A 111,799-nucleotide genomic window follows, 5' to 3' on the forward strand; every position below is an offset into this window, starting at 1 on the left:
TTATCGAAGCGATTAAACGTATATATCGTGGTGTCCGTCTATCTATCCCGACCGTGCAAATATGCGCGAGCAAACTCGGAAACCGCGCTTCCAACAAGGAAACACCGACTACGTCGACGTGGCCCGCGCAGCGAGCGTTCGTATGCACAACCGGCACCGTCGTGCTCTCGTGGGAAATGCCGTCGATTATATTTGCGTCATGGCAAGCGCCATGGACACGGAAGGTATGCCAGAATTGCCGGACGAATAGGGATGGCGGGTCCGTCATCCTCCTGCCGAACCTGTTGTTTGCACCGGCACTCTAATTAATTATCCGCCGTCTCCGATAATGTAACACTCAGCGCGAAGCGCGTTCCCTCTCTACGTATATCCGAGATTACGACCGTGCCGACTAAAGACAGCAAAAAATTTTATACACGCGACTGTAACTTGTGAAACGAGCGAAAAAAATTTTCGCGATTCTGTAATAACAGAAATTTTTATTTTAGCTAACAATTTTAGAGTTAAATGTATTAATATATTGGCAATTTGCAGAAATTTATTGAAGGATAACATTAATTAGTTTAAAGTATTAATATATAATAATAAATTGTTTATTATCAATGTAAAATCAAATCTTAGTATCGGGTTTTATGTGGAATCAATTTTTCTTTGAATAAAGAATTTAATAAAATTTCTATTTCTTAAAACGTTTAACATTGAGGAAAAATAATAACAGATTTCAAGTATAGAAAGTGTAATTCAGTAGCAAAAGTAGATATTCATGATAATAATTCTGTTTTAAATTCGCAAATTTATTTAATTGCAAAGATAAAAAATTTGCACGTGTAGGCAAATATTAATTCCTATCTCAAAATAATAATTTTTCGATAAAAGTTTATTAATAATTAAATTACTCTCATATCTCTATCGAATAATGTATTATTAAAATAATATTTAATAATGATAAAATCTTATAGCGAACTAAAACTGAATTTATTGCAATTAATACAAGACAGAACCTATTCGGCGTTTTTCGACGTTCTTACAAGCCAACGACGGAACATGTAAAAGGAACGCATGAAAGTTATATATTGACGCTCACCCACCGATAGACAAATATTCGTCGAGCACCACTCAACAACTTGCGGAGCTAATAAAAGGAGTCGCACTGTTCTATTATCAACGATAAGAGTTTGAAGTTTGGTAACCGCTTGTGTGTAAATGGGCACGTGACCATACTATACAAGTCTTTTTTTAATACAATAATACCCAAAATTCATGCAATTTTATGCACATGATAAAGTTCATAGCAAAAATTTGCAAAATTATGCAATAATTATTAAACAATATAAATACAATAATATCATTATTTATCATATCATAGTAATTTTAAATATTATATATGTTTATTAATAGAATATAAAAATTGGAATGTTGTTTTTATTTAGCTAACAATATTTTTACGAATCATTTACTTTTATATGTATCGTATAGTCTATTTCAATCAATCGATTTGTTGTTAACTAAATTGATTTTAAACCTACAATGACTATTGATGTGTTCACACTCGAGTTTACTCGGGTATGACTAAAGAATCATGAAACACGGATGAAGCGTAGGTTTGAAGTACACACTCAGTAACGTAGAAGGCTAATAGAAGAAGTCACGCGGTGCTATTGTTAATGCTGCAGATGGTTAAAACAATTCATCTATACCTATCGCCCTATACTCGTTGTTCATTGCAAGTGCGCGAAGCCACTTAACGCACTTTTGCATGTCAATCAATTTTAGTGTAAATTACCAGCCAGTGTAATTGGTTCATTTTTTGAGAAAAAGAAATTTTACAAAAAATTTTGCATAACATGCAGTATGCATATGAAAGCAAGGTAATTATTTAGAATAGCTGCCTTACCTCCAATTTTAATAAAAATAGACTCATTCGATGCATTTTGGTCTAAAACGAAAGAGTCTGGCAGAAAAAAACGTCGCTCTGCCCTGCGAAGCGAGATATTAATTGTTAAAGTTTATGACTTTTCAGGTTACGAAACCTGAAATTCCGCTAACGCGTAAAATTTCAAACAAAGCGAGGTTCAACATGGGTTTACGAGTTTCTACACAAAGCGAGGTTTAATGCAAATCCAATGTTCAAATTTAGCGCAGAGTAACACTAAGTTATTACTACGCATGCGCGCGTGACTGCAGCGCATGCCCATGTTGCTACACTCAGTCGGAATGACGGGTTTCGTAACCTGAAAAGTCGTGAACTTTAACAATTAATATCTCGCTTCGCAGGGCAGAGCGACGTTTTTTTCTGCCAGACTCTTTCGTTTTAGACCAAAACGCGTCGAATGAGTCTATTTTTATCAAAATCGAAGGTGAGGCAGCTATTCTAAATAATTACCGTCTATTTTTATCAAAATCGAAGGTGAGGCAGCTATTCTAAATAATTACCGTAGATCAGTGATGCAAACTCGAGCCGGCCAGCACCAGGGCTCCGTGGTAGAGGAAGCATGCACACAAGCGAGAATCGCTTACGTCCTCAAAGTAAAAAGAAACAGGAGGGAGCGTTTGGTCTTAAAAGTGCGGACGGAAGTGACTATATAAAGTGGTCGCTCAAGATGGCCGCTCAAGGGCGTCAATATTGAATGACTTGTTATGTTTAATTAGAAAATAATGTACAATTAAAAGAAAATAACTATAATATGCAACAATAATACCAAATTTTAATGGCGTTTTTCATTGGGATTGCAGTATTTCCATAAGAGCAATGTTAAAATCTAAAATCTAAATTTATATTGAATCCTTCGTCCTTACAAAAATTTATCCATGCATTTCTTTGATCCGGATTTTTCGGAAACCTGTTTGTGAGTAAAAATTATTTAGTAATTATTGTGAATCTACAATTTCACAATACTATACATATGATTATAATCTCCAAAATAAAAATCTCATTATTGTTGATAATACTAACCGATAAAACGTTATTCCATGATTTCGAGCTGCTGCTGTTATGCCACAAGCTCTACAGTATACCATTTTGATTTATTTCTATACACTGTTGCATAAAAGACTATACACTGCATATTAATGCGTACGGCGTACGGTATGCCGCTTGCCGCTATGCTCGAGCATTCCCTCTCACTTTCAAAAAGTGGTCGCTCAAGATGGCTGCCATGACGTACATCCGTCCGCGAATTTGCCTAGTCCTGCTAGTATATGCTCTCTCCTGTATCTTTTTACTCAATGCTTACGTCACACGTACGAGTGACGTAAGCGATTCTCGCTTGTGTGCATGTTTCCCCTACCACGGAGCCCTGGTGCTGGCCGGCTCGAGTTTGCATCACTGGTGAGAGGGAATGCTCGAGCATAGCGGCAAGCGGCATACCGTACGCCGTACGCATTAATATGCAGTGTATAGTCTTTTATGCAACAGTGTATAGAAATAAATCAAAATGGTATACTGTAGAGCTTGTGGCATAACAGCAGCAGCTCGAAATCATGGAATAACGTTTTATCGGTTAGTATTATCAACAATAATGAGATTTTTATTTTGGAGGTTATAATCATATGTATAGTATTGTAAAATTGTAGATTCACAATAATTACTAAATAATTTTCACTCACAAACAGGTTTCCGAAAAATCCGGATTAAAGAAATGCATGGATAAATTTTTGTAAGGACAAAGGATTCAATATAAATTTAGATTTTAGATTTTAACATTGCTCTTATGAAAATACTGCACGAGTGCAATCCCAATGAAAAACGCCATTAAAATTTGGTATTATTGTTGCATATTATAGTTATTTTCTTTTAATTGTACATTATTTCCTAATTAAACATAACAAGTCATTCAATATTGGCGCCCTTGAGCGGCCATCTTGAGCGACCACTTTATATAGGCTGAGTTCCACTTGGTGATCGCAACGCTCGTGAACATTATCTGTCTTTCTTTAACTTTCGATGAAAAACAAAGATAAAATGATTCCACAAGCGTTGCGATCGCCAAGTGGAACGTACCTATAGTCACTTCCGTCCGCACTTTTAAGACCAAACGCTCCCTCCTGTTTCTTTTTACTTTGATCTTCACTCCCCTCGTCTATCAACCAAGTTTACGCTCCGTTCCTATATTCCTATGTCCTCGAGTGACACTGTCAGACTGCTTTCACATGAGGCGTAACTTGCGTAAGCGTAATTTATGTCAGTCAATCAAATCATTCAGCTATTATATGCAAAATTTTGCGTATAGTATCTGAACGATTTGATTGGCTAACACAAGATACGCTTACGCAAGTTACGCTTCATGTGACGGCACCCTCAGAAGGAGCTAACACCATAGATATATATAACTAGACCCAGCATGCATGCTTTGGCAGAACAAACAAAGGCCGGTATTCATAGTCCGTTCTTATATTCAAGATCGTCTTAAGCACGAACTTATATTCGCTCTCTTCGTCAGACACAATCTATGTTTGACGAAGAGAGCGAATATAAGTCCGTGCTTAAGACGATTTTGAATATAAGAAGGGACTATGGCCGGTATTCATAGTCCGTTCTTATATTTAAGATTGTCTTAAGCACGGACTTATATTCGCTCTCTTCGTCACACATAGATTGTGTCTGACAAAGAGAGCGAATATAAGTTCGTGCTTAAGACGATCTTGAATATAAGAACGGACTATGAATACCGCCCTATGAATACCGCCCATAGAGGCAAAACATAGGGGAAGATTTCTTTCTTTGTCTGTGCAGGTAGGATGCGCAGTCGCTATTGACAGCGAGCGTGACAGCCATGTGACGGCCGTTAGGCTTCTTCCAATATCCACACGCACTGCACGTCTTCATTTTTTAACATATTTATATATATAGTATAATCAGAGAGAAACCTGAAAGAGGCCACGCTGCCGTTTTCCGTATGACGCTTTCTCTAGGCCGTACGCTAGTGACGCACGTCCATTTTCAGCCGGCTTAGGAACTAAATAGCCACGTCTATTTTCCGCATCGGTCAAAAAGTCACGTCCATTTTCTGAGATGGTTCATGTCCATGTTAATCCACAAACAAAGCTATTTACGTCACGCGTCCTTGCCGTGCGTTAGACTGTTTGATTAACAGCAGCGTACAACAAAGAATCAAGCGTTTTTTAATCGAGTAAGGCGAATCGCTTGAATATTAAAGATCCCATATTCGAGACCTACTTTTTGCAACTTTTTTTTCCTTTTTTTGCATTTTTTTTCAACTGTATATAATCAAATTAATAAATTAAAATAAAGTTTAATAATAAAATAATGTTAAAATAATGTTAATATGAAAATAATATTTAATAAGCTTTTATTGCAGAATTGTAAAATTATTTTTAATTTTTTTATTAACAATAACAAATCAGTTTTTATTAAATAATTATAAAAAATTTTGTATATTAAAAAATGCTTTTTATAATGTTTTTGTAATATTTAGTACATGCCATGTACAATAAAATATACATATTTTTATATAACTAACATATAATCTGAATTAAAAAATGTTTTCTCTTTCTCGATCCTTCAAAAAAAAAAAGTATTAATCGTAAAGAGTGATTCAAATAATAATTTCAATGTAGAAAGAAATTCAGTCTTTTATGCAAATGTAATACAAGTAACGATAGCATCGATCTCATTCTTAATAATGTGCAGTTGCTTAACGAAAAATGGTTGGACTATCACAACGCAGATCAGGTTTCGAGACTGAGTGGTGCCCGATTTTTTTTCAAGTTTATGGTACATCTTATATAGATCACATTTAGATTTGATAATTTAACACAGGCCTCGGAATTATTTCATCTTTTCAGCCGAATCTCGTGGTATACACCTCCTTTCCTCTCTTCACCGCGCGCGCGGCAGCCGCTAGGGCCAGCGCCGCCGAGCGTTAAGAGCGGCGCTATCCGATTAATGTTAAAAAAATTTATTAAAAATATTTTTTTCCTCAATAGCAATAGTACCTCATGGGTGACGTGGAAATCTATTGAAATATTTTTACATAATAAATTTAAAAATAAAAAAAATATTTTTAATAAATTTTTTTAACTTTTAATGATCAAGGACACGGTGTAAGAATATAAGGTGATTTCACGGCAACAAATTTTTGTGATTTTCCTGTCATTGTTCCACATTGAACCGCTAGGTGGCTACGTGTTGAGGGACTTTAAATATATATATATATATATAAATTTTATTAAAATTTTATTGTCCTGCGGAACTTAATTATAAATATTCATTTTCTTAAAGAAACTTAATTTTCTATAAAGACTGGAATACATTATTAATTATTTTTTCTGCAAATTTAACTAAGAATAATTTGTTATAAAAAAATAAAAAAATATTTTGTCAGTAATATATATTTTTATACACAATGTTAAAAGTTTTATTTAAAAAAATTTGTATTATTTAGGACTATAATTATATATAGATGTGCTTTAGAGATTCATCATCTATCCTTTTCTATCCACATCTATCCATATCTTCTATTCTTTTTTACTTGGGATTTTGCACCAACGTGACATCTTGTATGACATGCCTTAACTATGACATCTTGATCACAGATTTTTTGATAGAATACAATGGTCGTGAAATCACCTTATATTCTTACACCGTGATCAAGGAAGAAGAACCCAACATTTATCGGATAGCGCTGCTCCTAACGCTCGGCGGCGCTGGCCCTAGCGGCTGCCGCGCGCGCGGTGAAGAGAGAAAAGGAGGCATATACCACGAGAATCGGCTGAAAAGATGAAATAATTCCGAGGCCTGATTTAACAAGAAATAAGTCAAAGGGCGGTATTCATAGTCCGTTCTTATATTCAAGATCGTCTTAAGAACGAACTTATATTCGCTCTCTTCGTCAGACACAATCTATGTGTGACGAAGAGAGCGAATATAAGTCCGTGCTTAAGACGATTTTAAATATAAGAACGGACTATGAATACCGCCCAAAGAGATTTATGTAGGTTTTTTTACTTTTTTTTTTACTATTTTTTTATTCATAATACATAATGATACATATATCTATTAAGATGATTATATTTAACAGAAATATGAATATATTTAAAGAAGAACACGTGAAATTTATAAATAACTGAAAAAAAGATGTATAAATAATTATTTAGTAATAATAATTAATAGTGGTCTTCCACGCTACACATGAGGTGCCACTAATAGCGCGTTAGATTTTTTTTAAAATGGATCTTCGCCTGTAGCCCTATTATACCACTTTTTATTACATTACCCAGCAAACACTGAATTTAACTGCAACATAACATGAAAGGAACATGTAATGTAACAGATGTTACACGGTATTTATATTACATTAATATAAATTTCTTTTTTAGACGCAATATAATAGCTATTTCATAGCTGTTACATTGCTTGTTAGCTTTTCGTTATTTAAAAATAGAAGTAATATAACATAAATATAACATATTATACAACAAATGTTATATTGATTTTATATTAATGTTATGAAACCTGTCATATAACAATTATTTTAATATTGGTAAAGAAATTTGTATTATAATGTTTCTGCAATAATTTAATTTATTATTTTCAATTACGCGGGATTTATTAGTCATTAGCAGAAACCGGATACGGACTCTAATGTAAATATTTATGTTAACGGTACTAACGGTATACAGCGCGCGCATTGTCTTCTATGCGCGCGATTGGCTCGTACATTTTATTGCGCCGCGTGCATTGCTTGTACGCGCGCAATTGGACCGTGAGAGCTACACGACACTTGCGCACGCGTGCTTTGGTGATTGATATGAAGAAGCATTACAATCATGAGAAGGAATCAATCTCGGCGTTAGCAGGATCATCGGCCATTTTTACACCGTTCAAGAGGACGACTATTGGCATCGAGTCCAATGTATAGAATCCGAGGCCGGACTCGTCACTTCTTTTTATTGGAACTCGGTAATTTGTAATATGAGTACAAAAAATGTGTAATATGAGTACAAAATGTGTTTATAAATTATAGATAACGTTTGCATCGACTCCATGAGCGTAAAAATAAACAGGAGATTAATGGAGAAAAGTTCGGCCAACATACAACTCTTAGAAAAAACTGTAGCCGAGTAAGTGTTTCAGTACTCTTGTGTGTTAAAATTGAAATATAGAATATTGTCAGTGTTTTTGATTTAGCATGAAGGAAGTTGATGTGAATAAGCTGAAGGATGAATACGACAGATTGGTCGAGGGATTGAAAGATGCTCAAATGCAGAGGGAAACCGACGTTATCTTGGCCAATCCAATTTTACCAAATGAAATATTTGAAGGTAAATAAGTCTCTCTTGATTGACAATCTGCATGTGTAAAATTCTGCAATCTAATATTAAATTCTCTTTGCAGAAGTCGTTTGTTAGGTAATATAAGAAACGCCGAACATTTTGTCAGTTTCCTGAAACGATTCGTCGAGTACTTGAAAACTTGCTTGCGCGTTTAACACATCGTGCAAGAATCACCTGCAGCGTTTCTGAGAGACATTCAAACGAAGGTCGCTATTGAACGAAAACCATTGCGGTTTTGCGCTCAAAGATTAGCATCTCTCCTACGCACCATGGAAATAACAGATTTAACGGATTTCTCTTCGGTGGTTCTGGTGACGCATCTCGCGACATTGGTCTCCACGTATACACACGGTTTTACAATTATAGTCGAGCCGTTCGACGACAAAACGCCAACAGTCTTGAATCCAATCTTGCATTTTAGCTGTTTAGATTCTTCTATCGCTATCAAGCCTATATTCGACAGATTCCAATCGGTGATAATCACTTCCGGCACTCTGTCGCCATTGGATATGTATCCCAAAATTCTAAACTTCCATCCAGTTATAATGTCGTTCTTCACAATGACATTGGCCAGACCGTGCCTTCTTCCTATGGTGAGTTAAAAGAGAGACGCGTAATAGTTTAGATACTTTACCAATACTCTTTTTTTTTTTGCGTTTCCATCAGATCGTTGCGAAAGGTAACGATCAAGTGGCCATTTTATCGAAGTATGAGACGCGAGAGGATGTGGCTGTCATAAGAAATTACGATCAGTTATTGGTGGAATTTGCTGCGACGGTGCCCGACGGTTTAGTCTGTTTCTTCACATCGTATTTGTACATGGAATCTGTAGTGGCTGCTTGGTACGTATATATTACACCGAACTTTTATAATGACAATTATCTATCTTCGTTCAAAATCGCAGGTATGATCAAGGGGTTGTGGATCAGCTTCAAAGGCACAAGCTGCTGTTTATCGAAACTCAAGATTCGGCAGAGACCAGTTTGGCTCTGATCAATTATATAAAGGCCTGCGAGAACGGCAGAGGTGCCGTTCTGCTCTCGGTAGCTCGTGGAAAGGTGTCCGAGGGCGTTGACTTCGATCATCACTTGGGCAGAGCTGTACTCATGTTCGGCATACCTTATGTGTACACGCAATCGCGGATCTTGAAGGCACGTTTAGAATATCTGAGAGATCAGTTTCAGGTGAGCGTGATGTAAATAATTCAAACTAATGTTATTTATGTTTGCATATACTTGAATAAATTATTGTTCCGATATTCTCGAAGATTCGGGAGAACGATTTCTTAACTTTCGATGCCATGAGACACGCCGCTCAGTGCGTAGGACGCGCGATCAGAGGCAAGACGGATTACGGTATCATGGTGTTCGCAGATAAGGTAACTCTTTTGAAAATAATCCATCCGTGTTTCTAGAAATGTGTGTTTTTTTAACAAACGATGTTCATCACTGCAGAGATTCTCGAGAACGGACAAACGGAGCAAATATTAAAATAAAAAGATTATTTATATGTGACAAATAACTTTCAAATATAACATTATATTATATATATATATATAAAATATTTTATTTAGTTTTGCTTAGAATTAATTCACGGATCTGTTATTTCTGAGATTTGCATTTTTTACAGGCTAATAACCTAATTTAATTCCTAACCTAATAAGAATGTAATTATTCAATAACAAATCTAATAACAGTTTTATAACAACTATATTGCATGTTATTTGCATGATATATCTATTTTATATAACAGTTACGTGGCATTTTAGTACCGCGTTATATTTATGTGATAGAACTGCAACAAGCCTGTGAGTGGGAAATTACAACTAACAATTGTATTACATGTAACGTACATGTTACATTACATGTTACATTCTGTTTTATTGTTGCAATATAGTTGTTATATATCTATGTTTGCTGGGTTCATTTTGACAATCAGCCTTCTATATACTTGTGTTATAGATTTTCCTATTGGCCGGTCGAAAAAGGAAAAAAAGTACAACAAGCAACTATTTGATCTCGACCGATTCTACGGATCTTTCAAGAGGGGGAAAGTCTTTTGTTGGTAAACTCCAGTCGAATTTTCTGGGAACGCAATTCTCGGTCTACGACAATGGATGCTCGTTGATGAAGGATGATAAACGCGACGAGCGCTATAATAATCCGCGACAAGAATTGGCCACAGTGGTGTACGACACAAATGTTTTAGGTTTTAAGGGACCGTTTAAAACAACAGTCATTATACCAGGTATGACTCCTGATCAGAAACGAGTGGAGATATGCCGCGAGATGAATGTACCTTGCTTCGTACGTATACTTTAAATGTGAAAGTAATACACAAAAATGAAATTAGTAGATAAAATATATTTTAGAACTATGTTGAAGTACCTACGAAAATTTTCTGCAAAACAAAATATATGCTTTCTACTTATTGATTTAAAATTATATAATCACACAAATCACCAATAAAAATTGTTTAACTACGGAATACTATAATTAAAACGGAATACTATTATTAAAATTAAATTAAATTATGTTAAAATTATACGAGTAGCAATCCAGTAGCAAAATGATGAGATATTTACAATAAATATACATAATTTTTTATATAATTTTTCAGAACGCTGGAAATCGAAACATATGGACAGCTTAATAAAGTTACATAATAAGACTATAGTATGGATACACAGTCCTATGTGCTTAACTTCCATGGACGAGTAACTCAGGCATCTGTAAAAAATTTCTAAGTCGTCCATGACACCGATGGTAAGGCGAGATTTAATTTCTTATATAAAAATATATTTATATGATATAATTTCTAAGAAATTGTGTGAATTTGAAATTGTATATAAATTAATAGTGTGGCTAAAATATATATTAATGAGATTTAAATTAATTTCAGTGGATTATGTTGTAATGCAGTTCGGACATGTCGCGAAGGATGTGTTTACGATGGATTACAGATTTTCCCTTTGTTGTATAGTCCAGGCGTTCGCCATTGCTGTAAGTAGTTTCGATAGTAAATTAGCATGCGAATAACAACGTGGCCGAACGTCACCGATCGAACACTATCTAAAGTTAAGTATATACTTGCCTACAAATTATGTCATTCTAAATCGTTAGCTCTTTAACAATCAATAAGATCTGGTACCAGTCTCGACATGGTACTCGGCGTATCGAATTGTTTTATAATAATTCGATCACGATAAAACGTAACGAGAATTACTATAAATGTGTGTTCACTTTTCGTATTTCATAATAAATCTATTTTTATATTAAAGATATGCGAGATGACGACTTTTCAGCATATAAAAATGTTGAATTTGCATAAGAATCTTGATAATGCTGGCATTATACTCAAAATATCGCGCGTTATATTTTGGCCAATTTCATTATTTGAAGTTAATTATCGACATGAAGCAATCGTATTGCTCGTTCGTCATATCGTAAAAATGATATAAATTCCTTGGCCAGTAATTCGGAATATACGCAGTATACATTTGAACACATTTGAAGTATTTTCATAAATATAATTCATAAACACAGGGTGTTTATAAATGATGAATCATAAGTATATGATTTTACAGTGCCTTTGTACATGATATTTATTGTGCATAAAAAAATTATATTTGTCAGTTTTTTTGTCGACAAATAGCAAAAATAGAACACAAGTTTTGTGGAAAAAATAATTTTGTTAAAAATTAATAAGAAAAATATTTAAACATTTTATTTAATAATCCATGCATTTTTACATACTCTCTTTCATAATTTTAATTTTTTATTTATATAATATTTAATAATAATCTTCTAATTATCTAATCCGAATAAGATCATGTATATAATTACATATCTTTTCGTTTTATTGCCATGTGGAGATTCACAATTTTCATTATTACTATAAAATTTTGAAAATGTCATAAATATACGAAGCACAAAGCACACTATTACTCATAAATATATTGAGCACATCTTCACACTTGAATTTTTTCTGATAACAAATCTATTCAGTATTATAAAAGTATTGACTTTTTTATTAATACTAAAGATACCGAAAATTATATCGAATATTCATATATTAATTATTTATTATTTTGCATTATGCACAAGTAACAATCGATGATTACTTTTAAACCAAATTACAACGTAACTTGAAAAGCAATTTAAGATGCACCTACGGTTAGTTACATGTTCGCGTTATTTCTATGTGTTGTGTATACTGTGTTTAGGCGGAAGTTTATAAGAAAACGACCAAAGTATTTTTACCGAATTTTTCACACGATCTTTTGTAAGCACACGACAGTTATTTAAGTGTATTGTCGGACGATTAAACAATATTCGAGAACAGAGCCGTTGTTCAATCGTCCGATTATCACGGTAGCTTTTAACCCAGTAATATTTGGCGGTTAATAGAATTTATATTTACTGCAATAATATCTTAAATAAGTACCTGTATTATATAGCGGATATTAATTGTCCTAAGTTATATACCGTAATCATTCTATTTGTTATACATTATTCATATTAAGAACTTTTTTATATTCTCGTAATTATTGTAAGTGTACTTATAATTTTCGCACTTTATTAATTCCACAGTTGATTTGCGTGGATATAGTCGCAAATATTTCGTGAACGCATCGATTACGCATAACACATATTTACATTCTTTGTTTGTCTTTTCGAACGGGCCTAGATGATCGATATGTAACGTATCGAACGGCACATTTCCTTTTGGCACGCTATGTAATAATCCCTCTGATCTTCTGCTTCTCGGTGCAAATTCTATACATTTTAAATAATTCGCGATATATTCTTTAACTTTCGATCTTATATTAGGAAACCAATATACTCGTTGGATGCTTTCGATTACTCGATCTAATCCGATGTGTCCGAGTTCATCGTGACACGTACGAATTACGTTATTTTCCATACTTTCCGGAACGTAAAATAATAACTTTTTATCTTTTGTTTTACGATAAACTAGCCCGTCTTGCATTTCAAAGAATTTATCCTCTGATGTTTCAAGGTTTTCTCGTATTTTTCTAATGTTTTTGTCGCGATCCTGACAAATCGATAAGGTATGCTCGAAAGAATTTGCTTCTAATATGTGAATTTCATAACATCGACTTAACGCGTCTACATGACTCATTCGATTTTCCGGACGATGTTGAATTTCATAATTGTATTTCTGCAAAAACATTGCCTATCTCGATATTCGCGGATTAACCGTTTTCTTACTAAGCGTTAGCCTAAAACTATCACAATCTGTAATTATCCGAAATTTAATCCCCGATAAATACGTATGAAATCGTCTGATAGCATATACGACAGCCAAACATTCGAGTTCGAAACTATGATACTTTGCTTTCGTTAGTGTTATGCGTTGACTGAATTAAGAAACTGGATGATATTTCTCATCGAGTTGTCTTTGCAATAGTATTGCATCAAATCCATTTGCACTAGTGTCGCAATGGAGTTCTGTCTCTAATTCGGGTGAGAAAATTGCTAACACTGGTCGTGACAACAAATAGTTTTTCAATGTTTCGAATGCATAATTTTCTTCTGGACCAAATCGAAAATCAGCTGTTTTTTTAATCTGTCGTATAATGGTTTCGCAATGACAGAAAAGCTCGGTATAAACCTACAAAAGTAACTCGCTAAACAAACAAATCGATGAAGGCTTTTCGTTGTCTGTGGTAACGGATAATCTAATACGGATGCAATATTCTTCTCACTCGGTCGTATTCCATCCTTATCAATCCGATAATCTAAGTCAGCGCTCGGAATTAGTTGCACATTTCGAGCCGATTTCCGAGACGACGCCTCCTGTTCCCCCACTACCGCCCGGCTGCTGGCGGCCGAGCCGCCGATAGCTCTGGCGCAGGAGCGTTTTATATAAGAAATAAGCTGGGTTGTTGAGGTACCTTTCAGAAAATAGTAATATTTTCTTTATTACATAAATAATGTTTATTTTCATTAATAATTAAATATATATATTATGTATTAATAAAAATAAACATTATTTATGTAATGAAGAAAATGTTACGATTTCCTGAAAGATGCCTAAACAATCCAGCCTATTTCTAATATAAAACGCTCCTGAGCCAGAGCTATCGGCGGTTCGGGCTCCAGCGGCCGGGCGGTAGTGGGGGAACAGGAGGCGTCGTCTCGGAAATCGGCCCGAAATGTGCAACTAATTCCGAGCGCTGATCTAAGTAAATAATTTCGTCACATAATATTTTACATTTGTCAAATCGAAATTCCAGACCGTATTGTCTTGCGACCACGAATACATCACATAAAATTTCTAAGTGTTCTTCGATCGTTTCAGTGGCTACTAATACATCATCTAAATATATCTAAATATATCTAAATATATTAACAATATATTTATTCTGACGCATCAAGTCAGAGAATGCTTCGTTGACAAATCTCTGGAACACGCGAGGCATTGTTATGCCTTCGTTGTATGCATTCGTTAAACCGAATGGCATACGTAAAAATTCATACTGTTCCAGAGGGGTAACGAAAGATGTATACTTTACCGACGATTCGGCCATTTTTATGTGATAAAATCCATCTTTTAAATCGAATGTAGAGAAATAGCATTTATTACGCAAACGATCCAAATTATCGTCAATTAACTGAGTCGAAAAGTTATCTTCTACCGTTATTTTATTTAATTTTCGGAAATCAACGCAAAGTCGGATTTCTCCTGTTTTTTTTCGTATAAGGACAATCAGATTCGCATAAGGTGATTTACTTGGACGTATTATATGCACGTTTACTCAGATCGTTCAACATATTCTGCAATTTTTGCTTTTCAGCATATGATAGTCTTCTAGGACGGAATCGGATAGACTGCTCATACGTTAAGGAAATTGTCATTTCGAAATTCGTATCAATCTTATCCGTTCTCCATTTACTACCATATTCTTCTTTGAACAAGTTGTTAACTTTAAACACAAATAACACATATAATAGGATTGTTAACTTTAGTTATAATATGCGGATCAAGGTGGGGGTTTACATATAAAAATTTGTTAACCTTTTCCGGATAATTGAGATATTTAATCGCCATCAATTCCTGTGTGTGCGTTAATGATTGACATGCTGAGCTCTCTTTGATTTTTTTCGCTCTGATTTCAACGTGTTCGCCCAATGTAACCGTTATTGCTGGATTTTTAAGAAAGTCGCGACCTAACAATATTTTGGAACTCATCGTTTCATCCGGTACGATGAAAAACAATATGTTTGTTTCGATACCCTCAATTAACATTACCGTTTCAAACTGACCTATGATTTGCAATTTCGATTTGTTTAAACTGACGAACGGAGATTTGGTGTCGGTCACGGATTTATATGGATTTTTAGGCGCGTATGTTTTGCGTATGATACTAATCGGTGATCCAAAGTCAATAATTGCGTCAAGTATGTATCTATATTCACTGCCGTCGGTCTGTTTTATGCACAGTGTTACCGGAATATTATACGGCGTTGACAATGATCCGACCTCCAATAAATTAATGGATGATGCAGGTCCATCGACCACCGTTCTCTTGATTTCCGTTGCTCTCCTGAGTGGCTCCGTCGTTTCCCTTCGCGATTCTGTTGCCCTTTTCAGCGGCTCCGCTGCCTCCATCACCCTATTTGTCTCTCTCAACTGCCTGGGCTCCCCTGCATTGCCTCGCAATATGTCCAACGGCGTGACAATTATAACATCTCGGTGGTCGGTGCCGTTCCGGAGATGTTAACTTTTCTCCCGAAATGCCTGCGACATCCGGCGGTTTTCCTCATTGCTTCACCCTTCCTCGATTTTCCGCGTTCTAGCCTAATATTCTCGAAACATATTCTTAATGACTCTTGAACATATTCTTAATGACTCGTGTAAACTTACCGAAGTTTAAGAATATTTGTCCTGGAGATTAAAAATCTTTTAATGACACATGTTTGTCATTAATGTGATCTTTTAAACATGTATCTGTCGAAACACTTATGTTTTTGTTACAAATGTCGCACTGTATCTTAAAATCACCTTTTTGTGTCCAATATTTCCGCGACCAATCTTTATATTTATAATTATTTCTTTGTTTTATAGTATGCGAACTCAAGTGATTTTTTGCATCCGTAGACAGAACTTTTGCATCACAAATAATGCATTGTAAAAATGTGTTATCAAAATATTTGAAATATAGCTTTATAAATTTTCCTAATTTTATATTGGTCTCATATATAAAAATGTTTTCATGACATGAATTTATATGCTTTTTTGCATTACTCAATGTCACATAATTCTAATTCTTGTAACACAATTTACAAGTAGTCCTAAAATCGGGCAATTTTTTATAATAGTTCCATATTATATTTCGTTTTTTAATATTATTTTTTTGCGTATTTTTTAATTTATTTGAATGTTTGTTTTTTATATAAACGTCTAAATATTTTTCAATTGAGACACTGAAATTTTTGTCACATTCTGTACATTTTATTTTGAAATCCTTTTTTTGTATCATGTATTTTCTTGGTCACATTAACTTTTTCCTTTCTTCTTTTTTGTCTTCTTCCTTTTCGAAAATTTTCAAATGCCATAATTTTACATGTACCTTAAAATTTGTACATGTTATATATATATATATATATAAATAAATAAATGGATCCGCATGGTTCTTTTTTATGTGACGATCTAAATAATATTCGATGGAAATACATTTCTTGCGCATCTTTTAGAACGTTAATGTAGCACGCGCTGTTCATTTGATCCTAAATGAACATTTCACTCACGCCACTGGCACCCACTGCAGCCCTAGATTATTATGCTGCCTTCTCCGTGTTTCACAGTAGGCACCACACATTCTGAGTGATATTCTTCACCAATTCTTCATCGTACGTATGTTACACCAGGAGTGCCAAAAATCTGAAAAACACATTCATATTAATTATTTAAAAAAAAAGGTTATGTCTAAGTAGATCAATTGATGCTAGTAATAGTATTTTTTTTTTTTTTTAGTAAAATAAACGTCAAATTATACGAACCTTAAAGTTAAATTCATCAGACCAAACTATATTTACCCAATCCTCCTGAGTTAATTGTGTCGATGAGCCCATTCTAAGCGAGACTTTTTGCTTTTTTCTGAGAAAACGATAAGAAAACACCATCCATTATATTTCTTAATATAAAGACCTTCAGCGTTACTTTGCATGAATTTTGTTTTATCCAAAGTTTTATTAAGCTCATCATACCAAGATCTCGCTGCCTGTTTCAACCCATACAAGCTTTTCTGCAACACGCAAACCAATTCTTCTTTACCGTTCTTCACGAATCTTGGTGGCTGCTTCATATAAATTTTTTTCTTTAATTTTTGATTTAAAAATGCTGTCTTGAAGTCAAGATGTCGTACAATGTATTTGTCTTATGAAGCAACTGGCAGTAATGTCCTAAATGTCGCTTGCCTTGCAATTGGAGCAAAGACTTGATCGTAATCGGTGCCATACTTTTGGAAAAAAAGTGCTACCAATCGTGCCTTGAAACGAATGATATTTTCTTTAGCATCCATTTTTGCTTTATAGACCCATTTGCATCCAATAGCTGTTTGACCATCTGGCGATTCACATAATTCCCAAGTTTTGTTTTGTTTTAGTGAGTTTATTTCTTCTTTCATCGCTTGAATCCACTGTGCTTTGTTTTTACTTGATAAAGCATCAAATAATGTTTTGGGCTCCTTTATTTCATCAGTCACCTTTAATATATTATAAGTCAACCGATTTGGTGGTATACCTTTAGTTGAATGTTGTGAAATTTGTATTGTCGGTTGCGGTGCCTCCTCCTGTAAATTTTATATGTCATACTCATTCTACTGTGCGGCGTCCGCACTTGCACTTAGAGAGAGAGCGAGACGCGTGATAGCGGTGTCCGCGATTGCAGGAGAGCGCTTACGATTAACTTCCTTTCAGCGGATCATAGCAGCGATATGCTTTAGAATTTTCTTTGTAACCAACAAAAATCATTGGTTTTGCTACTTTGTCCAATTTTCATCGCCTTATTGCTGAAACATGAACGAAACATTTTCAACCAAATATTTCAAAGTGTTTTACTTTTGCTTTTTCTTCAATCCACTTTTCGTGTAAAGTTGTTTCAACGGTCCTGGTCGACAGGCGATTCTGCAGATGATTTGCCGTATCGACTGCTTCGGCCCAGAATGTGTATGATAAAGTTTGCATCTAGGAGGGTGTGTACGGGCTGTGTACTGTATCTGAATAACTTCTTAAACATTCCACAACTCCTTTATTAATGTACTTTTTTCAATCCGATCTTATTATCTTTGGCCGCTTAGAAAATTTATCCTTCACCATTTCTGTGCATTCCTTCATCTTTACCTCAACTTCCGATTTTCTATGAAAAGAAAAATTTTTTAAGAAAACAAACAACTGAATATTTAATGTATGTACTGTAATGTAATGTATTGAATAATTATACAGCTTTTTCTTTTATTTATCTTTGCATATAATACATTTTACAAGATCTTCTTGTCTTGCATATTTGAAAACCCAGTCGCGAAATTTGAAAGATCTTAATTCTTCTTTAGAATGATTTTTTTTAATATGATTTTTTATTTCCTCTGTTTGGTTGGACAGAGGTTGTTCACAAAGAATACATTCTATTTTTCCATCTACTTGTTCTTTTGTAAAGCGAAAATATTGCCAGTTGTCGTCATGTATTGTCTTTTTAGATGCCGTCTCTTCAATGTTGGCAATAAATTTATGCTGCATTATGTGTGGTTTAAGTGAGTGTGCCATGATGTATGTTAATTTCCGTGGGCAAAGTCGACATTCTGTTTTAAAATTTACAAGCTTTCTATAATATTTGTTCAAAAAGGAATGCTTTTTAATTAATTTTTTCCAAGATTGTTTATATAATATTTCTATTTCTTGCCACTCTTCTTCGTGAACATTTTTAATACGTTTTTTTAATCTTTGTAGTTGTACAGCCAATTTATTATTTTTTGATGAACTTGCACAAAGTCTACACTTTGCAGAAGAACCTTCAACTTGTTTTAAGTATTTCCAACTCCAATTTTCGCTTTTTCGGCGTCCTAGATTTTTTTGTTCTTTTGAATGTTTTTTTTTATATGTTCCGACAAGTTTCCACCTGATGAAAATTTAATCGGGGCAATATCACATAAAATACATTCTTTTTTTTCTCTTGTTAGCCTCCAATATTCCCAGTTTTTGCTTGTTCTTTTATTTTTCTTTTTGTTTGTATGTAAATACTAACAACCTTCAAATCTACCTAACAGTTTTCAAGACAAGCGGTAGGATCTGATGCGAAATATGTATAGTAAACGATTTCGGGGGAGCAAGAGTACTTATATTGTACTTATATTGTACAATTTAAAACAATACACTTTTTTTTAGAATGATGTGTAAAAATTAACTCTTATATTTTTTTCACAAAGTGTACATTCTACCATATCTTCATGTCTTGCATATTTAAACACTCAATCGTCAAATTCATGAGATGTTAGTTCTTGTGGAGAATGTTCTCGTTGTATATGATTCTTTGTTCGCGCAGCGTTAGATTGCGCAAAAGTTGTCCACATATGATACACTCTATTTGTCTTTTTACTTCTCGTTTCGTAAATCAAAAGTATCTCCAGTTTTTATCCCGTGCCATTTGGTTAGACTTTTCAGTTTATAAACAAATGTATGTGTCTTTATGTGTCGGGTAAGCGATCGCGTCTCGACATATGTTAATTTTAATTTGCACAATTGACTTTTTATTTGCATTTGCGCAGGCTTTGTTTAACATTTATTAAAAATGTATTGCTCTTTTTTTTTATATTTCCACGACTGTGTTTTTAGTGACTTTATCTCTTGCCACTTTGTGTTATGATCCTTTTCAACATGTTCTTTCATTTTTTGTAACTGTATTGATAATTTTACAGTTTCTGGTTTAGTTGCACAAAGCCTGCTGCATTCAGCAGAAGAATCTTCATGTCTTGCATATATAACACCTAATCGTCAAATTCATGAGATTTTAGTTCTTGTGGAGAATGACTTGCTATATGATTATTTATTTGTTCTGTCTGGTTTGACACAGATTGTGCACATATAATGCATTCAATTTCTTTTTTTACTTGTCTTATAAATCGGAAATATTTCCAATTTTTGTCAAAACGCGCCGGATTTTTCAATTCTTCAATGTTGCAAATAAATTGATGCCCTTTTATGTGTCGTCTAAGTGATTGGGCCGTTATACATGTAAGTTTTTCAGTGCAAAGTTGACATTTGGTTTTAAAATTCACAGGTTTTCTATAATATTTATGCAAAAAGTGATACTTTTCAGTTTGATACTTCCAAGTTTGTTTATGTAATGATTTTATTGTTTGCCATTTTTTTTGGTGAACATTTTCAACATGTTTTTTTCAATTTTGAAATTCTAAAGACAGATTTATATTTTTTGTTTGATTTGTGCAAAGCCTGCATTTAGCAGTAGAATCTCTTATTTGTTTTTAGTATTTCCAACTCCAATTTTCGCTTTTTCGGCGTCCTAGATTTTTTTGTTCTTTTGAATGGTTTTTTTTTATATGTTCCGACAAGTTTTCACCTGATGAAAATTTAATCGGGGCAATATCGCATAAAATACATTCTTTTTTTCTCTTGTTAGCCTCCAATATTCCCAGTTTTTGCTTTTCCTTTTATTTTTCTTTTTGTTTGTATGTAATTACCAACAACCTTCAAATCTACCTAACAGTTTTCAAGACAAGCGGTAGGATCTGATGCGAAATATGTATAGTAAACGATTTCGGGGGAGCAAGAGTACTTATATTGTACTTATATTGTACAATTTAAAACAATACACTTTTTTTTAGAATGATGTGTAAAAATTAACTCTTATATTTTTTTCACAAAGTGTACATTCTACCATATCTTCATGTCTTGCATATTTAAACACTCAATCGTCAAATTCATGAGATGTTAGTTCTTGTGGAGAATGTTCTCGTTGTATATGATTCTTTGTTCGCAGCGTTAGATTGCGCAAAAGTTGTCCACATATGATACACTCTATTTGTCTTTTTACTTCTCGTTTCGTAAATCGAAAGTATCTCCAGTTTTTATCCCGTGCCATTTGGTTAGACTTTTCAGTTTATAAACAAATGTATGTGTCTTCATGTGTCGGGTAAGCGATCGCGTCTCGACATATGTTAATTTTAATTTGCACAATTGACTTTTTATTTGCATTTGCGCAGGCTTTGTTTAACATTTATTCAAAATGTAATGCTCTTTTTTTTTATATTTCCACGACTGTGTTTTTAATGACTTTATCTCTTGCCACTTTGTGTTATGATCCTTTTCAACATGTTCTTTCATTTTTTGTAACTGTATTGATAATTTTACAGTTTCTGGTTTAGTTGCACAAAGCCTGCTGCATTCAGCAGAAGAATCTTCATGTCTTGCATATATAACACCTAATCGTCAAATTCATGAGATTTTAGTTCTTGTGGAGAATAACTTGCTATATGATTATTTATTTGTTCTGTCTGGTTTGACACAGATTGTGCACATATAATGCATTCAATTTCTTTTTTTACTTGTCTTATAAATCGGAAATATTTCCAATTTTTGTCAAAACGCGCCGGATTTTTCAATTCTTCAATGTTGCAAATAAATTGATGCCCTTTTATGTGTCGTCTAAGTGATTGGGCCGTTATACATGTAAGTTTTTCAGTGCAAAGTTGACATTTGGTTTTAAAATTCACAGGTTTTCTATAATATTTATGCAAAAAGTGATACTTTTCAGTTTGATACTTCCAAGTTTGTTTATGTAATGATTTTATTGTTTGCCATTTTTTTTGGTGAACATTTTCAACATGTTTTTTTCAATTTTGAAATTCTAAAGACAGATTTATATTTTTTGTTTGATTTGTGCAAAGCCTGCATTTAGCAGTAGAATCTCTTATTTGTTTTAAGTATTTCCAACTCCAATTTTCGCTTTTTCGGCGTCCTAGATTTTTTTGTTCTTTTGAATGTTTTTTTTTTATATGTTCCGACAAGTTTTCACCTGATGAAAATTTAATCGGGGCAATATCGCATAAAATACATTCTTTTTTTTTCTTGTTAGCCTCCAATATTCCCAGTTTTTGCTTTTCCTTTTATTTTTCTTTTTGTTTGTATGTAATTACCAACAACCTTCAAATCTACCTAACAGTTTTCAAGACAAGCGGTAGGATCTGATGCGAAATATGTATAGTAAACGATTTCGGGGGAGCAAGAGTACTTATATTGTACTTATATTGTATAATTTAAAACAATACACTTTTTTTTAGAATGGATGTGTAAAAATTAACTCTTATATTTTTTTCACAAAGTGTACATTCTACCATATCTTCATGTCTTGCATATTTAAACACTCAATCGTCAAATTCATGAGATGTTAGTTCTTGTGGAGAATGTTCTCGTTGTATATGATTCTTTGTTCGCGCGCAGCGTTAGATTGCGCAAAAGTTGTCCACATATGATACACTCTATTTGTCTTTTTACTTCTCGTTTCGTAAATTGAAAGTATCTCCAGTTTTTATCCCGTGCCATTTGGTTAGACTTTTCAGTTTATAAACAAATGTATGTGTCTTCATGTGTCGGGTAAGCGATCGCGTCTCGACATATGTTAATTTTAATTTGCACAATTGACTTTTTATTTGCATTTGCGCAGGCTTTGTTTGACATTTATTCAAAATGTAATGCTCTTTTTTTTTATATTTCCACGACTGTGTTTTTAATGACTTTATCTCTTGCCACTTTGTGTTATGATCCTTTTCAACATGTTCTTTCATTTTTTGTAACTGTATTGATAATTTTACAGTTTCTGGTTTAGTTGCACAAAGCCTGCTGCATTCAGCAGAAGAATCTTCATGTCTTGCATATATAACACCTAATCGTCAAATTCATGAGATTTTAGTTCTTGTGGAGAATGACTTGCTATATGATTATTTATTTGTTCTGTCTGGTTTGACACAGATTGTGCACATATAATGCATTCAATTTCTTTTTTTACTTGTCTTATAAATCGGAAATATTTCCAATTTTTGTCAAAACGCGCCGGATTTTTCAATTCTTCAATGTTGCAAATAAATTGATGCCCTTTTATGTGTCGTCTAAGTGATTGGGCCGTTATACATGTAAGTTTTTCAGTGCAAAGTTGACATTTGGTTTTAAAATTCACAGGTTTTCTATAATATTTATGCAAAAAGTGATACTTTTCAGTTTGATACTTCCAAGTTTGTTTATGTAATGATTTTATTGTTTGCCATTTTTTTTGGTGAACATTTTCAACATGTTTTTTTCAATTTTGAAATTCTAAAGACAGATTTATATTTTTTGTTTGATTTGTGCAAAGCCTGCATTTAGCAGTAGAATCTCCTATTTGTTTTAAGTATTTCCAACTCCAATTTTCGCTTTTTCGGCGTCCTAGATTTTTTTGTTCTTTTGAATGTTTTTTTTTTATATGTTCCGACAAGTTTTCACCTGATGAAAATTTAATCGGGGCAATATCGCATAAAATACATCCTTTTTTTCTCTTGTTAGCCTCCAATATTCCCAGTTTTTGCTTTTCCTTTTATTTTTTTTTTGTTTGTATGTTAATACTAACAACCTTCAAATCTACCTAACAGTTTTCAAGACAAGCGGTAGGATCTGATGCGAAATATGTATAGTAAACGATTTCGGGGGAGCAAGAGTACTTATATTGTACTTATATTGTACAATTTAAAACAATACACTTTTTTTTAGAATGATGTGTAAAAATTAACTCTTATATTTTTTTCACAAAGTGTACATTCTACCATATCTTCATGTCTTGCATATTTAAACACTCAATCGTCAAATTCATGAGATGTTAGTTCTTGTGGAGAATGTTCTCGTTGTATATGATTCTTTGTTCGCAGCGTTAGATTGCGCAAAAGTTGTCCACATATGATACACTCTATTTGTCTTTTTACTTCTCGTTTCGTAAATCGAAAGTATCTCCAGTTTTTATCCCGTGCCATTTGGTTAGACTTTTCAGTTTATAAACAAATGTATGTGTCTTCATGTGTCGGGTAAGCGATCGCGTCTCGACATATGTTAATTTTAATTTGCACAATTGACTTTTTATTTGCATTTGCGTAGGCTTTGTTTAACATTTATTAAAAATGTAATGCTCTTTTTTTTTATATTTCCACGACTGTGTTTTTAGTGACTTTATCTCTTGCCACTTTGTGTTATGATCCTTTTCAACATGTTCTTTCATTTTTTGTAACTGTATTGATAATTTTACAGTTTCTGGTTTAGTTGCACAAAGCCTGCTGCATTCAGCAGAAGAATCTTCATGTCTTGCATATATAACACCTAATCGTCAAATTCATGAGATTTTAGTTCTTGTGGAGAATGACTTGCTATATGATTATTTATTTGTTCTGTCTGGTTTGACACAGATTGTGCACATATAATGCATTCAATTTCTTTTTTTACTTGTCTTATAAATCGGAAATATTTCCAATTTTTGTCAAAACGCGCCGGATTTTTCAATTCTTCAATGTTGCAAATAAATTGATGCCCTTTTATGTGTCGTCTAAGTGATTGGGCCGTTATACATGTAAGTTTTTCAGTGCAAAGTTGACATTTGGTTTTAAAATTCACAGGTTTTCTATAATATTTATGCAAAAAGTGATACTTTTCAGTTTGATACTTCCAAGTTTGTTTATGTAATGATTTTATTGTTTGCCATTTTTTTTGGTGAACATTTTCAACATGTTTTTTTCAATTTTGAAATTCTAAAGACAGATTTATATTTTTTGTTTGATTTGTGCAAAGCCTGCATTTAGCAGTAGAATCTCTTATTTGTTTTAAGTATTTCCAACTCCAATTTTCGCTTTTTCGGCGTCCTAGATTTTTTTGTTCTTTTGAATGTTTTTTTTTTATATGTTCCGACAAGTTTTCACCTGATGAAAATTTAATCGGGGCAATATCGCATAAAATACATTCTTTTTTTTTCTTGTTAGCCTCCAATATTCTCAGTTTTTGCTTTTCCTTTTATTTTTTTTTGTTTGTATGTTAATACTAACAACCTTCAAATCTACCTAACAGTTTTCAAGACAAGCGGTAGGATCTGATGCGAAATATGTATAGTAAACGATTTCGGGGGAGCAAGAGTACTTATTTTGTACTTATATTGTACAATTTAAAACAATACACTTTTTTTTAGAATGATGTGTAAAAATTAACTCTTATATTTTTTTCACAAAGTGTACATTCTACCATATCTTCATGTCTTGCATATTTAAACACTCAATCGTCAAATTCATGAGATGTTAGTTCTTGTGGAGAATGTTCTCGTTGTATATGATTCTTTGTTCGCAGCGTTAGATTGCGCAAAAGTTGTCCACATATGATACACTCTATTTGTCTTTTTACTTCTCGTTTCGTAAATCGAAAGTATCTCCAGTTTTTATCCCGTGCCATTTGGTTAGACTTTTCAGTTTATAAACAAATGTATGTGTCTTCATGTGTCGGGTAAGCGATCGCGTCTCGACATATGTTAATTTTAATTTGCACAATTGACTTTTTATTTGCATTTGCGTAGGCTTTGTTTAACATTTATTAAAAATGTAATGCTCTTTTTTTTTATATTTCCACGACTGTGTTTTTAGTGACTTTATCTCTTGCCACTTTGTGTTATGATCCTTTTCAACATGTTCTTTCATTTTTTGTAACTGTATTGATAATTTTACAGTTTCTGGTTTAGTTGCACAAAGCCTGCTGCATTCAGCAGAAGAATCTTCATGTCTTGCATATATAACACCTAATCGTCAAATTCATGAGATTTTAGTTCTTGTGGAGAATGACTTGCTATATGATTATTTATTTGTTCTGTCTGGTTTGACACAGATTGTGCACATATAATGCATTCAATTTCTTTTTTTACTTGTCTTATAAATCGGAAATATTTCCAATTTTTGTCAAAACGCGCCGGATTTTTCAATTCTTCAATGTTGCAAATAAATTGATGCCCTTTTATGTGTCGTCTAAGTGATTGGGCCGTTATACATGTAAGTTTTTCAGTGCAAAGTTGACATTTGGTTTTAAAATTCACAGGTTTTCTATAATATTTATGCAAAAAGTGATACTTTTCAGTTTGATACTTCCAAGTTTGTTTATGTAATGATTTTATTGTTTGCCATTTTTTTTGGTGAACATTTTCAACATGTTTTTTTCAATTTTGAAATTCTAAAGACAGATTTATATTTTTTGTTTGATTTGTGCAAAGCCTGCATTGAGCAGTAGAATCTCCTATTTGTTTTAAGTATTTCCAACTCCAATTTTCGCTTTTTCGGCGTCCTAGATTTTTTTGTTCTTTTGAATGGTTTTTTTTTATATGTTCCGACAAGTTTTCACCTGATGAAAATTTAATCGGGGCAATATCGCATAAAATACATTCTTTTTTTCTCTTGTTAGCCTCCAATATTCCCAGTTTTTGCTTTTCCTTTTATTTTTCTTTTTGTTTGTATGTAATTACCAACAACCTTCAAATCTACCTAACAGTTTTCAAGACAAGCGGTAGGATCTGATGCGAAATATGTATAGTAAACGATTTCGGGGGAGCAAGAGTACTTATATTGTACTTATATTGTACAATTTAAAACAATACACTTTTTTTTAGAATGATGTGTAAAAATTAACTCTTATATTTTTTTCACAAAGTGTACATTCTACCATATCTTCATGTCTTGCATATTTAAACACTCAATCGTCAAATTCATGAGATGTTAGTTCTTGTGGAGAATGTTCTCGTTGTATATGATTCTTTGTTCGCGCAGCGTTAGATTGCGCAAAAGTTGTCCACATATGATACACTCTATTTGTCTTTTTACTTCTCGTTTCGTAAATCGAAAGTATCTCCAGTTTTTATCCCGTGCCATTTGGTTAGACTTTTCAGTTTATAAACAAATGTATGTGTCTTCATGTGTCGGGTAAGCGATCGCGTCTCGACATATGTTAATTTTAATTTGCACAATTGACTTTTTATTTGCATTTGCGTAGGCTTTGTTTAACATTTATTAAAAATGTAATGCTCTTTTTTTTTATATTTCCACGACTGTGTTTTTAGTGACTTTATCTCTTGCCACTTTGTGTTATGATCCTTTTCAACATGTTCTTTCATTTTTTGTAACTGTATTGATAATTTTACAGTTTCTGGTTTAGTTGCACAAAGCCTGCTGCATTCAGCAGAAGAATCTTCATGTCTTGCATATATAACACCTAATCGTCAAATTCATGAGATTTTAGTTCTTGTGGAGAATAACTTGCTATATGATTATTTATTTGTTCTGTCTGGTTTGACACAGATTGTGCACATATAATGCATTCAATTTCTTTTTTTACTTGTCTTATAAATCGGAAATATTTCCAATTTTTGTCAAAACGCGCCGGATTTTTCAATTCTTCAATGTTGCAAATAAATTGATGCCCTTTTATGTGTCGTCTAAGTGATTGGGTCGTTATACATGTAAGTTTTTCAGTGCAAAGTTGACATTTGGTTTTAAAATTCGTTGGCTTTGTATAATATTTATCCAAAAAGTTATGCTGTTTAGTTTGATGACTCCAAGATTGTTTATAGAATGATTTTTTCTTACCCCACTCTTCTTTGTGGACGTTTTCGGTATGCTCTTTTAGATTTTGAAATTGTATTAACAATTTTATATTTGTTCCACAAAGCCTGCATTCAGCAGTAGAATCTCCAAATTTTTTTTTTTTTCTTAATCGATTTGAGGGCCAGAAGGGCCCTCCCGGGGCGAGGAAATCTTTAAAAGACACACTCCCGTCGTGCAAGGACTGAGGATTGCTAGCCCTCAGCCTGACGGGAGGTAGTGTCGGATTCACAGCTTGACCCAACCTAAGTCAGGAACAGACTGTGCCTACCGACTAAAACCTCGCCCCAGACAAATCCATCGTACATCCGCCATATTAGATGAGGGTCAGGGTTGACGAACGGGCGCATAGCTCCTTTTCCTCTTCTAGGCTGATCCTAACTAGGATCCGGCTTCCAGACAGGCAGGTATTGGCCCCGCCTTTCTTCTCCCCGCTACCTCCTTCACGGAACGGATGAGGGTCCTGGTTGAGGTGACCCAGGACGCTGAGAGGGTTCAGGACCACGCGCCTTTTTCAATTCCGCCTGAGGGGGACTGGTCGAGTCCTCCCTCGGCCTCTTCGCCTTCCCCGGCCTCTTCGCCTTCTCCGGCCTCTTCGCCTTCCCCGGCCTCTTCGCCTTTCCCGTACTCACCGTCTCTATCTACATCTCTGGAGAAGAGAGGAGGAGAGAGGGGCTAGAATCTCCAAATTTTTTTAAGTACTTCCAACCTCAATCTTCGAATTTCTGGCGTCCTAGTTTTTTTTCTAGTTTTGTATGCCCTTTGATGTGTTGCGATATACTTTGATTGGACTCAGTTGGGATGATGTCACATAAAATGCATTCTATCTTATCTTCTTCTTGTTTCGTGAACCGGAAATACCGCCAATTGTCGTCACGTGCTGTTTTTTTAGACTCTTTTTTAGACTCTACGATCTTATAAATAAAAATATGCTTCTTTATGTGTCGTTTAAGTGATTTTGCCGTGATGTATGTAAATTTGTTATCGCACAATCGACATTCCGTTTGAAAATTTACAGGTTTCCTATATATATTCAAAAAGTGATGCTTTTTATTTGATATTGCCAAGTTTGTTTATATAATGATTTTTGCCACTCTTCTTGATGGACATCTTCACAGTATGTTTTTTTAGGTTGTGAAGTTGAATAGACAATTTTATAGTTTTTGACTTACATCCACATAGCCTATATTTCGCAGAAAAATCTCCCATTTGTTCCAAGAATTTCCAAGCCCAATCTTCCGTTTTTTGCCGTCCTAGATTTTTATCTTCTTTCGAATGCCTTTTTATATGTTCCGCTTTGCTTTGATTGGAAATATGCTCAATTGAGGTAATGTCGCATAAAATGCATTCTTCTTTTTTTTCTCTTATTAGCCTCCAATAATTTTTCAGTGCAAAGTTGACATTTGGTTTTAAAATTCGTTGGCTTTGTATAATATTTATCCAAAAAGTTATGCTGTTTAGTTTGATGACTCCAAGATTGTTTATAAAATGATTTTTCCTTACCCCACTCTTCTTCGTGGACGTTTTCGGTATGCTCTTTTAGATTTTGAAATTGTATTAACAATTTTATATTTGTTCCACAAAGCCTGCATTCAGCTGTAGAATCTCCAAATTGTTTTAAGTACTTCCAACCCCAATCTTCGAATTTATGGCGTCCTAGATTTTTTTCTAGTTTTGTATGCTCTTTGATGTGTTGCGATATACTTTGATTGGACTCAGTTGGGATGATGTCACATAAAATGCATTCTATCTTATCTTCTTCTTGTTTCGTGAACCGGAAATACCGCCAATTGTCGTCACGTGCTGTTTTTTTAGACTCTTTTTTAGACTCTACGATCTTATAAATAAAAATATGCTTCTTTATGTGTCGTTTAAGTGATTTTGCCGTGATGTATGTAAATTTGTTATCGCACAATCGACATTCCGTTTGAAAATTTACAGGTTTCCTATATATATTCAAAAAGTGATGCTTTTTATTTGATATTGCCAAGTTTGTTTATATAATGATTTTTGCCACTCTTCTTGATGGACATCTTCACAGTATGTTTTTTTAGGTTGTGAAGTTGAATAGACAATTTTATAGTTTTTGACTTACATCCACATAGCCTATATTTCGCAGAAAAATCTCCCATTTGTTCCAAGAATTTCCAAGCCCAATCTTCCGTTTTTTGCCGTCCTAGATTTTTATCTTCTTTCGAATGCCTTTTTATATGTTCCGCTTTGCTTTGATTGGAAATATGCTCAATTGAGGTAATGTCGCATAAAATGCATTCTTCTTTTTTTTTCTCTTATTAGCCTCCAATAATTTTTCAGTGCAAAGTTGACATTTGGTTTTAAAATTCGTTGGCTTTGTATAATATTTATCCAAAAAGTTATGCTGTTTAGTTTGATGACTCCAAGATTGTTTATAAAATGATTTTTCCTTACCCCACTCTTCTTCGTGGACGTTTTCGGTATGCTCTTTTAGATTTTGAAATTGTATTAACAATTTTATATTTGTTCCACAAAGCCTGCATTCAGCTGTAGAATCTCCAAATTGTTTTAAGTACTTCCAACCCCAATCTTCGAATTTATGGCGTCCTAGATTTTTTTCTAGTTTTGTATGCTCTTTGATGTGTTGCGATATACTTTGATTGGACTCAGTTGGGATGATGTCACATAAAATGCATTCTATCTTATCTTCTTCTTGTTTCGTGAACCGGAAATACCGCCAATTGTCGTCACGTGCTGTTTTTTTAGACTCTTTTTTAGACTCTACGATCTTATAAATAAAAATATGCTTCTTTATGTGTCGTTTAAGTGATTTTGCCGTGATGTATGTAAATTTGTTATCGCACACAATCGACATTCCGTTTGAAAATTTACAGGTTTCCTATATATATTCAAAAAGTGATGCTTTTTATTTGATATTGCCAAGTTTGTTTATATAATGATTTTTGCCACTCTTCTTGATGGACATCTTCACAGTATGTTTTTTTAGGTTGTGAAGTTGAATAGACAATTTTATAGTTTTTGACTTACATCCACATAGCCTATATTTCGCAGAAAAATCTCCCATTTGTTCCAAGAATTTCCAAGCCCAATCTTCCGTTTTTTGCCGTCCTAGATTTTTATCTTCTTTCGAATGCCTTTTTATATGTTCCGCTTTGCTTTGATTGGAAATATGCTCAATTGAGGTAATGTCGCATAAAATGCATTCTTCTTTTTTTTTCTCTTATTAGCCTCCAATAATTTTTCAGTGCAAAGTTGACATTTGGTTTTAAAATTCGTTGGCTTTGTATAATATTTATCCAAAAAGTTATGCTGTTTAGTTTGATGACTCCAAGATTGTTTATAAAATGATTTTTCCTTACCCCACTCTTCTTCGTGGACGTTTTCGGTATGCTCTTTTAGATTTTGAAATTGTATTAACAATTTTATATTTGTTCCACAAAGCCTGCATTCAGCAGTAGAATCTCCAAATTTTTTTTTTTTTTTTAATCGATTTGAGGGCCAGAAGGGCCCTCCCGGGGCGAGGAAATCTTTAAAAGACACACTCCCGTCGTGCAAGGACTGAGGATTGTTAGCCCTCAGCTTGACGGGAGGTAGTGTCGGATTCACAGCCTGACCCAACCTAAGTCAGGAACAGACTGTGCCTACGGACTAAAACTTCGCCCTAGACAAATCCATCGTACATTCGCCATATTAGATGAGGGTCAGGGTTGACGAACGGGCGCATAGCTCCTTTTCCTCTTCTAGGCTGATCCTAACTAGGATCCGGCTTCCAGACAGGCAGGTATTGGCCCCGCCTTTCTTCTCCCCGCTACCTCCTTCACGGAACGGATGAGGGTCCTGGTTGAGGTGACCCAGGACGCTGAGAGGGTTCAGGACCACGCGCCTTTTTCAATTCCGCCTGAGGGGGACTGGTCGAGTCCTCCCTCGGCCTCTTCGCCTTCCCCGGCCTCTTCGCCTTCTCCGGCCTCTTCGCCTTCCCCGGCCTCTTCGCCTTTCCCGTACTCACCGTCTCTATCTACATCTCTGGAGAAGAGAGGAGGAGAGAGGGGCTAGAATCTCCAAATTTTTTTAAGTACTTCCAACCTCAATCTTCGAATTTCTGGCGTCCTAGTTTTTTTTCTAGTTTTGTATGCCCTTTGATGTGTTGCGATATACTTTGATTGGACTCAGTTGGGATGATGTCACATAAAATGCATTCTATCTTATCTTCTTCTTGTTTCGTGAACCGGAAATACCGCCAATTGTCGTCACGTGCTGTTTTTTTAGACTCTTTTTTAGACTCTACGATCTTATAAATAAAAATATGCTTCTTTATGTGTCGTTTAAGTGATTTTGCCGTGATGTATGTAAATTTGTTATCGCACAATCGACATTCCGTTTGAAAATTTACAGGTTTCCTATATATATTCAAAAAGTGATGCTTTTTATTTGATATTGCCAAGTTTGTTTATATAATGATTTTTGCCACTCTTCTTGATGGACATCTTCACAGTATGTTTTTTTAGGTTGTGAAGTTGAATAGACAATTTTATAGTTTTTGACTTACATCCACATAGCCTATATTTCGCAGAAAAATCTCCCATTTGTTCCAAGAATTTCCAAGCCCAATCTTCCGTTTTTTGCCGTCCTAGATTTTTATCTTCTTTCGAATGCCTTTTTATATGTTCCGCTTTGCTTTGATTGGAAATATGCTCAATTGAGGTAATGTCGCATAAAATGCATTCTTCTTTTTTTTCTCTTATTAGCCTCCAATAATTTTTCAGTGCAAAGTTGACATTTGGTTTTAAAATTCGTTGGCTTTGTATAATATTTATCCACAAAGTTATGCTGTTTAGTTTGATGACTCCAAGATTGTTTATAAAATGATTTTTCCTTACCCCACTCTTCTTCGTGGACGTTTTCGGTATGCTCTTTTAGATTTTGAAATTGTATTAACAATTTTATATTTGTTCCACAAAGCCTGCATTCAGCTGTAGAATCTCCAAATTGTTTTAAGTACTTCCAACCCCAATCTTCGAATTTATGGCGTCCTAGATTTTTTTCTAGTTTTGTATGCTCTTTGATGTGTTGCGATATACTTTGATTGGACTCAGTTGGGATGATGTCACATAAAATGCATTCTATCTTATCTTCTTCTTGTTTCGTGAACCGGAAATACCGCCAATTGTCGTCACGTGCTGTTTTTTTAGACTCTTTTTTAGACTCTACGATCTTATAAATAAAAATATGCTTCTTTATGTGTCGTTTAAGTGATTTTGCCGTGATGTATGTAAATTTGTTATCGCACACAATCGACATTCCGTTTGAAAATTTACAGGTTTCCTATATATATTCAAAAAGTGATGCTTTTTATTTGATATTGCCAAGTTTGTTTATATAATGATTTTTGCCACTCTTCTTGATGGACATCTTCACAGTATGTTTTTTTAGGTTGTGAAGTTGAATAGACAATTTTATAGTTTTTGACTTACATCCACATAGCCTATATTTCGCAGAAAAATCTCCCATTTGTTCCAAGAATTTCCAAGCCCAATCTTCCGTTTTTTGCCGTCCTAGATTTTTATCTTCTTTCGAATGCCTTTTTATATGTTCCGCTTTGCTTTGATTGGAAATATGCTCAATTGAGGTAATGTCGCATAAAATGCATTCTTCTTTTTTTTCTCTTATTAGCCTCCAATAATTTTTCAGTGCAAAGTTGACATTTGGTTTTAAAATTCGTTGGCTTTGTATAATATTTATCCAAAAAGTTATGCTGTTTAGTTTGATGACTCCAAGATTGTTTATAAAATGATTTTTCCTTACCCCACTCTTCTTCGTGGACGTTTTCGGTATGCTCTTTTAGATTTTGAAATTGTATTAACAATTTTATATTTGTTCCACAAAGCCTGCATTCAGCTGTAGAATCTCCAAATTGTTTTAAGTACTTCCAACCCCAATCTTCGAATTTATGGCGTCCTAGATTTTTTTCTAGTTTTGTATGCTCTTTGATGTGTTGCGATATACTTTGATTGGACTCAGTTGGGATGATGTCACATAAAATGCATTCTATCTTATCTTCTTCTTGTTTCGTGAACCGGAAATACCGCCAATTGTCGTCACGTGCTGTTTTTTTAGACTCTTTTTTAGACTCTACGATCTTATAAATAAAAATATGCTTCTTTATGTGTCGTTTAAGTGATTTTGCCGTGATGTATGTAAATTTGTTATCGCACAATCGACATTCCGTTTGAAAATTTACAGGTTTCCTATATATATTCAAAAAGTGATGCTTTTTATTTGATATTGCCAAGTTTGTTTATATAATGATTTTTGCCACTCTTCTTGATGGACATCTTCACAGTATGTTTTTTTAGGTTGTGAAGTTGAATAGACAATTTTATAGTTTTTGACTTACATCCACATAGCCTATATTTCGCAGAAAAATCTCCCATTTGTTCCAAGAATTTCCAAGCCCAATCTTCCGTTTTTTGCCGTCCTAGATTTTTATCTTCTTTCGAATGCCTTTTTATATGTTCCGCTTTGCTTTGATTGGAAATATGCTCAATTGAGGTAATGTCGCATAAAATGCATTCTTCTTTTTTTTCTCTTATTAGCCTCCAATAATTTTTCAGTGCAAAGTTGACATTTGGTTTTAAAATTCGTTGGCTTTGTATAATATTTATCCAAAAAGTTATGCTGTTTAGTTTGATGACTCCAAGATTGTTTATAAAATGATTTTTCCTTACCCCACTCTTCTTCGTGGACGTTTTCGGTATGCTCTTTTAGATTTTGAAATTGTATTAACAATTTTATATTTGTTCCACAAAGCCTGCATTCAGCTGTAGAATCTCCAAATTGTTTTAAGTACTTCCAACCCCAATCTTCGAATTTATGGCGTCCTAGATTTTTTTCTAGTTTTGTATGCTCTTTGATGTGTTGCGATATACTTTGATTGGACTCAGTTGGGATGATGTCACATAAAATGCATTCTATCTTATCTTCTTCTTGTTTCGTGAACCGGAAATACCGCCAATTGTCGTCACGTGCTGTTTTTTTAGACTCTTTTTTAGACTCTACGATCTTATAAATAAAAATATGCTTCTTTATGTGTCGTTTAAGTGATTTTGCCGTGATGTATGTAAATTTGTTATCGCACACAATCGACATTCCGTTTGAAAATTTACAGGTTTCCTATATATATTCAAAAAGTGATGCTTTTTATTTGATATTGCCAAGTTTGTTTATATAATGATTTTTGCCACTCTTCTTGATGGACATCTTCACAGTATGTTTTTTTAGGTTGTGAAGTTGAATAGACAATTTTATAGTTTTTGACTTACATCCACATAGCCTATATTTCGCAGAAAAATCTCCCATTTGTTTCAAGAATTTCCAAGCCCAATCTTCCGTTTTTTGCCGTCCTAGATTTTTATCTTCTTTCGAATGCCTTTTTATATGTTCCGCTTTGCTTTGATTGGAAATATGCTCAATTGAGGTAATGTCGCATAAAATGCATTCTTCTTTTTTTTCTCTTATTAGCCTCCAATAATTTTTCAGTGCAAAGTTGACATTTGGTTTTAAAATTCGTTGGCTTTGTATAATATTTATCCAAAAAGTTATGCTGTTTAGTTTGATGACTCCAAGATTGTTTATAAAATGATTTTTCCTTACCCCACTCTTCTTCGTGGACGTTTTCGGTATGCTCTTTTAGATTTTGAAATTGTATTAACAATTTTATATTTGTTCCACAAAGCCTGCATTCAGCTGTAGAATCTCCAAATTGTTTTAAGTACTTCCAACCCCAATCTTCGAATTTATGGCGTCCTAGATTTTTTTCTAGTTTTGTATGCTCTTTGATGTGTTGCGATATACTTTGATTGGACTCAGTTGGGATGATGTCACATAAAATGCATTCTATCTTATCTTCTTCTTGTTTCGTGAACCGGAAATACCGCCAATTGTCGTCACGTGCTGTTTTTTTAGACTCTTTTTTAGACTCTACGATCTTATAAATAAAAATATGCTTCTTTATGTGTCGTTTAAGTGATTTTGCCGTGATGTATGTAAATTTGTTATCGCACAATCGACATTCCGTTTGAAAATTTACAGGTTTCCTATATATATTCAAAAAGTGATGCTTTTTATTTGATATTGCCAAGTTTGTTTATATAATGATTTTTGCCACTCTTCTTGATGGACATCTTCACAGTATGTTTTTTTAGGTTGTGAAGTTGAATAGACAATTTTATAGTTTTTGACTTACATCCACATAGCCTATATTTCGCAGAAAAATCTCCCATTTGTTCCAAGAATTTCCAAGCCCAATCTTCCGTTTTTTGCCGTCCTAGATTTTTATCTTCTTTCGAATGCCTTTTTATATGTTCCGCTTTGCTTTGATTGGAAATATGCTCAATTGAGGTAATGTCGCATAAAATGCATTCTTCTTTTTTTTCTCTTATTAGCCTCCAATAATTTTTCAGTGCAAAGTTGACATTTGGTTTTAAAATTCGTTGGCTTTGTATAATATTTATCCACAAAGTTATGCTGTTTAGTTTGATGACTCCAAGATTGTTTATAAAATGATTTTTCCTTACCCCACTCTTCTTCGTGGACGTTTTCGGTATGCTCTTTTAGATTTTGAAATTGTATTAACAATTTTATATTTGTTCCACAAAGCCTGCATTCAGCTGTAGAATCTCCAAATTGTTTTAAGTACTTCCAACCCCAATCTTCGAATTTATGGCGTCCTAGATTTTTTTCTAGTTTTGTATGCTCTTTGATGTGTTGCGATATACTTTGATTGGACTCAGTTGGGATGATGTCACATAAAATGCATTCTATCTTATCTTCTTCTTGTTTCGTGAACCGGAAATACCGCCAATTGTCGTCACGTGCTGTTTTTTAGACTCTTTTTTAGACTCTACGATCTTATAAATAAAAATATGCTTCTTTATGTGTCGTTTAAGTGATTTTGCCGTGATGTATGTAAATTTGTTATCGCACACAATCGACATTCCGTTTGAAAATTTACAGGTTTCCTATATATATTCAAAAAGTGATGCTTTTTATTTGATATTGCCAAGTTTGTTTATATAATGATTTTTGCCACTCTTCTTGATGGACATCTTCACAGTATGTTTTTTTAGGTTGTGAAGTTGAATAGACAATTTTATAGTTTTTGACTTACATCCACATAGCCTATATTTCGCAGAAAAATCTCCCATTTGTTCCAAGAATTTCCAAGCCCAATCTTCCGTTTTTTGCCGTCCTAGATTTTTATCTTCTTTCGAATGCCTTTTTATATGTTCCGCTTTGCTTTGATTGGAAATATGCTCAATTGAGGTAATGTCGCATAAAATGCATTCTTCTTTTTTTTCTCTTATTAGCCTCCAATAATTTTTCAGTGCAAAGTTGACATTTGGTTTTAAAATTCGTTGGCTTTGTATAATATTTATCCAAAAAGTTATGCTGTTTAGTTTGATGACTCCAAGATTGTTTATAAAATGATTTTTCCTTACCCCACTCTTCTTCGTGGACGTTTTCGGTATGCTCTTTTAGATTTTGAAATTGTATTAACAATTTTATATTTGTTCCACAAAGCCTGCATTCAGCAGTAGAATCTCCAAATTTTTTTTTTTTTTTAATCGATTTGAGGGCCAGAAGGGCTCTCCCGGGGCGAGGAAATCTTTAAAAGACACACTCCCGTCGTGCAAGGACTGAGGATTGTTAGCCCTCAGCTTGACGGGAGGTAGTGTCGGATTCACAGCCTGACCCAACCTAAGTCAGGAACAGACTGTGCCTACGGACTAAAACTTCGCCCTAGACAAATCCATCGTACATTCGCCATATTAGATGAGGGTCAGGGTTGACGAACGGGCGCATAGCTCCTTTTCCTCTTCTAGGCTGATCCTAACTAGGATCCGGCTTCCAGACAGGCAGGTATTGGCCCCGCCTTTCTTCTCCCCGCTACCTCCTTCACGGAACGGATGAGGGTCCTGGTTGAGGTGACCCAGGACGCTGAGAGGGTTCAGGACCACGCGCCTTTTTCAATTCCGCCTGAGGGGGACTGGTCGAGTCCTCCCTCGGCCTCTTCGCCTTCCCCGGCCTCTTCGCCTTCTCCGGCCTCTTCGCCTTCCCCGGCCTCTTCGCCTTTCCCGTACTCACCGTCTCTATCTACATCTCTGGAGAAGAGAGGAGGAGAGAGGGGCTAGAATCTCCAAATTTTTTTAAGTACTTCCAACCTCAATCTTCGAATTTCTGGCGTCCTAGTTTTTTTTCTAGTTTTGTATGCCCTTTGATGTGTTGCGATATACTTTGATTGGACTCAGTTGGGATGATGTCACATAAAATGCATTCTATCTTATCTTCTTCTTGTTTCGTGAACCGGAAATACCGCCAATTGTCGTCACGTGCTGTTTTTTTAGACTCTTTTTTAGACTCTACGATCTTATAAATAAAAATATGCTTCTTTATGTGTCGTTTAAGTGATTTTGCCGTGATGTATGTAAATTTGTTATCGCACAATCGACATTCCGTTTGAAAATTTACAGGTTTCCTATATATATTCAAAAAGTGATGCTTTTTATTTGATATTGCCAAGTTTGTTTATATAATGATTTTTGCCACTCTTCTTGATGGACATCTTCACAGTATGTTTTTTTAGGTTGTGAAGTTGAATAGACAATTTTATAGTTTTTGACTTACATCCACATAGCCTATATTTCGCAGAAAAATCTCCCATTTGTTCCAAGAATTTCCAAGCCCAATCTTCCGTTTTTTGCCGTCCTAGATTTTTATCTTCTTTCGAATGCCTTTTTATATGTTCCGCTTTGCTTTGATTGGAAATATGCTCAATTGAGGTAATGTCGCATAAAATGCATTCTTCTTTTTTTTCTCTTATTAGCCTCCAATAATTTTTCAGTGCAAAGTTGACATTTGGTTTTAAAATTCGTTGGCTTTGTATAATATTTATCCACAAAGTTATGCTGTTTAGTTTGATGACTCCAAGATTGTTTATAAAATGATTTTTCCTTACCCCACTCTTCTTCGTGGACGTTTTCGGTATGCTCTTTTAGATTTTGAAATTGTATTAACAATTTTATATTTGTTCCACAAAGCCTGCATTCAGCTGTAGAATCTCCAAATTGTTTTAAGTACTTCCAACCCCAATCTTCGAATTTATGGCGTCCTAGATTTTTTTCTAGTTTTGTATGCTCTTTGATGTGTTGCGATATACTTTGATTGGACTCAGTTGGGATGATGTCACATAAAATGCATTCTATCTTATCTTCTTCTTGTTTCGTGAACCGGAAATACCGCCAATTGTCGTCACGTGCTGTTTTTTTAGACTCTTTTTTAGACTCTACGATCTTATAAATAAAAATATGCTTCTTTATGTGTCGTTTAAGTGATTTTGCCGTGATGTATGTAAATTTGTTATCGCACACAATCGACATTCCGTTTGAAAATTTACAGGTTTCCTATATATATTCAAAAAGTGATGCTTTTTATTTGATATTGCCAAGTTTGTTTATATAATGATTTTTGCCACTCTTCTTGATGGACATCTTCACAGTATGTTTTTTTAGGTTGTGAAGTTGAATAGACAATTTTATAGTTTTTGACTTACATCCACATAGCCTATATTTCGCAGAAAAATCTCCCATTTGTTCCAAGAATTTCCAAGCCCAATCTTCCGTTTTTTGCCGTCCTAGATTTTTATCTTCTTTCGAATGCCTTTTTATATGTTCCGCTTTGCTTTGATTGGAAATATGCTCAATTGAGGTAATGTCGCATAAAATGCATTCTTCTTTTTTTTCTCTTATTAGCCTCCAATAATTTTTCAGTGCAAAGTTGACATTTGGTTTTAAAATTTGTAGGCTTTGTATAATATTTATCCAAAAAGTTATGCTGTTTAGTTTGATGACTCCAAGATTGTTTATAGAATGATTTTTCCTTACCCCACTCTTCTTCGTGGACGTTTTCGGTATGCTCTTTTAGATTTTGAAATTGTATTAACAATTTTATATTTGTTCCACAAAGCCTGCATTCAGCAGTAGAATCTCCAAATTTTTTTTTTTTTTTTTGAGTTGATTTGAGGGCCAGAAGGGCCTTCCCGGGGCGAGGAAATCTTCAAAAGACACACTCCCGTCGTGCAAGGACTGAGGATTGTTAGCCCTCAGCTTGACGGGAGGTAGTGTCGGATTCACAGCCTGACCCAACCTAAGTCAGGAACAGACTGTGCCTACGGACTAAAACTTCGCCCTAGACAAATCCATCGTACATTCGCCATATTAGATGAGGGTCAGGGTTGACGAACGGGCGCATAGCTCCTTTTCCTCTTCTAGGCTGATCCTAACTAGGATCCGGCTTCCAGACAGGCAGGTATTGGCCCCGCCTTTCTTCTCCCCGCTACCTCCTTCACGGAACGGATGAGGGTCCTGGTTGAGGTGACCCAGGACGCTGAGAGGGTTCAGGACCACGCGCCTTTTTCAATTCCGCCTGAGGGGGACTGGTCGAGTCCTCCCTCGGCCTCTTCGCCTTCCCCGGCCTCTTCGCCTTCTCCGGCCTCTTCGCCTTCCCCGGCCTCTTCGCCTTTCCCGTACTCACCGTCTCTATCTACATCTCTGGAGAAGAGAGGAGGAGAGAGGGGCTAGAATCTCCAAATTTTTTTAAGTACTTCCAACCTCAATCTTCGAATTTCTGGCGTCCTAGTTTTTTTTCTAGTTTTGTATGCCCTTTGATGTGTTGCGATATACTTTGATTGGACTCAGTTGGGATGATGTCACATAAAATGCATTCTATCTTATCTTCTTCTTGTTTCGTGAACCGGAAATACCGCCAATTGTCGTCACGTGCTGTTTTTTTAGACTCTTTTTTAGACTCTACGATCTTATAAATAAAAATATGCTTCTTTATGTGTCGTTTAAGTGATTTTGCCGTGATGTATGTAAATTTGTTATCGCACAATCGACATTCCGTTTGAAAATTTACAGGTTTCCTATATATATTCAAAAAGTGATGCTTTTTATTTGATATTGCCAAGTTTGTTTATATAATGATTTTTGCCACTCTTCTTGATGGACATCTTCACAGTATGTTTTTTTAGGTTGTGAAGTTGAATAGACAATTTTATAGTTTTTGACTTACATCCACATAGCCTATATTTCGCAGAAAAATCTCCCATTTGTTCCAAGAATTTCCAAGCCCAATCTTCCGTTTTTTGCCGTCCTAGATTTTTATCTTCTTTCGAATGCCTTTTTATATGTTCCGCTTTGCTTTGATTGGAAATATGCTCAATTGAGGTAATGTCGCATAAAATGCATTCTTCTTTTTTTCTCTTATTAGCCTCCAATAATTTTTCAGTGCAAAGTTGACATTTGGTTTTAAAATTCGTTGGCTTTGTATAATATTTATCCAAAAAGTTATGCTGTTTAGTTTGATGACTCCAAGATTGTTTATAAAATGATTTTTCCTTACCCCACTCTTCTTCGTGGACGTTTTCGGTATGCTCTTTTAGATTTTGAAATTGTATTAACAATTTTATATTTGTTCCACAAAGCCTGCATTCAGCTGTAGAATCTCCAAATTGTTTTAAGTACTTCCAACCCCAATCTTCGAATTTATGGCGTCCTAGATTTTTTTCTAGTTTTGTATGCTCTTTGATGTGTTGCGATATACTTTGATTGGACTCAGTTGGGATGATGTCACATAAAATGCATTCTATCTTATCTTCTTCTTGTTTCGTGAACCGGAAATACCGCCAATTGTCGTCACGTGCTGTTTTTTTAGACTCTTTTTTAGACTCTACGATCTTATAAATAAAAATATGCTTCTTTATGTGTCGTTTAAGTGATTTTGCCGTGATGTATGTAAATTTGTTATCGCACACAATCGACATTCCGTTTGAAAATTTACAGGTTTCCTATATATATTCAAAAAGTGATGCTTTTTATTTGATATTGCCAAGTTTGTTTATATAATGATTTTTGCCACTCTTCTTGATGGACATCTTCACAGTATGTTTTTTTAGGTTGTGAAGTTGAATAGACAATTTTATAGTTTTTGACTTACATCCACATAGCCTATATTTCGCAGAAAAATCTCCCATTTGTTCCAAGAATTTCCAAGCCCAATCTTCCGTTTTTTGCCGTCCTAGATTTTTATCTTCTTTCGAATGCCTTTTTATATGTTCCGCTTTGCTTTGATTGGAAATATGCTCAATTGAGGTAATGTCGCATAAAATGCATTCTTTCTCTTTTTTTTTCTCTTATTAGCCTCCAATAATTTTTCAGTGCAAAGTTGACATTTGGTTTTAAAATTCGTTGGCTTTGTATAATATTTATCCAAAAAGTTATGCTGTTTAGTTTGATGACTCCAAGATTGTTTATAAAATGATTTTTCCTTACCCCACTCTTCTTCGTGGACGTTTTCGGTATGCTCTTTTAGATTTTGAAATTGTATTAACAATTTTATATTTGTTCCACAAAGCCTGCATTCAGCTGTAGAATCTCCAAATTGTTTTAAGTACTTCCAACCCCAATCTTCGAATTTATGGCGTCCTAGATTTTTTTCTAGTTTTGTATGCTCTTTGATGTGTTGCGATATACTTTGATTGGACTCAGTTGGGATGATGTCACATAAAATGCATTCTATCTTATCTTCTTCTTGTTTCGTGAACCGGAAATACCGCCAATTGTCGTCACGTGCTGTTTTTTTAGACTCTTTTTTAGACTCTACGATCTTATAAATAAAAATATGCTTCTTTATGTGTCGTTTAAGTGATTTTGCCGTGATGTATGTAAATTTGTTATCGCACAATCGACATTCCGTTTGAAAATTTACAGGTTTCCTATATATATTCAAAAAGTGATGCTTTTTATTTGATATTGCCAAGTTTGTTTATATAATGATTTTTGCCACTCTTCTTGATGGACATCTTCACAGTATGTTTTTTTAGGTTGTGAAGTTGAATAGACAATTTTATAGTTTTTGACTTACATCCACATAGCCTATATTTCGCAGAAAAATCTCCCATTTGTTCCAAGAATTTCCAAGCCCAATCTTCCGTTTTTTGCCGTCCTAGATTTTTATCTTCTTTCGAATGCCTTTTTATATGTTCCGCTTTGCTTTGATTGGAAATATGCTCAATTGAGGTAATGTCGCATAAAATGCATTCTCCTTTTTTTTCTTTTAGTTTGCATAAGTTGTCGACTGTTCAGCTTAATCGTGTGCTGTTCCTTGTTCTAAATCTTTTTATTGTATTTTTTTATTCGGATGTTTTTTCTTTATATGTTTTTACAAACTATTCATATGAAAATGTACACTTATATTTTCCATCATACATTTCACAATCTCTTTATATTGTTTTGTGTATTTAAATACCCAATTGTTAAATTTATGAGGTTTAAGGTTTTGTGGAGAATGACATTTTACGAGATTGTTTATTTCTTCCGTTTGGTTGGACAGAGGTTGTTCACAAAGAATACATTTTATTTTTCCATCTACTTATTCTTTTGTAAAGCGAAAATATCTCCCTTTTGCGGCGATACTCGACACGTGTCTTTACAAAGATATCAAAAGAAACAAAGAAAGTGTTTTACCTTTGCTTTTTCTCCAATCCACTTTTCGTGTAAAGTTGTTTCAACGACCCTGGTCGACAGGCGATTCTGCAGATGATTTGCCGTATCGACTGTTTCGGCCCAGAATGTGTATAGTAGGTCTGCATCCAAGAGCATACACCTGGCTATCTCAATAAGTAAACGATTTTTTCTTTTGGCAACACCATTTTGCTGGGGTGTGTACAGTGCTGTGTACTGTATCTGAATACTTTGATTTCTTAAATATTCTACAACTCCTTTATTAATGTACTCTCTTCCTCGAACCACTTCTTGTATGGAGTTGTTTCAATGGTTCTGGTCGACAGGCGATTCTGAAGATAATTTGCCGTATTGACTGCTTTGGCCCAGAATGTGTATAGTAGGTCTGCATACAGGAGCATACACCTTGCTATCTCAATAAGTGAACGATTTTTTCTTTCAGCAACACCATTTTGCTGGAGTGTGTACAGTGCTGTGTACTGTATATGAATACCTTGATTTCTTAAATATTCCACAACTCCTTTATTAATGTACTCTCCTTCTCGATCCGATCTTACTACCTTTGACCGAAAGGAATCGTCAATGAATGTGAGCATGTACCTTTTTCGCTCGGTGAGGTAGTTAGCATCGGTCCGCATATATCCGAATGAATTAGATTGAGTACAGACGTCGACCTGCTTAATGATTGCTTTGGAAATGGCAAGAACGTGTAGCATGTTAATGTAGCACGCGTTGTATATTCGATCTTTGCAAATGAACATTTTACTCGCGTTACTAGCACCCATGCAGTCCTAGATTATTATGCTGCCTCTTCCGTATCAGAGATTTTTTCGTTGAGATTTCAATTTTTTTTCTCTTGCGTTGTTTCCTTTCCCTGATTTTTGTGCTCGATATCTTTCTGTGGTACCGATTATTATTGCTGGTTATGATGCTGGCGATGGTTTTTTGCGGTTTTTTTAATTGGAATAATTTTTTTTTATGTGATTATTTATTTATGTCCAGTATTTTTTGGCCACATTAATTATTTCTTAATTCACAGAGTTTATAGAGGAAAGTGTTTTTATTGTTTTTTCATTATTTGGTAACTCCTTTTGCTTGAATTACAGCGGCAACTTATATCACAAAAGAGGAATATTACATTCCAAAAAGAAAAGTATCACATTTTAGAAAACATTTGCAAAGCTTAAAAACAAATTATTCTTTGCAAAACTGGACTTTTTATTGCAAGACTTTCAATAATATCGAGAATGTAAATAAAGCTTAAATTAGAATATAAAGAATAATGATACAGGATACTTTGTATTATCATTAGGGCTTCCAATCCCGATATTTCGGGATTTCGACTGATTTTAAGCGTGCCTCGGGATCGGGATTGGTAAATACATACAGTAATGTCATCCAAATTTGAATTTACCGTACTAGCGAGAACAAAAAAAAATCGTAAAATTTTTACGAGACAGACATTTCTTATATTTCTTCGGCTTTTATTTGATTATTTATAGTTTTTGTGGAAGTATAATATGTAAAAGTATAATACACTATATTACAGAATCAATGGCTTAAAAGAATGGTGACATATTCGAAACAATTAATAAATTTTAATGACAACAATGCTGACGTTTGTTTTCTTAGAATAAGAATTATATATTTTATATATACGAACAATAAAGTTTTATTCTGGATGAATCTTTGCACAAAACTGATATTTACGAATTATTATCATTTTTTTTGCCTCTTCGAGATATTTTAAACAAGTTGGCATATTTTTTGTATACTGGCGTATTTTTTTTACCATTGTAAGGTTATGTACTTTCTGCAGAATATAAATATAATATAAATATAATAATAATTAGAGCTTTCAATCCGGGTATTAATATTTCAATCCCGATATTCTTGGGATTAGGGATAACAATTTCGATCTCGGGATCGGGATTCTCTAAAAAAGTAAAGTAACTTTCTAAAGAAAATGCCCGTAATTTGTTAAAAAAATCCATTATTTATTAAGATCCATTATTTATTAACCAGAAATAAACAAAAGTCACACTAACATAACGTAACCGTACAAAGTCAAACAAAGTTATATTAACATCACAATCCTCTATTCTTTGGCAAAAGGAACATAGTTCCACAAAAACTATAAATAATCAAATAAAAGTCGAAGAAATATAAGAAATGTCTATGTCTCGTAAAAATTTTATATATTATATTCGACTTATTATATATTATATTCGAATTTTATATATTATATATTTTTTATATATTATACTTCGACTATGAAAATATGGACTGCTGAAGCCAAGTTGATAGGGAAAGTGGAGGTAACTAGCAGTCCATATTTTTATAGTCAAAGGTATTATACATATTTATACAATGTCTGTACAATGATATTAAAAATCATGGTATTCAATCAAATTGTAATTTTTATTAAAAAGATTCTATTAAAAAGATAAAATATACATCATATATAGATTAACATTTCATATTGTGATACGAGATAATATGTAAACAAGTAAGTTAAGGCTTACTGTCTACACAAAAATTTCAAATAACATTATGTAATTTAACATATTACAATCTATAATTTTATCACATAGTGTTTTTTGCAGAAAATTATGATTGCATTTGACATTCTGACACTCTGAATCCTTCTATAATTCACTTATTATTTACAGTGAATCATAACTTTAATAGCTCCACCTGCTCCAGTTCTGCTGGTCTCAAAGGCTTTCTTGGTTTCCTCTATTTTATAGTTATGAGTGATCAATGGCTTCACATCTATCTTGCCAGATGCAACAAGATTCAACGCATCGTCATAGCTGCAAATTGAAAAGATATTATATCATCATGCAGAGAATACATTTTTATTAAATGTAATAGAAATGTAGTAATGTATAATATAATACACTAATATATCTTCATTAAATTTGAAGAATAGATTAATTTATAGATGTAAACTATACAACTTTTAATAATAATTTTCTTAGAGATGATTATTTCCTATAATAATTAGTTTGAAGAATTGAAATTTTCTTCTTATTTTATTTAGCATAAGGTTTCAATATTATTATATTTTTTCTATTGAACTTATAATCTATAGTCCTATTAATTAATTAAAACTTACTCATTTGCATATCGGAAGATACCTCTGATATCAACTTCTCTAACTAGTGCGTTAATTAGTGGAATTTGTACTTCTGGAGCAGTGTTTCCAACCAATACCACGACTCCACCAGATTTGGTTGCCTGACAACATACGATATAAATTATAATATATATAAATACAGATTATTTATGATATAATTATATAAATATAGATATATATAAAAGAAATACGTGCGCGCGTATGTGTGTATGTGTGTGTTTAATGTTATTACATAGATATTTTGAAACTCACGAGAATTGCCAGACGAATCGATGCTTGTGCACCAGAAGCATCTATTGTCCTGTTTGGTTCATCTCCAAAAATTGCGTGAATATCAGCTATTGCATCTTTCTCCGATCTATCCTTTTGTACCAGATACGTATTATCAGCGCCGAGTTTCTTTGCCATTTTCAGTCTACTTTCTACAATATCTATAAACATAAATTATACCTACTTACATCTCTTTTACAGGTTCAACCGATTTACATTCAGAATCGTCGAAAGATTTGTGTTACTTGTAAAACATATTGTGTTATCTATAAAAGAAACGCATGTATATTAGAAAAAAATAGCACTCTATGCTTTATGTGTAATAATTCAAATGTGCAATAAAAAAACGGCTACTGCGCAACACGCAATAAATTGTAAATGCGTGACCTCGACAATGCATATTCTCATTCCACAAGTAGCATCTGTCACGCAAAATGCATCTCGACGGTTTATCTAGCGATCGATTGCAACATAGTCTCCATATCTCGAATGCGTAATGTAAATATTTTTCTCTTACGCGGTAATTACGTAACTTGATAACTAGTTATCATTTGTAAACAGATTGCGATGTATTCCATGTAAAAAGAATTTCATTATCGCAATACTACAAACGCAATCACTTTAGGATTTTTCTTACTGGTGATAATTACCTTATATCAGCTTTTTTTATTTTGCAACCGATAGAAAACTGATATCAGAAATACTGCAGACACAAATATGGCACACACATAAAAATATAACATTTAATCAAATGTGGAGATATATTCAGAAACACAACGTGCTGCTGCGATTAGTTTTTATTAGATTTTAGATTAGATTTTACTATATAAAAAATTAACGATAAGGCTTTTTTAAATTTTCTATCAAAATAAAAATTAATCAACACGTTATTTACGTTAATATTACGTTAATAACGTTCCTCAATTGTTTGCAGTGACTACTGGAAGGAAGAATCGTAATTGGCTAAATAGAGATAAACAATCGTTCAAACTCGAGCTTGAGTAGAGTATTTTTCTCTTCTGTATTTTTCGTTTCACCCTTAACACATACCCGTGATAACCACTTTGCTTGCGCCCATGGCTTTGGCTACTAACAACGTCACCAGACCGATGGGACCAGCTCCCAGAATTAATACTTTAGAATCAATTCCGATTCCGCCTCGTTTGCAAGCATGCACTCCTACTGATAACGGCTCTAAAAGTGCTCCTTCCTCTAAGCTTACGTGATCAGGTAACCTGTTGCAAAAAATAAATACAAAAGTTATTATTTTTTAATTTGTAATACATTTTAAAATTTGCTTCCTATAAAATTATTACATTATATTTAAAAAGAGCTATCTTATTGCATTACATTACTACTTATGCACTAAGAGTTATGCAAATCTTGATAGTTTTATAATGCAAATTTATATAAACAAAATATATAATTAAACACACTTAAAGCAAAAATCAGCTGCGTGTTTGTAATAACGTCTTAGGCTGCCATGCACAGGTGGAGTTGCACAAAACACTATATCCTTGCACAAGTTGTAACGTCCCTCTTTACAAAACGTGCAAGTCCTGCAGGGAACACCGGGTTCGATGGCAACACGATCACCGACCTGTACAAAGAATATGTATCATATATTATATATATATATTTCTTTTCTTAATTATATTAAATTCTTTAATATTAGCTATATCACAGTGTAGTAAAAAAACTAATTATAAATAAATACATAAATGCATAACATAAGCAATATTCGTACCTCCAAATTCTTAACATTTTTCCCAAGTTTAGCGACAGTACCGGAAGATTCATGACCAATGATCATGGGTTTCTTCACTATAAAGTCGCCGATCCTACCATTTACGAGATAATGGACATCTGATCCGCAGATTCCTACACACCCCATTTCCAGAAGCACCTCTGTAAAAGAAAAATATTAATTAATTCTTCTTTTAGAGTAAATATTTTATTATCTTTTTCTCGCATTTTTTATATATTCTTTTTAAACTTTCTTCATTCATAAATAAATAGCTAATAGTTAAGATGAAAAAAAAGAAAATCTTTCCTACAAGTTAATAATCCAAATATGAATAGAACTTTGATTTCAATGAATAAAAATTAATTCTGTTCACTTAATACTGCACAAGCCACGTGCGTATCTGGAACAGCATTGCATATTATTCTGATGAGCGCGTCATCACGCATGTTAATACCACTCAATGTAAATTGATTTATATTTCATACCAAGGTGTTATGCAATATGTCTGGACAAAATGATTTTCTTTCGCATTTTAAACAAATGCAGACATTCGTGTGATTTTCTTCTTTAATAAAAATAATATTATTTGCGTTGATTAATTATATTATATTTAAAAAATAATTAAAAAATGTAACTTTGTTTTCTATAAAACATAAATTTATATAATCATATTCATAATTTTATAAACATAAAACAAATAATTATACATCAGGACTATATGTACCACTTTTCTTGTATATATCTTTTAGTGAATTAAAATCGTCAAAATTAAGGCTATCATTATTGCTGATTGTGATGCTATTTACTAGACGTCGTAAAAATAATAATAATCTACACAGATATGATTGCATACAAAAATATTATGTGTATGCATTTATCTACCTGATTTATTTTTAGATATGACGTTATCGACTTCTTTTAGAAAGAAAATCTTTTTTTAAGATAGTGATAAACGCTTCTTACCATCGTCTCCTGGTTCCTCGATGTTAGTGTTCTCCTGAAAAAATGACACGCATTTAATCGATTAGAACACACATTTACATTACAAAAAACTATGCAAATTACGCTCTCAACATGATATTCGATGATTTTACTATCTTGTATTCATGCATCATATTTTAAAAGATAAAGATAACTTCTGTTTTTCTTAAAAAAAAAACAAGTAGAAATCTTTATGTTATATCAATCTAAAAAATAGATAATACAAGAAGAAAAAATTTATTTTGTAACTTATAAATTCGTTATTTTTTTTAATTAAAAAGAAATGATACAAATGTATTATTATAATTAATATATTAATTTCTAATTTTTCAAATTCCGTGTTTTTTACGTAAAAGCGTATTTATCTTCGTTATATTACTTTTCTGTAAAAAATAGGTATATTGAAAGAATAAATAAATAATATAAATTTATTTTATAAAAATACAAATTTCTAATTTCCAAAATTTATGTTCTTTTGAATAAATAAAATTGTACAGAACACTGTTGCTCATCACGCTGTGATACGAAAACATGTTGAGCTAATTATATAATAAAGTAATATACTTAAATGATTTAACACAAATAATATGTAAAATAATCTTTTGCAAACATATTAACATAAAAACCGTTAATTTATAAATCAAAATATACGTAATCAGTTAAACAAGTAAAGCGTTAATATCAATATTTACGACATAGCGGATCAAAGGATAAATATACAAAATCCATTGCATATATAAAATTTAACATTAGCTGCAACGTTAAATTTTATATATGCAATTAAACTGTTACGAATATTATTTCCCTCACTATTGTTGTGACAAATCAAATAAAACATTAGACTACTTTTACATTTCTACTTTCTGTAAAAAGATTAACATAATATTTATTCTTTTAACTGCAATATCTCTCTATTTTAAACTTCTTGTATTTAAAAAAAATTAATATTTGAGCTTTGTAAATATTCATAAGTATTACAAGAAAAAAAAAGAAAATCATAATAAAAATATAAAAAGTGTATTTTTCTAAAATCTAAATTTTTCATACTGTCAAGCTATTGAAAAAAACATGTATGAGAGAAATTTATTAACACATTCTGATAGCAATTGGCTCATTGCTTATTAGCTTCAATTAAAAATGAGTTCAACAACATTTTTGATCAAGATGATCATAAAAGTAATACGTTCGATTCGAGTATGAGCAAGCGCAGCCGTACAAGTTCATCATGCTTTCATACTAACCAGACGTAAATCGTTGATGCCGTATAGTATAGCGGTGAGATTGTCCTTAGCCATTTTCCCACGGATTTGAAAAATAGTGATCCGTTTGCGTCGAAGATTCGTGCTTCCGAATATTTTAATAAACGAACGGACAGAACAAGAAGAGAACTAGTGCTCGAGTGAGAACTCGCTGCTATATATACACGCGCCGCAGTTACATGTATATGCTTCGCGCTATCACTACAATGGCTTTATCGCCCCACTGGGCCGTCTTTTCTATCACCAGTGGTAGCGTCTCTCGATGACTGCGCATTTATCAAACAGTCCGATTTGTCCATATTTTGCAACTGCACTGTCAACCGTCACGTAATGCCATCCCTGAAATACGGTGTAGTCGGAACTAGTAAATCGATCTACACCGTACATGCAATCTCACTTTCTTTACCCGCTATCGTTTGGTTCTATGTCCGCAGTCACATATTTCACGACCGCTAACGCGACGTAATATGGGATAGATAAGATTAAATGGAATGAGGGTTCTCTTGATTGTTGTCTTCCTTTCACATTTACATACTTGAAAGACTGGATTTTCTTGGACCGATAAATAATATCTAATCTTTTTTCCAGATTACATTATTCTAATGTGTAATTTAATAAAAATATTTTTCAAAATAATTATTTTGACACTTGAAAATAAGAGATTTTATCAGACCTGCAAAAAATAGAAGGAAAATTTTTGGGAAAAATCAGAAAATTATATTGGAGAAATCAATCTAGTATTTGTTTAGAATTTAAAAATTTTGTAGTTTTGGATGTGAAGTATTTTGTATGGTGGAGATTAGCATTCAATTATATTGAATATTATATTAAAACTATTTATTAATAATATATGGGTTTCATATATGAATGTTTAATTTATGAAGTTATTAAGTTTGCATATAAATAAATAAAAGTAAATATTATTTAAAATATATTTTATATGATAATTTGATAATATATATTTTATAATTACATCATATACAAGTATTACAACATTATGTGCAATTGAAACAAATCAGATATTTAGTTCATGAAGTAGGACCAAGTAGAACTACTTTCTATCTTTTTCCGAGATATAAAAAACAGTTGGCCTTCAAAGATTAATGCCTTTATGATCTCTCTTTAATACGTTTATTATCTTATCTATGGGAATTTTTATAGAGTTCAAAAATTAAACACAACATTCAAAACTACTTGTTATTGTGTAACTTAGATATGACATCACGACGTATGAGATAAAAACTATAGAAATGTGTTGGAAAAACATTTGTATTTTTAATACATATACAAGTATCAAACTATTAATAAAAATATTTTGCTAATTATAATTGTTTTTGTATTACGTATATACTAAATAATTTACAAAATAATTAGTACATACGTGCTTTAATCCAAACCACCCCAAATTCCCGACGATTCGTACTCTTTAATCGTAGTTCTGTTATCTCTACGTTGCCTCGTTACTGCACTTGCTTCTCCTTTGACAAGTATCCTTGTTCGGTTCTTCTTTTCGCGTTTGTCAAGCAGTAATTTTGTCCTCTTTTTTATTACATCCGGCGCGATTGTAGAAGCCGTTGTGACACTCCGTATACTCCTCGTATCATCATAATCATTAATATGTGTCATTTCATTTTCTGTATTTGATGATAAATCGCACGATATATATTCATTGTTTTCTTTATCGGCCGATATATTTTCATTATTTGAATCACACTTACTTTCTGTATTATTTTGATCCTTAAAACATAGCGCTGCCGTTTGTTCCAAACATTCATTATAATTATTCAAAGTTGCTTCTTTCTGTGGAACATCAAATACTTCTCTTACAGAATTTTCAACTTGAAGTTGTAAATCACTTATTTCTTCTTCTAAATCTTTATGGTTCTTGTGAGCCTTTTCCTCATTCTTTTTCCTTTCTTCCTCTTCTTCTTCTTCTTCTTCTTCTTCATCATCATCATCATCGATACCCATTCCTTTAAACAGATCTTTCTCCATTTGTTTTGTTAAGCCACTAGCTCTGACTTCAACATCTATGCAATCCTCTCGTCTAAAAGAAATAAAATAATCGATTCATTGAATTAACAAAGAAGATATAATAATTCATTTATAATAATAGAAATTAAGAACGCATATTTTTATAGTACTTACGATATATCTTGAAAAATTGGATACAGTTCACTTTCATACCCAAAACGTCTCTTAAAGAAATCACGAATGCAATTCACATCCCTTTGAAAATATGCTTCCGCATTTTCATGTTCCGTAGAAACCATTTGTGGGAAATCAATGATGACAGGTTTACCATCATCTTTGATCATTATGTTAAACTCATTGAAGTCTCCATGTATAACACCATGATTTGCCAGTCTGACAATCAAATCCATGAGCTCGTCATATAATGCTTCTACATTGCTTACTTCACTTACATTACACCTGTAAATAAGATGTAATTAAAATAATATATATAATAAAACTATTATCCAGAGAATATTATTTACAAACGTACAGAGGTCCACCTTCAACCAGCTCCATAATAACACAATGCCTGTTGAAGTCAATTGGTTTTGGCACAGAAAAACCTCTATCCAAAAGTGCTGTCATATATGCAAATTCTCTAGTTGCTGATATTCTTGATAGATACAACCAAGAGGCAGAATGTCTATGCTGATGATAGTCTCTTTTGTCCTTAATATTTCGAAAGCACGTTCTACCTAGTCTGTGTAATTTTAGACATAAAGGAGTCTCTTTGTCATTAGCAACAACGTAAATATTAGATTCCTTGCCAACACCAATTTGGTTACCAAAATAAGAAATTACTCCTCTCTGTGTTAAAACCTTTAAGGCTAAATAATCATAGCCAGCATTCGTCAAACGATAACCATCATCTGAAAATTTATCAAAATTTATCAGGCAACATGTTTTTAAAATTTCTGTATTATAACAAAAATCAAGTGTAAACTTTAGTGTTATTAAATCTAAATGTATATAAATATTAATGCTTACATCGTTTTCCTCGTTCATAACTAAGCAGTTTATGCTTGCACAATTCTCTTAACACTTTATGAACTCCACCATAACGTAGATTCGCTATTTGTGCAGCAAGTAATGCAGGCACGAGTTCATGATTTTTCATGCCCATTTCAATCTAAAATATAAAGGTTGTATATATGATTAAACAAATATAATAGTACGATATCTTCAAAAATTTGTTGTAGAACTTCTGAATTCTGGTAAGACAAAGCATAGGTTCATAATTTGAAAAAAAACATACCGCTGTTAAGACACGAAATTCTTCTGAGGTTAAATATCGCAATAATTTAACGTCCAATTTTCCCATATTTGCTGGATTAAATGGAGCAAATAAGTGATGGTGTGAGTTCGGTATAACGTAAATTTAGTTTTTATTTTAAAATATTAAACTCTAAATTTATTTCTTTTGATTAATTTGGCACGTACACATTATCCACGTTATACCGCTTTATAAACTGTCACGAACTATAAAATACAAATAAAAGTAAAACTCTATTAATCCAAGAATAGATGATTTAGTGGCAGGAAACTGAAGCTCTTGTCACGGTAACTTCTTCTTTATCGACTGGATATTTATTTTTATATTTTACATGTAGTTATTTAGTTGAGCAGCGCTGTATGCACTCACTACAATTAGTAGGTATAGTGAAGCTGCCGCAAAAGTGTAGTACCGCATAAGAAGGCGTGAAAAGTGTTCGTTGTTGATTGTCTGCCCCTCCTCAAGATCGTTTAAGCGGCGAAAAACGCGAATCGGTGTATAAAATCCTCGATCGCCGGCCGTGTGTATATGTGTGCGTGGGCGCGTGTAAGCGCGGTATCTGCAAGCCAGTAACAAAATTATGAATACACACACCCATCACGCATCGATTCGATAAAGCGTTAAACTTACATTATTCGCCGTTGTCGCGGATAATGGGCAGTGCCAGTGCGTTCGCAATCATCACACTCACTTGAAAAATTCATCATTTATTACAGGTACTTGTATCCATGACATAAAACAAACGTCAATTAGAACGCGGCAATACAGCGGCCGAAACTGACAGGAGGTATATATAACCTCGCATTCTCGTTGTCTCGAGGCCGCACTTATGAACATTACGCGATATTTGTTCCTGATCGGTGGTTGGCTGGTATGCCAGGCATTCCGCCATTTGTTCTTATACAGTAATCTACAAATTACCTGGTTTTACTTATGCGAACAAAATGCGATACCGATAAGGTTGCACAAGAATTAAGTACTCGCGTTATCGCCCAAAGCGCAAGTACGCGCGCACTGCTCATTAAGTCCTGCGGACTCATTAAGATTCGTGACAGTGTCTACTTATTTATGCTAATATTCCAGCTGTAATATACAGATTCAACGCACGTAATTTTATGTCATAATTCCGTGGAAAAACTTGCATTTCTACACATCAACGTGGCGCTGTTACGCTTCGGTTTATCAGCTCGCTATCTATCGAAAAATTCTTAATCATCTCGAATGATGTGAACCTATCGCATATTTGTAATTTCTCTAGTCATGAGTTTCTATTAGCAATTTAGTTGATCATGACACGTAACAAATAGTAATATGATATGTATATATGTAAATTAGTTGTATGTGTTATACATCATGAATTGAAGGCCAGATTAATCTTTGCTAAGAAGTTTAAAAATAGTGACTTCCACATTATTCATTGAATACACATATTTGAATATAACTGGTATAAAAATTTAAATTAAATTGTTCTCTTAAGTTAGTGTTATTGTGAAACATAATATCTAAAATTATAGCAAGTGACATAAATTAATTTATATGACATTAATAAACCATTATTCTGTTAATTGTGTTTACTTTAGATTAAATATAATCTAAACATGTAAATATAGTATAATTTATTGACTATATATGTTATTTTTTGCAGGAATAATGTTGAACAGTATAACAAAACACATTTTACACTGCTGTCTGCTGCTCATAGTCATACTAATATTTGAATTTGTATCCGGTGGACTTCGGTGGAATACAGATGAGAAAGAAGAAATTGATCCATGGATGCGATATGGCTTTTTCAGTACAATCACTTTGTACCTGTTACGTACAGTCACATTTCTCTCCTTGCCTCAAGTTTTATTCAATTTTATAGGATTAACAATATATAATGCATTCCCGGATAAAGTAGTATTGAAAGGTTCACCTCTGCTTGCACCTTTTGTTTGTATAAGAATAGTGACTCGCGGGGATTATCCACAATTAGTGAAAGCAAATGTGAAGAGAAACTTAGATAAATGCATAGAAGCTGGTCTTGAGAACTTCCAAATAGAAGTAGTGAGTGATAAACCGATAGGTTTAACACCGCACCGCAGAGTGCGAGAAGTTGTTGTTCCTTTAAATTATCGCACAAGTAGTGGTGCCTTATTTAAGGCTCGTGCTCTGCAATACTGTCTGGAGAGTTCAGTAAACGAATTAGCTGATCATGATTGGATTGTCCATCTCGATGAAGAAACTTTGATGACTGAGAATTCTGTTCGTGGAATATTGAATTTTGTATTGGATGGCAAACATCAGTTTGGCCAAGGATTAATCACATATGCAAATGAAGATGTGGTCAACTGGATTACAACATTAGCTGATAGCTTCAGAGTAGCTGACGATATGGGAAAGCTAAGATTACAATTTACTATGTTTCACAAGCCATTTTTTAGTATGAAAGGATCTTATGTTGTCACACAGGTAATTATTGATAATCTAATTACAGAAAATTATGTATAAATTTATCTTAAAGACAAATTTTTTTTCCTATATATTTTTATATTGGATTGGATATTTTATATACAATTAAAAAACTAATTGCTATGTTATTACAAAATATTAAAAAATGTACATTACAGATGGGAGCGGAAAAGCAGGTTTCTTTTAATAATGGATTGGATGGATCCGTTGCAGAAGATTGTTTTTTTGCAATGAAGGCATTTTCTCAAGGATACACGTTCAACTTTGTAGAAGGTGAAATGTGGGAAAAATCGCCGTTTACTCTATGGGATTTTGTACAGCAGAGGAAAAGATGGTTGCAAGGAATTTTACTTGTCGTGCATTCCAAAGCGATTCCATTAAGGAAAAAATTGTTGCTGGGTATTTCGTGTTACTCATGGGTGACGATGCCTCTCTCTACTTCCAATATCGTATTAGCCGGTCTGTGTCCGATTAATTGTCCGCCACTGATTGATTTTTTATGCGCATTCATTGGTGCAGTAAATATTTACATGTATGTGTTCGGAGTAGTTAAATCGTTTTCTCTATATCGTTTTGGTGTGGCCCGATTTATGTTGTGTATATGCGGCGCATTGTCAACTATTCCGTTCAATATAATCATCGAGAATGTTGCTGTGATATGGGGCTTGTTTGGTAAAAAACATAAATTTTATGTTGTTAATAAGGAATACAGACCGCCAGTGACTGTATGATGCGGCATCAATTTAGAATCTTTATTTAACTGGTGCATATTTAGCAGCAGTGTAAAGTTTCCATTGTGCATGCACATAATTAGTACCTGTAAATTTATGTAGTAAAATATTACTGTCACAAACGAAATATTTATAACTAGTATTATATTGAATTATGAAATTTATAAGATTGATCGATTTTTAAACAGGCAAAAAGCATAATATAGAGCAATAGGTAGGTGCAGTATTAAAAATATTCGACGTTAGTATTAAAGCATTGCCAAATCTGTTAAAAGATATTCACTTGTCAAAAATATATTTATGTCAATATCTTATTCTTATAACGCAAGTCATGTCATATGTACTTTGATCTCATGCAAATGTGTTTAGCATTCATTAAGTTATGTGTATCATTCTATATGTTCCTCATCTCATTAAATTTATATATATATATATATATCTTATAATATAATTTTTGTTATATCCAGCAAATCTTGTCGTGTGTTCAGGAACATCTCATTTTTGTCATATCTTTTATCAATAGTTTTTCTTAATTAATGCCTTATGAAGTGTTATGCATATTGATAACAATTTCATATTTCTCCAGTGTCTAGATTATTTTACTTAATAGCAATAACTCATTTGTATACATCATTAATTCGGACAACTGTGATAAATCTTGCTTTCCTATACATATAATGATAACTTTTTTATATTTTTTAGAAAGATATAAAAAACTTTTCAAACCAAATGCAGCAACTTAAAAATGACAACATGGGCCAAAAAATATTTCATCTTAAAATCAGAATATACGTGTGTAGTTTTGTATATAATATTTTTTATTTTACATATTTTTTTTAAATTAATAACGAAGCATAATATTTGTATACATTTCTAACACTAATATATAACTAGTGTGTGTATACAGTACTTAAGATATTCATTTTTCAACAGAGATAAGAATCTTTAAAGTATATAAAAATACATACGGTTTTAGATATTCTTTGGTAAAAGTAAAGAATCAAACTTACTATAACTAAGGAGATATTTTTCTTTGAAGAAATAAAAATATCGATTTTTTATTGCATAATTTAAAAGTATAATATTTCTAAAATTTAATTAATATTCTAAAAATTATGAATGAATTATATTTCATAAGCAAGAAAGAAATAATAGGATAAATATAAAAATTTGTCTAAAAAGTATGGTATAAGTTAAAGTTTATTAAATCCATTAAATTTCTGCATATATGTAACTAGTAGTATGAAATGTTATATTATTGCAATTTTTAAAATGTTCTTTAAAAAAATATGAATCTGATGCTAACAAATTTTCTAGATAATGTGATTTTGTTATGTAATGCATAATATTTAATCTATTAAATTGCAAATAAAAAGAATATAAAAGACATGTACAATATAAATTATCATTTTGTCACATCTTATACATTTCTAAACATCAGTATCATCTTATCAGTATCTGTTTGGGATATTTGCAATATCAGCCACTTAAATCATTTTCAAAGCTTTTTTAACATAATAAACATGATAGGGCTTCCCAAAGCTTTATATTTTAATATAAATCATATATTTTCAGAATTTTATAGGAAACGTCATATTTTTATGATTTATGACAAAATGATACGAAATGGTTTTAAGAATAACGAAGCAATACATTTAACAAGACTTATTGTATCTAGTCAAGAAAATATAAAGGACGTTGAAAAGCACGAAAATTCCTGTCATAATGCACATAAATGATTAATATAAACTTTGATTAATACTGTATTAGTGCAATAGGATGTAATTGATTCTAAATACTTCATTCAGATAAAAAAAGTTACTGTGTTCTGCAAGTATTTCCACCCTTCAATAATTAAACTTTAATAAAATTTTGCACGTATGTAGAATATGGATGCAAATAATTAATATAGTTTTTAATTGCTGTTTGCTACTAACGCAAAGTACTGGGTACTAACGCAAAGTTAACATTACAGTGATTGTAGTAATTATAATCTTACGATTGCGTAATTGCGTTGCGTAATATTGCATAACTATAAATTGCCCAGTGAGAAGTACAGATTGAAGAAACGTCTATTAGATGTCTATTAGATGTTTATAGGCGTTTCTACGCGTCTAATATACATCTTTTTGATCTGTCATTTCTCACTAGGTGAGTATGTCATTAAGTTCATAATGTTGTAAGATATGTTGTAAAATTAAAGTTTTTAGGTATTTTATTTTATTTATATAAATTATAGTTTTTAAATATAAAATTTAAGTTTTTTAGTATTATATTTTATGTCATATGAAACATTGATGCAAACACATTTAAATACTAGTCTTATATCCCGGCCATTTATTTAACACCTAGATGGCAATGCCAATTTATAAATAAGGCATAAAAATGATGAATGCCCAAAATTTTAATTAATATTAACAAAAAATGACTGTTACCAAAATTTCTCAAACTTTTTAATTTAAATCAATTCTTGCTGTGAAAACATAACTTTTTTCCTCTTTTTAAAAAAATTTGTTTTCAATATATTATAATAAATTAAAAAGAATTTACAGTAAAAATACAAAATACTGACCTGAAGTTGGCTAAAAATGATTAATCCCACTTGACAAAAATTTGTTGTAATATGGTATTGAGTTTGGAAAATTTTGAATTGTACATTAATTAATTAAATTAGTATGAAACAACGATACATCTTTTAATTGAAAAATATGTTGCATAATAGGAACAACTTAGTATAACTGCTTTTAGTATTATATTTTTATGTAATTGTCAGTTTGTGTTTCATCAGACACGATTTTAATTAGCTTATGTCACACACATGTAATAATTCATAAATTTACATCTTTAAAGATTAGTGAAATAATGATGATTTTGAATTATATTATGTAAAGTTTCTCATATATGATACATGATATTAGAGGAAGAAATTTACAGTGTTAACAAGATTGCTTATTGTAAAATTCTGAATTGATATGATGATTGCAATCATTGTATTAAATTTAGGAATAATATTAAAAATTGAATAATAATTGAAAATAAAAAATTGCTTTACAATAAATGTTTCTACGTTTCTTTAATCATAAAATTATAGCATTTTTTCATTGTATCTCTCTTGCTATAAAAATTTATACAAATAATTATCTATTTTTTTGACTCTTAAGAGGATGCTGGAGTTACCGACTGAACACGATTTTTTCGCGAGCAAGGATCTTTTTATTGTCTGCAAAGAATGAAAAATCCTTTTCTACAATTAAAATACACGCGATAATAAAATGCGGAAGCCTAGACTTGAAGGCAAGAAAGAAAGAAATAAAAAAAAAAAGATTTTTCTTAACCTTCAAAGCTGTCAATTTGTGACAATATTCTCTTTATGCATAAATTATGTAACTTGTGTATCTTTCCGCACTCTAGATTATACGGAAAAACAACATGGAACCCTCAAAATTGAACTTAGAAGCTTAGTTTATTAGAAATAAATCCGTGAAAATTTGTGTATATGTGTGCGTGCGTGTATGACGTATTGAGTAAAACAGAACGGTACATTAGTTCCCGGATTATGATCCAGAGGCGCTATATAGTTCTCAGTGCTATCTGTCATATATATTAGAATCTTTTAAGTTAGTATGCGTGTGTAGTTATGTGTGTGTATTATGTGCTAAGAAACCTGATTGAAGATAGGTTGAAGGCACTCCAAAGGATAAAAAAAGTGTATGTATTATATATTAATTTTGCAACATTTTTGCAACATTTTCATTATTTAATTACATACATTTATATTCTAATTTCTGTAAAATACTTTTATTCATGTGTTTTATGTATATATATTATGTATATTATGTGCTCCATATTATATATATTTTATATATTATATATTATACATATTATATATATTATATATATTTACTTCAAAATATCTATGTAAAAAGTTAATATCATTTTGTATATTGTATATATTTTTATAATAAATGAATACGTCATATAACTTATATTATGTATAAATAAGTTATATGATGTATGACATATGTCATATAACTTATTTATAAAACATGAAATATAAAGGTATTTTTAGTTTTTTGTATGTATCATTTGTAAAAAAATCTTGATAAAAGAAACAACATTAATTTTGTGATTTGCAATAATCTGTTTCAATATATACTTCTTTTAAATATTTACAATTAGCCTTATTTTATGCGTTTACTTTGGTATCTAAAATACACATCAAAATATAAAATTTATTTCTATCACAGTAGAAAAGAGAAATATGTTATAATATATATTATTATACATGTTATTATATATATTGTTTAATTTTAACAGTTTTTATTGGACTGTACTTTAGACAATATTATATTTTGTCATTTCTCTCTGTTATAAGACATAATGTTTCTTTTTTACTGTAACAGAAATAAGGCATAAAATAAGGCTAATTTTAAATATTTAAAAGAAGCATATATTGAAACAGATTATTGCAAGTCGCAAAATTAATGTTGTTTCTTTTATCAAGATTTTTTTACAAATGATAGACACAAGAAATTAAAAATATCTTTATATTTCATGCTTTAGAAATAAAAAATGTGGCATATATCATATACATTTCTTGTAAAAACAGTATACAAAACGGTGTTAATTTCTTATATATATATATTTTTATATGAATATAGATAATATGGAGTACATAATATACATAATATATATATAAAGCACATGACGTAAAAGCACATGATGTAAAAGTATTTTACAATAAAGAATAAGATAAGCCAGAGGCGATCTAACGTGTGCTGGTGATGTAGAAATAGAAAAGCCAGAGGCGATCTAACGTATCCTGGCGACGTAGAATTAGAAAAACCAGAGGCGGTCTACCGTGAGTTGACAATTTTTAATAAATATAGTCGGAGGCGATCTAACGTCAGCTGACAGTTTAGAAAAAAGTGAGCCAAAGACGATTTATTCGAGAGCTGGCAAATTGTAAAAAATATTGTCAGAGGCGATCTACCGTAAGCTGACAATTTTTAATAAATATAGTCGGAGATGATCTAACGTCAGCTGACAGTTCAGAAAAAAGAGAGCCAAAGACGATTTATTCGAGAGTTGGCAAATTATAAGAAATATTGTCAGAAGCGATCTACCGTGAGCTAACAATTTTTAATAAATATAGTCGGAGGTGATCTAACGTCAGTTGACAGTTTAGAAAAAAGAGAGCCAAAGACGATTTATTCGAGAGTTGGCAAATTGTAAGAAATATTGTCAGAAGCGATCTACCGTGAGCTGACAATTTTTAATAAATATAGTCGGAGGCGATCTAACGTCAACTGATAATTTAGAAAAAAGAGAGCCAAAGACGATTTATTCGTGAGCTGGCAAATTGTAAGAAATATTGTCAGAAGCGATCTACCGTGAGCTAACAATTTTTAATAAATATAGTCGGAGGTGATCTAACGTCAGTTGACAGTTTAGAAAAAAGAGAGCCAAAGACGATTTATTCGAGAGTTGGCAAATTGTAAGAAATATTGTCAGAAGCGATCTACCGTGAGCTGACAATTTTTAATAAATATAGTCGGAGGCGATCTAACGTCAACTGATAATTTAGAAAAAAGAGAGCCAAAGACGATTTATTCGTGAGCTGGCAAATTGTAAGAAATATTCACAGGCGATCTATCGTAAGTTTGTAGATTTTAAAAAATACGTATTTCTTTTAGTTAGTAATTTACTACATGTGTGGTCTGTTAATGTTTTATCGGATAATTTATAAAATTATTTCACCTTTTTTCACGCAATTGAAATTTTATCGTATGCCTGTATGATGTACATACGAGACGAAATAGACTTGTACAAGGTGTCTAATAGATATAAATTAGATATGATAAGATATTTTATTTGAAAAATGTATATATAATACTATATATCTAATTGGAAAAAAATATTATATGCTTTCCCTATTTTTATTCTTATGTAATTAATACAAAATAAATAAATAACTTAATTAATTATTCAATACATACATATACATATTGAATATAGTTATCTTTATTTTATATTTTATATAATGACTGAAATGATATATACTTTCATTATTTCAATCATTATCATATAAAATACAAAATAAAGATAACTATTTATTCAATATATGTGTATATGTATATATTAATTAATTGATTAATTAGTTATTTTGTATTTATTACATAAAAATAAAAATAAGAAAAGTATATGACATTTTTCTTCAGTGATATATATATAGTATCATATGTATATTTATCATTTATTATTTTGTCATATTTGTTCATATTTATTTGGCACCTTGTATACGCCTATGTCTTCTCGGACATTATATTGCAGCCTTGCGACGAAATTTCAGTCGAGGGAACAAGCGCAAGCATCGTTTGTTTACAATCTATCCGATCACACGTACACAGACCACACGTCAGTGAAGTGAGTTGCCACTACAAATAAATGCGTACTGTCACGTCCCGGCGCGGTGGCGGTAACACGTAGTGTTCGCACCTTTACGCGAGACTCAATCGGTAAGATTCACGAACCAATGAAAAAGTAAAAGATCAGAAAAAGAACGTGAAACACAAATGTTGTGTTTAATATAAAAAATCGTAACCAAAATCCCTTTCTAATGGATAGCGAAATTAAATGAGAGATCGTAAGGGAAGCAGTATCGCATTGATATTTTGTTGCTCCTTACGCGAACAACGTGTATGACCAATAATTAGGACCGTATTCTAATGAATAATAAATTTAAATAATAAATCGTAAAGGAAAGCAGTATCGCATTGATATTTTGTTGCTCCTTACGCAAACAACGTGTATGACCAATAATTACGACCGTATTCTAATGAATAATAAATTTAAATAATAAATCGTAAAGGAAACCAGTATCGCATCGATATTTTGTTGCGACTCTGCAAAACAACGTGTATAGTAATAATTAGGACCGTATTTTAATGAATAATAAATTCAAATAATAAATCTTAAGGAAAGCAGTATCGCATCGATATTTTGTTGCGACTCTGCAAAACAACGTGTATAGTAATAATTAGGACCGTATTTTAATGAATAGTTAATTTAAATAGAGGCGAATAATGAATCCGAGTAAGACCACAAGAAAATGAATATGATAATAATGCAGCAACGTAGTAAGAAATAGTAATCAACCATTGTGACTGACATGTAATTATTTAAGTTTTATTATCATGCATTTGAAATGAAAGAATCGCTTAATACCATTAGAATGCATCAAGTATATGTTGACCGAAAATTTAAGAGAGTAACATTGGGTTTCGCTGATCATAAAAACTTTCTCCGTTTTCAGCGAGATTTTGCATATAATTAAGGTACCTGTCTTCGCATTCGTGACACTCGGAAATCGGTTGAATCAACGCGAGGTAGCGATGGCAAATAATGCAATGTAGTCTTGGGCGGCGACGCCCGACGGATGCGTAATGCCTATCATTTAAAACTACGAATAAACTTTTATATTCAATCGGTTCGCTAGCGATGCATTCTTTGCAAAGACGCTCTTTTGCCGTAGGATTCACGAAGCTGGTTTCACGAACGCAACTAGCTAAGGAGTACCTATAAAGATATTCCAATCGAGGCGACCGACAAGCGTAACGTTTCCCCACACACATATCAATTATTTAAAATTCGATTAATCAGACGGTTGATTTAATAAGCTGGTTATAACTAACGTACGTATTCCCGGGCCTCCGCCAAGTAGAACGCTGGTAGGATCGGGAAGATTAGCAACACTTCGTCCTTCTCGAGTTAATTGATTTGTTAGGCTTATAAAATGATTGAGACACGCGAGACAGTGACGCACTGGAAAAGGTTGAGATACGTTCTGGCCACAAACACGACACTTTGCTAATGGAACTATAGAACCGATATTCAAATGATGTCCGAGGACGTGTTCGAAATCATTTCGCGTTGGATAAATCGTGATAGCAATTGAGGCACAATATCGTGCCAGTATTTCTATTCAAGCACGCGTTATCCAAGATACAGTACACGAAACGACAATTACAATTTGAGTCTGGGCGCGAAGATGTTACTTCGGTATCTGGCATTTTCTCTTGCTCAGATTTTAACTTTAAACCTTCCCATGCAAATAAATTTGGAACGGACTCACCGGTGTCGACTTGTATGGTACCTGAAGCCAGTGATAACTCAATCTAATTGTAAGGCGCCCGATCGGTTCCAGGATCGATCTTCCAATAGCAGGCTGATAGTCGTATGGAGATGAATCTTCAGATGCGTCATTGTTGCTGGTTATCTTGCGGTCGAGGAATCACTGCACTAGAGTTATTTCGCGACACGTCTTTACCTTTTATTATTCGTTGGAATTTAAGGATCGCACGCTAAATTGGAATAATGTTTAAGGATTTGAAATTAAAGATAAAATTCTCAAAGCAACCAAATAAATGTAATTATAAATGAAAATAAGAGTACATTGGTTTATAAATGAAATTACACTCAAATGAACTTATAAGATAAGAATTCTTACAAACATATTAGCACTTATGTTCTAGAAATGGAACGCGCAGTTCGCGAATTAAGTAATTGAACATATAAAATTGATAAACCGAACTTAAATTAACCGTACTGAACTAGGACGAAACTAGAACTAGAATTAGAATTAGAATTAGACCGAGACTGAGTCAGAATTGAAATTGCGAATGCGAAAACTAACGATTTGACCGAAACTGACTCTCTGACTGAGTATTAACGGCTTACTGAAAAATTGAATACTGACTCGGCGGCATCGCAGGGCCCGTATTTATACTCCTCTGGATCTTCAGAGACAAAGGTTTGTCCTATGCAATAGGACCGCACATGAATGTAATCTCGCTTTAGAATATCGAATGTTCGAGGCATGGTTTATATAAAACTGCAGGCGATACTTGAACCTAAGTTTTGAGAGTGGTATGGTTAACATAAAACCGTGGGTGATATCCGGACCTAAGTTTTGAGAGCGACGACAGATAATTTATAGTCGTACGCTTTGAAACGCAACAAGGGGTTTACGTTACGCGAAAGGTTTCGTGTTGCGCCTTTCTGGCGACATGTGTCGAGCGCTATTGATACAGCGAGCGATAATTCCAAGAGGCGATAAACTAGAAAGTTTAAGACAAAAATTTACGAGTGGAAATCTACTTGCTAAAATATGGGGACGTTACAGTACACACGGACCTACGCGGCGTAGGCTACGCCGATAATGTCATTTCATTTTTAGTACCATCAAAATGATGGCGCTTTCGCGTCGGAGTTTGGCTGCCACTCTAGCATCCTCTTATGCCCTATCTACACCGAAGGATAATCCTACTTGTGGCTCATCCGAGCGAGTAATGTAGACGACCGAAAATCATACTGAAGTTGGTTTCCAATCGTACCAACTCAAAAAAGCAAATCACTCATCAGAATATTTGCATATAAAAAGCAAAGATATTTCTATAAAAAATAATCTTCTGTCGAACAGAATAACAATTCGGGTTACCTCAGATCGGATGAAAGTTTGTTTTATAGGCTAGGTACTGAAATTATTACCGGTTTTAAAGTCAACGGTACCAATATAACAGCACTAAAATTGTACTTAGTGTAGACGAGCAAAAGTGGTCGGATGAGCCACAAGTAGGATTATCCTTCGGTGTAGATAGGGCATTAAGGGGATGCTGGAGTTACCGGCCAGACATTATATTTTTTCGAACAAGAATATCTTTTTATTGGTTGCATAGAATTGTAAATCCTTTTGCAGGAGTAAAGTGTACACAAAAACGGAATTCGGGCTGCTCGACTTTATTTGGAAAAAAAAGAATTAATAACAAAATTTGTTTCTATTCATTAATTTCTATTCTGCTCTTAGGATAACATATTGTATAGAGCTATCTATTTTCGTTTTTTATAAAAGTTTAACAGTTTTAAGACGCTGAATAAGAACAGCCCGAATTGCGGACTGCAGAATAGAATGTTATGGAACCATTAAAATTGGGCTGAAAAGTCTAATGTAAAAAATATTCTTGTCCGACTATTTTTACATACATGTGCGTTCAATATCGGTATAACAGATGAAAAAATAACAGAAGATTAGTTCCAGGATAATATCAGAAAGGCGCTATACAATAATATGCGAATATATACACGCACCACACATACGCATACACAATCCATTCATACTTAGATTATGACTTATGCCGATAATATCACTCTCATTTCGATGGTACTAAAAATGAAATGACATTATCGGCATAGCCTACGCCGCGTAGGTCCGTGTGTACGCATTTGTTTGTAGTGGTAACTCACTACACTGACGTGTGGTCTATGTACGTGTGTCATCGGAAGTTTGTAAACAAACGATGCTTGTGCTTGTTTTCTCGACTGAAATTTCGTTGCAAGGCTACAATATAATGTCCGAGAAGACATAGGCGTATACAAGGTGTCAAATAAATATGAACTAAATATGACAAAATAATAAATAAAAAATATACATATAATACTATATATATCACTGAAGAAAAATGTCATATATACTTTTTTTATTTTTATCCTTATGTAATAAATATAAAATAACTAATTAATCAATTTATATATATATATATACATATATATTGAATAAACAGTTATCTTTATTTTGTATTTTATGTGATAATGACTAAAATAATGAGAGTATATATAATTTTAGTTACATAAAATACAAAATAAAAATAACTATATTCAATATGTATATGTATGTATTGAATAATTAATTAACTTATTTATTTATTTTGTATTAATTACGTAAGAATAAAAATAGGGAAAGCATATAACATATTTTTCCAATTAGATATACAATATTATACATAAATTTTTCAAATCAAATATTTTATCATATCTAATTTATATCTTTTAGACACCTCGTATAAGTCTATTTCGTCTCGTATGTACATCATACTGTAAGAGGCTAGTCACTAGAGTATTGTGTTCCCGGCCAATCTGAAGCGTGAATGTCAGCCTTGAGTCGTCATTGGCTACTTAAGTTTCCCCAGACCAATCCGGTCGGTTCCCGCCAACGGCAATAATTCTCTGTTCTCATTGGCTCACGTGATCGAGCTAAGGTGATGTGAGTTGGGCTGCATGAGCGTGACTTCAAACAAGAGAGTCTGAGTCGAACCGTCTAAGCGTTAACATGCGTTGCGCCTTGATATTGTATTTTACGGTGTATAATACCGAGCAATAAAGTTCTTTTTTTATCCTGACATCAATCTAAATTTATTATACACTTTACGGTTTATTTTACCCCAGGCTCGACTCTTACAGTTCAGAAGTGGGATATATATTAAAAATCGGGATATTGCCGTTGGCGTCGTCTTTAGTGGTCACAAGTGATCTATACGTGCGTTGCCGTTTTTACGAGTATTTGTGTTTCTCGTCACGGTTGGCTTTGGTGGTTCCGGTTCCCGCGTATTAGACTGGGCTAATCTATACGGGATAGTGCCTTTAATCATATTTTAGTGACAGCCAGTAATACTGTGCCACAAGTTCAAAACTCTTTGAGTGCGGCGTCTACAAGTGCTGTGTCTGGCAATACTGCACCGCCTGCACCATCTGTCAGTGATCTTTCACAAATTTGTGCTTTTCTTGCAGCGGAAATGAGGCAACAACGGGATACCTTTCAGCAAGTTTTATCGGCTTTGCGTACAAAGCCATCGGTTTTGCCCGCTCCTGTCGGACAACTACAGTTGCCGTTCAGTAGTTTTGATCAAGGTTTTAATCCTGCCGGGTCAGATAGACTCACCAGTGCCTCGCCGGGCATTATTACCGCCACGTCAGGTATGTCTCGGAATTCTGTGCTTTCTTCAGTACCAGCAGCACAGGCAATCAGTTTGCTTGCATCACAAATACCAAGTTTTGGTGGTACGCAAGATGAGAACATTGAATTGTGGTTACGAAAAGTTGAACGCGTATCGCGTATACACTGTGTTTCCGAGGACATTACGCTCTTGGCGGCCACGAGTAAATTAACGAAGCTGGCTCGCGGGTGGTTTGATCTCGACACAGGAACCATTAATGACACCTGGACATCTTTCAAACAGGCAGTCATCAGGCGTTTTCGTCGTCAAATTCCGTTCTGTGTTATAGTGCAGAAAGTGGAAGCGAGAAGGTGGAACTTTACAAAAGAAACCTTCCAGGAGTATGCTCTTAATAAACTCAGACTTATGCAAAATATGAATTTGTCTGACTGTGATGCAATTAACTTTCTTATCAGTGGTATTGGAAGTGCGTCTCTTAGAGCAACCGCCGCTTCTCTTGATGCAATCACAGTGGATCAATTTCTTGAGAAAATGCATAATATCACTATTGTAAGTGGTGATCTTAGTAAAAAACAATCTTCATTTTACAAGGCTGAAAAAATGAAGCCTAGTGATTCTACAGTTAAAAATATTGACTCAACGAAAGTTAATAAAGACATTTTTTGTGTTTATTGTAAAAACAAAGGACACATCCGTTCGGATTGTTTGAAATTAAAAAGGAAGGAGCAGTTCCAGCAGTCAACTTCTCTGCCTACGAAGCAACCTGTCGTTGCAGCTGTCGATGCCTCAGCCGATGCAGCAGCTGCCGTCCCAGCGGACTCGTCGTCTTCACTGGTAGCGTCCATTGCGCCGCAGTCGGCGAAAAGGTTGGAAATTTCTGATCCGCAAATTAAGGTTTTTACTATTAATAATATAACCTGTAATTTGTTTGCGTTGGTGGACTCTGGCAGTCCTACCTCGTTCATTCGTCCTTCGTTGTTTCACAGGTACTTTGACCGTACTACGTCAATTAATGTGGCAATTCGTTCATATATGGGTCTCAATAGCTTACCTATTCCAGTTTTAAGAACGGTTTCATCTGTCATTTGCTTTGAATTATTACCTGATTTTAAGGCAGATATAGAATTTCAAGTGTTACAAAACGATGTTTTTGCTGCAGATATTATAATTGGATGTGATTTCTTACGCAAGCACGAGATTACCGTAATATTCAGTCCATCAGCTAAAGCTGCGGACGATAATCTCCGTCTAATACAGCAAGTCGCATCTGCTGATGTCTTGGAAGAATCATCTTCGTCTATTTCATCGTTATTTAAGAGAATTTCTATTGATTTTAACACTCAGGTTAAAAAGCATTTGATTGACATCGTAACGGAAGTTGAAAATAAAGAAATTCCGGTTGTCAAGGACGGATATTCGGTCAAGGTAGCCTTGAAAAATAATACAACGTATGCGTTTGCGCCAAGGCGATTCGCCTTTTCCGAGCGTCAAGAAATGCGTAAAATTACTGACGATTTATTAGCGCGAGATATTATTCAATACAGTTCGTCGCCGTATTGTGCACGGGTTGTTCCGGTACGTAAAAGGAACGGATCCCTTTGTCTATGCGTAGATCTACGGCCGCTGAACGATCGGGTGATAAAACAAAAATATCTTTTTCCTTTGATTGAGGATTGTTTATCTCGTCTAGCAGATAAATCAGTTTTTTCTTTACTTGATCTTAAGGATGGTTTCCATCAGATTGAAGTCCATCCTGATCACACTAAATATTTTTCTTTTGCGACCCCAGACGGGCAATTTGAATTTAAAAAACTTCCTTTCGGTTATTGCGAAGCTCCAGCCGAATTCCAAAAAAGGATAGTACACATTCTTCAGCCGTTAATCCGGAAAGACGCAGTAATAGTGTACATCGATGATATTCTTATTCCTTCAAGTTCAGTTGAGGAAAACCTCGAGATCTTTAAACAAGTTCTATTGCTTTTAAAAAGTTATTCTTTCTATCTAAACTATGATAAATGTCTTTTCTTGAAAACTTCAATCGAATATCTCGGTTATATTATTTCACCGGATGGCATCACTTTAAGTACACATCATACGATGCTGTCAAAAACTTTCCACGGCCTAAAAAGGTCATTGAAGTGCAAAGGTTCTTAGGCCTTACTAATTATTTTCGGAAGTTCATAAAGGGTTACGCGTCCATCGCTAAACCGTTACATAACCTTCTTCGGAAGTCAGTCGATTTCGTTTTTGATGACACATGTCTTATCGCATTCGAAACTTTAAAGAAGGAGTTGACATCTCCGCCAGTCCTTAGCCTTTATAATCCCAATGCCGAGACTGAGCTACATACCGATGCCAGTGCGATAGCGTTAGCAGCTATACTTTTTCAGAAACAGAAAACGGGAATATGGGGACCTGTAGCGTATTATAGTCAATCCACCAATCAGGCAGAAGCCAAGTATCATAGTTTTGAGCTTGAAATGCTTGCGGTTGTAAAATCAATCGAACGTTTTCACATTTATTTGTATGGATTGCAATTCGCAGTCGTAACTGACTGTCACGCTCTAGTTTACGCAGTAAACAAAGCCCATTTAAACCCCCGTATAGCGCGCTGGACATTAAGGGGATGCTGGAGTGGCAGCCGAACTCCGACGCGAAAGCGCCATCATTTCGATGGTACTAAAAATGAAACGACATTATCGGCGTAGCCTACGCCGCGTAGGTCCGTGTGTACGCATTTGTTTGTAGTGGTAACTCACTACACTGACGTGTGGTCTGTGTACGTGTGTCATCGGAAGTTAGTAAACAAACGATGCTTGCGCTTGTTTCCTCGACTGAAATTTCGTCGCAAGGCTGCAATATAATGTCCGAGAAAACATAGGCGTATACAAGGTGTCAAATAAATACAAACTAAATATGACAAAATAATAAATGAAAAATATACATATAATACTATATATATCACTGAAGAAAAATGTCATACTTTTCATATTTTTATCCTTATGTAATAAATACAAAATAACTAATTAATCAATTAATTTATATATATATATATATATATATATATATATATATATATACATACACATATATATTGAATAAATAGTTATCTTTATTTTGTATTTTATGTGATAATGACTGAAATAATGAGAGTATATATCATTTCAGTTACATAAAATACAAAATAAAGATAACTATATTCAATATGTATATGCATGTATTGAATAATTAATTAACTTATTTATTTATTTTGTATTAATTACATAAGAATAAAAATAGGGAAAGCATATAACATATTTTTCCAATTAGGTATATAGTATTATACATACATTTTTCAAATCAAATATTTTATCATATCTAATTTATATCTATTAGACACCTTGTATAGGTCTATTTCGTCTCGTATGTACATCATACAGCCATACGATAGAATTTCAATTGCGAGAAAAAAGGTTAAATGTATGCTTATAAATTATCCGATAAAACATAAACAAACCACACGTGTAGTAAATTACTAACTAAAAGAAATACGTATTTCTTAAAATCTGTCAGTTTACGAATAAATCGTCTGTAGCTCTCTTTTTTCTAAACCGTCAGCTGACGTTAGACCGCTTTTGAATATATTTATTAAAAATTGTTAGCTGACGTTAGATCGCCTCTGACAATATTTATTAAAATCTGCCAGTTCACGAATAAATCGTCTTTAGCTCTCTTTTTTCTAAACGGTTAGCTGACGTTAGATCGCCTCTGAATATATTTATTAAAAATTGTTAGCTGACGTTAGATCGCCTCTGACAATATTTATTAAAATCTGCCAATTCACGAATAAATCGTCTTTAGCTCTCTTTTTTCTAAACGGTCAGCTGACGTTAGATCGCCTCTGACAATATTTATTAAAATCTGCCAGTTCACGAATAAATCGTCTTTAGCTCTCTTTTTTCTAAACGGTCAGCTGACGTTAGATCGCCTCTGACAATATTTATTAAAATCTGCCAGTTCACGAATAAATCGTCTTTAGCTCTCTTTTTTCTAAACGGTCAGCTGACGTTAGATCGCCTCTGAATATATTTATTAAAAATTGTTAGCTGACGTTAGATCATCTCTGGCTTTTGTAATTCTAAATTGCCAGTCCACGAGAAAACCGCCTCTGGCTTGTCTTATTCTCTATTGCCAGTCCACGAGAAAACCGCCTCTGGCTTGAAGAGAAGAATAAGAATTCTCTAATGCCAGTCTGTTTATTATTGCCAGTCCACGAGAAAACCGCCTCTGGCTTGTCTTATTCTTTATTGTAAGATACTTTTATTACGTCATATGCTCTATGTATATATATATATATATATAATGTATATTATATGCTCCATATTATTTATATTCATATCAAAATATCTTTCTAAAAAATTGACATCATTTTGTATACTCTTTTTACAATAAATGTATATGATATATGCCATATTTTTTATTTCTAAAGCATGAAATATAAAGATATTTTTAATTTTTTGTGTTTATCATTTGTAAAAAAATCTTGATAAAAGAAACAACATTAATTTTGTGACTTGCAATAATCTGTTTTATTATATGCTTCTTTTAAATACTTACAATTAGCCTTATTTTATGTGATTAACTTGGTATTTAAAATACGTATCAAAATCAAAAATGTATTTCTATTACAGTAGAAAAGAAACATTCTTGTCTTACAACAGAAAGAAATGGCAAAATATAATATTGTCTAAAGTACAGTCCAATAAAAACTGTTAAAATTGAACATCTTATAAAACCACCGTGATTCATGAAAAATCAGAACTATTATTTCAAAAATATAGACATATTTCGACTGTGTGTTTTAAACTGCACTACACATTCAAAATTCACAGAATAAATTTATTTCTGCAAAGTTGTGTATAATGTCAGTGGAAAAGTGATTTATTTGTTATTACATATACATGATATTTTACCATTCCTCTCTGATGTAAGATTACAATGTTTTCTTTTTACTGAATTAGAAATTAATTTTATATTTTGATGTGTATTTTAGATACCAAGGTAAAATAAGGCTAATTGTAAGTATTTAAAAGAAGTATATATTGAAACAGATTATTGCAAGTCACAAAATTAATGCTTTTTTTAAACAAGATTTTTTACAAATAATAAATACAAGAAGCTAAAAATACCTTTATATTTTATGCTTTATAAATAAGTTATATGACATATACATTTATTATAAAAATATAGACAATATATAAAATAATATTAACTTTTTACATAGATACTTTGATGTGTGAATATACATAATATGGAGCACATAATATACATAATATATACACATAAAGCACTTGAATAAAAGTATTTCACAGAAATTAGAATATTAATGTATGTAACTAAATAATGTAAATGTTTGCAAAAATGTTGCAAAATTTATGTATAATACATACACTTTTTTATCCTTTAGAGTGCCTTCAACTCATTTTTTTCAGCCGGGTTTCGTAGCACATAACACAAACACACACGCACACACACAACTAACACACACATAACTAACCTAAAAGATTCTGTATATGACAGATAGCACTGAGAACTGTATAGCGCCTCTATCCCAAAATCCCGGAACTGATCTATTGCCCTTTTTTACCTCATTATCGTCTATATTGCACGCATGCTTTGCATAAATTCTAATTCAGGAAACATTTTTAGACTACATCTCTGAACTCTATTCTAACAGTTCCCTATTAATCTTTGATATATTCTCTTTCGGCCGGAATGTTAATTTTGCACCTGCAAGCTGTATAATTTTTATATTAAACAAATATTTGTATGCACCGACAGCTTGTCGGTAAAATTTCCAAATTTTTTTCTGTTTTTTGTTTTAAATGTTATACCAGCCGATTCTTTAGCATGTATACTTTAATCACCTAAAAGGATTTGTAATTCTATACATGCAATAAAAAAATTTTCTTAAACTACGAAATTAATTTTTCGTCGGTAAAACAGTACTACTCCAGCATCGCCTTAAGACTTCAAAATTATAAATTTCGAGTCTCACATAGATCAGGACACAAAATGTGCCATGTAGATGCATTAAGCCGCGTCGCGTGCTATGTTGAAAACTTACCTCTAGAAAGACAATTAGAGTTTAAGCAACTGCAAGATTGCAGACTTAAAGAAATAGCGGAAAATTTAGAATTAGAAGAAAGCGATAAATTCGAATTAATCGATGGCTTAATCTTTAAAAAGGGGCCAGACAAACCGCGTTTTGTCGTTCCAGAATCAATGATTCGAAATATTATTTGGGTCTACCATGATGAGCAAGCTCACTGTGGGACAGAAAAAACCTTTGAAGGTATTAGCGCCAATTACTGGTTTCCTTTACTACGTAAAAGAGTACGTAATTACATAGACAACTGTTTAGATTGTTCAATCGCAAATTCTTCAGTTAATTCTCGAGAAGGGGAGTTACAGTTAGTCGACAATCCCAATAGACCTATGCAAATTTTGCATTGTGACCATTTCGGTCCGCTCACTGAATCCTTTGATGGATTCAAACACATCTTACTTTTGGTAGATGCTTTCTCTCGTTTTACCTGGTTGTTTTCAGTTAGGTCTACCGGATCGAAGGAAGTAGTACAACATTTCCTTTCCGTCTTTAATATCTTCGGTAACCCTGAATCGCTGGTTTCGGACAGAGGCACTGCCTTTACGTCGCATGAGTTCTCTGAGTTCTTGGAGGCAAGAAACATTCGCCACCGTCAAGTAGCTGTTGCAGCTCCATGGGCTAACGGTCTCGTGGAACGCCTAAATCGTTTTCTTAAAACTTCTCTAAAGAAAGTCGTAGATGAACCTCAAACATGGAGTTCCAAGGTAGAACTGATTCAGTACGTAATAAATAATACGTATCATTCATCGCTTAAAACGACACCTTCAAAACTGCTGCTTGGATACGATTTGCGTGGTCATTCCGATGTTTCTCTCGTCAGTAAACTGAACGATATTGCTAGAATTGAACTTGATTGCGATAAAGAACGCGATATTAGTCGCAAATTAGCTATAAAAGTCTCTAATAAAATTCGAGACTACAATAAAATTTATTATAACAAAAGACATAGAAAACCGACCCAATATAAAGTGGGAGATTTCGTCTTAATCAGGGACACTATCCTCAAATCTGGAGAGGATAAAAAGTTGAAAACAAGTTATAAGGGGCCTTATCATATCGCTAAGGTTTTGGATAACAATCGTTACGTGGTACAAGACGTACCAGGGTTTAATATAACTTCGCGACCTTATAACTCTATTTTGTCACCTGATCGGATCAAGCCGTGGGTCAAGCCAGATAATGACTAATATATACTTAAGTATAGTATGTAAGTTTGGTTTATATTTACGCGATTAGTCTATAAGTTCTACGTTTTTGCAATTTGTATTATCTAATGTTAAGTCTTGCGATACTGTCTATCTGCGATATTAACCAAAGTATTTTGTCTAATTTAAGGAAAATGTGATATAAACGCATCGAGTTAATTACCAATGCTCAGCGGAAAGTCTGAAAGTTTATTTTGTGAAGTTACAGCATATGTACATCCATATTTTTGTTGTTAAAAGCTTTTGTTGTATTTTTTAACATTGTATTCCATTAGCATTACACATTCGGGTCGAATGCAATTACAGACTGGCCGAGCTGTAAGAGGCTAGTCACTAGAGTGTTGTGTTCCCGGCCAATCTGAAGCGTGAATGTCAGCCTTGAGTCGTCATTGGCTACTTAAGTTTCCCCAGACCAATCCGGTGGGTTCCCGCCAACGGCAATAATTCTGTGTTCTCATTGGCTCACGTGATCGAGCTAAGGTGATGTGAGTTGGGCTGCATGAGCGTGACTTCGGACAAGAGAGTCTGAGTCGAACCGTCCAAGCGTTAACATGCGTTGCGCCTTGATATTGTATTTTACGGTGTATAATACCGAGCAATAAAGTTCTTTTTTTATCCTGACATCAATCTAAATGTATTATACACTTTACGGTTCATTTTATCCCAGGCTCGACTCTTACAAACAGCCATACAATAGAATTTCAATTGCGAGAAAAAAGGTTAAATGACTTTATAAATTATCCGATAAAACATAAACAGACTACACGTAGTAAATTACTAACTAAAAGAAATACGTATTTCTTAAAATCTGCCAGTTTACGAATAAATCGTCTTTAGCTCTCTTTTTTCTAAACTGTCAGCTGACGTTAGATTGCCTCTGACAATATTTATTAAAAATTGTTAGCTGACGTTAGATCGTCTCTGACAATATTTCTCAAAATCTGCCAGTTCACGAATAAATCGTCTTTAGCTCTCTTTTTTTTAAACTGTCAGCTGACGTTAGATCGCCTCTGACTATACTTATTAAAAATTGTTAGCTGACGTTAGATCGTCTCTGGCTTTTGTAATTCTAAATTGCTAATCCACGAGAAAACCGCCTCTGGCTTGTCTTATTCTGTATTGCCAGTCTACGAGAAAACTGTCTCTGGCTTGTCTTATTCTGTATTGCCAGTCCACGAGAAAACCGCCTCTGGCTTGTCTTATTCTGTATTGCCAGTCCACGAGAAAACCGCATCTGGCTTGTCTTATTCTGTATTGCCAGTCCACGAGAAAACCGCCTCTGGCTTGTCTTATTCTGTATTGCCAGTCCACGAGAAAACCGCCTCTGGCTTGTCTTATTCTGTATTGCCAGTCCACGAGAAAACCGCCTCTGGCTTGTCTTATTCTGTATTGCCAGTCCACGAGAAAACCGCCTCTGGCTTGTCTTATTCTGTATTGCCAGTCCACGAGAAAACCGCCTCTGGCTTGTCTTATTCTGTATTGCCAGTCCACGAGAAAACCGCCTCTGGCTTGTCTTATTCTGTATTGCCAGTCCACGAGAAAACCGCCTCTGGCTTGTCTTATTCTGTATTGCCAGTCCACGAGAAAACCGCCTCTGGCTTGTCTTATTCTGTATTGCCAGTCTACGAGAAAACCGCCTCTGGCTTGTCTTATTCTATATTGCCAGTCCACGAGAAAATCGCCTCTGGCTTGTCTTATTCTTTATTGTAAGATATTTTTATTACGTCATATGCTTTATATATATAATGTATATTATGTGCTATATTATCTATATTCATATCAAAATATCTTTTTAAAATGACATTATTTTGTATACTCTTTTTACAATAAATGTATATGATATATGCCATATTTTTTATTTCTAAAGCATGAAATATAAAGATATTTTTAATTTCTTGTGCCTATCATTTGTAAAAAAATCTTGATAAAAGAAACAACATTAATTTTGCGACTTGCAATAATCTGTTTCAATATATGCTTTTTTTAAATACTTACAATTAGCCTTATTTTACGTGATTAACTTGGTATTTAAAATACGTATCAAAATCGAAAATGTATTTCTATTACAGTAGAAAAGAAACATTCTTGTCTTACAACACAGAGAAATGGCAAAATATAATATTGTCTAAAGTATAGTCCAATAAAAACTGTTAAAATTGAACATTTTATAAAACCACTGTGATTTATGAAAAATCAGAACTATTATTTTAAAAATATAGACATATTTCGACTGTGTGTTTTAAACTGCACTACACATTCAAAAATCAGAAAATAATTTTATTTCTGCAAAGTTGTGCATAATGTCAGTGGAAAAGTGATTTATTTGTTATTGCATATACATGATATTTTACCATTCTTCTATGGTGTAAGACTACAATGTTTTTTTTTTACTGAATTAGAAATTAATTTTATATTTTGATGCGTATTTTAGATACCAAGGTAAACGCATAAAATAAGACTAATTGTAAGTATTTAAAAGAAGTGTATATTGTAACAGATTATTGCAAGTCAAAAAATTAATTTTTTTTTTTATGAAGATTTTTTTACAAATGATACATACAAGAAACTAAAAATACCTTTATATTTCATGCTTTATAAATAAGTAATATGACATATACATTTATTATAAAAATATATACAATATACAAAATGATATTAAGTTTTTACATAGATACTTTGATGTGAATATATATAATATGGAGCATATAATATACATAATATATACACATGAAGCAGATAAATAAAAGTATTTTACAGAAATTAAAATATGAATTTATGTAACTAAATAATGTAAATGTTTGCAAAAATGTTGCAAAATTTATGTATAATACATACACTTTTTTTATCTTTTAGAGTGCCTTCAACCTATTTTCTTCAGCCGGGTTTCCTAGCACATAACACACACACGACTAACACACACATAACTAACACACACATAACTAACCTTAAAGATTCTGATGTACATGACAGATAGCACTAAGAACTGTATAGCGCCTCTATGCCAAAATCCGGGAACTAATCTGCTGCTCTTTTTAACCTTATTATCGTCTATATTGCTCGCATCCTTTGCATAATTGTAATTCGCAACGCATTTTAAAATTACATCTTTGAACTCAATTTGAAAGGTTTCCTGTTAATCTTTGATATACTCTTTTTCGGCCAGCACACTCGTTTTGCATGTACAAACTGTATAATTTTTATAAAAAATAAATATTTATATGCATCGACAGCTTGTCGGTAAAATTTCCAAATTTTTTTCTTTTTTTTGTTTTAAAACTAGTGCTTGCCGATGTATTAGAGTGTGTACTTTAACCACATAAAAGAATTTGTAATTCTATTGAAGCAATAAAAAATGCCGTGTTAATTACAAAATTAAAACTCGATCGGTAAGAAAGTGTAAATTCAGCATCCTCTTAAGAGGATCAAGCGAGGATCTTTTTATTGTTTGCAAAGAATGAAAAATTCTTTTCTACGATTAAAATACACGCGATAATAAAGTGCAGAAGCCTAGACTTGAAGGCAAGAAAGAAATAAATTAAAAAAAAAGATTTTTCTTAACCTTTAAAACTGTCAATTTGTGACAATATTCTCTTTATGCATAAATTATGCAACTTGTGTGTACCTTTCCGCACTCTAGATCAGTGCTGTCAGCTATTTGCAACTTTCGGCCGGATTTCTCGATGCACGCCTACTGCTCCCCCTCCTACTGCTCGCGCGTTAACAACGCGCCGCCGGACACTCGTAACTAAGGAGCGCGACGCTTTTATTTTAATTTTTATATTACGCACGGTTCTGAGACAAAGCATCGCGCTTCTTAGTAACGAGTGTCCGGCGGCGCGTTGTCAACGCGCGAGCAGTAGGAGGGGGAGCAGTAGGCGTGCATCGAGAAATCCGGCCGAAAGTTGCAAATAGCTGACAGCACTGCTCTAGATTATACAGAAAAACAACATGGAACCCTCAAAATTGAGCTTAGAAGCTTAGTTTATTACAAGATCTATAGAGAGAAGGTTACCTCATGCGCAAAGAGGGACGAGCGGCAAGAGAGGCAAATGCAGAGAGGGGCGAGCGGCAAGAGGGGCAAATGCAGAGAGGGACGAGCGGCAAGAGGGGCAATGATGATCTCATTGACAAACAGTAGCTGTCTGAGATCAAGATGTATAGAGAGAAGGTTACCTCATGCGCAAAGAGGGACGAGCGGCAAGAGGGGCTAATGCTGTGCGGGGCGAGCGGCAAGAGGGGCAAATGCTGAGCGGGGCGAGCGACAAGAGGGGCAATGATGATCTCATCGTCAAACAGTAGCTGTCTCTCTCGCACGCTTTAGTGTTTTCTCTCTCGCTCCTTTAATATAGAAATGCTTTGAGTTTTTATCGAAAAAATACTTTTATTTTGTAAAATATTGATAGTACTGGAAATTGCGTAATAAAAATTGAAAAGTAAATTAGAAAGGCGCTATAAATTACATATATTGCAAATTATAGCGCTAGATATTTAACGTTTATAATGTTAAATATCGCTGCAACAGATGCATTTGTAATACAAATTGCTTTGTACTCGTATTTAGACTGTAATATCAATGAAAATAAAATATAATTTGGGGATATACACAAAAAACATCATTTGTAAAGTAGTAAAATAAAAAAAAAAATAGTACATATTTAAAAATTATTTTTAAAATAATATTTACTGTTTATATGCATTATTTACGAAAGAAATATTATAAAGAAATTTATTTTTTATATTTAATTGTGAAAACCTCAAAAATTGTCAAGAAATTGTAACTGAAATTCATAAATGTAAGTACAATTCTAGGGTAATATAAAAAGCATCATACACAAATTTATTATGATACAAACTTAAATAATGAAATTGTAATATATGTTTCAACATTGCAAATGTGAATATTTATATGATAAAATTTACAAAGTGTTAACAATTTTCAAATATTTGTTAATAAAATATAAAAATTGTATGTATTTAGATAAAAGAAATATTGTTTAGGTTATGTAGGTTAAATTATTTCTTCGGTTTTGTTCATTTGAATATGTTAGGAGAAATAATTAATATACGTACCTTCGATTTTTACTATATAACCTTTTAAACTGACACATGAAAGTCAATAATGAGAGCGAGTGACAGAGTTAGAAACAGTTAGAAAAGGAAGAACTTTGAAAGAGAGAGACAGCTACTGTTTATATTTGATGATTTAATATTTTTTTCTTATTATCTAATATAACTTGTATTATATTCTGTAGTAAGTACTGTAATAAGTAATATTTTACTTTTTTTTCCATTTATATATATATATTCCATTTTATATATTTTTTAATACTTTTATATGTGTGATGATTTGTGTACATAAATATATATAAATATAATATGTGATGACTATTATATAGAAAAATACAGTAAATACTTTTATATGCAAAAAATAAAATTGTTTTTTATTAAAAGCCAAATAAACTTTTATTTCTAAAAAAACTACAGTATTTAAAAATATATTTGTAATTAAAATAAATTTTTCTTGTATTGTAATGAAACTTAATTTTTCTAGTATTTCAAATTAAAATTAATTTCTCCTGATATTATAACAAAATTAAAACTTTTAAATTACATATAATAATAAAAATAAAATATAATATAAAATAACGGATTTTAAATAAAATTAATAGAAATGTTTAAATAAAATTAAGACAAAATGTTTAAAAGTATAGTAATTTTATAAATTTTTGCTTTAATTCGCTTTTACGCGGTTCTATTGCCGCTTGAAGCTCTGCTGTGACGAGTTTTCCTATTAGAACATCTGTATCGTCGTTTACCGCTTTCTTCTGGGAACACACTTCAGCTGCCATTGTACTTAAAGTATGATTCACTTGATGGAACGCTGTTTCCACCGGGTCAAACTTCCTTTTTAAAAGCTCTCTGCTGGTTCCCCGAAAAGCAAGAGAGTAGTGGACTGACTAAATCCGATCTCTCCGAAACAGGTGTTTGAGAACGATATGAAGATGTCGATGACTGCAAAGGAATATTAAAATTAGTAAATTTTACACTTTCTTAGAATCAGTTGATTCAATTACTCGCGACTCCAAATTACTTACCAATGAAGTTTCTTCATTTGCTACAAGTGATACTGTGTGGCTTATTCCTTTCGACAATGTATACTGGCTGGATATTGAAGCTGATGTCTTGTGCTGTAATGTGAGTAAAACGAGTTTTCAAAACATATTTCTCTAGTAAGATAACATTGATAAAAAAAAACTTATCGCACATTGGAGTCGTCATTGGCGAATATTTTATCTTTCTGAATGATCATTGAATGTTTATTTTTCAACAATGTCTCACTGATACTGCTTGATTGCTTCATACAGTTGACATTAGAAAAGCCTCTGAAATGATAAATCGTTGTTGAATATACTTTGTTTAAATTTATCAATAGATTTATGACTGAAGAAACAAAACAAACCTTCTTTGAGGTATATGTCTCTTTAAGAAATTGAGGCTGTCAAACAAGACCCATTTTTGTCTTGTAGGTTTTTGAGCTCCACTCCTCGTCTCTTGCTCCCACAGCTGCCTCTCTTTGCTGAAGCGTTGGCGAAGACATAGCCATCGATTCTTGCACTCTATAACTATATTATACACGTCAAATATTAACAACTATAATCTTATAATATGTAAAATAGTAATGAGACAGAATGGAGACTGAAACGCAGAAGGGCTATCTCTGATAATGACTCAAAGTCAGTAAAAGGTTAAATTAAAGTTTACTTACGTGTAGTATTTAAAGTAGTGGCAATTTATGTCCATGCATTTTCTGTTGGAAATAGGTGGCTCGCCACGATTGTTTAGTACCGCCCTCTGGTGGCGTTTTTTTGTTATCTCACGTGCAGTTCGGTTCGCCATCTCACTGTCGCGACGTGATATCTCTTCTGTACTTTTTAAGCATACAATATACGTATTTACTTCAAGCTCGGTCTTGTTTAATCGGCTCTCCCAGTCGCGACAATCCTTAACTCTAACAGGTTATGGGCCCAGACCCGCGAAAGTAACAGAAAGTGACTCTCTCTTCTGTCGGACGTAAACGCGCGTGTTGCGTGTCGTGAATCGTCGTTATGGCCGCTACGAGTGTGACCAGGATCGAGCCTCTCGGTAAGGACAACTTCGACACTTAGAAGCTGCAAGTGCAGGCGATCCTCACAAAAGCTGACTTGTGGGAATACGCCAGCGGGGCGACAACGAAGCCCGCGCTGAGCACAAACAATGCGGCTGACGTGGCGGCATGGGAACGCAACGACCAAAAAGCGCGGTCAGACATCATTTTGAGCATCAGCCCGAGCGAATTCAAGCAGGTTAAAAGCTGCGTCACATCACACGACATGTGGGTGAGATTGGAGGAAATCTACCAGTCCAAGGGTCCCGCGAGGAAGGCAACCTTGCTAAAAAGGTTGACCCTCCAGAAAATGGCGGACAACGGTGACGTGCGCGTGCATCTCAACGATTTTTTCGACTCCGTGGATAAGCTGAGCGATATGGGTGTGGATATCAACGAAGACTTATTGACCATTCTACTGCTGTACAGCTTGCCGGGATCTTTTGAGAACTTCCGGTGCGCGATCGAATCGCGCGATGATCTGCCCAAGCCGGAAGCGCTACGCATCAAGATCGTCGAGGAGAACGACGCTCGGAAAAGTGAGGTGCGTGGTGTGTCGTCGGGCGCCATGTTCGTAAAGAAGAACAGTGGCGAACAATACCAACACAAACCAAATGCAAACAAAAGTGACAATAAAAAGAGTGGCAAGAGTGACGACGCGGTTCGTTGTTTCAAATGTAAGAAAACGGGACACCGGGTGAAAAATTGTCCGAATAAAAGTCAGAGCGCGGAAGATGCAAAATGCGCGGATGACGTGTGCTTGAACGTTTCGGCGAATTGTGTGAACGATCCGATTTCGAAGTGGTGCTTGGACAGTGGCGCAACCTCTCACTTCTGTAATGAGGCGGAGCATTTCCAGGAAATGTACGACGCAAAGCACGGCACGCTGAACCTCGCGAATAGTGAGATCACGGACACGGCCGGAACGGGGAAAGCTCATTTTTCTGCAAACGTGCGCGGTCAGAAAAAGAACGTGATCTTGGACAATGCGTTACTAGTCCCGAGCTTACGAACAAACTTGCTATCGGTCGGTAAAATCGCGGATCTCGGATTCGAGATTAGATTTCGAGAAAGCGGTGCCACCGTAATTGACCGAGAAGGAAACACAGTATTAGACGCTCCCAGAGTCGATGGGTTATATTATGTGCGCGAATTCGGACAAGACGCGCGTACGGTTTTCTCAGATTCGTGTGAAAAGGTGTCTCTTAAATTGTTACATAGACGATTGGGTCACGCGAACATGCGCGACATCTCGAACGCCGTTCGAAGTGGACTCGTAAAGGGCATCCAACTTCAGAATTTTGACGAAAAACCGGATTGCGACGTTTGCCTGCAAGGAAAAATGACGAGGACTCCATTCCCCAAGAAATCGGAGCGTCAAACGAAAATTCTGGACCTGGTACACACCGACGTCTGCGGTCCAATGAGAGAGACCTCTCTCGGCGGAGCAAGGTACTCTGTCGAATTCATCGACGATTGCTCCGGTTGGTGTGAGATCCGGTTCTTGAAGTCAAAGGCCGATGTGTACAGGGCAATGACCAAGTACGTGTCTCTCGTCGAGAATCAGAAGGGCGTCAAACTGAAATGTCTGCAATCCGACAACGGGCGTGAGTACACTAGCAACGAGTTCAACGATTTCCTAAGAAAGAAGGGGATTACCAGGAGGTTAACAGTGCCTCACAATCCTGAGCAGAACGGCACGGCGGAAAGGAGAAATCGCACACTCAACGAGATGGCTAGATGTCTTCTGAAGGAATCAAAGCTGCCTAATTCGTTTTGGGCCGAAGCGGTAAACACCGCAAACTATATCAGGAACTGCTTACCTACCAAGAGCCTGAACGGTCGAATGAGGTCGTATGAGGTCTGGACGGGAGAGATCCCAGACGTCTCATGTTTCAGGGTGTTTGGGTGCAAGGTATTTTATCTTGACAGAGATCCAGGAAAAGGAAAATTTGATTCGCGAGGACAGGAGGGAATTTTCCTGGGCTACGCAGACGAATTGAAGGCGTATCGCGTCTGGTCGTCGGTAAAGCAACAAGTACTGATCACCCGCGATATACGATTCATAGAGGATATACTGCCACGCTCAATCGTAAACGATGGAAACAAATCCAAAGAGAACGCGACAAAGCCACGGGAGTTCGTGGAGTTCGAATCCCTGCCGGAACCAGTCGAAGAAGACGTCAACGAAGGGGGAGAGAAATCTCTCGAGGACAACGAGTCTTCTGGTGAGGATGACGACCACGAGGAACCGCTACTTCTGGAGTCTCTCGACCCACGTGAGGACATTTTCCATAGCGCCGATGAAGATGCTCCCGAACCAAACGCCGTCGAGGCGACTACGCGCAGAGGCCCTGGTCGACCCAGAATCATCCGATCCGGCTCAAGGGGAAGACCGACAAAGCAGTACCATCCTACAAGGGTCTCAGTCGCAAACGTCGAGGGAACGCATCAATTGTTCCTGTCGGAGGTCCCTATGAAGGAGGCCATGGATGGTGAGAACGCTGGCGAATGGCGTCAAGCGATCGCAACCGAGATGAAAAGCATCTTAATGAACGAAACGTGGACGTTGGTGGAACGACCTGGTGAAGAGGACGTTGTGGGAAGCCGAATCATTTTGAGGAACAAATTCAGACCGGACGGTACACTTGAGAAGCGCAAGGCACGTCTAGTCGCTCAAGACTTCAAACGACGACTCGGTATCCAATTTGCGGAGACGTTTGCACCAGTAGCTCGGATGGGCACCATTCGCCTCATCGCATCCCTGACTGCTAGGAATGGGATGACGATCGAGCAACTTGACGTCGAGACTGCATATTTAAATGGGCGTTTAAAGAGAGATGTTTACATGCATCCACCACGAGACCTGGAGAGAATTCTGCAGGACATCATTAACTCTGAAGGCCAGACTGAGGTCGGAACCAAAGCGAAGAAGATGCTTTCGGATCTGCGTAAGGGAAGAAAGTTCTGTCTGCTGAGAAAATCCCTGTACGGACTACCTCAGGCTGGAAGGGACTGGTACGAGGAACTTAGTGGCACCCTGAAGAAGTTGGGCGCCACGTCATCGAAAGCTGATCCCTGTCTGTTCTACGTAGGTTCCGGAGAAGACATAACACTGATCGCTACGTATGTCGATGACATACTGATCGCTTCCCGGAATCGTGAGAAGATCGCTGAACTAAGAAAAGGATTGAGCAAGCATTTCAAGGTCAAGAACCTTGGTCCTGTGAAACAATGCCTTGGCATAAAGTTTGATCAATCGGATGGAAAATTAACGATGAGTCAACCTGGATACATCCGCAGCGTACTGGAGCGATTTAAAATGACGGATTGTAACCCGGCGGCTACCCCGGTGGCCTCAGGTCTGAAATTAGAGAAGAACGAAGCTCAACCCAATGAGGACCTAAAATTACCGTATCGCGAGCTAGTTGGGGCGTTAACTTACCTGGCCTCAACCACCCGACCTGATATCTCGTTCGCAGTGAGCTACCTCGGACAGTACAATAACTGCTTCGGCGTGAATCACTGGAAAGCAGCGAAGCGAGTATTGCGGTATCTGAAGGGGACAATCAACGCGGGACTGACTTTTGGCACCGACTCTGGACCAATCGTTGGCTTTGCTGACGCAGATTGGGGTAGCGCTGAAGACAGGAGATCCTTCTCCGGATACATCTTCATGCTCAACGGAGGACCTGTGTCCTGGGAATCCAGAAAGCAACGGACGGTAACCTTGTCGACGACGGAGGCGGAATATATGGCTTTATCGGAGAGTTCCAAAGAGGCCATATTCCTACGACATTATTTAAACGAGCTTGAATTTAACGAGCTAAGCAACATGATGATCTACGGCGACAACCAAAGCGCATTGAAGCTGGCGGAGAACCCCGTATATCATGCAAGGAGCAAACACATCGATATACGCCATCACTTCATCAGAGAAGCTGTTGGGCGAAAGGAGTTCCGCCTAAAGTACATCCCTACCGAGGATCAAGCGGCCGACTTCCTGACTAGGAAGGGACTTGTGAAAGCCAAGCACGTCAAATGTGCAAAGCTGGCCGGACTTAGTGATTTAGACTGACTGTTCGGATTGAGCCTAAATTCGATGTCGATTAGTTAATCATTTTTTTAGTTTAAGTTTTGACCTTACTTGTTCAGACATTGATATTCCTATTTTGAATATTAAAATGGTAAAGAGTTTATTTTAGTAACAATTGGCTCGAGGAGAAGTGTTGGAGATAGGTGGCTCGCCACGATTGTTTAGTACCGCCCTCTGGTGGCGTTTTTTTGTTATCTCACGTGCAGTTCGGTTCGCCATCTCACTGTCGCGACGTGATATCTCTTCTGTACTTTTTAAGCATACAATATACGTATTTACTTCAAGCTCGGTCTTGTTTAATCGGCTCTCCCAGTCGCAACAATCCTTAACTCTAACATTTTCCTTCATATTCGCATCTTTATAATTGTCTACTCTTTTATCATAAAGATATGGGCGAGCACGAACTAATAAGTCAATTAATAATTCATCACCATATTTTATGTATTTATTGGAGTTTTCATCGAATGATTCCAATTTGTCGCTAAAAAATACTTTTCCTTGTCCTCGTCGAAACGACTGGAATAATCACGATGATCCATCATTGCTTCTGATAAAAGTCTTGTACATGTGCATACACGCGCCCAGAATTCGTAAATTAACTTATAACATCCGAACGCAATGGGCGCGTTCAGCAGAACAAATCGCTTGGTAGCAATCGAACATGATTGGCTCTTACTTTTAGAACCAACAAATCAACGTTAAGTGTTGACCAGACGACAATTCAGCAGTTCTGCTGAACGCAGCCAATGACTGCGTTCAGCAGACTCAACAGTTGTAGACTTTCCGTTGAATCTCGACTGTTGATTTGTTGGTTCTAAAAGTAAGAGCCAATCATGTTCGATTGCTACCAAGCGATTTGTTCTGCTGAACGCGCCCAATGATTGGTTGGCAACAGGCAACAGGCACAGAATTTCCGACGTGACGAAATTCTATGTCTATTTCCTGTGTCATAGTCACGGACTAAGGAATAGAGGGACTGAGTATAAAGTCCTAGTTTAGGCGAGAGGGGATGGTAACTCAAGCGTGCGGGGGGGACTGCTTTCCGCCATATTGATGTAGCGATTCTCACACAGAGATTCTGTGTCTGTGACATGGTTACACTCGTGTAGTGGTGCCACTAGACATAACGAGTGGCAAGCATAAAGAGATTAGGCGATTTTATTATTGTTGTATTATAAATTTTATAAAATACTTTAACTTTTATTACTCTGAGGCTCTGCATACAGTAGACAAAATATTAGAAATAGCAATAAACATTTAATATTAAAAAGAAAAATTATTTTACATCTAACAAGAGAATAAAATATATTAATTAGTTCCAATTCTTATTTCTTAATTTATGCATTAATTTTTTCTATTCTTTTTATTTTTAAAATAAATAATTCTAATTCTTTATTTCTAATATTTAATAATTATTTCTATTTCTATTTCCTATTTTGTTTATTGTGCGCAGGATCTGATTTTCATTTCTCACATATACGCAAATAGTAAGTTCTATGTGTGGTGATTACTAAACGAATATGGCGGCCCCCCCCGCCGCAAACGTGCTCCCCCGGTACAGCTTGTGCACCGTCCCTCTATTCCTTAGTCCGTGGTCACAGTTTATTCTGCATTGATATATGGTTTCTGGTGTGTTGGTATTCCTTGTTCCTATTTCTTATTTCTATTCCCTGTTCCTATTGTCTGTTGCCTGGCATTGTGCAAGGGGCTTTAGCGTCAAAATAGGTCACGGTGATCAAAGTTGACGGTGGATTGTGAGAAATGCATGAAAAGAGTTTCTCGTCAAATTTAGCGTCAGTCAGCGGTTATTTTTATCGAAAATGCTAAGAAAAAGATATATATGGTTATCAGAATTCACAAAATTATTGAAACAAAACCGACGACGTAAAAAACTTTTGGTAGCAGTTCTAATAAACGAATTGCAACAACAAAAAAGAAATTATCGTAAAAAACGTTATTGGATAAATCCAATATTTTTGAAACGATATAATCATGGATTTTATCACGCAATCTTTCCTGTTATTATTTTAGAAGAAATGCAATTCAGAAATTATTTTCGTATGACTCCTACACAATTTGAAGAGTTACTAAATTTAGTAGCACCATTTATTGTGAAACAAACAGTGATCCGGGAGCTTCTATCTGCGGAAGAACGGTTATGTCTGACACTAAGGTAAATTCATAAAATTGATTTTGTTATATACTTTTGATTTACTTAACTTATTTATACATAAATTTTTTTTATAAATATCAAATTTTTTATGTTGATTAGATTCCTAGCTTCTGTTGATTCGATAACATCGATTTCTTATCAATATCTTGTTGGATTAACAACTGTGAGTAAAGTTATTGAAGAAACATGTTACACAATTTGGAATTGTCTGCAGAAGAAAGTGCTTCCTTCTTGTTTAAATCAAGACGATTGGTTAAACATTGCTAAAAACTTTGAGACAAAATGGAATTTTAATCATTGCATTGGTGCAATTGATGGGAAACACGTTCTTCTTCTGGTATGTACACGTACACATAAACTCATTCTCTCTCTCTCTCTCTCTCTCTCTCTCTCTCTCTCTCTCTCTCTCTCTCTCTCTCTCTCTCTCTCTCTCTCTCTCTCTCTCTCTCTCTCTCTCTCTCTCTCTCTCTCTCTCTCTCTCTCTCTCTCTCTCTCTCTCTCTCTCTCTCTCTCTCTCTCTCTCTCTCTCTCTCTCTCTCTCTCTCTCTCTCTCTCTCTCTCTCTCTCTCTCTCTCTCTCTCTCTCTCTCTCTCTCTCTCTCTCTCTCTCTCTCTCTCTCTCTCTCTCTCTCTCTCTCTCTCTCTCTCTCTCTCTCTCTCTCTCTCTCTCTCTCTCTCTCTCTCTCTCTCTCTCTCTCTCTCTCTCTCTCTCTCTCTCTCTCTCTCTCTCTCTCTCTCTCTCTCTCTCTCTCTCTCTCTCTCTCTCTCTCTCTCTCTCTCTCTCTCTCTCTCTCTCTCTCTCTCTCTCTCTCTCTCTCTCTCTCTCTCTCTCTCTCTCTCTCTCTCTCTCTCTCTCTCTCTCTCTCTCTCTCTCTCTCTCTCTCTCTCTCTCTCTCTCTCTCTCTCTCTCTCTCTCTCTCTCTCTCTCTCTCTCTCTCTCTCTCTCTCTCTCTCTCTCTCTCTCTCTCTCTCTCTCTCTCTCTCTCTCTCTCTCTCTCTCTCTCTCTCTCTCTCTCTCTCTCTCTCTCTCTCTCTCTCTCTCTCTCTCTCTCTCTCTCTCTCTCTCTTTCTCTCTCCCTCTCCTTTCCTCCCTCCCCCCTCTCTCTCTCTCTCTGTGCGTGCGTGCGTGCGTGCGCGCGTGCGTGCGTGCGCGTAAGAATAAATTAAAAATTTTTGAAATCTTTTTTCAGTGCCCAGATAATGCAGGTACTGCATATTTTAATTATAAACATAGTCACAGTCTTGTATTACTTGCAATTTGCGATGCAGATTATATTTTAATCTTTTTGGACATCGGAGGTTATGGTGACGACGCAGTGACGGTGGAATTTTTAGAGATTCTATAATAGGTCATAAATTTAACAATCGTAAAATAAATTTGCCAACACCAGAATTTCTTACAGTAGATGAATTACCTTTACCTTATGTGCTTGCCAGAGACGAAGCATTCTAGTTAACAGAATATTTATTTCAACCATATCCTGGAAAAAGTTTAAATCAAGAACAAACTATATTTAATTACCGTCTGAGTCGAGCCAGAAGAACGATTGAAAATACTTTTGGTATCTTGGTGAGCCGATGGAGAATTTTGAAACGACCAATTATTTGTACGGTAGAAAAATCCATGAAAATAATACAAGCTATTGTATGTCTGCACAATTGGCTTCGTAAGCAAGATATCGGAGTAAACCAATATGTTGATGAAGCACTTGTTGATCAAAATAGACTCGATGAGTTTGTTCTTGAATCTTGGAGAGAAGATATAAGAGATAGTGCATTAAAAGATATTACTCTATGTGGTAATAACAATAGTACGCAAAACGCAATCGAAATTCGTGAAAACTTCTGCAATTATTTTAATACCGAAAAAGCTGTACCATGGCAATTTAATAATAATATTTAAGCAATGCTTCTATATACTTATTCTTTACATCAGATCTTGTAAGTTTACATCAGTTTACGTTATAATTCTTTATCATGTACATATAACTAAAGAGTGATTTGGAATATGTTTATTTGTTCTTTCAGCAAATCAACAATGATTCACTATACAGTTTGTAGTTAGTTGTCTTTAATAACATGTAATGTCATGTCTCAATACTCTAATTACATCAACACGCTAATTCAAGTACGTATCGCTAATTTAACAGATAAAATTATTTATTATATTAAAAATTATTACTTGATAAAATATAAAATACATGAATGTGTTTACAGGAATATTCAGTTAAACTTTTAATCGGATTAATTTCGCCGATGTGTCAAAATAATAAGAAAACTTGACAGCGATTAATAATGCTTGTGGAAAAGCAACGACTCACATCAGTAGACAGCATCCAATCATGTATTACAAACCTGTTCAACATTATATCGAAATAGGAAGTACTTGAGGTATCTATCGCGTAAGAAATACGAGATGATTGTTGATTAGACAATAAAGCAATTTTTTATTTTAAGCATATAAATCTGATCGAATATATTCATGTTTAAATTATTTTACATTTAATTCTTGGAAATATTCTCATAAATTGCATTAGGAATTGCTCTGGCTAATAGCGTAAATAATTTGCAATTATTTTTACAGAGAGAGCTATACAATTTAATAATATTTAATTATAATTTTTTGTATTTATACAGGAAAGATTGCGTGATAAAATCCATGATTGTAACGTTCTATAAATATTGAATTTATTTAATAACATTTTCTACAACAATTTCCTTTTTGTTTATCGTTTATCAAAACTGCCAAAAGTTTTTCATTGATTTTGTTCGGATAATTTTTTCGTACACTCGCTTTATTAATAAATATTAAGAAAGGTATAATTAAGTAAGAATAAAATAAAACCTTCAACTAGTTATTCAATTTATTTTATTTAGAAACACTTTAATATTTACTTTAAAGCTCACTGAATGTTTAAATATATTATTTAATAACATAATGAACATAATAAAAAATATAAAACAAAATATTCTTATTTCAAGTAATATATGATTATATTAAAAAAATATAATAAAAATAAAAATAAGTATCACCTTTTGTACTATCACTTTTTTTTCTTCTTCCTTCATTAAGATTATGAAAAATGACATGTAAAAAAATCATTTAATGCAAACGTTTTAATTAAAAATATCAAGAAAAATATTAATTCAAGCAAATGTTTAAAAAATTTTTAAATATATTTTGAAAAAAGAAAAGAATATCTTATGTATTATATAAAATATTAAATTTTATATAATACATAAGATATTCTTAATTAAATATTAAATTTTATAATAAATTATTAAAACAAGCTACAGAGCCCAAGCTATTAAATTTTATATAATACATAAGATATTCTTAATTAAATATTAAATTTTATATAATACATAAGATATTCTTAATTAAATATTAAATTTTATATAATACATAAAATTTATTTTTTAATGTCTTCTTGCATAATTATTTTGTTAACTGCAATATTTGTTGCATTATTTTAAATCTAGTCTTTGATGTTAGTTTTTGTAATCTAAATCCTATTAAAGATAAAAAAGAATCCATCGCATTAGGTTCTGGTATCGGAAAAAGAGCTATTTTATCTTCTTTACATATGGCATCTACGACTTTGTCTATTGCACTTGAGGTATCAGTTTTTTTTCTTCTTTTTCCTTCATTAAAATCTAGATTATAGAAACGCATTTTTTTTCAATTATTTATAATTATTTATAATATAATTATTTATAATAATAATTTTACATGTTTTATTGTACCTTTTTTGATGTTTCCTGCATTATTTTCATCATTCGTTAATGATGAGCTTGAATCGACATCACTACTATTTATATTAGACACAGTGCTGTAATGTTATTTATAATTAATGAAACACTTTAATATATAATTTATATAATTACTTAATAAATTTAAATATTTATATTTACGTTTTTAGAAAACAAGAGTCTCTGAGGAAACTCATGGAATGATAATGAGCCCACTTTTGGACTGTATCCCTCCTAGCAGATTCACTCATTCTTTTTCTGATTGTATTATTTTATGATATGTATCATGCAATGATTTAAACTTTTTTTGCGCTTCTTCTATACTTATTTTACCTATAAAGAATATAAATTTATTGTTATTTTTGGTATTTTTTGTATTTAGATATTTTTAGAAATTATTTTGATACTCACCATTTAATGCCAAAACTATTTCTGCCCATAATCGTTGTTTGATTGTACATCTACGTTGCATCAAACGTAAAGAATAATCCCACAATGGTGGCTGTTTTTGTACTTCAAGAATTAGTAATTTTTCTTCATCAAAATTTAATTTGATTCCTGAATTATCATTCAGTTTTGAACGTTTAGACATTTGCTTACGTTCTCTAGAAATGTTTCTTTTTTCTTTTTGTGATATATTATCTAAAAAAAAAACATTTATAAAAATTATTTTCAGAAAGACATTTCTCTATTTAAAAGAATTTTTTTACTTACTCATATTGTTATCAAAAGGCTCTTCTACTAATTCCTTATTGCTTCGTCTTATGATAGTTACACCATTATCTAAAAAATATGAAAAAATATTAACATTTTTTTCAATAAATATAAAAAAAAAGATAAAAATTATGTTATATTAATTATATATTAAAGTTTTTGATTAATTATAATTACAAACATTGCAGCACACACACACACACACGCGCGCGCGCGCGCGCGCACACGCACACGCACACGCACACGCACACGCACACGCACACACACACACATTGCCTAAGACAATAACCATTGAAGATAATTCAAACTTATATTTTTAATACACAATGAAAATGACGCAAAAAGCATTCAAACAAATATAGTTAAAACAAATTACAGTAAAAGTAAATTATTTTTCTCAATTAAAAGTAATTAAAAAAAAAATGCTTTTTTATATTTTAAATTCAAGTGAAAAAAAAAGAAAAAAAATATTTCTACAAATGGAATAGAAAAAATGATAGATAAAAATACACACCTGCTAATGGATAAAAATAGAATGTATTTGGATCAACGGTATAAGAACTATATCCTTCTAGGCAACCATGCGTTATAATATCCTTTTGATTGATTATTTCTTCGCACATCCCACATGTTTGAACAAGTTCACAATCCTAAAAATGAAAAATATTTATTAATAATTTTTTTATCATATGTAATATTTTTTATTATATGTTTACAAACATAAAATATTTACTTCATTCATTTTTCCAAACCTCAAAAAGTATCATTTTTAATTCATTACTTATTCATTCTTTTCATTTTCTTTATATATATATGTAGTATTGGATAATAAATTCAATTATTACTTTTTATTACTTAAATAACTAATATTCTACTTACATATTTAAATTCCATTTTTATTGATAAGGCTGAAAGACCACATGAGACATGCAATCCATGAAATCCAATAGCGAATAGATCATAGCACGCACAGATAGATGATCGCACAGATTGCACGACTTGACGCTAAAGCTGAAAAGATCCAGCTTTTTTTTCTTGACGCTAGTGTCAACTCGAAATCACGTGACTATGGGCAACGCTGAACCGAGCGTCCTATGAATTTGCACCTTCAATGCCAAATTCAAAATCAAACGCGCATCGCGGCGAGTGGTAGCCAGTGGGCCAGCTGAAAGGCTATTTTCAAAGGCTGATAGAATTATGTCTGAAGATCGCAATAAGCTCTCGGGAAAACACTTGAGCCAGCTATTATTTTTAAGTACTCTTGACATCCGCTACTGGCATTTGGAATAATATTATATTATTAATAAATATATTTTTAAGAATAGCATGTTTGTGATGAATTTTTCTTACCCAAACGTTGTGATCCTGATATGTATCAGCATTGAAAAATAAATATTTCAAATTGCAAATTGCTAAACTAAAAAAAATCTGCACGTAATAGTTAAATTTGTATAAATTAAATGAGAAAAAAAATAACATTTTATATATAAAAATTAAATATAAATTTATATAAATATAGATAAATATAAATCAATATAAATATAAAAAATAAAAAAATTGAATTCTATAAATTGAATACGTAAAAAATATATTTTGAAATTAAGAATCAATTTTAATCCTAATGTATCGACATTTATTGATAACGTCGATATTTTGTACCAACATTCTCAATATCGATATAACAGGTTCGATATTTTTCATGTATCGATATAGTGAATAACAATATGTATCGATACAAAACATCGATACATCTAATTCGATATCTAATCCCTAAGGGTGCTGTCTCATGACAAACCATTGAAATATATACCATACTGGAACGAGCACGCCTTTGTTCTCGACCGGTCAGATGGAGATAGCTGTTCGGACCCGGATCTCTCTATCTAACCAACAGTTTTGGTCACGTGTTCACAACTACTACTAGTCGAGAGTAGACGAGATAGAAAGAGAAATCCGGTACCGAGTCACTGCCTTGTCTGACCGTTTTGTCGAATGGAGGGGGTAGCATGTGCTCGTTCCAGTATGGTATATAGTTCAATGTGACAAACAGAACTTCGGAAATCGGAATCTCGGAAAAGTACTAGAGAGGTATCAACCAATCAGAATCATGTAAGATTCCGACTTTTTCGTTGGCTGGGTTCCTCATGGAGTGACTTTTACGGAAAACGGAACGGTATTCTAACCTCAAATTATCTTTTAATTTAGAAAATGTCTTGATTATTTTATATTATAATAAAAAATATATGTAAATTTTATTTTTCTTTATGTATTTTTTTATAATAATTTTTTTTTTTTTTTTGAACAATAACAATAAATTTTTTAATTTTACAGAATTCCGGAAATATATTAGTGCATGGGAAACTCGACAATAAAAATTCCGTACCGACTTGTGACGTCCAATGTAACACGACACACACACACACACACGCACGCACGCACATAAGCACGCAAGTTTTAAACAATTTTTTTTTCAAACCTTTTTAAAACATTTTAAAATGTTTATATATATATTATTATTTTAGTGAAATACAAAAGATTATTGAGATCGTAGTTTTATAAGACATTTATTGTTAATGAATAATTATTCGATAAGTAATAAAATTATTAATAATAATTGACCTATTAATAATTAATTTTTAATTTTTATATTAATTTTATTTTGTAGATTATTATGAAATCGAAAAAAATTAAAATACTCTTAACGAGAGAAATTATTAAATAGCAACGCAGTTCACAATCATCAATAATAATTAAAAAAGAAATGCTACAAAAATTATTGAAATTATATTTGTTATATAGAAGATTGAAAAAAAAGAAAGTATTAAAAGAAAATTTTGGGTTTGTCTCATATTTACTATAAGACAAAGAATGTTGCAAGGTGCAAGCAACAATCTCATTAAAGAAATGGAAGAGTCTGATCCAAATAAATTTGTTGAATATCTGAGAATGGATACACTAGTATTTAATAAATTATTAGATATAGTTAAATCAAAAATCGAAAAACAACATGCAATAAAACAAATCTAATAATGTTTTTATTTACTCTATTGCTTGTTATTTATTTTATTTTTTTAATAATACCTGAAGTTCAATATGTTTTCCATCAATAGCTCCAATGCAGTGAGGAAAATTCCACAGTGTTTCAAATTCTTGTGCCTTTCTTTTCCAAAGATTTTTATCAATTTTTGGAAAAACTTGATCACTTAAAACGTCCCAAATAGCTGTACATGTTTCACTAATAATTTTAGAAACAGTATTTAATCCCACTCTAAATGCAAATGAAATCGAAGGCATTGTATCTTCTGATGCCAAATATCGTAGGCATATTTGTAGACGAGTTGATGCAGAAATCGGTTCTCTTATTGCATGTTGTTTTTCGATTTTTGATTTAACTATATCTAATAATTTATTAAATACTAGTGTATCCATTCTCAGATATTCAACAAATTTATTTGGATCAGACTCTTCCATTTCTTTAATGAGATTGTTGCTTGCACCTTGCAACATTCTTTGTCTTATAGTAAATATGAGACAAACCTAAAATTTTCTTTTAATACTTTCTTTTTTTTTCAATCTTCTATATAACAAATATAATTTCAATAATTTTTGTCGCATTTCTTTTTTAATTATTATTGATGATTGTGAACTGCGTTGCCATTTAATAATTTCTCTCGTTAAGAGTATTTTAATTTTTTTCGATTTTATAATAATCTACAAAATAAAATTAATATAAAAATTAAAAATTAATTATTAATAGGTCAATTATTATTAATAATTTTATTACTTACCGAATAATTATTCATTAACAATAAATGTCTTATAAAACTACGATCTCAATAATCTTTTGTATTTCACTAAAATAATAATAATATATATATATATTATATATATATACAGGGTGTCTCAGACTTACCGTATCACCCATTAATGGCAGATTCCTGAGGTCATTTGGAGACGAAAATCTTAATACTAAAATGTCGAGGCTACTATAGTATTTGAATGGGAAAGGCTTAAAGTTTACCAATCAGCTTGTCAGAATTTCGCGCGTTCAGGGACATCGCATCTCGAAAGGACCCTTGCACAACACTTTATGTAGCAAATCATACTTCGTACCGATAGTATTGATTTTCTCTCATGACATGAGAAACGTCATTTGTCAATGGCACGACTGCTTTGACAGTTCGACGCGCATCGTGTTTTAATACAATTTAGAAATTATTATCGTTAGTAAATTCGTCAGTATTGCGAACAATGTCGGTACGGAATTTTTATAGCTGGGTTCCCCATGCACTAATATATTTCCGGAATTCTGTAAAATTAAAAAATTTATTGTTATTGTTCAAAAAAAAAAAATTATTATTATAAAAAAATACATAAAGAAATAAAATTTACATATATTTTTTATTATAATATAAAATAATCAAGACATTTTCTAAATTAAAAGATAATTTGAGGTTAGAATACCGTTCCGTTTTCCGTAAAAGTCACTCCATGGGGAACCCAGCCAACGAAAAAGTCGGAATCTTACATGATTCTGATTGGTTGATACCTCTCTAGTATTTTTTCGAGATTTCGATTTCCGAAGTTTTGTTTGTCATGGGACAGCACCGTTGTTCCGAAATTCACTGCCGGCACTAAAAATCTATAGTTTACGTTACATGTATTGTAGATTTTCAGTACAGGCAGTGAATTTCGGAACGCAGCCTAAGTGTCTTGAAAGTTTTCTGAGTAGTTTTAATCGACGACAAACGGCACGAAACGGCTGGACAAAATCCGACTAGTTCTTTAGGAAATAATTTGTAACGGTCAGAGCATCGAGTTCGCTCGTTCAAAATGTTTGTTGAGCGTAATTGTTCAAACCACGCGCTCCGATTGGCTACCGACTGTAATCGAGGTGCATAAATAAATCACTTCTTTAATGGAAATATAAATGGCCTTTATTCTTTAGCCTTAATACACGAAATACTGTTGGATTGCTCGACTAGAACTAATTTCACGGCTTATTCGACGACTCTTATTCGACTAGAAAACGCGACTGATCTTAATGCCGGTTCTGTACAGAGTGTCTCTCCGGATTTCGCTCCGGATAATCTTGCGGATCCTGATGATTCCAGAACATTCTCGAACCTTTGTCGGATCCGGTAGCGCGCGCATAGATCGATTAGGTACTTCGATATATCGAGAATCGATGTATTGCGATTCGATGAATCGCCTGGTGCCTTATGGGCGCCGTCTGTCGGTCGGCCGTAAAAATATCTTACAATCTACTATACCCCTTACAAAGGTATTCAAGATCAAACTGAGAATTTATCATATATATTAAATAAAATGACATAGCAGGAATGTGCAGGAATCTAAGAGCAATTTTGTTTATTAATTTCCCAGCAAATGCAGCGATGTAATATAAAATGATATATATTATTTTCTTCTATTAGTTGTTGGCTCCGAGAGGTTTTCCCTTTCCTTACGGCTATATGAGTCTTACGCAGTACAGAGCAGGAAATTTAAATGGTTAGATTTGTTTGGTTTATAAAGGAGTAATATATATATATATCTCAGATTCATAACATTAAATATTATAAAGTAACCAGTTACATAGTAAGTAACATACATGTATGTTTTTATAATATACATATATAATGTGTATGTAAGACTTAAGTATGTATGTGTGTAAGATTTTATTTTGGTTTTACATTGCATTTTTTTAACAGTTTTTTTAGCTTGTTATTACTAAATATCATAATATAATTAAGAAAATTATTTGAAAATTAATGCATTATTTATTTTAGTTTTTTTTGGTAAGATCATGTGCGTTTACTTCACGTCCATGTTTTTGTTCCCTTGAAAATCGTAATTTACTCAGCGGAATTATTCACTCACAGCCTTTTAAAAATGCATTTCTTGAAAATTATAATGCGATGACAATACTACATCTAAAATATTTGTATTAGTAAAGAATAATAATATTTACATGTAAATAAATTACATATCAATGATACTTTTCTGATACTTTCTGGTTATATAACAGAAAATATCAGTTACATGAGCGTTTACTGAGGGTGCGTTCCACTTAACGCCCGCAACAACCGCGACCACAACCGCAAAATTGCGCGTTCCACTAGCTCGCAAACGTCGCGAGCGAAAATTTTAGTGGAACGCATTAGACGACCACGGCATTTTCTTCTGATAATTTACTTCTATAACTGTGTTGCTTTTAGTATTGTAAAAAGGAATTATTTGCGACGACATGGTCAAACACTGTCAAACACTACAAACATTCTAGTTTAAAAACACGCGCAAAAATAGCTAAGATCACGACGACCCACGTTTGAATCACGGGCGTCGTGAGCTCGATCGTGAGCAGCGGTCGCAATCATTGACGTCATCTATGACATTTCAAGTATGACCACAGCGACCGCGGTCGTTAAGTAAAACGAGTTAACGGGTGTTGCGAGCGCTGTGGACGTTAAGTGGAACGCACCCTGAGTTGTTTTTAATAGATTACAGATATTAGATTTTATTTAATAAAATCATTTAACACACTCAATCCCACAGTATTTTATGATTACATTTGTTTAATTTGACCAAACCCTAACCTACCTACATAATTATATTACGTTTTACTTGGACGTTATAACATCTGTATTATGGTTTACACACAATTATTATATTGGAGACATATAATCTTTTACATTAATTAAGTTTTCACACACAATTTCACAGTATTTTATGATTACATTTGTTTAATTTGACCAAACCCTAACCTACATACATAATTATGTTACGTTTTACTTGGACGTTATAACCTCTGTATTACAGTTATACATACAATTATTAAGTTCTTAAATTTATAGACAAGCTTATATTCTGTTCAGCGAGAGAGTACTCCCGGTCTGCGCATAGGAGAAGTATAACGGGCAAAGTGGGGAGAGCGGGCAAAGTGGGAAACCTCTGAAAAATGGAATGACTGTAATTGGCCAGTTTTATAACTACGGTGTGTTATTAAACTCGATTAAGGATGACATGTAGACGTAGTCAATGACGTTTCGTTTCGTGCACAGCATCTATACTATACACTAGACCGCTAACTCTCATTCATATTGTACATGAAATTGGTACCCAAAAACCATGTAATATGGTGGTCACGCATGCGCAATGCTGGTAGAAAAAGAATATCTGGCGAATATCTGTGCCGATATCTAACTGACCGATACATACACATATAAACATCATATATAGGCTGAGTTCCACTTGGTGATCGCAACGCTCGTGAACATTATCTATCTTTCTTTAACTTTCGATGAAAAACAAAGATAAAATGATTTCACAAGCGTTGCGATCGCCAAGTGGAACGTACCTATAGTAGTCATATAGCTCATACATAACATCATCAATTAAAACGTGACTGCTATCCTATCAACGTTACGCATGCGCGAAAATTTAGTACATAGATTTTGGGGTCATGATTTGACTTGAGTTAGCGGTCTGGTATGGGTGTTTTCCATTTAGTGACGCAAGTTGACACAAGTCGACTCCTAGTACCATTTCTGTTTTCTATTAGGGTCTATCCAGACAAACTTACATAGTCGCATAAACATATGCGAAAACATAAGAAAATTGATTGGTCCATTTTTTTATGCATTTGCTTATGGACCAATCAATTTTTTTATGTATATATTTATGCGACTATGCAGTTTATCTGGATAGGCCTTTACGTTTGTGTCGCTTTTTGTCGATGACACAAATCAACTTCGATTGACTTTGCTCAGTTGGTGAGTCTAGCGTGGTTAAATATATGTAATATTCTTATATAGCTGATTGAGTTCGAAAGTTCAGGAAAATATTACGATGCGGATCTTTGACTATGGTTTAGTTTACACCGATTGTTTAGCACGCGTACCAAGTACTAAATCTGCTTCTCCGATAGGTATAAATCGTTTATTGTAAAATCTACACCAATCAAAGAGCCACTTTGACTAGAATCAGACAGAGATTCTGAAAATCGCGATACAAAAAATTTATAGACTATAGGTCTGTTCTTTATAACTGAACTGGCTGTACTAGTTCAGAGTTTATCTTTTTCCCTCCACATTGGAAGGAGAAAGATAAACTCTGAACTAGTGCAGCCAGTTCAGCTATAAAAAACAGACCTTATGCAAAGAACAAGTTAAACTTGATACAAGCGTTATCATTAACCCAAAAAGAAAAGATCGATTTATTAATAGACGGAGTGAATAATCTGATTTTAAGGAAAAAGCTTCTCAGTACGTAGATAACGAACATTCCGGACTACTTAGAACACATAAGAAAAATAATCGAAGAAACGACCTTGCCTAAAAAGGCAGCAGACGGACCGGACCCTAAACCCTGCCGTCTACTCGCAATCGATAAAAACACCAAAATTCGCTATTCAATAGATACCGGATCCGAAGAATGCGCGGAAAATTTGCGCGCAACTCAAAGGACCAGGAACAGCTGTCGAAGAAAAAGTGAACTCTCGATGAGCCGTCGTAGTGACTGTGAGACAGTTCAGAGTCGAAAGAGCTTGAAGACACGTGTATTTGGCGAATTGTATTAAGAGACTAGAGCTGAATTATTATAAAGTAGAAGTTTGTGAGTATTGTGTAGTAATTTCGATTTATTTATCTGCGCCTCCCGAATCCTTACGCTTACAGTTTAAAATATCAGAAGTAGGATTCGAGCTAGAGTGATTCGTAAGTAATCGCAGAAAAACTTGATCGTGCTATTAGACACGGAGAGCGGCCTTACGTGGACCAATCAGGGGGCGCCGCGCTAGATAGAACAGCGTGGCAAAGATATCGGGCTTTTCGAGCAACCGGTTAACAATAAAGGACCAAGACAAACTAGTTCTGAATCCGGAGGGCTCCAAATACCGAGGAAAGTGAATATGCAAAAGATTGTGCAGGCCGTGGTGCAAGTGATGAAAGAAAGACAGAAAAATCCAGGAAGGCTGCCCCCGGCCACTCGTAGCGGAAGCGCGGTTAGCTCAAGCGGCCAAAACAAAGTTTCGATCAAGGACGTTGCCAACAGACAAGATTCGTCAACGTGCTTCAACTGTAAGCAATCGGGTTACCTATCGAAGGACTATCTGCGGAGCAAGATAACTTGTTATAATTGCGAGCAGAAAGATTATGTTAGTCTTAACTGGCTGAGGAGTTGGGCAGCAGCAACAGCCGGTACGAGCCATGTGATAGACCAGGAAGAAGAGATACCCGAAGATCCAGCATCGTCTTTTGTAGCAACGTTAAAGATTAATAAAATGGACTTGCTTGATAAGGACATATCGTGCGTTAAGCTACGTAGTTTAAGTGATGCGAGCATAGAGATAGAAGCGCTCGTGGATACTAAAAGGTCTGTAAGTTTTTAAAAATTCCGTTTATAATAAATTTTTCGCGTCTCCCGAATCCTTACGCTTACAATACGTACACACTGCCGTGTATACGTGTATCTACGTGCTCGGGCTCAAAGTTAATCTGAATTAACCGGTCTTGAGTTCTCCGCAAAGGAGAGAAAGAGGAGTGAAAGGGGTAGCGAGGCGGGACAAAAATCGAGATCAAAGAAATATGCCCTCTGGAGAGGAGAGACCAATCTTTCTTTCTCTCTCTTTCTCTCGGATGCAGCGGGCTCTGGTTCAACTCTTGAGTCGCATTGGTAGGCGCATCTGAGTTGAAGTGCATTGTCGTACGACGCAATGGAGAACTTCCTTTTCTCTCTTGCTGTCTGTACGTCTGTCGTGGTGATCAACTCGGCGATTACGCCGACGACGACGTACGCAGCTAGAATTGTGTATCGCTCTACATGCATATCGAATTATTCTGAATTATTCATGCGAACTATTTTTAACAATAAGTAGATTTACATCAATTTGAACGTCGTACACTGAGAAAATTTTTCTTTGTCAAAATGTACATCTATAATTTCCGAGTAGTAAGCTACTAAGAATAAAGTGTTCTCTTTGAAGTTTCGCTATCGAAGCGTGGAAGTGTTAATCGTGTTAATTCTGCACATTAACATTTACTTTCTAGTAATTGACTAGAACAAGTCAAATAACACATTTTTGGACAATTCTTTAGAGAAAATTACTTGTTACATTTCTTCAATCTAAAGTTTTACGAAAATTTACTTGAATTTTAAGCAATAATTATCTAGTTTTAAATTAGAGCTCTTCCGAGCTCTCGAACTGCAGAAACGTGCCTGCCGACTCGGCAAAATTGTAAATCGCAGCAAGCCATTCAATTTCGACGATTGCTCGCGGCTTCTGCTGAAATCGCGGCCAGGCCGCGTACACATTCGTGCGCTTACACGAGCATGCACACAGCTCCGCGCGGATCGCAAAACAATAATTCGCGAGTTCGGAAAGAACAATATTTTGTGCCGATTGTATTAATTTTTTCTCATCACAAGTGAAACGTTATTTGTCACGGCACGCTTTACTTGCGGGGACTACGTTTCTTGTGATCGCGTTTCCGAATTTCTATATTGTTACCAAATTCAATTTGTGTTACCGATTTTGCGGGCGAATTGTCTCGCTACCGCCTTATTAAACAATTACCGCCGTATCGGCTCATGCCGAACTATAATTCTATCTCACACTGCTCATCTTTAACCTTGTCAAACTAATTGTTGAAATATATTATTGTTAAATATCAATTACTGAGTTATCCTTGTGTTTGCCTCTCACTCCGGATTCTCAGCGAAAAATAAAAGAACTGTGCCCCTCTGCCATATACTGAGCGAGGAGCGACCGGACATATTAAGAAAATAATTAAAGTTACTGTTACCGAGGTGCGATTACACGCACCTGGCGCCAATTTCCGGATACCGATTTCGTCGAGTTACCGCTGTTACCGCTATTACCGAATCGAGCATCTATTGCCGATACCGCGAGTTACCGAATCGTGCATTTATTGCCGATATCGCGCAAGTTACCTAGTTCCCGAAATACGTGGAGTATCGCGGGTTACCGATTTCCATTGGGCGTGCTCCCTCGGATCTGGCGTGATTCCAAGGCTAGTTCACGTCGCAAAATAAGTCGATCATGAAATCGATTTGTTATTTTTAATTCGTGTGCATTAAGCCGCGAAGGTCTGAGGTAAATAACTTTATAATTAAGTCTACCAATCCATTAAAATCTTCTCTCTAAGAAAAAAAATCAGCTTTGAATTCTGGAGAAGCAGCTTCTCGCTTTGTTGCATCAGACACATTACGTTAAAATATATTACACTGTGATTTCTTTTCACAGATTATTTTAACATTGACAAATATATTATTTTTAGTAGATGTATTTAAGAAAAATTTAATGTTAGCTCCTTATTACGTTGTGTTTTTTCGACAAGCGTCAATAAGCGTTGCTATCAAATTTAATATTAAAATAAATGACGAAGACGTATTGTATTGAAGACGTATATTGTAGAAGTATTTTTAGCTGGCATTGCGCCATATGACGAAGATTATATATGGAATCACTACACTAACGAAGCGGAAAAGACCTAGTCGAATGGACCGCGGAACGAGATATGGCTTTCACTAAATGCAAAAACAATCTGGCACGAGGTGCACTATTAGCTCACCTCGATCCGGCCGCCGGACTTACACTCACTACCGATGCTTCCAAAGTGGTCATCGGAGCAGTCGTACAGCAATGCAAGAGCCAGATCCAATAACCTTTGGCGTTCCTAAGTAAGAAATTAACACCAGCATAAAAGAAATATAGTCCGTGTGATCGCGAATTATTAGCGATATACGCGGCAGTGAAATATTTCCGCCACACCTTGGAAGGGAGAACGTTTACTATTTTCACGGACTATAAGCCTCTCATTTATGCTTTTCAAAAAGATCCGTAGCAGAGCTCTCCAAAGCAAGCCAGGCATCTAGAATTCATCGGCTAATTCTCTACGAACATCAGACACAGGCAAAGAAATAATAGTGGCCGACACCTTGTCACGCACGGAAAGCGTACAACAGGCGCCCGACTACCCCTGGCAACGGTGTGCCACCTTGTCGTGGTGCTGGGGCTCCCCGCAAATTTATTCGTGAAGATGCGGGATCTAAGAGCACACCCGGAGAAGCTTAACTTCGTTACAAAACTTGGGGCGCCATGCCCAAAAAAGGCTCTGAGGTTTGCACTTCACCTTATGACCTAAAATTTGGCCGGAGAAGTACTTACAACTCTGCCAAAAAACTGAGGGGGAAGACCTCAAAATAGACCTTTGTAGACTGTCTCCTTTTTCTTTCCTTTTTCCTCTCTTTTCTTACCCTCTCCCCCTTTCTTTCCGCCAGCCTGCATGCCCCAAAAAGCCGAGGAAGAAAAACCTTGTCACAAAAACCGGGGGTTTGAGACACCTCCTGATGAAAAATCCCAAATGGAAATAACCTGCTGGCCGAATTCCAGGCTAAACAAATATCGCCCCGAGGAAGAAAAACCTCGTTAAACAACCGGGGGTCGGAGGACACCTCCTAGTGAAAAATCTCAAATGGAAATAACCAGCTGGCCGGGATCCAGGCTTAACAAAGATCGCCCCGGGGAAGAAAAAACTCGTTATGCAACCCGGAGAAGGAAAACTCCGTTATAAAACCTGGGTTAGGGGGTTCCCATGATTGAAAAAATCTCAGGAATGGGACGACTCTGTCGTCACTAAAGGTTGTAGGTTTTCCATCAAACCTTCGTGGATGAGTCAAGGCACACCACTTTTACCTTACACAGGTACTCACCGGGCACGGGTGTTTCGAGGGGAGGCGGTGGTGGCAGGAGACGATGCTCCTCCCCCTCATCCACCACCATTACAACCCCCCCACCTCACAGGGGGTAGATAATAAATGGGGTCTCCCCGGGCGGTGGTGATCACAGTGCCAACCAAGCCTGGGGGGACCCTGGTGAGGGCCTACACAAGGCCCGACCAACATGAAAAGGCCGGGAAGGGGAACTTAACCCCCCTTCCGCTGGAAGGTCAGTCGGAAGCCCCCGCTCCCGACTGACCTCAGCCCCCCACGAAAACACGGGAGGGCGGGGAAAGGCCGCGGTAGCCCGGCCATCCCCGGTAGAGACGGAAACCATGAAGGGAAGGGGGGGCAATGTTCCTTCCCCCCACCGTGAAAAGACCGCAATGCGGTCAGACCTGAGAGGGGGTGAGAAGAATACCTCTGGTGATGCCTCACCCTTTCTCTCTACGGTCTAGGAAAACTACCGGCAGGGGTTTTAGTGGGTATGCCTGGGGACTTTATCCCCAGGAGACTCCCACATAACCCACGGGTCTCCCCCCGAAACCCGTGGGTATCCATAAAGAATTTCCCCTGCCATACCAAAAAAAAAAAAAAAGGCGCCCGACTACACAAAACTACCGAAAACACAAAACACTGAAACCACCAATGTACTTCTGGCATTTACAACAGTTATTTATGCTGTTGTATTACACAAATTTCAGTGTCAATTTCTTAATGTACTCCATGTGCAGTTCAAAATTCCGCAGTTGTCTGAACAAAATGCTGCACAGAATGCTAAGCAAGACAATGGAATTTCTACATACAGTTAGACAGTGGGTGTCTAAATGTAATCATTAATATAACCATAACCATTCGTAAATCCGTGTTAATGTTACTGTTAGAATGATAGAATTCTATAATATGATATAAAATATCTGATTAATGCAGATAGATCAAAAACTTGTCGATTTTGTATGAATTGCACGAGAAACAGCAAATAGATTCATAGTTGCTGTTATGAATAGTATCAGGTCTTCGCCGACCACGGGCGATAAAAATTTCGTCGAGTTACCGCTGTTACCGAATCGAGCATCTATTGCCGATACCGCGAGTTACCGAATCGTGCATTTATTGCCGATATCGCGCAAGTTACCTAGTTCCCGAAATACGTGGAGTATCGCGGGTTACCGATTTCCATTGGGCGTGCTCCCTCGGATCTGGCGTGATTCCAAGGCTAGTTCACGTCGCAAAATAAGTCGATCATGAAATCGATTTGTTATTTTTAATTCGTGTGCATTAAGCCGCGAAGGTCTGAGGTAAATAACTTTATAATTAAGTCTACCAATCCATTAAAATCTTCTCTCTAAGAAAAAAAATCAGCTTTGAATTCTGGAGAAGCAGCTTCTCGCTTTGTTGCATCAGACACATTACGTTAAAATATATTACACTGTGATTTCTTTTCACAGATTATTTTAACATTGACAAATATATTATTTTTAGTAGATGTATTTAAGAAAAATTGAATGTTAGCTCCTTATTACGTTGTGTTTTTTCGACAAGCGTCAATAAGCGTTGCTATCAAATTTAATATTAAAATAAATGACGAAGACGTATTGTATTGAAGACGTATATTGTAGAAGTATTTTTAGCTGGCATTGCGCCATATGACGAAGATTATATATGGAATCACTACACTAACGAAGCGGAAAAGACCTAGTCGAATGGACCGCGGAACGAGATATGGCTTTCACTAAATGCAAAAACAATCTGGCACGAGGTGCACTATTAGCTCACCTCGATCCGGCCGCCGGACTTACACTCACTACCGATGCTTCCAAAGTGGTCATCGGAGCAGTCGTACAGCAATGCAAGAGCCAGATCCAATAACCTTTGGCGTTCCTAAGTAAGAAATTAACACCAGCATAAAAGAAATATAGTCCGTGTGATCGCGAATTATTAGCGATATACGCGGCAGTGAAATATTTCCGCCACACCTTGGAAGGGAGAACGTTTACTATTTTCACGGACTATAAGCCTCTCATTTATGCTTTTCAAAAAGATCCGTAGCAGAGCTCTCCAAAGCAAGCCAGGCATCTAGAATTCATCGGCTAATTCTCTACGAACATCAGACACAGGCAAAGAAATAATAGTGGCCGACACCTTGTCACGCACGGAAAGCGTACAACAGGCGCCCGACTACCCCTGGCAACGGTGTGCCACCTTGTCGTGGTGCTGCGGCTCCCCGCAAATCTATTCGTGAAGATGCGGGATCTAAGAGCACACCCGGAGAAGCTTAACTTCGTTACAAAACTTGGGGCGCTATGCCCAAAAAAGGCTCTGAGGTTTGCACTTCACCTTATGACCTAAAATTTGGCCGGAGAAGTACTTACAACTCTGCCAAAAAACTGAGGGGGAAGACCTCAAAATAGACCTTTGTAGACTGTCTCCTTTTTCTTTCCTTTTTCCTCTCTTTTCTTACCCTCTCCCCCTTTCTTTCCGCCAGCCTGCATGCCCCAAAAAGCCGAGGAAGGAAAACCTTGTCACAAAAACCGGGGGTTTGAGACACCTCCTGATGAAAAGTCCCAAATGGAAATAACCTGCTGGCCGAATTCCAGGCTAAACAAATATTGCCCCGAGGAAGAAAAACCTCGTTAAACAACCGGGGGTCGGAGGACACCTCCTAGTGAAAAATCTCAAATGGAAATAACCAGCTGGCCGGGATCCAGGCTTAACAAAGATCGCCCCGGGGAAGAAAAAACTCGTTATGCAACCCGGAGAAGGAAAACTCCGTTATAAAACCTGGGTTAAAGGGTTCCCATGATTGAAAAAACCTCAGGAATGGGACGACTCTGTCGTCACTAAAGGTTGTAGGTTTTCCATCAAACCTTCGTGGATGAGTCAAGGCACACCACTTTTACCTTACACAAGTACTCACCGGGCACGGATGTTTCGAGGGGAGGCGGTGGTGGCAGGAGACGATGCTCCTCCCCCTCATCCACCACCATTACAACCCCCCCACCCCACAGAGGGTAGATAATAAATGGGGTCTCCCCGGGCGGTGGTGATCACAGTGCCAACCAAGCCTGGGGGGACCCTAGTGAGGGCCCTACACAAGGCCCGCTTAACGTGGAAAGGCCGGGAAGGGGAACTTACCCCCCTTTCCGGCGGGGGGTCAGTCGGGAGCTCCCGACTGACCTCAGCCCCTCACCAAAACACGGGAGGGCGGGGAAAGGCCGCGGTAGCCCGGTTTTCCCCGGTAGAGACGGAAACCATGAAGGGAAGGGGACAAAGTTCCCCCCCCCCCCCACCGTAAAGAGACCGCAATGCGGTCAGACCTAAGAGGGCGTGAGAAGAATACCTCTGGTCAGTGATGCGATTTTTCCCACAGCGGTCCCGGCTCGGCTGCCTCACACAACCTTACAGAAGCGCTACGTCACGTATCCGTGTGAGCTCGGCTGTTCAACCAATGGAAGAGAGCGAACGTCTCCCTTCCACCGAGCCGACACATAGACGATAAATGCAAGCTACTTGCATGTTAAAAGCAAGCGTTTCTGATTCAGAAAAGAAATTTTGAGACGAGTGGCTGAAATATTAGAGATCACCTGTTCGAGACCTGCTTCGTGCAACTTTCTTTTCTTTTTTCCGCATTTGTTTCTAACATAGTAAATCATTAGATAATATTTTTCTTTTTTTGCCTAAAAAAATAATATTTTCTATTTATTATTAACGTTCGCATATGTTAAACTAACAATTTTAGAAATAATACAGATCTGCTATTGTCAATAGAAAAATGAAAAGTTATTTTACAATGTTGCAACAAAGTGCTAATTTAACATATGCGAATATTTTTAATAAAAATAAAATAATTTATTTTAGTTAAAAACATTTCTAATAATTTACTTAAAATAAATATCGAAAAAGGAAAAAAAGTTACAAAATCACAGTTTTCAAATACGAGATTTTTAATATTCTTGCCATTTGCCTTACTCGTTTAGCCATGCTTGCTATTTTACATTTATCAACATGAAAGATTACACACCTGCAAAGCTTTTAATTATTTATTTTAAACTACTGCATATTAGCAAGAGTTACTGCAGTAATTACATATACATGTACTGTGGAGATTAGTGGAGGAACACAATAACATGTTAAAAATGCAGTCAAATAGATGTAAGATTAGTAATTTTATTAGTACTATTAATAAGTAGTGGTCTTCCGCACCATCTTTGAGGTTCCACTTATGGCGCGTTCGATTTTTTTTTTAAGTGGTTCGTCGCCTGGAGCCCTATTGTACCACTTTTTTACACCTGTTATTTACAGGTTAAAATAATTTACAGTAGTTGACACTGCATTTTTGTATCTATATTATACTTACTGTACTTTGTATACTCACTGTACTTGTACTTTTGCGCGTTGCGCGTATATTGGCGAGTTGGAAAAATTACTTACTTTATAATTTTCTATAAATACAAAATATATTTTGTATTTATTATGCCTGTAATGCTATCAAGAGTAATGAGAAATACAAGGTGTCCCATTTTAAACGATCCACTCAAATATCTCAGAAACACCGAGTTAAATAAAAAAAATTTTTCAAATAAAAGTTGTAGGGTTTGGAGAGGGTAAAATTATAGGGATATTAG

At 34.4% G+C, this 111,799-nt stretch overlaps 7 protein-coding genes and 1 pseudogene across 12 annotated transcripts; 4 read left to right on the forward strand and 4 right to left on the reverse strand.

Annotated features, from left to right (window-relative positions):
* The first annotated feature begins 7,745 nt into the window (after positions 1 to 7,745).
* Positions 7,746 to 42,053, forward strand: LOC105671219 (general transcription and DNA repair factor IIH helicase subunit XPD-like). 2 transcript variants are annotated; one of them, XR_010890916.1, is made up of 10 exons: positions 7,746 to 7,921; positions 7,986 to 8,082; positions 8,150 to 8,283; positions 8,357 to 8,888; positions 8,962 to 9,137; positions 9,200 to 9,479; positions 9,563 to 9,673; positions 10,257 to 10,601; positions 10,915 to 11,060; positions 11,197 to 42,053. XR_010890916.1 is itself a non-coding variant. In XM_067357859.1 (10 exons), exons 4-9 carry the CDS (start codon positions 8,565 to 8,567, stop codon positions 11,013 to 11,015), a joined length of 1,278 nt encoding a protein of 425 aa, XP_067213960.1. In that variant the 5' UTR covers positions 7,747 to 7,921; positions 7,986 to 8,082; positions 8,150 to 8,283; positions 8,357 to 8,564; the 3' UTR covers positions 11,016 to 11,060; positions 11,197 to 42,053. The 2 variants fall into 2 exon arrangements, 1 of the variants encoding a protein (XP_067213960.1); XM_067357859.1 differs by having other exon boundaries at positions 7,747 to 7,921; positions 10,257 to 10,542.
* A 3,891-nt stretch (positions 42,054 to 45,944) lies between these two features.
* Positions 45,945 to 51,286, reverse strand: LOC105669158 (sorbitol dehydrogenase). The gene is made up of 8 exons (XM_012361986.2): positions 50,924 to 51,286; positions 49,665 to 49,698; positions 48,702 to 48,862; positions 48,391 to 48,554; positions 48,005 to 48,189; positions 46,937 to 47,115; positions 46,664 to 46,785; positions 45,945 to 46,358 (listed from the first exon to the last, which is right to left on the reverse strand). The coding sequence occupies exons 1-8, from the start codon at positions 50,975 to 50,977 to the stop codon at positions 46,205 to 46,207; spliced, it is 1,053 nt and encodes a 350-aa protein (XP_012217409.1). The 5' UTR covers positions 50,978 to 51,286; the 3' UTR covers positions 45,945 to 46,204.
* Positions 51,287 to 52,192: 906 nt separating this feature from the next.
* Positions 52,193 to 54,445, reverse strand: RIOK2 (RIO kinase 2). 2 transcript variants are annotated; one of them, XM_012361545.2, is made up of 6 exons: positions 54,213 to 54,445; positions 53,945 to 54,086; positions 53,448 to 53,826; positions 53,090 to 53,374; positions 52,660 to 52,988; positions 52,193 to 52,575 (listed from the first exon to the last, which is right to left on the reverse strand). In XM_012361545.2, the coding sequence occupies exons 1-6, from the start codon at positions 54,276 to 54,278 to the stop codon at positions 52,328 to 52,330; spliced, it is 1,449 nt and encodes a 482-aa protein (XP_012216968.1). In that variant the 5' UTR covers positions 54,279 to 54,445; the 3' UTR covers positions 52,193 to 52,327. The 2 variants fall into 2 exon arrangements, with proteins under 2 accessions (XP_012216968.1, XP_012216887.1); XM_012361464.2 differs by having other exon boundaries at positions 52,193 to 52,988.
* A 340-nt stretch (positions 54,446 to 54,785) lies between these two features.
* On the forward strand, positions 54,786 to 60,473 carry egh (beta-1,4-mannosyltransferase egh). 3 transcript variants are annotated; one of them, XM_012361748.2, is made up of 3 exons: positions 54,786 to 54,946; positions 55,876 to 56,684; positions 56,843 to 60,473. In XM_012361748.2, exons 2-3 carry the CDS (start codon positions 55,881 to 55,883, stop codon positions 57,413 to 57,415), a joined length of 1,377 nt encoding a protein of 458 aa, XP_012217171.1. In that variant the 5' UTR covers positions 54,786 to 54,946; positions 55,876 to 55,880; the 3' UTR covers positions 57,416 to 60,473. The 3 variants fall into 3 exon arrangements, with proteins under 3 accessions (XP_012217171.1, XP_012217227.1, XP_012217302.1); XM_012361804.2 differs by having other exon boundaries at positions 54,882 to 55,017; XM_012361879.2 differs by lacking the exon at positions 54,786 to 54,946 and adding an exon at positions 55,263 to 55,674.
* An 8,569-nt stretch (positions 60,474 to 69,042) lies between these two features.
* On the forward strand, positions 69,043 to 71,887 carry LOC137000430 (uncharacterized). Its single transcript, XM_067356922.1, has 3 exons — positions 69,043 to 71,172; positions 71,289 to 71,662; positions 71,782 to 71,887. Exons 1-3 carry the CDS (start codon positions 69,043 to 69,045, stop codon positions 71,885 to 71,887), a joined length of 2,610 nt encoding a protein of 869 aa, XP_067213023.1.
* Positions 71,888 to 81,741: 9,854 nt separating this feature from the next.
* On the reverse strand, positions 81,742 to 83,454 carry LOC137000431 (uncharacterized). The gene is made up of 5 exons (XM_067356923.1): positions 83,436 to 83,454; positions 83,018 to 83,180; positions 82,823 to 82,940; positions 82,653 to 82,745; positions 81,742 to 82,569 (listed from the first exon to the last, which is right to left on the reverse strand). Exons 1-5 carry the CDS (start codon positions 83,452 to 83,454, stop codon positions 82,453 to 82,455), a joined length of 510 nt encoding a protein of 169 aa, XP_067213024.1. The 3' UTR covers positions 81,742 to 82,452.
* A 6,039-nt stretch (positions 83,455 to 89,493) lies between these two features.
* Positions 89,494 to 92,668, forward strand: LOC137000651 (uncharacterized; annotated as a pseudogene).
* A 15-nt stretch (positions 92,669 to 92,683) lies between these two features.
* On the reverse strand, positions 92,684 to 95,952 carry LOC105670113 (uncharacterized). 2 transcript variants are annotated; one of them, XM_067357861.1, is made up of 7 exons: positions 95,316 to 95,952; positions 94,951 to 95,086; positions 94,437 to 94,505; positions 94,134 to 94,364; positions 93,885 to 94,055; positions 93,717 to 93,802; positions 92,684 to 93,626 (listed from the first exon to the last, which is right to left on the reverse strand). In XM_067357861.1, exons 1-5 carry the CDS (start codon positions 95,328 to 95,330, stop codon positions 93,970 to 93,972), a joined length of 537 nt encoding a protein of 178 aa, XP_067213962.1. In that variant the 5' UTR covers positions 95,331 to 95,952; the 3' UTR covers positions 92,684 to 93,626; positions 93,717 to 93,802; positions 93,885 to 93,969. The 2 variants fall into 2 exon arrangements, with proteins under 2 accessions (XP_067213962.1, XP_067213961.1); XM_067357860.1 differs by having other exon boundaries at positions 92,684 to 93,802.
* Positions 95,953 to 111,799: the final 15,847 nt, after the last annotated feature.

This window comes from Linepithema humile, chromosome 6, assembly GCF_040581485.1.
Source record: "Linepithema humile isolate Giens D197 chromosome 6, Lhum_UNIL_v1.0, whole genome shotgun sequence".
Taxonomy (NCBI): Eukaryota; Metazoa; Arthropoda; class Insecta; order Hymenoptera; family Formicidae; genus Linepithema; species Linepithema humile.

What these genes read in the sequence shown, in the direction of transcription:
- LOC137000430 (XM_067356922.1), top strand. Translation starts at nt 69,043, where the DNA reads ATGAGGCAACAACGGGATACCTTTCAGCAAGTTTTATCGGCTTTGCGT. An exon ending in ACCTCGAGATCTTTAAACAA is followed by an intron (nt 71,173 to 71,288) that starts GTTCTATTGCTT and finishes CATCACTTTAAG; the next exon opens with TACACATCATACGATGCTGT. An exon ending in ACCAATCAGGCAGAAGCCAA is followed by an intron (nt 71,663 to 71,781) that starts GTATCATAGTTT and finishes TAGTTTACGCAG; the next exon opens with TAAACAAAGCCCATTTAAAC.
- LOC105671219 (XM_067357859.1), top strand. Translation starts at nt 8,565, where the DNA reads ATGGAAATAACAGATTTAACGGATTTCTCTTCGGTGGTTCTGGTGACG. An exon ending in GAATCTGTAGTGGCTGCTTG is followed by an intron (nt 9,138 to 9,199) that starts GTACGTATATAT and finishes TCAAAATCGCAG; the next exon opens with GTATGATCAAGGGGTTGTGG. An exon ending in ATCTGAGAGATCAGTTTCAG is followed by an intron (nt 9,480 to 9,562) that starts GTGAGCGTGATG and finishes ATATTCTCGAAG; the next exon opens with ATTCGGGAGAACGATTTCTT.
- LOC105669158 (XM_012361986.2), bottom strand. Translation starts at nt 50,977, where the DNA reads ATGGCTAAGGACAATCTCACCGCTATACTATACGGCATCAACGATTTA. An exon ending in AAGCAAAGTGGTTATCACGG is followed by an intron (nt 47,116 to 48,004) that starts GTATGTGTTAAG and finishes TTATGTTTATAG; the next exon opens with ATATTGTAGAAAGTAGACTG. An exon ending in CGATTCGTCTGGCAATTCTC is followed by an intron (nt 46,786 to 46,936) that starts GTGAGTTTCAAA and finishes GTATGTTGTCAG; the next exon opens with GCAACCAAATCTGGTGGAGT.
- egh (XM_012361748.2), top strand. Translation starts at nt 55,881, where the DNA reads ATGTTGAACAGTATAACAAAACACATTTTACACTGCTGTCTGCTGCTC. An exon ending in GATCTTATGTTGTCACACAG is followed by an intron (nt 56,685 to 56,842) that starts GTAATTATTGAT and finishes TGTACATTACAG; the next exon opens with ATGGGAGCGGAAAAGCAGGT.
- LOC105670113 (XM_067357861.1), bottom strand. An exon ending in CTATTTTTATCCATTAGCAG is followed by an intron (nt 94,506 to 94,950) that starts GTGTGTATTTTT and finishes CATATTTTTTAG; the next exon opens with ATAATGGTGTAACTATCATA. An exon ending in AATAGTTTTGGCATTAAATG is followed by an intron (nt 94,056 to 94,133) that starts GTGAGTATCAAA and finishes TATTCTTTATAG; the next exon opens with GTAAAATAAGTATAGAAGAA.
- RIOK2 (XM_012361464.2), bottom strand. Translation starts at nt 54,278, where the DNA reads ATGGGAAAATTGGACGTTAAATTATTGCGATATTTAACCTCAGAAGAA. An exon ending in TTATGAACGAGGAAAACGAT is followed by an intron (nt 53,827 to 53,944) that starts GTAAGCATTAAT and finishes ATAAATTTTCAG; the next exon opens with ATGATGGTTATCGTTTGACG. An exon ending in CTGGTTGAAGGTGGACCTCT is followed by an intron (nt 53,375 to 53,447) that starts GTACGTTTGTAA and finishes TCTTATTTACAG; the next exon opens with GTGTAATGTAAGTGAAGTAA.
- LOC137000431 (XM_067356923.1), bottom strand. An exon ending in AGACATATACCTCAAAGAAG is followed by an intron (nt 82,941 to 83,017) that starts GTTTGTTTTGTT and finishes TTATCATTTCAG; the next exon opens with AGGCTTTTCTAATGTCAACT. An exon ending in CAAATGAAGAAACTTCATTG is followed by an intron (nt 82,570 to 82,652) that starts GTAAGTAATTTG and finishes ATTCCTTTGCAG; the next exon opens with TCATCGACATCTTCATATCG.